Source organism: Mya arenaria, chromosome 5 (assembly GCF_026914265.1).
Source record: "Mya arenaria isolate MELC-2E11 chromosome 5, ASM2691426v1".
NCBI lineage: Eukaryota > Metazoa > Mollusca > Bivalvia > Myida > Myidae > Mya > Mya arenaria.
Window position 1 is genome coordinate 19,296,597 of NC_069126.1, and position 116,410 is coordinate 19,413,006.

The 116,410-nt window shown below is 36.5% G+C and overlaps 2 protein-coding genes and 1 long non-coding RNA gene across 9 annotated transcripts; 1 reads left to right on the forward strand and 2 right to left on the reverse strand.

The window, feature by feature from the left end:
* Window positions 1-43,418: 43,418 nt before the first annotated feature.
* On the reverse strand, window positions 43,419-53,586 carry LOC128233494 (uncharacterized). Of its 2 annotated transcripts, none has more exons than XM_052947186.1 (9): window positions 53,381-53,586; window positions 52,922-53,066; window positions 51,995-52,164; window positions 49,472-49,612; window positions 48,971-49,077; window positions 47,645-47,843; window positions 46,475-46,522; window positions 45,764-45,896; window positions 43,419-44,898 (listed from the first exon to the last, which is right to left on the reverse strand). In XM_052947186.1, the coding sequence occupies exons 1-9, from the start codon at window positions 53,442-53,444 to the stop codon at window positions 43,626-43,628; spliced, it is 2,280 nt and encodes a 759-aa protein (XP_052803146.1). In that variant the 5' UTR covers window positions 53,445-53,586; the 3' UTR covers window positions 43,419-43,625. The 2 variants fall into 2 exon arrangements, with proteins under 2 accessions (XP_052803146.1, XP_052803148.1); XM_052947188.1 differs by having other exon boundaries at window positions 53,008-53,066; window positions 53,381-53,432.
* Window positions 53,587-68,235: 14,649 nt separating this feature from the next.
* Window positions 68,236-85,771, forward strand: LOC128233496 (uncharacterized). 6 transcript variants are annotated; one of them, XM_052947192.1, is made up of 6 exons: window positions 68,236-68,424; window positions 68,622-68,655; window positions 80,394-80,510; window positions 81,609-82,222; window positions 82,608-82,766; window positions 83,107-85,771. In XM_052947192.1, exons 4-6 carry the CDS (start codon window positions 81,665-81,667, stop codon window positions 83,740-83,742), a joined length of 1,353 nt encoding a protein of 450 aa, XP_052803152.1. In that variant the 5' UTR covers window positions 68,236-68,424; window positions 68,622-68,655; window positions 80,394-80,510; window positions 81,609-81,664; the 3' UTR covers window positions 83,743-85,771. The 6 variants fall into 6 exon arrangements, with proteins under 6 accessions (XP_052803152.1, XP_052803155.1, XP_052803150.1 ...); XM_052947195.1 differs by lacking the exon at window positions 68,622-68,655 and having other exon boundaries at window positions 83,107-83,350; window positions 83,464-83,653; XM_052947190.1 differs by lacking the exon at window positions 68,622-68,655.
* A 1,736-nt stretch (window positions 85,772-87,507) lies between these two features.
* On the reverse strand, window positions 87,508-89,477 carry LOC128233499 (uncharacterized). Its single transcript, XR_008260705.1, has 3 exons — window positions 89,084-89,477; window positions 88,337-88,741; window positions 87,508-88,101 (listed from the first exon to the last, which is right to left on the reverse strand). It is a non-coding gene; the product is annotated as an uncharacterized LOC128233499 (long non-coding RNA).
* Window positions 89,478-116,410: the final 26,933 nt, after the last annotated feature.

A 116,410-nucleotide genomic window follows, 5' to 3' on the forward strand; every position in this document is an offset into this window, starting at 1 on the left:
TCGATCACCGGCTCCGTTTGCCTATAAGGTTATTCTATACTGTAATATGCAGCGAACAATGCAAAAAAAAGCGGTATGCATGATCAAAAATGTCTCAGTATCCCTGCACGTGATGAGCCTGGGACCAATTTTGCCATTTAGGGGACTTGAATCCCTACAAGAAGCACCCTTGGGGTGCCTAGGATGATATTTGGTCACCAGGAACTAACGCGTCAAAGTATGCCAATTTTCGCGACTGTTCGTTCTTTTAGCGCTCCCCCATATAGCCTGTAAGGGGGAGCTAAACCCGAAGATATCTCCGTAACCAAAAATGGTATGAGGTCCGCTAAGGTCTTAAATTTTGGGGCTCTCGATGCCCTACAAGAAGCAGCCGTCGGGGTGCTCGGAATGATATTCGATCACCGGCTCCGTTTGCCCATAAGGTTATTCTATACTGTAATATGCAGCGAAAAATGCCCAAAACAGGGGTATGCATGATCGAAGATATCTCAGCATTCCTGCACGTGATGAGGCTAGAACTAATTTTGTCATTTAGGGGACTCTAAACCCTACAAGAAGCACCCCTGGGAGTGCCTGGGATGATATTTGGTCACCGGGAACTAACGCGTCAATGTATGCCAATTTTCGCGACTGCTCGTCCTTTATCGCGCTCCCATATAGCTTGTAAAGGGGAGCTCATCTCGAAGATATCTCCGTAATCAAAAATGGTATGAGGTCCGCTAAGGTCTTAAAATTTAGGGCTCTCGATGCCCTACAAGAAGCAGCCGTCGGGTTGTCTGGAATGATATTCGATCACCGGCTCCGTTTGCCTATAAGGTTATTCTATACTGTAGTATGCAGAGAAAAATGCCCAAAACAGGGGTATGCATGTTCGAAGATATCTCAGCATCCCTGCATGTGATGAGGCTGGGACTTATTTTGTCATTTAGGTAACTGCAAACACTACAAGAAGCACCCCTGGGGTGCCTGTGATGATATTTGTTCACCGAGAACTAACGCGTCAAAGTATGCCAACTTTCGCGACTGTTCCTAATTTTAGCGCGCTCCCATATAGCCTGTAAGGGGGAGATAATCTCGAAGATATCCTCGTAACCAAAAATGGTATGAGGTCCGCTAAGGCCTTAAAATTTAGAGCTATCGATGCCCTACAAGAAGCAGCCGTCGGGGTGCCTGGAATGATATTCGATCACCGGCTCCGTTTGCCTATAAAGTTATTCTATACTGTAATATGCAGCGAAAAATGCAAAAAAGGGGTATGCATGATCGAAGATATCTCAGCATCCCTGCACGTGATGAGCCTGGGACCAATTTTGTCGTTTAGGGGACTCTGAACCCTACAAGAAGCACCCCTGGGGGTGCCTGGGATGATATTTGGTCACCGGGAACTAACGCGTCAAAGTATGCCAATTTTCGCGACTGTTCGTACTTTTAGCGCGCCCCCATATAACCTGTAAGGGAGAGCTAATCTCGAAGATATCTCCGTAATCAAAAATGGTATGAGGTCCGCTAAGGTCTTAAAATTTAGGGCTCTTGATGCCCTACAAGAAGCACCCGTCGGGGTGCCTGGAATGATATTCAATCACCGGCTCCGTTTGCCTATAAGGTTATTCTATACTGTAATATGCAGCGAAAAATGCCCAAAACAGGAGTATGCATGATCGAAGATATCTCAGCATTCCTGCTCGTGATGAGGCTGGGATTTAGTTTGCCATTTAGGGGACTCTAAACCCTACAAGAAGCACTCCTGGGTTTGCCTGGGATGATATTTGGTCACCGGGAACTAACTCGTCAAAATATGGCTATTTTCGCGACTGTTCGTAATTTTAGCGCGCCCCCATATAGCCTGTAAGGGGGAGCAAATCTCGAAGATATCTCCGTAACCAAAAATGGTATGAGGTTCGCTAAGGTCTTAAAATCTAGGGCTCTCGATGCCCTACAAGAAGCACCCGTCACGGTGCTTGGTATGATATTCGATCACCGGCTCCGTTTTCCTATCAGCTTATTCTATACTGTAATATGCAGCGAAAATTGCCCAAAACAGGGGTATGCATGATTAAAGATATCTCAGCATCTCTGCACGTGATGAGGCTGGGACCAATTTTGCCATTTAGGGAACTCTAAACTCTACACAAAGCACCCCTGGGGTGCCTGGGATGATATTTGGTCACCGGGAACTAACGCGTCAAAGTATGCCAATTTTCGCGACTGTTCGTACTTTTAGCGTGCTCCCATATAGCCTGTAAGGGGTGCTAATCTCGAAGATATCTCCGTAACCAAAAATGGTATCAGGTCCGCTAAGGTCTTAAAATCTAGGGCTCTCGATGCCCTACAAGAAGCACCCGTCGCGGTGCCTGGAATGATATTCTATCACCGGCTCCGTTTGCCTATAAGGTTATTCTATACTGTAATATGCAGCGAAAAATGCCCAAAACAGGGGTATGCATGATCGAAGATATCTCAGCATCCCTGCACGTTATAAGGCTGGGACTAATTTTGCCATTTAGGGATCTAAACCGTACAAGAAGCACCCCTGGGGTTTCCTGGGATGATATTTGGTCACCGAGAACTATGTATGCCAATTTTCGCGACTGTTCGTACTTTTAGCACGCTCCCATATAGCCTGTAAGGGGAGATAATCTCGAAGATATCTCCGTAACCAAAAATGGTATGAGGTCCGCTAAGGTCTTAAAATTTAAGGCTCTCGATGCCCTATAAGAAGCACACCTCGGGGGTGCTTGAAATGATATTCGATCACAAGCTCCATTGGCCTATAAAGTTATTCTATACTGTAATATGCAGCGAAAAATGCCCAAAACAGGGGTATGCATGATCGAAGATATCTCAACATCCCTGCACGTGATGCGGCTGGGACCAATTTTGCCATTTAGGGGACTCTAAACCCTACAAGAAGCTCACCTGGTTTTGCCTTGGATGATATTTGGTCACCGGGAACTAACGCGTCAAAATATGCCAATTTTCGCGACTGTTCGTACTTTTAGCGCGCTCCCATATAGCCTGTAAGGGGTGCTAATCTCGAATATATCTCCGTAACCAAAAATGGTATGAGGTCCGCTAAGGTTTTAGAATTTAGGGCTCTCTATGCCCTACAAGAAGCACCCGTCGGGGTGCCTGGAATGATATTCGATCACCGGCTCCGTTTGCCTGTAAAGTTATTCTATACTGTAATATGCAGCGAAAAATGCCCAAATCAGTGGTATGCATGATCGAAGATATCTCAGCATCCCTGCACGTGATGAGGCTGGGACTAATTTTGCCATTTAGGGGACTCTAAACCCTATCAGAAGTACCCCTGGGGGTGCTTTGGATGATATTTGGTCACCGGGAACTAACGCGTCAAAGTATGCCAATTTTCGCGACTGTTCGTAATTTTAGCGCGCTCCCATATAGCCTGTAAAGGGGAGCTAATCTCGAAGATATCTCCGTAACCAAAAATGGTATGAGGTCCGCTAAGGTCTTAAAATTTAGGGCTCTCGATGCCCTACAAGAAACACGCGTTGGGGTGCCTGGAATGATATTCGATCACCGGCTCCGTTTGTCTATAAAATTATTCTATACTGTAATATGCAGCGAAAAATGCCCAAAACAGGGGTATGCATGATCGAATATATCTCAGCATCCCTGCATGTGATGAGGCTGGGACCAATTTTGCCATTTAGGGGAATCTAAACCCTACAAGAAGCACCCCTGGGGTTGCCTTGGATGATATTTGGTCACCGAGAACTAACGCGTCAAAGTATGCCAATTTTCGCGACTGTTCGTACTTTTAGCGCCCTCCCATATAGCCTGTAAGGGGGAGCTAATCTCGAAGATATCTCCGTAACCAAAAATGGTATGAGGTCCGCTAAGGTCTTAAAATTTAGGGCTGTCAATGCCCTACAAGAAGCACCCGTCGGGGTGCCTGGAATGATATTCGATCACCGGCTCCGTTTTCCTATCAGCTTATTCTATACTGTAATATGCAGCGAAAATTGCCCAAAACAGGGGTATGCATGATTAAAGATATCTCAGCATCTCTGCACGTGATGAGGCTGGGACCAATTTTGCCATTTAGGGAACTCTAAACTCTACACAAAACACCCCTGGGGTGCCTGGGATGATATTTGGTCACCGGGAACTAACGCGTCAAAGTATGCCAATTTTCGCGACTGTTCGTACTTTTAGCGCGCTCCCATATAGCCTGTAAGGGGTGCTAATCTCGAAGATATCTCCGTAACCAAAAATGGTATGAGGTCCGCTAAGGTCTTAAAATCTAGGGATCTCGATGCCCTACAAGAAGCACCCGTCGCGGTGCCTGGAATGATATTCGATCACCGGCTCCGTTTGCCTATAAGGTTATTCTATACTGTAATATGCAGCGAAAAATGCCCAAAACAGGGGTATGCATGATCGAAGATATCTCAGCATCCCTGCACGTTATGAGGCTGGGACTAATTTTACCATTTAGGGATCAAAACCGTACAAGAAGCACCCCTGGGGTTGCCTGGGATGATATTTGGTCACCGAGAACTAAGTATGCCAATTTTCGCGACTGTTCGTACTTTTAGCACACTCCCATATAGCCTGTAAGGGGGAGATAATCTCGAAGATATCTCCGCAACCAAAAATGGTATGAGGTCCGCTAAGGTCTTAAAATTTAAGGCTCCCGATGCCCTATAAGAAGCACACGTCGGGGTGCTTAAAATGATATTCGATCACAAGCTCCGTTTGCCTATAAAGTTATTCTATACTGTAATATGCAGCGAAAAATGCCCAAAACAGGGGTATGCATGATCGAAGATATATCAACATCCCTGCATGTGATGAGGCTGGGACCAATTTTGCCATTTAGGGGACTCTAATCCCTACAGGAAGCACACCTGGGTTTGCCTTGGATGATATTTGGTCACCGGGAACTAACGCGTCAAAATATGCCAATTTTCGCGACTGTTCGTACTTTTAGCGCGCTCCCATATAGCCTGTAAGGGGTGTTAATCTCGAAGATATCTTCGTAACCAAAAATGGTATGAGGTCCGCTAAGGTCTTAGAATTTGGGGCTCTCTATGCCCTACAAGAAGCACCCGTCGGGGTGCCTGGAATGATATTCGATCACCGGCTCCGTTTGCCTGTAAAGTTATTCTATACTGTAATATGCAGCGAAAAATGCCCAAATCAGTGGTATGCATGATCGAAGATATCTCAGCATCCCTGCACGTGATGAGGCTGGGACTAATTTTGCCATTTAGGGGACTCTAAACCCTATCAGAGGTACCCCTGTGGGTGCTTGGGATGATATTTGGTCACCGGGAACTAACGCGTCAAAGTATGCCAATTTTCGCGACTGTTCGTACTTTTAGCGCGCTCCCATATAGCCTGTAAGGGGGAGCTAATCTCGAAGATATCTTCGTAACCAAAAATGGTATGAGGTCCGCTAAGGTCTTGAAATTTAGGGCTCTCGATGCCCTACAAGAAACACGCGTTGGGGTGCCTGGAATGATATTCGATCACCGGCTCCGTTTGTCTAAAAGGTTATTCTATACTGTAATATGCAGCGAAAAATGCCCAAAACAGGGGTATGCATGATCAAAGTTTTCTCAGCATCCCTGCACGTGATGAGGCTGGGACCAATTTTGTCATTTAGGGGACTCTAAACCCTACAAGAAGCACCCCTGGGGTTGCCTTGGATGATATTTGGTCACCGAGAACTAACGCGTCAAAGTATGCCAATTTTCGCGACTGTTCGTACTTTTAGCGCGCTGCCATATAGCCTGTAAGGGGGAGCTAATCTCGAAGATATCTCCGTAACCAAAAATGGTATGAGGTCCGCTAAGGTCTTAAAATATAGGGCTGTCAATGCCCTACAAGAAGCACCCGTCGGGGTGCCTGGAATGATATTCGATCACCGGCTCCGTTTTCCTATCAGCTTATTCTATACTGTAATATGCAGCGAAAAATGCCCAAAACAGGGGTATGCATGATCGAAGATATCTCAGCATCTCTGCACGTGATGAGGCTGGGACTGTTTTGCCATTTAGGGGACTCTAAACCCTACAGGAAGCACCCCTGGGGGTGCCTGGGATGATATTTGGTCACCGGGAACTAACGCGTCAAAGTATGCCAATTTTCGCGACTGTTCGTACTTTTAGCGCGCTCCCATATAGCCTGTAAGGGGGAGCTAATCTCGAAGATATCCTCGTAACCAAAAATGGTATGAGGTCCGCTAAGGCTTTAAAATTTAGAGCTATCGATGCCCTACAAGAAGCAGCCGTCGGGGTGCCTGGAATGATATTCGATCACCGGCTCCGTTTGCCTATAAAGTTATTCTATACTGTAATATGCAGCGAAAAATGCAAAAAAGGGTATGCATGATCGAAGATATCTCAGCATCCCTGCACGTGATGAGCCTGGGACCAATTTTGTCGTTTAGGGGACTCTGAACCCTACAAGAAGCACCCCTGGGGGTGCCTGGGATGATATTTGGTCACTGGGAACTAACGCGTCAAAGTATGCCAATTTTCGCGACTGTTCGTACTTTGAGCGCGCCCCCATATAACCTGTAAGGGAGAGCTAATCTCGAAGATATCTCCGTAATCAAAAATGGTATGAGGTCCGCTAAGGTCTTAAAATTTAGGGCTCTCTATGCCCTACAAGAAGCACCCGTCGGATGTCTGGAATGATATTCAATCACCGGCTCCGTTTGCCTATAAGGTTATTCTATACTGTAATATGCAGCGAAAAATGCCCAAAACAGGGGTATGCATGATCGAAGATATCTCAGCATTCTTGCTCGTGATGAGGCTGGGATTTAGTTTGCCATTTAGGGGACTCTAAACCCTAAAAGAAGCACCCCTGGGGTTGCCTGGGATGATATTTGGTCACCGGGAACTAATGCGTCAAAATATGCCAATTTTCGCGACTGTTCGTACTTTTAGCGCGCTCCCATATAGCCTGTAAGGGGGAGCTAATCTCGAAGATATCTCCGTAACCAAAAATGGTATGAGGTCCGCTAAGTTCTTCCCATCTTAGGGCTCTCGATGCCCTACATGAAGCAGCCGTCGGGTTGTCTGGAATGTTATTCGATCACCGGCTCCGTTTGCCTATAAGGTTATTCTATACTATAATATGCAGAGAAAAATGCCCAAAACAGGGGTATGCATGATCGAAGATATCTCAGCATCCCTGCACGTGATGAGGCTGGGACCAATTTTGCCATTTAGGGAACTGTTAACACTACAGGAAGCACCCCTGGGGGTGCCTGGGATGATATTTGTTCACCGAGAACTAACGCGTCAAAGTATGCCAATTTTCGCGACTGCTCGTCCTTTAGCGCGCTCCCATATAGCTTGTAAAGGGGAGCTAATCTCGAAGATATCTCCGTAACCAAAAATGGTATGAGGACCGCTAAGGTCTTAAAATTTGGGGCTCTCGATGCCCTACAGGAAGCATTCGTCGGTGTGCCTGAAATGATATTCGATCACCGGCTCCGTTTGCCTATAAGGTTATTTTATACTGTAAATTGGAGTGAAAAATGCCAAAAACAGGGGTATGCATGATCGAAGATATCTCAGCATCCCTGCACGTGAAGAGGCTGGGACTAATTTTGCCATTTAGGGGACTCTAAATTCTACAAGAAGCACCCCTGGGGGTGCCTAAGATGATATTTGGTCACCGGGAACTAACGCGTCAAAATATGCCAATTTTCGCGACTGTTCGTACTTTAAGCGCGCTCCCATATAGCCTGTAATGGAGAGCTAATCTCGAAGATATCTCCGTAACCAAAAATGGTATGAGGTCCGCTAAGGTCTTAGAATTTGGGGCTCTCGATGCCCTACAGGAAGCAGCCGTCGGTTTGTCTGGAATGATATTCGATCACCGGCTCCGTTTGCCTATAACGTTATACTATACTGTAATATGCAGCGAAAAATGCCCAAAACAGGGGTATGCAAGATCGAACATATCTCAGCATCCCTGCACGTGATGAAGTTGGGACCAATTTTGCCATTTAGGGGACTCTAAACCCTACAAGAAGCACCCCTGGGGCTGCCTGAGATGATATTTGGTCACCGGGAACTAACGAGTCAAAATATGCCAATTTTCGCGTTTGTTCGTACTTTTAGCGCGCTCAAATATAGCCTGTCAGAGGGAGCTAATCTCGAAGATATCTCCGTAACCAAAAATGGTATGAGGTCCGCTAAGGTCTTAAATTTTGGGGCTCTCGATGCCCTATAAGAAGCACCCGTCGGGATGCTCGGAATGATATTCGATCACCGGCTACGTTTGCCTATAAGGTTATTCTATACTGTAATATGCAGCGAAAAATGCCCAAAACAGGGGTATGCATGATCGAAGATATCTCAGCATCCCTGCACGTGATGAGGCTGGGACTAATTTTGTCATTTAGGGATCTGTAAACACTATAAGAAGCACCCCTGGGGGTGCCTGGGATGATATTTGTTCACCGAGAACTAACGCGTCAAAGTATGCCAACTTTCGCGACTGTTCGTACTTTTAGCGCGCTCCCATATAGCCTGTAAGGGGAAGCTAATCTCGAAGATATCTCCGTAACCAAAAATGGTATGAGGTCCGCTAAGGCCTTAAAATTTAGAGCTATTGATGCCCTACAAGAAGCAGCCGTCGGGGTGCCTGGAATGATATTCGATCACCGGCTCCGTTTGCCTATAAAGTTATTCTATCCTGTAATATGCAGCGAAAAATGCAAAAAAAGGGTTATGCATGATCGAAGATATCTCAGCATCCATGCAAGTGATGAGCCTGGGACGAATTTTGTCGTTTAGGGGACTCTGAACCCTACAAGAAGCATCCTTGGGGGTGCCTGGGTTGATATTTGGTCACCGGGAACTAACGCGTCATAGTATGCCAATTTTCGCGACTGTTCGTACTTTTAGCGCGCCCCCATATAACCTGTAAGGTAGAGCTAATCATGAAGATATCTCCGTAACCAAAAATTGTATGAGGTCCGCTAAGGTCTTAAAATTTAGGGCTCTCGATGCCCTACAAGAAGCACCCGTCGGTGTGCCTGGAATGATATTCGATCACCGGCTCCGTTTGCCTATAAGGTTATTCTATACTGTAATATGCAGCGAAAAATGCCAAAAACAGGGGTATGCATGATCGAAGATATCTCAGCATCCCTGCACGTGATGATGCTGGGACCAATTTTGTCATTTAGGGGACTCTAAACCCTACAAGAAGCACCCATGAAGGTGCCTGGGATGATATTTGGTCACCGGGAACAAACGCGTCAAAATATGCCAATTTTCGCGACTGCTCGTCCTTTAGCGCGCTCCCATATAGCTTGTAAAGGGGAGTTAATCTCGAAGATATCTCCGTAACCAAAAATGGTATGAGGTCCGCTAAGGCCATAAAATTTCGAGCTATTGATGCCCTACAAGAAGCACCCATCGGGGTGCCTGGAATGATATTTGATCACCGGCTCCGTTTGCCTATAATGTTATTCTATACTGTAATATGCAGCGAAAAATGCCAATACAGGGGTATGCATGATCGAAGATATCTCAGCATCCATGCAAGTGATGAGCCTGGGACCAATTTTGTCGTTTAGGGGACTCTGAACCCTACAAGAAGCACCCCTGGGGGTGCCTGGGATGATATTTGGTCACCGGGAACTAACGAGTCATAGTATGCCAATTTTCGCGACTGTTCGTACTTTTAGCGCGCCCCCATATAACCTGTAAGGGAGAGCTAATCTCGAAGATATCTCCGTAACCAAAAATGGTATGAGGTCCGCTAAGGTCTTAAAATTTAGGGCTCTCGATGCCCTACAAGAAGCACCCGTCGGGGTGCCTGGAATGATATTCAATCACCGGCTCCGTTTGCCTATAAGGTTATTCTATACTGTAATATGCAGCGAAAAATGCCCAAAACAGGGGTATGCAAGATCGAAGATATCTCAGCATCCCTGCACGTGATGAGGCTGGGACCAATTTTGTCATTTAGGGATCTGTAAACACTACAAGAAGCATCCCTGGGGGTGCCTGGGATGATATTTGTTCACCGGGAACTAACGCGTCAAAGTATGCCAATTTTCGCGACTGCTCGTCCTTTAGCGCGCTCCCATATAGCTTGTAAAGGAGAGCTAATCTCGAAGATATCTCCGTAACCAAAAATGGTATGAGGTCCGCTAAGGTCTTAAAATTTGGGGCTCTCGATGCCCTACAAGAAGCAGCCGTCGGTTTGTCTGGAATAATATTCGATCACCGGCTCCGTTTGCCTATAAGGTTATTCTATCCTGTAATATGCAGCGAAAAATGCCCAAAACAGGGGTATGCATGATCGAAGATATCTCAGCATCCCTGCACGTGATTAGGCTGGGACCAGTTTTGCCATTTAGGGGACTCCAAAACCCTACAAGAAGCACCCCTGTTGGTGACTGGGATGATATTTGGTCACCGGGAACTAACGCGTCAAAGTATGCCAATTTTCGCGACTGTTCGTACTTTTAGCGCGCTCCCATATAGTCTGTAAGGGGGAGCTAATCTCGAAGATATCTCCGTAACCAAAAATGGCATGAGGTCCGCTAAGGTCTTAAAATTTAGGGCTCTCGATGCCCTACAAGAAGCACCCGTCGAGGTGCCTGGAATGATATTCGATCACCGGCTCCGTTTGCCTATAAGGTTATTCTATATTGTAATATGCAGCGAAAAATGCCCAAAACAGGGGTATGCATGATCGTAAATATCTCAGCATCCCTGCACGTGATGAGGCTGGGACCAATTTTGCCATTTAAGGGACTCTAAACCCTACAAGAAGCACCCCTGGGGGTGCCTGGGATGATATTTGGTCACCATGAACTAACGCGTCAAAGTATGCCAATTTTCGCGACTGTTCGTAATTTTAGCGCGCTCCCATATAGCCTGTAAGGGGGAACTAATCTCGAAGATACCTCCGTAACCAAAAATGGTATGAGGTCCGCTAAGGTCTTAATATTTAGGGCTCTCGATGCCCAACAAGAAGCATCCGTCGGTGTGCCTGGAATGATATTCGATCACCGGCTCCGTTTGCCTATAACGTTATTCTATACTGTAATATGCAGCGAAAAATGCCCAAAACAGGGGTATGCATGATCAAAGATATCTCAGCATCCCTGCACGTGATGAGGCTGGGACCAATTTTGCTATTTAGGGGACTCTCAACCCTACAGGAAGCACCCCTGGGGTGCCTTGGATGATATTTGGTCACCGGGAACTAACGCGTCAAAGTATGCCAATTTTCGAGACTGTTCGTACTTTTAGCGCGCTCCCATATAGCCTTTAAGAGGGAGCTTATTTCGAAGATATCTCCGTAACCAAAAATGGTATGAGGTCCGCTAAGGTCTTAAAATTTAGGGATATCGTTGCCCTACAAGAAGCACCGTCGGGGTGCCTGGATTGATATTCGATCACCGGCTTCGTTTGCCTATAAGGTTATTCTATACTGTAATATGCAGCGAAAAATGCCCAAAACAGGGGTATGCATGATCGAAGATATCTCAGCATCCCTGCACGTGATGAGGCTGGGACCAATTTTGCCATTTATGGGACTCCAAAACCATACAAGAAGCACCCCTGGGGGTGCCTGGGATGATATTTGGTCATCATGAACTAACGCGTCAAAGTATGCCAATTTTCGCGACTGTACGTACTTTTAGCGCGCTCCCATATAGCCTGTAAGGGGGAGCTAATCTCGAATATATCTCCGTAATCATAAATGGTATGAGGTCCGCTAAGGTCTTAAAATTTAGGGCTCTCAATGCCCTACAAGAAGCACCCGTCCGGGTGCCTGGAATGATATTCGATCACCGGCTCCGTTTGCCTATAAAGTTTTTCTATACTGTAATATGCAGCGAAAAATGTCCAAAACAGGGGTATGCATGATCGAAGATATCTCAGCATCCCTGCACGTGATGAGGCTGGGACCAATTTTGCCATTTAGGGGACTCTAAACCCTACAAGATGCACCCCTGGGGATGCCTGGGATAATATTTGGTCACCGGGAACTAACGCGTCAAAGTATGCCAATTTTCGCGACTGTTCGTACTTTTAGCGCGCTCCCATATAGCCTGTAAGGGGGAGCTAATCTCGAAGATATTTCCCTAACCAAAAATGGTATGAGGTCCGCTAAGGTCTTAAAATTTAGGGCTCTCGATGCCCTACAAGAAGCACCCGTCGGGGTGCCTGGAATGATATTCGATCACCGGCTACGTTTGCCTATAAAGTTATTCTATACTGTAATATGCAGCGAAAAATGCCCAAAACAGGGGTATGCATGATCGAAGATATCTCAGCATCCCTGCACGTGATGAGGCTGGGACCAATTTTGCCATTTAGGGGACTCTAAACCCTACAAGAAGCGTCACTGGAGGTGCCTGGGATGATATTTGGTCACCGGGAACTAACGCGTCAAAGTATGCCAATTTTCACGACTGTTCGTACTTTTAGCGCGCTCCCATATAGCCTGAAAGGGGGAGCTAATCTCGAAGCTATCTCCGTAACCAAAAATAGTATGAGGTCCGCTAAGGTCTTAAAATTTAGGGCTCTCGATGCCCTACAAGAAACACCCGTCTGGGTGCCTGGAATGATATTCGATCACCGGCTCCGTTTGCCTATACGGTTATTCTATACTGTAATATGCAGCGAAAAATGCCCAAAACAGGGGTATGCATGATCGAAGATATCTCAGCATCCCTGCACGTGATGAGGCTGGGACCAATTTTGCCATTTAGGGGACTCTAAACCCTACAAGAAGCACCCCTGGGGGTGCCTGGGATGATATTTGGTCACCGAGAACTAACGCGTCAAAGTATGCCAATTTTCGCGACTGTTCGTACTTTTAGCGCGCTCCCATATAGCCTGTAAGGGGGAGCTAATCTCGAAGATATCTCCGTAACCAAAAATGGTATGAGGTCCGCTAAGGTCTTAATATTTAGGGCTCTCGATGCCCAACAAGAAGCACCCGTCGGCGTGCCTGGAATGATATTCGATCACCGGCTCCGTTTGCCTATAACGTTATACTATACTGTAATATGCAGCGAATAATGCCCAAAAACAGGGGTATGCATGATCGAATATATCTCAGCATCCTTGCACGTGATGAGAATTGGACCAATTTTGCCATTTAGGGGACTCTAAACCCTACAAGAAGCACCCCTGGGGGGGTGCATTGGATGATATTTGGTCACCGGGAACTAACGCGTCAAAGTATGCCAATGTTCGCGACTGTTCGTACTTTTAGCGCGCTCCCATATAGCCGGTAAGATGGAGCTAATCTCGAAGATATCTTCGTAATCAAAAATGGTATGAGGTCCGCTAAGGTCTTAAAATTTAGAGCTCTCGATGCCCTACAAGAAGCACCCGTCGAGGTAACTGGAATGATATTCGATCACCGGCTCCGTTTGCCTATAACGTTATACTATACTGTAATATGCAGCGAAAAATGCCCAAAACAGGGGTATGCATGATCAAAGATATCTCAGCATCCCTGCACGTGATGAGAATTGGACCAATTTTGCCATTTAGGGGACTCTAAACCTTACAAGAAGCACCCCTGGGGGTGCCTGGGATGATATTTGGTCACCGGGAACTAACGCGTCAAAGTATGCCAATTTTCGCGACTGTTCGTACTTTTAGCGCGCTCCCATATAGCCTTTAAGGGGGAGCTTATCTCGAAGATATCTCCGTAACCAAAAATGGTATGAGGTCCGCTAAGGTCTTAAAATTTAGGGATATCGTTGCCCTACAAGAAGCACCGTCGGGGTGCCTGGATTGATATTCGATCACCGGCTCCGTTTGCCTATAAGATTATTCTATACTGTAATATGCAGCGAAAAATGCCAAAAGATGGGTATGCATGATCGAAGATATCTCAGCATCCCTACACGTGATGAGGCCGAGACTGATTTTGTCATTTAGGGGACTCTAAACCCTACAAGAAGCAACCCTGGGGTGCCTGGGATGATATTTAGTCACCGGGGACTAACGCGTCAAAATATGCCAATTTTCGCGACTGTTCGTACTTTTAGCGCGCTCCCATATAGCCTGTAAGGGGGAGCTAATCTCGAAGATATCTCCGTAACCAAAAATGGTATCAGGTCCGCTAAGGTCTTAAAATTTAGGGCTCTCGATGCCCTACAAGAAGCACCCATCGAGGTGCCTGGAATGATATTCGATCACCGGCTCCGTTTGCCTATAAGATTATTCTATACTGGAATATGCAGCGAAAAATGCCCAAAACAGGGGTATGCATGATCGAAGATATCTCAGCATCCCTGCACGTGATGAGGCTGGGACCAATTTTGCCATTTAGGGGACTCCAAAACCCTACAAGAAGCACCCCTGGGGGTGCCTGGGATGATATTTGGTCACCATGAAAACGTCAAAATATGCCAATTTTCGCGACTGTTCGTACTTTTAGCGCGCTCCCATATAACCAGTAAGGGGGAGCTAATTTCGAAGATATCTCCGTAACCAAAAATGATATGAGGTCCGCTAAGGTCTTAAAATTTAGGGCTCTCGATGCCCTACAAGAAGCACCCCATCGAGGTGCCTGGAATGATATTCGATCACCGGCTACGTTTGCCTATAAGGTTATTCTATACTGTAATATGCAGCGAAAAATGCCCAAAACAGGGATATGCATGATCGAAGATATCTCAGCATCCCTGCACGTGATGAGGCTGGGACCAATTTTGCCATTTAGGGGACACTAAACCCTAGTAGAAGCACCTATGGGGGTGCCTGGGATGATATTTGGTCATCATGAACTAACGCGTCAAAGTATGCCAATTTTCGCGACTGTACGTACTTTTAGCGCGCTCCCATATAGCCTGTAAGGGGGAGCTAATCTCGAATATATCTCCGTAATCAAAAATGGTATGAGGTCCGCTAAGGTCTTAAAATTTAGGGCTCTCGATGCCCTACAAGAAGCACCCGTCGGGGTGCCTGGAATGATATTCGATCACCGGCTCCGTTTGCCTATAAAGTTTTTCTATACTGTAATATGCAGCGAAAAATGCCCAAAACAGGGGTATGCATGATCGAAGATATCTCAGCATCCCTGCACGTGATGAGGCCGGGACTGATTTTGCCATTTAGGGGACTCTAAACCTTACAAGATGCACCCCTAGGGGTGCCTTGGGTGATATTTGGTCACCGAGAACTAACACGTCAAAGTATGCCAATTTTCGCGACTGTTCGTACTTTTAGCGCGCTGCCATATAGCCTGTAAGGGGGAGCTAATCTCGAAGATATCTCCGTAACCAAAAATGGTATGAGGTCCGCTAAGGTCTTAAAATTTAGGGCTCTCGATGCCCTACAAGAAGCACACGTCAAGGTGCCTGGAATGATATTCGATCACCTGCTCCGTTTTCCTATAAGGTTATTCTATACTGTAATATGCAGCGAAAAATTCCCAAAACAGGGGTATGCATGATCGAATATATCTCAGCATCCCTGCACGTGATGAGGCTGGCACCGATTTTGCCATTTAGGGGATTCTAAGACCTACAAGAAGCGTCACTGGGGGTGCCTGGGATGATATTTGGTCACCGGGAACTAACGCGTCAAAATATGCCAATTTTCGAGACTGTTCGTACTTTTAGCGCGCTCCCATATAGCCTGTAAGGGGGAGCTAATCTCGAAGATATCTCCGTAACCAAAAATGGTATGAGGTCCGCTAAGGTCTTAAGTTTTAGAGCTCTCAATGCCCTACAAGAAGTTTTAGAGCTCTCAATGCCCTACAAGAAGCACCCGTCGGGGTGCCTGGAATGATATTCGATCACCGTCTTCGCTTGCCTATAAGGTTATTCTATACTGTAATATGCAGCGAAAAATGCCAAAAACAGGGGTATGCATGATCGAAGATATCTCAGCATCCCTGCACGTGATGAGGCCGGGACTGATTTTGCCATTTAGAAGACTCTAAACCTTACAAGAAGCACACCTAGGGGAGCATGGGATGATATTTGGTCACCGGGAACTAACGCGTCAAAGTATGCCAATCTTCGCGACTGTTCGTACTTTTAGCGCGCTCCCATATAGCCTGTAAGGGGGAGCTAATCTCGAAGCTATCTCCGTAACCAAAAATGGTATGAGGTCCGCTAAGGTCTTAAAATTTATGGCTCTCGATGCCGTACAAGAAGTACCCGTCAGAGTGCCTGGAATGATATTCGATCACCTGCTCCGTTTGCCTATAAGGTTATTCTATACTGTAATATGCAGCGAAAAATGCCCAAAACAGGGGTATGCATGATCGAAGATATCTCAGCATCCCTGTACGTGATGAGGCTGGGACTAATTTTGCCATTTAGGGGATTCTAAGCCCTACAAGAAGCACCCCTGCGGGTGCCTGGGATGATATTTGGTCACCGGGAACTAACGCGTCAAAGTATGCCAATTTTCGCGACTGTTCGTACTTTTAGCGCGCTCCCATATAGCCTGTAAAGGGGAGCGAATCTCGAAGATATCTCCGTAACCAAAAATGGTATGAGGTCCGCTAAGGTCTTAAAATTTAGGGCTCTCGATGCCCTACAAGAAGCACCCGTCGGGGTGCCTGGAATGATATTCAATCACAAGCTCCGTTTGCCTATAAATTTATTCTATATTGTATTATGCAGCGAAAAATGCCCAAAACAGGGGTATGCATGATCGTAAATATCTCAGCATCCCTGCACGTGATGAGGCTGGGACCAATTTTGCCATTTAAGGGACTCTAAACCCTACAAGAAGCACCCGTCGAGGTGCCTGGAATGATATTTAATCACCGGCTACGTTTGCCTATAAAGTTATTCTATACTGTAATATGCAGCGAAAAATGCCCAAAACAATGGTATTCATGATCGAAGATATCTCAGCATCCCTGCACGTGATGAGGCTGGGACCAATTTTGCCATTTAGGGGACTCTAAACCCTACAAGAAGCACCCCTGGGTATGGTCACCGGGAACTAACGCGTCAAAGTATGCCAATTTTCGCGACTGTTCGTACTTTTAGCGCGCTCCCATATAGCCTGCAAGGGGGAGCTAATCTCGAAGATATCTCCGTAACAAAAAATGGTATGAGGTCCGCTAAGGTCTTAAAATTTAGGGCTCTCGATGCCCTACAAGAAGCACCCGTCGGGGTGCCTGGAATGATATTCGATCACCGGCTCCGTTTGCCTATAAAGTTATTCTATACTGTAATATGCAGCGAAAAATGCCCAAAACAGGGGTATGCATGATCGAAGATATCTCAGCATCCCTGCACGTGATGAGGCTGGGACAAATTTTGCCATTTAGGGGACTCTAAACCCTACAAAAAGCGTCACTGGGGGTGCCTGGGATGATATTTGGTCACCGGGAACTAACGCGTCAAAGTATGCCAATTTTCGAGACTGTTCGTACTTTTAGCGCGCTCCCATATAGCCTGTAAGGGGGAGCTAATCTCGAAGATATTTCCGTAACCAAAAATGGTATGAGGTCCGCTAAGGTCTTAAAGTTTAGGGCTCTCGATGCCCTACAAGAAGCACCCGTCGGGGTGCCTGGAATGATATTCGATCACCGGCTCCGTTTGCCTATACGGTTATTCTATACTGTAATATGCAGCGAAAAATGCCCAAAACAGGGGTATGCATGATCGAAGATATCTCAGCATCCCTGCACGTGATGAGGCTGGGACCAATTTTGCCATTTAGGGGATTCTAAACCCTACAAGAAGCGTCACTTGGGGTGCCTGGGATGATATTTGGTCACCGGGAACTTATGCGTCAAAGTATGCCAATTTTCGCGACTGTACGTACCTTTAGCGCGCTCCCATATAGCCTGAAAGGGGGAGCTAATCTCGAAGATATCTCCGTAACCAAAAATGGTATGAGGTCCGCTAAGGTCTTAAAATTTAGGGCTCTCGATGCCCTACAAGAAGCACCCTGTCTTGGTGCCTGGAATGATATTCGATAACCGGCTACGTTTGCCTATAAAGTTATTCTATACTGTAATATGCAGCGAATAATGCCCAAAACAGGAGTATGCATGATCGAAGTTATCTCAGCATCCCTGCATGTGATGAGGCTGGCACCGAATTTGCCATTTAGGGGACACTAAACCCTGCAAGAAGCACCCCTGGGGTGCCTGGGATGATATATAGTCACCGGGAACTAACGCGTCAAAGTATGCCAATTTTCGCGACTGTTCGTACTTTTAGCGCGCTCCCATAAAGCCTGCAAGGGGGAGCTAATCTCAAAGATATCTCCGTAACAAAAAATGGTATGAGGTCCGCTAAGGTCTTAAAGTTTAGTGCTCTCGTAGCCCTACAAAAAGCACCCGTCGGGGTGCCTGGAATGATATTCGATCACCGGCTCCGTTTGCCTATAAAGTTATTCTATACTGTAATATGCAGCGAAAAATGCCCAAAACAGGGGTATGCATGAACGAAGATATCTCAGCATCCCTGCACGTGATGAGGCTGGGACCAATTTTGCCATTTAGGGGACTCTAAAGCCTACAAGAAGCACCCCTGGGGGTGTCTGGGATGATATTTTGTCACCGGGAACTAACGCGTCACAGTATGCCAATTTTCGCGACTGTTCGTACTTTTAGCGCGCTCCCATATAGCCTGTAAGGGGGAGCTAATCCTGAAGATATCTCCGGACCCAAATATGGTATGATGTCCGTTAAGGTCTTGAAATTTAGGGCTCTCGGTGCCCTACATGAAGCACCCTTCGTGGTACATGGAATTATATTCGACCACCGGTTCCATTCGCCTATAACGTTATTCTATACTCTAAAATGCAGCGAAAATGCCTAAAACTGGGGTATACACCATCGAAGTTATCTTAGCATCCCTGCTTCTGACCAGGCTAGGACCAATTTTGCTATTTAGGGGACTCTAAACCCTACAAGAAGCACCCGTCGGGATGTCTGGGATGATATTAGATCACCGGAAACTAACGCGTCAAAGTATGCCATTTTTTTGCGACTGTTCGTACTTTTAACGCGCTCCCATATAGCTTGTAAGGGGGGAGCTAATCTCGAAGATATCTCCGGACCCAAAAATGGTATCAGGTCCGTTGAGGTCTTGAAATTTAGAGCTCTCGGTGCCCTACATGAAGAACCTGTCGAGGTGCCTTGAATTATATTCGACCACCGGTTCCATTCGCCTATAAGGCTATTCTATACACTAAAATGCCGCGAAGAATGCCTAAAACTGGGGTATGCATCATCAAAGTTATGTCAGCATCCCTGCATCTGACGAAGCTGGAACCAATTCTCTCTTTTAGGGGACTCTAAACCCTACAAGAAGCACTCCACGTGGTGTCTGGGATGATATCTGGTCACAGTCAACTAACGCGTCTAAGTATGCCAAGCTTGTAAGGGGGAGCTAATCTCGAAAATATCTCCGGACCCATTTTAAGGCATTTTTTTGCAGCATTTTAGCGTATAGCATTTTAGGCAATTTTAAATGCTGACTCAATAACGTGAGCGATCGGCCGACGTTGGCCTAACATAGAGTATGGAGAGACGTAAATTTCAATACCAGTACCAACCTCCTATCATTATTGGTTCCGGAGATATCTTCGAGATTAGCTCCACCTTACGGGCTATATGGGAGCGCGTTAAGAGGACGAAATGTCGCTAATTTGAGCATACTTTGACGAGCTAGAACACGGTGACCGAATATTATTCCAGACACTCCGACGAGTGCATCTTGTAGAGTTTTACGTCCCCTAAATGCAAAAATTGGTCCCAGCCTGATCACGTGCAGGGATGCTGAGATATCTTCGAGATTGCCAATTCCATTTTAAGGCATTTCTTGCAGCATTTTAGCGTATAAAATAGCATTGTAGACAAATAGAAACGCTGACGCAATAACGTGAGCGATGCGCAGACGTTGGCCTAACGTACGGTATGGAGAGACGTAAATTTCAATACCAGTACCAACCTCCTATCATTATTGGTTCCGGAGATATCTTCGAGATTAACTCCCCCTTACGGGTTATATGGGAGCGCGTTTAGAGGACGAAATGTCGCGAATTTGCGCATACTTTGACGCGCTAGAACACGGTGACCGAATGTACCAGACATCTTGTAAGGTATAGCTTCCCCTAAATGGCAAAATAAGTCCCAGCCTGGTCACGTGCAGGGATGCTGGGATATCTTCGAGATTGACGATCCAATTTTATGACTTTTTTGTAGCATGTTAGTGTAAAAAAGCCTTGTAGGTGAATGGAAACGGTGACGTTATAACAACAGCGAAGGGCGACGATGGCGTTACGTAGTACTTTACATATATATAGGAAACTGTTTTTGACCCAATTCGAATATGCTACTGTACGTGAACCCTAATTTATACTGTGTCTTTAACAAATATTAATTGCTGTCATTCTTTACGATGGATACCAACCGCCTCCAATTAATAATAGTTATGGTTGATTTTAGACGGATGTCGGTAGTGTTGACCTTGATCAATGCACGGATTTCGGCCAATCCCAGAATCGTTACCGGCTACAGCACGTACGCTCGGCGCCCGCCAAGCATATAGTTGCACCTGACAAATTCAAATATGGTTCAGCGTAGGATGCTGAAATACAAGTGCTGAAAAAGAAGGATGGTAAGAACCGTAGTTATTCGTGGTGTTGAGTGTTTAATGGTTTTTGGTGATAAAAAACTAGCATTATTTTATTAGTAGTGAGAAATCACTTAGGGTTTTGGAGCCCATAAAATATAACGGACACAAATCAAGGGCATGTTTGAGTTCGCATAGTATAGGCTCTTTATGTACTAGCAGCGTGTCAGTTTAAAGGTAGAAAAGTATTAACGATTTCTGCCAATGTCATCCAAACAATTAATGAAAGCACTAAAAGCGTTGAAAGGCCGAAGGCGCGACACGCGTGTTTTCAAAATTCTGACCACAATAAGCTAGTTCATAGCAGTAACTGATAAATCGGTATAAGAAAATTGCTTTCATCTTGCAAGTTTATTGTTAGTGTAATCTATAATTATTTATTCACCTTTTATATAGACAGTGAAACTAAAGACCGGTGTTTACATAAACAAAAGAGAAAATGCATTTTTTTTTTGGTTGGGATTTTTTTTTTATCAATATCATACCGATGAAACAATAATGTTAATAACTGTTTATATCGCATGTGTATTGGTAAATCAGTGTTAACTAGCATGGAGCTGAATTCATTTTTAACACCTACACTCAAACATTGGATGCATTGATGTTATTGTAAAACATTATGTTTCGGATCCTCGCCAAGATTTTTTTTAAATTGTTTGTCTTGCTTTCAAATTTATTTTGACGTTGCAATTTATGTCATGTCAGAAAGTAGATCTGACCATAATCAAAATCATTGTTTCTGGTACATGTGTAACACACACTCAGTTCGCGTACGTGTGTTGATAACATTATACAAGAATTAAATGCATCTATTGATGTTTTACCTTTCCCCGGAGGAGGCGGAGACAAGATGGTTTAGACAACCTGCATTTTGTCTAATACCACTGCGTTAGGAGGCAAATATGATAACATTCATGGTATCCGAGGTGTTTCAGACATAAATGAATACAAAAACCTCTGGCAAAGTATAGTTTCCAAGCAGTGAAATATCAAACACTGGTCAGTCTGCAATCACCTGCAGACTGAAGTCCCAAATACGCCCGCTGGTGGTGCTAAACATTGATATTTTTCAAAGCATTAAAGTACTTAAAGCCAATATCTGAAATGTCAACGGTATCATTTAACATAAAAACATCAAAAACAATCCACTTATCAAATAGATTGAAGTGGAATAAGAACACTTATTTACTATTCCAGCTAAGTTTAAAAGTTGCCTGGAAGACTTGAATACAGCTTTTGAACATATTGATCAGATAATGAGTTTGTTCTCTGAAAAACTTCGACCACTTAAATATAGGTAAATATTACTTATATAGAGGGTATGGTGACCAGTTTGCTATGTGTCTTCTATAATATTTCTTATATGATGTCCCCTTGGCCAGGGTTGAACCAATCTGTAATTACGTTGTATCTTTTTAGGATAATAATTTCACATTCTTTATTCCATAGCGTACAACACAATATGTATTTGGTATAAATGCTTTCGAATTAAGGTCTACATAATACCTTCAGTACCTTTTCTGTAGTTTACATATATCCCATATGTTTTTCGTATCTAGGAATGGTTCTCTGAATATGTATTTTATGAGAATTGCCATAGTAACAAACATGTCAAATAATATCCTTTTTAAAAATCAATAGGGTTTATAATGTTTCCTTATTTGTTCACAGGTTTAGTACAATAATGCTTTTAATTATGAAAATCTGTAATCACACAAACGCAGTTTTAAACCTTTTGTTTTATAAGGCAGACTGTGTATGATGTTTATATTTTCAAACAATGACTTCATCGTATCTTTGAAAAGTTTTTGCAATAGGTGCTCTGAATTGAGTCCTCCATCTGCAGATAGAGTTGGATCTCTAATCGTAGTAGTACTTGGGGTTTACCTATACGTTTATTAGTATTTGTTTTTTGTTTTTACCTTTTGCGTTTTATCTTTATTAAGGATTGTTGGGATAAGAGTTGAGGTTTGTGCACATAAACTGTTTAAGCCCCCTCGAAATGAACAGTTTACTGGCCGTTCCAAGGCGGTACCTAACAATCCTTGATAAACACTTCTTGTTTTTTTTAAATGGTATATGTAAACTGAGTTGTTTGTGTAGTTTTGCGCTTTTGCTCTATGTTTGTCTGGTTTGTTTTTGTATTATATGTCTTTGGCGGTTTCCCTGTTGCATAAAATGGGGTTTATGTTTCCCCAAGGTAGTGTAAACTTTGATAAGTTTTACTATTTACGTTTTTGCTTTATTTGGGCTTGTTGGGATAAGAGTGAGGTTGTGCACACAAACTGGTTTACCCCCCCCCCCCCCCCCCCAGTAAATTTACATTTTACTGACCGTTCCAAGGCGGTACCTAACAATTCTTGATAAACATACCTAGTTTGTTATATATAGAATGTATGTATTGTGCTGTTTGTGGAGTTTTGTGCTGTTCTTCTATGTTTCTTGTATGTGATTTTATGTTCTATGTCGTTGGCGTTTACCCAGTGCCATTAAACCGGGTTTAAGTTAATGAGCTTGTGTCTGCAGCTTTTTGCATCAATTTTGGTCGTAATGCCATTGTTCAAATATATTTTATATTTGAATGCATTATCAACATATCTATATCACATTTAATCCTAACTAAATACTATGTAATATGTATCATACTAACAACCACAGTATATAATTTTACATGATCTTTTCGTAGCTATTGGTAATCATATAGCTGTGCCCATTTCAGAGACATTTAAGTATAGTGCGAACTGGGGTTTTCCTAGATATTGAAGAAAATACCGGAGCTTTCTTAAATCTTACGGAAGAATACCGCGTTTTAAATATATATTGAAGGAAAATACCGGAGTTTGCATAGATACATTGTATTGAAGGAAAAACGTCTGGAGTGCTCGTAGATATGAGCGAAAATACCAGGTATTGAAGCGAATTACCGGAGTTTCCATAGACAGTGAAGGTAAATACCGGGATTTCATAGAAAAAATAGGAAATATAAACTAGTTTTGTTCTTGTGCGTTTTATCAATATAACTCTAATGTGTAATGTTAAGAACTGTTAAATACTGTTTATTTCGCATGTATATTGGTATAGCATTATTTACGGGCATGTAGCTTTATTGAGTATAGACACATTTACACAAACTTTGAATGTATTGATGTTATTGTAAAACATCGTTTTATTGTATAGTTTGTTATGTAAAACCTAGAACTGGCCTTTTTCGCTCAAGAGCAGATACTCTGAGTGGCCATTCAAAAAGAAATTAATTAAATGAGTACATGCATTTTACCCTTACATCACTTTTTAATTATGGACAGTTTTATGAATGATAATTGGTGGTTTTAAACTGACCGTTCCACTCCCGTCATTTATTAATAAAGTAATAATGATGCATGATCGGTCTGTATATGCTGTGTGTACGTTTGTGTCTGTCATTCAATGTGGTTTTGACTTCTGCGCTTGTCCTTGTAGGAGTTATTGTATTATGATATATGGTTGTATTGACAATTGACTCTGCAAATTATTTCATTATTACTGTTTTTATGTTTCACTCCCTTCCCCTGTATTCATACATACTCTTTTACTTAAAGTGTATATATAAGAAAAGAAACCATTCACATTATCTCTGTCAAAGACGCACCTAATAGGTAATTGAGTAATTTCTGAAGTTGTCAAAGAACTGTCACTTCCTCTATTTTACCAACTGGGAAACACAAATACTATTCATAATTAATCTTAGATTGTTTTATAATGTCGTTTTTTAATTGTAAACTATTTAACATACTCAATCCATCATAACTACCTTAACTACCTTAAACAAATATGTTGTTGCACTATTTTGTAACATCCGCGCGTTCCCAACTCGGAATTCCAAGGTTGTGTTTGTTCAGACAATTGCTAAAATGATTAGGGACAATGAGCATTAACTTGATGTCACCATGACACTAAACATATATTTATAAGAAGTACCTGAAAAGTAAAGGATGATTCTAATAAAGACTTATGCTTTATTATGTTAGATAGCAATATATTTCACCGAGCGCCCCTTAAGTTCTATATTTTGTTTTGTTTCCATGACTGAAATATTTACTTTTTGTTGTACTCGATGGGATGTATTTTGCAATATTTAATACTCTGAAATAGTTGGCTTTCATTAAATTCTTACAATTCTTTAAAATACAATAATTCGATATCTAGTAAGTAAAGTGTGCCAAATTTTGTTTTGTATTATACTTGTATATTATCACTTACGAGGGTTGTGGTAATATATTTTAACCATGTGGGTGTAATCAACTTAATCAGTTTTATACAAATACAATCATAATGTAAAGTTTCACGAACATTTTGAATATTTTATTGTCCTGAAAAATACAAGTGTAAAAAAAACGAAGAAAACAATTTCACTAATTTTAGTCTATATTTAAACTCTTTGTTAACATCAGTTTAGATAATTTAGCTTCAGAGTCGGTCACGTGATTTTTAATTGTTTCATCAGTACAATATCAAAGAAATTAAAAAAAAAATGTAAGGAAACCAAATTTAATATTTCATAAATTTATGTAATTAATGCTAATTCTTTCAAAAAGTATTTAGTTATATTAAACGTTTTACACGATTTACAAAGTGATGGGTCGCAAGACACGTCGAGTTTATGCACCGAACATATGACTAATTTTAAAAGCCCTCCATGCATGACCAAGTTATAGGCCGAATACAGTTTACTACACGCTACGTGAACATATGCAACAATTAATAATAATTAAACTCTTATGTTGACATGCCCTTTGAGATATGGTCGCAGATCTTGCACACGACACATATGGTCGCAGATCTTGCACACGACACATTGATGTGAAGAACCAGACATTTGCGAATTATTTTAAACCCTTTGGTAATGTCAACGTGACAGGCAGGACACTGATATGTAATGTTCATATTTTTCAGCATTCCATAATGATAAGTGACCTTGAACTTTGAGGCAGGTCCGTGTGTCTTGCACACGACACGTCGACGGACCTAACACCAGAGCCAATTTATTTCAAAAGCCCTACATAAATGACAAGGTTACAGCCACACTGATACTCTATGTGTATAGTTGCAGCATTCTATAATGACAAATGCCCGTGAACTTTGAGGCAGGACAAGAAGGGACACATAACACGTAGGGACGTTGGTCACGTCTTTTTTTATGCGATTTTATTTTCAAAAAAAACTTTAAATATATAAGTAGGAAATTGGTTAAGGGGAATGTTATACAATGACATGAAATCATGATGGCGATCTCATTGTAAATGATTTCATCTAATTATTACAGAATACGAACGTTTTTAAAATCAGTGAACCGTCACGTGTTGTTACCCCGTCCCTTTTTATAAACATTCATGCGTCTCTATATTATGTTATATTCTGGGGGTCGCAAGGTATGGTCTTGTTGCTAAAAGCACAGACGTGCATATCTATGCCTTAGCAGCAGGGTTAGGAATCCTAATTAAGGCAAAACTATCACCTTTGCCTGGAAAAAGATAATCTGATCCTATAAATGTGCGTGTTCCCATCATTATGTATATACACTTGCACAAAAGGATTGTCTTATCGAGGAATAACAGTCAAGAGCACACCTTGTTAGGGCAGACATGATGCATTGGAATTAAAAAGATAGATATTGCCATGAAATTCAGAGGCCCCCGCAGAAACGACAAGAAGGTATACTGTAGAGCAATGTCTGACTAGTCTTAAGCATCAATCCCATTTTCTCGTCTTCTGCTTTCTGTGCCGATAAAAAGGATACAAAATTAGGCTTGGTTCGTTGATTTCAAATGATGCTTGGAATATATGTGTATATCAATACATAAACATAGGAAATCTAAAAATAAAGTATAAACTTGAAAACTACTTTCTACAAACAAAACTTATATGAAAAGCTACAGTAACAAGCTCAGTAGCCAAATGATTAAACATAAACACCGTTAAAAGGCACGGGCCCAACGATAAAAACAACTAATAACTAGATCGTTACGAAGCAAAGTTCGTCTATTGTTTATTTCAGTCGAACAAAAGACATAAATTGTTTCCTAATAACGCCAGGGCGATGAGCCTTGCTGTATATGTACGTAATGTCTCTGGTTTAATGTGTACGAGGTGTTGGTTCTTTGAAGACTCGAATTTTAAAGCTATCCAAATACACATTCTTTTTTTTCCTAATACAGACGAGCTAAAAACCTATTTAAACCTACTTGCTGTTTAATAAAGCAAGTATAACAATGACTTCAGCGAACTATTCAATTACTACCATCAAATGATAACTTGTTAACGTGGATTTCCAGAAGAGCACATACATTTGTTTGTTATAATTTTCCCTAGAAATGGAAATTTAATTAACCCTTATACAATACGCACAGTTGCAGTTTAATAATTATCCTTAAGATAAGAACTGTCCTTTGATTCGGATTTTTTTTAAAGTTAACCTTTGGTATATAATATGAACGAGATCCTTTAGGCGCACTAACTACATCCGAAGTATGAAACCAGTTCAATGAACACATTATTCAAAGGATTATGCATATATAATTAATGTACTATATGTGTACTTCCCAAAGTATGGTTGATAATGAAAATGTATTCCAGTGTTTTTCCAGTTTGCAAATGCCAGTGTTGACGTCAATGTCGAGATTGTAAACTGAAATGTTTTAAGATGGTGATCCGATTCAAACATTGTGTGAATAGTTCATGTCTTATAATAGATAAGGTTAATTTAGTTATCGATATAAATATCCACACTTATTGAAGATAATTCAAAGCTAGTATAAATCATTTTTTATAGCTATCAATTATGTTTCTTGTTATAACTCTAACCAAATTAAAAAAAACACAAGTTGACCTATCTGCAGACACAAACTTTCCAGGAGTGTGTTTGACAATACTAAAATTTCTGCTTCAATCAGCAGTTACGCACTGAAACCTACTTGTATTAGGATTAATTTTCTATCAATGTACCGTTTACGGTATTTTTTTCTAAAACTTACAAGTAAAGTAACATCTTTTACTTCAGAAAATTATCTTGAAATCAGATGTATATATTTCACTTGTTGCATTTTCTGGTATATGAACGTGTTTCTAGTTTAAGAAAATCGAGCGTAAATGATCGCTTGAAAACTCTTGTATGAGGCGACAGGAAAAGTAAAGTTTAAATAATGCTCTTTAGCATAATGCTAGAACTTCTTAATATACTTATTTTTTTTTTAATTTGTACTAGAGTAGACGTTACAAGAAATAGCAAAAACAAATATTGCCGAGTGATTTAAACCACATTCGTGACATAAAAAAGGAACACAAACCCATTTCCTACAAAGGCCTTCACCTGTAATAGACGCACATAATAGAACAATAATGCCTTCAAATACTCGATATTTGCAACAAAATAATAATGTAAATTGTCAGATCTTGCCAAGAAGAAACAATAAGTAATACAGATTATGTAAGGTTGTTTTCATGTAGTTTGTCATCTAGTTAATCTAAATTCGATCACACAATCAAACATCCTAATAATTTTCAGGAACAAGTGATTAGAATTATACGCTTTACTACATTATACAATGTGTTCAACTTAATACATTGCATAATTCCTTATCGAAACTTAACCAACAATTTGTTAACATGGAAGAAAATCCCCTTTTTTAATAATGCTGAGTGAAATGGAAGGAGGGTAACGCTTCCATTTAATAAAATATTTTCCAACTTAATAATGCATGCATAATGCAAGCCTGTGTCTAGACATATTCAAACAATTATCGTCAATCATTTTACAATGTGTACAAGTATTAACAATTTCAGTCGGTATACAAATAAAAACAATCAATGTTTGACACCTATCAACATAAAACTTAAATGACCACTAATGTGTACATTATTTCAAATCAGTACAGCAGACAAGTACATGAAACTTGAGAAAATACCAGTTACATTTCAAGTCATAACATTAAACATAATTGCCACTGGTATCCGCTCACTGAAATTTGGGCTGCTGCTGTACATTGTCCCGCCGGGGCGACAGCCGATCCTGCCGACGGATATTTGTGTTGCCACACATCCGTTGATATCTTGGTGGCTTGCCCAGTTGTCGTATCTCAAAGCGTGACAGCCAAGCTTTGCACATAACGAATTGCGGTTAGGAGCCATCTTTGAGTACGAGGTTTGCATACTTGTCCGTCTGGAGAATTAGACGAAAGTCTTTGACTTTTTCCTATATAAAACACATGAATTTTGGTCACATGTGATCCTCGCTTGTTGACATATTGAACAATTTCATCAGTATTAACACCCCTTTTTATATCCAGAGATAAAATATTTTTCTGTGTGACGAGGTTAATAAAGTATGAATCCGTCTTTGTCAGTCACTCTGCTAGATGGGCGTTCAGATACACTGCAGCTTTGCAGCCAGTTTGAACAGAGGCCGGCACCGGAGGCGCCGAAAATTGGGCGGCAGGAGTCATGATAGCCGCCTCAATAAAATGGCGTTCAACGCCACTGGAATCGGGGATAATCCGAGACATTGTTTCTGTTCCATGCTCAGTAGAGTCACTTCATCGCTATATAAGCGTTTCCGCTGGTCAGGGCATGTCCTTATTGTGCTACCAGACGACGAATCCGTTTTCATAGTGAAATCCGAAGGAAGACGGTAAGTTATCCCAATTTTGCATAGAAATTTCTTCGTAAACTGTCAACTATAATCACTCCTGAATCCATAAATTGTTCGACATTCGCAACTCTTTTGTCAATGTGGTCAATCTGCACTTTTAATGGAATCAAATCATTTGGTACGCATGGTATGTTAGATTTGATCTCTTGTACAGTGTTCCGAAGAGCTTTTCTGTTATTGTATAATTCATCTTTGATATTGTTCACTGCCATCAAAGTAAAGTTCATTTTCTGGGCTTCTACAAACGTCTGTTTCATATTAAAGTGACACTCTTATTCATATTCAGTACAAACACATGTATAACAAACTTAAATTTTGACTGATAAACCTTAAACTACTTCCTAAATAATGCATTTTAGAAATTATTTACTACTGATAACAAAATTGTAACCGTGATTTAATAGAATAAAGCGCAAATATATTAATTAATTGGTGAATGCTGAAATATTTACTGTGGTCTACTATAGTATCATACTTTGGTAGAAACACCGTGTTTTATGCTCATTTCTTTTAAATTAAACTCGATATCCTTAATAAAACTAATGTTTCTGACATTTATTCATCCTTTTTGGAATATTAAAACACTATATTTTTAAATATGGTTAATCTTATTTGGGAGTAAGAGTGCATCTTAAAGCATGTCTGCCTATAGCGAGGGCTCACTGTCTTTCAGAAAGTTCATTTCACAGGGGTTAGTTTCAAAAGTACAAGTGTCTGTATAACGAGGCTTCTTCATCAAGGCTAGTCGATCTTTAAAAGTAGTTCCGATCTTGTATATGTTCAGGGTGGAGAACCCACGTGACTTATTTGGTGAAGTGCACGGCAACAAATGTCAACAAGTCTCGATTCAGGTAAGGTTTTTAAAGATAACTTTCTTAATATTTAGAGATTTTTTGTGAAATAAAGAGCATAAACCCCGCATTTATGAGCTCTATCCACGGTAATAAAGAACTTTCTCTAATATTCTAAAGTTTTCCTGAAAATCTTGACCAACTGATTTCTCAGAGTTGAAATCTAAGGCAAAGTACACGGCTTTTGACAAATCTATCGCTTTACTTCATGTTATCCGTAAATAATTCATACACAAATCTTATTTTAAGCAAATTTTATGTATTTTAAAGTATTCAGCGTGTATTGTTGCACTTCTTATAGTTATTTCAAAGGCAAAAATGAACTTAAACCAAATTGATAAAGTACACGTGCATTTTAGGTTTGATAAAGTACACGGCCGTTTATAACCATCAGTGTATATACTCATTATTTCACTGACTGGTGCTTAAACGAGTTATTATATATTTATTTATTATTTCTATTCTTCAAATTCATTATTGAACATTGCTCCATGTTTGAAAAGACGCATTGTAATGGAGTAGCAATGGAAGAATGAACGCGTTTTAACAGTTAGACCGACGGAGTCGCCTAAATGATGGGCTCATTTTCATGAATCATGGAAACATGTGTTATCATACTAAAATTCAGTCCCGTATTTTAACAATATATTCGCGATTGACATATAAAGTGCTTGAAGTTTTTGTAAAGGGTGTTCCACTTCTTTTTCGTATCGTATATGTAAAACGTGTTGGTATTCATTATACATGGTAAACAGTAACACATAATTGCTTAATAACTCTTCATTTTGTCAATTTTGAGAAAGAAAAAAGTTCTTGTACTTTTAATGTCTTTGATTGCTAGCTGATTTGATAGACTTATGACTTTGTGACATTTGTTTCATTTCCGACTTTATGCAAAGAATGCGGAATGGCATTTCTAAATAAAACAAAAACATCTAGTAGACCACGATAGAAGGCATTCTGGTCAATTGCCATCGTTTTTGCGGTAAAGTGTTTACACAGACACAGGTTAGTCTTTACCTTTATTTTTTCGCAGAGAAATAAGAATATACTAACAGTTATGCTTTTATTATGACTCCCCTCGTGTAGAGGTTAAGAGTTGCCGTCGTCTGACTGTGTTTTCAACGTTTTTTAGGGGTTGCGTTTTTCACATAATAATGTGATCCGTGTTTCAGTGGACAGGATCGTTTAGTTTTATGATGCTGATTACACGATCAAACACTCATTGCGTGGCAGTAATATATTATATTTGTGACAGTACATGCATTTTTACAGGTGCAGCAATCACGGCGAGACAAAGTTGCACGTTTGCAAAGATTGTGGCAAAACTGATCTTGCAAGACTTGAAGATACACGAAAGATGCGAAAGCGGCCAATTGAAGCTAACCTGTGATGTGTGTGGGTTCAAATTGGGTGACACGACCAATCTCAGTGACCAGATTTCTTCTAGACACAGGGGAATGACACGTCACAAATGTCTACGCTAAGCATTCAAGTTCAAATCTGGACTCAGCAGGCACGTTAAGGCGAAACACACCTAATCAGGACAAATTGAAAGATCACAATGGTCTAGTTAGAAGTGCATTCCAGTATGTTGCCGAGTTAAAATAACGTTTTGATGAGTTAAACATTTTATTAAGATAAATAGCAAAACATGGTGCTCTTTCAAAATGTTCGTTTGTCTTACAGTACTGAAAAAATGCTGTGTAAAATTAGTATGAAAACTGGTTGAGCATAAAACATTTTCACATGGTTTAGAGATGCATTGTTGTCATTTTCCCATTGGTGTCCTATAAACTCTTAACTGCATGTATCTTATATAATTCAGCTGCTTTGAAACACAATTGTTTTGTAATCACAGTTCAGCCTTTAGTGTCGAACATTCTAATGTTCCATGCTCAGCTCTTATCTAAGTTCAAGTTATAGTCCTAGCCTGTAGGTTGGTAATATAGTGTGCTCGCATTCCTCCCTGCTGTTTCCCATCTATCTCCGAGCCTCCATCTTTACATTGAGTTCCTGTCTGTATTGTTCGAACGACCGCAATTTTACTGATGTATATCAGATAATATATGTTCAGACTGAACCATATAAAAGATTCAGCGTTACCTGAAAGGTATGAACAATATGCTTTAAATGTGGAAATATATATAAACTAATTGTGATGTGCCTATTTTATTGTTTTAGATCACATCAAAATAGGAACGTTCATGAAATTTATAATCACCACAAACGGGCCGCTAACTACAGAGATGTTTTAATCGCCGTCAGTCCAGATTATAATTTATAAGTAAAACTATCTGATTTTTGGAGAAATGTATGTATGATTCTGTATTGATCTGCATATTTAAAAGAAATAGAATTTATAATGGCAGACTTTCTCTTAAATTATCCCATAGACTATCTTTCAACTCCTCATTAAATATGATTGCTAAATATTTAGTTATTTAGGTGTGCGTTATAATGCAAAATTTATTGATACAACTTCAATAAAAACTAACACTATACATTCTGACTTCACGAATAAAAATGCTTATATAACTATTAGTTTGTAAACCGCACTCTATTTTCAAACATAAACTAAAATGACCGTGTACTTTATCATCCTACGATGTCCGTGTACTTTATCAATTTGGTTTGAGTTCATTTTTACCTTTGAAATAACTTAAGGTTAAACAATACACGCTGAAAACTATAAATACATAAAATTTGCTTAAAATAAAATTTGTGTATGAATTATTTACGGATAACATGAAGTAAAGCGATAGATTTGTCAAAAGCCGTGTACTTTGCCTTAGATTTCAACCCTGAGAAATCAGTTGGTCAAGATTTTCAGGAAAACTTTAGGATATTAGAGAAAGTTCTTTATTACCGTGGATAGAGCTCTTAAATGCGGGGTTTATGATCTTTATTTCACAAAAATTCTCCAAATATTAAGAAAGTTATCTTTAAAAACCTTACCTGAATCGAGACTTGTCGACATTTGTTGCCGTGCACTTTACCAAATAAGTCACGTGGGTTCTCCACTGTGATGTTTCTGTGTCATTGACATAACATAAAACAACCTGATCAGCACCAATAGTTATACCGTGTTTTAGTTTGGTATTTAGGAAGAGTTTATTGATGCCTTTCAGGGGTTTGCGTTTGGGGCCCCTTGTTACCAAAAACATTAGAAAAACAGTTGAAATTGAATCTCAAGACAGAAGTTTTCATGTGAATCATTGAAAACGTGTTTTCATTGCATTGCGGCGTTTTTTGTTGTTTTTTAAGCTCACCTTAGCCGTTAGCCGAGGGTGAGCATTAGGATCGTCCGTCGTCCGTCCAAATTAGTTTGTTAACACTCTAGTGGTCACATTTTTGCCTCAATTGTCACGAAACTTGATCAGGATGTTTGTACCAGTAATTACGCGGGCGAGTTCGAATATAGGTCATCTGGGATAAAAAAAACTAGGTCACATGACCCAAAAATAGAAAAATCTTAATAACACTCTAGAGGCTACTTTTTCAGCCCAAATATCCTGGTAAAATGTCAGAAAGGTTGTTTCGATGATTTCTTGCTCAAGTTCGAATATGGTTCAGCTAGGAACAAAACTAGGTCAGAAAGCCCAAATATGGAAAAACTTTGTTAACACTCTAGAGGTAACATTTTCAGCCCAAATATCCTTAAAAATTTTAGAAAGCTTGTTTTAATGATTTCTAGCTCAAGTTCGAATATGAGTCATCTGGGGTCAAAAACTAGGCCACAGAGCCCAAATATGGAAACACCTTGTTAACACGTTAGAGGTAACATTTTCAGCACTAGTTGGGACAGTTGGTCATAGGTCAAGCCACATTGATCAGCGTGATTGAGGCACCTTTATATCTGGTGAAATCAATCACACTTGACATTATATTTTGCCAAATGTTTGATAAACTTTAACCTATCATATGACACATTTTCTTAATTATAGTCATGGAAATACTTCTTTTGTCAGACAAACACAGAGATGGCCCTATATCGCTCACCTGATTTGAAAAAGGATTCTAAATTAGTTATTGTATGGACACTTAATGGTCACTTTTGGTCTGACTTTATAACGCAGCTGGTGAAAATATTAAATGTCCCTTCATAATGGGCTTACAAAAACTCGGATAATATGTATCTGTTTAAAATGTTACAAAGGGCCCTAACTCTTACAATATTTAAGTTTATATTGAGCAGAATAAAAAGGTGTTGCCTAAAATACAAACTTAGAACTATATTTACAAGTAAAACAAAAATATCTACAAACATGTTTGCCTTATCTGGTTTTGAGAGAGAACATATGAACAATTTCATTTCTAATACTTAGAACGTATATTTGATCAAAGATGATGACATTCAAGACATGAGTTATTAAATTATCATTAATTGCGTGAATGGCTACTGGGTGAGTACCTAAATCGAAACACTTTCAGCACTTTTTTTAAAATATATTTTTAGTGTTATTTGCACCACAGCTACAAAATTTTCCATTAGCATACTACGATTCAAGATCAATTGGTTGATATAAATGGTTTTTTCAACCTACTTCCAATCTGCATTAAAGTACTTTATTAACCGCACAGTCGTTGAATCAAGGACTGCCATTTTTGTCCTTCGAGTACCTAACTATGGAACAGTTTTAAATCGTTATTTATTTTTTGTGTTTCCTTTTAAAATTATTGCTACATGTTTTGTTTGAGTAAACCAAAAAAAAAAATTATTTCCAGCTTGTCTCTTTGTCATTTTTGTCAGTAATATTTGACGATTTAAAGCTGCACTCTCACAGATATAACATTTTTACATCTTTTTTAGTATTTGTCTTGGAACGTGCCATGTTTTTGCGAAAACCTATGGAAAGCAGTTATATAAGACTGCTGACAGATAATTAGATCGCAGATTTTTATATTTAAGTTCAAAAATTGATGTTTTATGCATTTTCTTAAACCCTTTGTATTACGGTTTAAGCCTTAAAACATTAATTTTCAAACGGAAATATGAAAATCTGCGATCTGATCTTTTGTCAGCATTTTTTTATCATAAATCGAAAAAACGCTTTTATAACGGGTGTTCCATATTAAGGTACTGTTCCGATTTAGGTACTAACACAGTATACATTTTTGCAAAAAAAGTATACCCGTTTCAATAGGAAATTGGATATACACTATACTTATTTATCAAGTAAAACATCATTCAGTTAGTACGGCAGGTGGTCAATGTATCACGGAGATCATCACTGCTTATAGCTAAGGCTCCTAAATCCTGACAATAAGTGAACCGAGAAAATGGCTCCTGTTCAAAGAATCATTTGAAATGGAAGAATTCTAAAAAACGTATGATTGTTCAGCTTATTTGTTTTACGAAGTATTGAGTTAATACACATTTGTATAGTCCAGAACATTCGTAAATAACATCACTAACTTATAAGTATATAAACGTCTATATTTATTTACTATACATGTTGTTTATTTTAAATGTCCATGTATGTGCATTCCTTACAGAAATAAATTTATCTATCGTTATAGCATGCATATATTATGTCGCCATTTCATGGGGCATAATATGGCAAGAAAAAAAAACCGTGAGTGATGAAAATGAAATAACAAAAAGTAGCCACTTTTGCATAGGTTTAAAGATATACATCGAAAGAAAAAAAAATCGTTAATTGTGAGTGAAGAAATGAAGTTTGTCACTAAGTCAACATAAGTTAATGTACCTAGTGACAATAAGATGGTGTTCTCTAACCTATTTGATTAACTGAAATACATGAAATGAGCACATCAGGAAAATGGAGGTAAGTAAGTTATTATTTTTGAAAGTATGTAATATTGTATTGTATCTAGGACCATAAGGCTTCAGCAAAGGATAAAAAATTCGTAAATCTGAAGCAGTTGTATATGAAATCACTGTTTTAGATTGCACATAACGCCGATCGAATACTTGAAATCAGGTAACATTTTGGCATTCTTGCAGTGTTATTTTCTTGAATAATATATCAAAACTTGATTTGAAATTAATTAGCAATAATATGATGACATGGATATATCCCAACTTTATTTATCCACAGTAGCTGTTATACTGTGAAAATCTCCAACTGGTGATTTCTCCAACTTAGGTGTTCCCCAACTTCTGTAATCTCCAATTGGTGAATTTTATCAATAGAAATTGACTGTGGAATTCTCCAATTGGAGAGCCGTTTTTTTCAAAATCAAAATTTTGATTTTTTTTTTACTTTTTAATAAGGTTTATTAATCTAGTAGTCAAAACATAAATAGAAATGCAATTTCTGTTCCAAATTGTAATATTTGTTTTTTTTTTTCAAATTGCTGATTTTTTTCCCCCGTTTCGGCTCATATGGAAAATTCTCCAATTGGAGTTTGCCAAAACTCTGCGGGGGACCTAAAATCCAATTGGTGGACAACGGGAGAAATCAATTTTAGAATTAAATTTTTCATATTTCTTAAAACATTTTTTTAATTTTACTAAAAAATATTTTTTATTTAATGCACAAACTTTCTATGTGTCGCTTTTGAAGTTGATATCTAAGATAATAAAAAAAACTAAGTCTGCAAGTATCCGGATTTGCAAACGTATACCGGATGCTGTTATTACTCATTTCATTTATTCATTTTAATATATCCCCCGCAAGAGAGGTATGAACACAAATTAATATTTATATGAGCAAGATAAGAAGAAATAGTTATAATAATAGTTAAGATATCTTTTACATTATTTCGCATTCCGAGTTTTCACATTACTTGTTTGAATCTACTTTGGTAAAACTGTTAGCAAATACATTTTGTTATTGTTTTAATATGTTGCTGGTTTTTCTGTCTCTGTTGCGTTTTTGGTCTTAACAACATCATCTTCGACCAGTGAAAACCTTGTTAAGCGCATTCGTTATTCGCCCGGGCGTCCTGAAATCATATTTAATTTATTACACAACATGAATTGAACAGATATTTCCTTTATTTGCCTCCAGTAACACTACGTGTAGTTCATGTACATAAAAATATATGTCGAGCTGTTTTGAATCCAGTCTATGTTAAAATAAAATAATTAAAGTTGAAAATTCAATATGTATATTCCGTTTGAATCATATAAACTCAATTAAAGAATGTTAAGCAGCCTACCAAAAGATGATATATGCATTATCGATATTTGTTAGAACAATATAGATATATAAATATATATATATATATATCTTCTAAGGTTTTCTCAGTAATCGACAGACTTCTTTCTTAATGCACGTGTATTATATGTTACATTTATTATTATTACATTTATGCACCATAAAGAGGATATGAGAAGGATGGTCATTTATTACGGCATTTATTAAACGAGATTTTTATGCCCCCAAAGGTGGGCATATTAAAATCGCAGCCTCCGTCCGTCCGTCCGTCCGTGTGTCCGGCTTAATAACTCGTGGTCGGGCTGTAACTTTCTCTTGCATGGACAGATTTTAAATTAACTAGCCACATGTGCTCGACATACCGAGACGGCGTGTCGTGTGCAAGATCCGTGTCCCCACCTCTAAGTTCAAGGTCACACTTAGGTGTGTATTCACAATGGAATGCTGCATATAATAACATAGAGTTTAGGTTGTCGTGTCTGGGCTGTAATGTTTTCTTGTTTGGACAGATTTTAGAATGACTTGCCAAATGTGTTTGACATACCTAGATCTAAGTACACACTTAGTGTTTATTCACAATGAAATGATGCATATATCAGCTCACAGAATAGAGGTTGTCGTGTCCAGGCTGTTACTTTCTTCTTTATAGACAGATTTTAAAACTACTTGCCACATGTATTTGACATACCAAGACGACGTGTCCCAGCCTTTAAGTTCATGGTCGCACTCAGTGTTTATTCACAATGCAACGCTGCATATAAGGACACAGAGTATAGGTTGTCGTGTCCGGGCTGAATCTTTCTCTTGAATGGACATATTTTAAAATGACTTGTGTTTGACATGCCAAGACGACGTGTCGCATGAAAGACTCGTGTCCCAGCCTCTAAGGTTAAGGTCACGCTAAGGTGTGTATTCACAATGGAATGCTGCATATAAGGACAAAGAGTTTAGGTCGTCGTGTCTTGGCTTTAATTTTTTCTTGCATGGACAAATTTTAAAATGACTTGCCATAAGTGTTTGACATACCTAGACGACGTGTCGCGTGCAAGACCCGTGTCCTTAACTCTAAGTTCAAGGTCAAATTAAGTGTTTATTCACAATGCAACGCTGCATATAAGGACACAGAGTATAGGTTTTCGTGTCCGGGCAGTAACTTTATCTAGTATGGACAGATTTTAAACTGACTTGCCACATGTGTTTGACATACCAAGACGACGTTTCGCGTGCAAGACCCGTGTCCTTACCTCTAAGGTAAAGGTCACACTTAGTGTTTATTCACAATGCAACGCTGCATATAAGGACACAGAGTATAGGTTGTCGTGTCCGGGCAGTAACTTTCTCTTGTATGGACAGATTTTAAAATGACTTGCCACATGTGTTTGACATACCAAGACGACGTGTCGCATGCAAGACTTGTGTCCTTACCTCTAAGGTCAAGGTCACACTTAGGTGTGTATTCACAATGGAATGCTGCATATAAGGACATAGAGTATAGGTTGTCGTGTCTGGGCAGTAACTTTCTCTTGTATGGACAGATTTTAGTATGGACAGACACTTAGTGTTTATTCACAATGGAATGATGCATATATCAGCTCACAGAATAGAGGTTGTCGTGTCCAGGCTGTTACTTTCTTCTTTATAGACAGATTTTAAAACTACTTGCCACATGTATTTGACATACCAAGACGACGTGTCCCTACCTTTAAGTTCATGGTCGCACTAAGTGTTTATTCACAATGCAACGCTGCATATAAGGACACAGAGTATAGGTTGTCGTGTCCGGGCTGAATCTTTCTCTTGAATGGACATATTTTAAAATGACTTGTGTTTGACATGCCAAGACGACGTGTCGCATGAAAGACTCGTGTCCCAGCCTCTAAGGTTAAGGTCACGCTAAGGTGTGTATTCACAATGGAATGCTGCATATAAGGACAAAGAGTTTAGGTCGTCGTGTCTTGGCTTTAATTTTTTCTTGCATGGACAAATTTTAAAATGACTTGCCATAAGTGTTTGACATACCTAGACGACGTTTCGCGTGCAAGACCCGTGTCCTTACCTCTAAGGTAAAGGTCACACTTAGTGTTTATTCACAATGCAACGCTGCATATAAGGACACAGAGTATAGGTTGTCGTGTCCGGGCTGTATATTTCTCTTGTATGGACATATTTTAAAATGACTTGCCACATGTGTTTGACATGCCAGGACGACGTGTCACATTCATGACCTGTGTCCCTACCTCTAAGGTCAAGGTCACACTTAGGTGTGTATTCACAATGGAATGCTGCATATAAGGACATAGAGTATAGGTTGTCGTGTCCGGGATGTTTTTATTTCTTGTTTGGACAAATTTTAGAATGTCTTGCCAAGTGTGTTTGACATACCTAGACGACGTGTCGCGTGCAAGACCCGTGTCCCTAACTCTAAGTTAAAGGTCACACTTAGTGTTTATTCACAATGGAATGCTGCATATAAGGACACAGAGTATAAGTTGTCGTGTCCGGGCAGTAACTTTCTCTTGTATGGACAGATTTTAAAATGACTTGCCACATGTGTATGACATACCAAGACGACGTGTCGCATGCAAGACTTGTGTCCTTACCTCTAAGGTCAAGGTCACACTTAGGTGTGTATTCACAATGGAATGCTGCATATAAGGACATAGAGTATAGGTTGTCGTGTCTGGGCAGTAACTTTCTCTTGTATGGACAGATTTTAGTATGGACAGACAGTGTGTATTCACAATGAAATGCTGCATATAAGGACATAGAGTATAGGTTGTCGTGTCCGGGCAGTAACTTTTTCTTGCATAGAAATGACTTGCCACATGTGTTCGACATACCTAGACGACGTGTCGCGTGCAAGACCCGTGTCCCTTACTCTAATTTCAAGGTCACACTTGGTGTTTATTCACCATATAGAGTATAGGTTGTCTTGTCCGGGCAGTAACATTCTCTTGTATATACATATTTTAAAATGACTTGCCACATGAGTTTGACATACCAAGACGACGTGTCGCGTGCAAGACACGTGTCCCTACCTCTTAGGTCAAGGTCGCACTGATGTGTTTATTCAAAATAGAATGCTGCATATAAGGACATAGAGTATAGGTTGTAGTGTTCGGTCGTCATTTTATTTGTATGGACAGATTTGAAAATATCTTGGCACATGTGCATAGCTAGTTCACATCACATATAAGACAAGATATTATATTTATAAAAAAAGTATATTTTAATAAGGCACATTTTTTCTCTGGACGTCATTTAGTCATCGCCCTTTAATACATGTTATCACGCGACGTTAGTAAAGTAGAATACGCTGTAATGTAGTGGAATATAGACAAACGTATATAACTAATCCTCCAACATAAATGACGCAACGTCATTGGTCCAGAATTGGTCACGTGGTAACCCCATATTTTTTCCATATTGGGTCATCAAACCATGAATGAAGCAATTTTGTAGAATCAAGAAACATGTCTATAGAAATACAATCAAACAGATCTCAATATGTTTTAAACTGTTAGATTACAGATAAAATCTGATGAAAATTATTCAAATATTTTAATTCCTAAAGTCTGTATTTTGAACAATTTATTTGATAAATATAACATGATGTACTTGTTTGACTTTATGTATGTTTCCATTAGGTGTCGTAGATATTAATTTAAATACAACATACAGTGTGTTTAGAAAATGTTAGCATATACTAAAGTATATACATATATATGTGTGTGCGTGTTTATGGTATGTCCAATATATACATTGTTTGCAAGTCTTCAATAACGGCTAAAATACAGCATAACCTTTTGATGTTGTGGCATTGTAATAACATTGTTCGAACAATGCTCAAATATGTTCTCTTTGTAATGAATGTTTTACAGGTGATAGATTCAACTTTTTTTAAGAATGATATCAATTGTTGAAATCAAATTCCTTTTTTTCTATTTAGAGCAATTCCGTTTTATTTCTCAAATGTGTTATCGTTCTTATGATGTTATGCATTTTACTATTGAAACAAGAACGCCATAAATTCAAAGCTGTTAAAAAGCTTGTGGACCAATATATACGTGTGTCACTGGTACAAAGAAATGCCATAACGGTAGATATTAGCATAGGTGCAATTTTCTTTTATATTTAAATTACAGGAACAGCGGGTTCGCAATGACACGTCTGTTAAAGCACACGAGAGGAAAACGTATGAAACTGCAGACGACATAACACCAGAATACAAAGATGAAATCTCACTTTTTCCTCAGAGTAAAGCGCTCCTCAACCTAACACTCTCTTTTTGACATTAGCATAACAGGATTAGGTACATAAATGATATAGTACCTTAACATTATAGACAACAATTTCAACTTAAACTATAACTTAAATGCATCGTTGTAAATGTATCTCCAGCACACGAAAATCCCATCAGTTCAGCTGTCAACTAAGTATTTGATTACCGGAAACACGTTTTTGGCCTACATTAGACCCACCGGGGGCCGTATTCCAACAACCATCACATTGCTCAACGATATCGCCATATATGGAGATCAAATGTTTTATCACATGATACCCAATATACGCGCTGAATCGCTTTGTCTGCTTGTAAGAGCCGGGTCACAACCTTGCCTGGCTTAAAATTAAAATTAGCTTCAAACGTATTTATGAACACAGCAAACAAAATGCAAGAAATTCCGATTTGACAATATATGGAAATGATTGAATAGATAGCTACATATAGCATGGTAATCAAACTGGCCTCTGAACGTTTTCAATAAGACTTAAGTGTTTAGTTAACCAATATTTACTGAATTTACATCTTTAATTCGAGCAGGGTCGGCCGCGAGACAGTAAGACCGTTCCACCGACTGAGCTAACCAGGCAATTTACATTATATATCATATTGAACCTTTTGGCGACAAATGCATACGCAAGGGCTTATGCCTACTGAATATGTCTTCCGCAATTAACAATATAACCACAACAGACTGGTGTAAGGGTGTGAAAAGCGAAAATCTGCTACTCTAAAGCGTTTTTTTTTGCGCGGGTGTATTGGACTCTTGGAGCGGGTTCGGAAGAAATAATAGGTGGGTTCTCTGTGAAATATCTCGGGCCATGAGTTACAATCTGGATGTTCTCTGTTGGCTCGTTCGCTAACGCCGTTGCTTTTCGTATTATTCTATAGTTTGGTGTGTGCCTTCCCCATTAACTGTAGACGTTCATCCGCAATAGTTTATTTATTTTCCCTTTTTTAGTTATATAACAGTTGCACAATCTGATTATCTGATGCGCTTTCAGTTTTTCTGTTCAGAAGGGTCAATTAAGCGTTAAATAAGCCATATAATACCATTTAAACCGCAGTTTTCCCCTACACAGGAGATTATTGTGAACACTTTAGTTCACAACTTCGGCCATTATGAGAACGTCTGCAGGATGCTTTCACTAAAGACAAAAGTGAAAAAAAAACATTCTGACAAACAATACCCTTTAAATTAACTCATATCTACAGGTGCTACCAAGCATTTTACCACCTGCAATTTAATAGTTTAGGAAGTTCCTATTTAATAAATTAACACAATAATTATCCACAATAGTTTTATTCAACTGACATTCAGTAGAATAGGACAGCAATCTCCCAGATGTTGTTCATCCGAGACTAAGTTGAATATGACACTAGTCTCATTTGAAAAAAAAAGACTAACAAGTCACCATTTTAGTACAGATATATATATATATATATGAATAATCAAAAATGTGTGCATGGATTGTTTGGCATTTTTTTTTGTAAACATTTTGATAAAGTGAATATTGTTTTAATATATGCTATTTAGTTAATATGTTATATTGTTCATATTTGTTTTTTTTTATTGTAGAACCACGAACATATCATTTTTGTCAATCGAGGTAAGTGTAAGAAACCTGGTTAGTGTAAGAAACTTTAATATTTATTATTATGAAATGTTTGAAAGCATATGCGTTAAGTCTTAATACAGGTGCGAGATGTTATATCGGAATCAAATCTACGAATGCTGTCCAGTTGCTTTTTCTTTTCGCTGATGCTGCAATCTGGTGCACAGGTCTACATTGGAAGACATTTTAAGCATAATTGAATAAACTAAAACTATTGTTAAACAGGTACATCAACGTACTGAAAGCAATTTGATTTATAATGGTTATTTATTATTGAGTAGTCAAAGTATACGTTCTGTCCATCAAGGCTCATTACCAAAAATACTCTGATATTATTTATGTACAAGAAAAACATTATGCAACATGTCAGAAATCCATTAAGTGTTTTGTCCTTAAAGATTTTAAGAACATCCTAATGATACCGCCGGGTTTCACAACATATTTGATAACAAGAACTACGTCGATTTGTGTCTTCCATGTCTACACTTAACATGTTTTGGTGTCCATATACGCACATCCGCTAATTTATGATAAACATGTTCAAAATGACTACCGTCGTTCCTCTTTGAAAAAGCACCTAATATATCATACGAATTCGCATGACGTAGAGAACACTTTCGCGGATATTTAAAATAGTCCCTTTCTTCCTTTAATCGCTGCTTGTCGTGTTCATTTTCAGAGCAGCTCTTCCTATCGTTTTCGTTTCTTTTATCTTCTTCATTCGTTAGATCTCTTGACTTTGAAGTCATTTCAGAGCATTCAGATCTTTTAAGATCTGCTGTATTAACATAGAGCTCAAGTGCAGTGTCCGAAAACCTTTTCGACATTTTAAAGAAGTTGTATAAGGTATATGCACTTTTGTCTGGAATTATCCTGATTCCAAGTTTTTTTAAATGGTCTGGAGTCAGGCAGTCTATACATACGTGATTAACAAATAAACGCTCTTTGGGTTTTGCACCTGCGCAAAATTGTTCAGGATTAACATTCGAAGTATCTTCATAATCGTCACTATCTTCACTCTGCTTTATAAGCTTTATCGGACGTTTCGATATGCAGTCGGTGTATCCATTTGACGATTCGACAGACACTCTGTTTTGTAATGCAATTCCATTGAAAGAACCGCTGATTTTTGTTTGGTCAGTGGACAAATTGTTGTCCAATCGAGTAGAAATGCATGGTTCCGATACTATTTTTTTCTCTGAAATTTTACATTTTACATTATTAGCCTCTTTGGTTTTGTCCGATATGTTCTCTTTTAATCGCGCAGTTCTGTTCAATGAAAATGCCTCAGCCTTCTTAAAACGATTAAATTCAACTTGTCCTTTGTTCAAAACAAGACAAGATTCATCAGTGTGAGTAGACGAACATGCATGTTCATCATCTGGAAATTTTCTTTCAAGAGATTCATCTCTTGTTTCGCTAAGATGATTGTTATCTTCATTATGTTGCTTAACTAATGATCGAATGGGATCGTCATATGTAACAAAATACTCCCCTGTTTCCTTCTCCTGCGGGATTGAGTCAGGAGGCATGCTATAATCATCAAGCACCGATATCTGGTTGGTTTGACCTCTGACAGGTAGTTCTGGTTTAAAGTCAGTGAGGTCAAAGTCACTTATACGATTGTACCTCTCCTCTGTTCTTTCTACAGCATCTCTTTCACGATTGTAGGTGTCATTATGGACAGAATTTGGTCGTTGACGCTCAGTCAATCTTTTTCTAGACTTCCTGAAATGTTGAATTGTCAATAAAATGTGACATGGATGAGCTGAAAACCATATCGCACAATGAACATCTTATAGTTAAATACAAATACATTACATTTTGAAGGATAAGTCCTTTGAATCTTCATTGCTACCGAATGTATTTCTGACTAGAATTGGTTCTTAAATCGAATACTGTTAAGGTATCCCATGTTCAATAATGTGAACTTGGGGTTCCTGGCCATACCATTTAATAATGTGTTAATGAAGAAAATTTAAACAATGTATCTTAATAAATAGTACAATTGTACAAAATTTCAAAATAATCGGTCATTCACCCCGTGTTCTTTATAATTAATTAAACCAATCACTCTTATTTGTAAGAGATTTTGTCAAAATGTGCCGTCCCAAAAGCGGTTTCGCACATTACGTTTTTGTGAGCGTAATTTAAAGCTTGATTCCGTTGGTTTCTTGATGTGAAACCACCGAAAATTATACATTTATGGTTGTTTTGTGATGGTTTGCGCCCGTCTCTTTAGGAGTGTGTTCATGATGAAACGTGCAAGTATATGCCAAGTGACTGAAGTATGTTTTATGTGGGTAGTAGATCAACAGTTTTATAGATGGCGCATTTGATTTGAAATTCACTTGTCGGATATGGGCGACGTTAAGGCTACGATCTTTAAATGCTTCAAATACAAAAATACTATGTTCATTGGTAAACAGTAGTAATTGAACACATGACAACCTGAACTATCGGCCTTTATATAAGCGAGTGTATACGAACGTTCAGCATTATTGTACGATCGTTTGGATCAAATGAACACCATTAAGTGGCTTTGAGACTAACATTTTGTGTGGAATCTGATTAACATAGTTCATTACCATACCTGATTTGAAAACACGCTATCAAAATAAGGATGACAACCAAGAAGGTTAATGGTACACTAGCTATAATAACGTATTGTGGCCGAACATTTTCTTCTTCATTCCATGAAGGTGTAGTCAAGTTCCGGATGGTATCTGAAAACAGTATACTTTTATGCTTTGTTCGTAGTATTACAAATCTCACGCCAATGATATAATTATTTTGTGAAGAGATCTTTAAACTATTATACTACTTAAAATGTTGCTAGGAGCTTCCACATTGCTGCCAAAATTATTTCGAGCCTGCTAGCTTGTACTTCGGATGCATTTTGTTCTTACGAATGTTCTTATTTCTAGTGCATTGTTCCTTTCTTCCCGGAGAAAAATTTGCTTCAAATAATAATTTACTTTATAAAGCCTTTGTAGAAGTAAAAAGCAGAAAAGAACTGTTGGTCGTCTGAATGTTTCTATGATGTGGATCATATTTTAACGAGGGCTTATATTCACTATTGATCTTATCTTTATTCTTAGACATGCCTCAGAGATTCCATTCAGCCTATTGGTCAGCTAAATATACAGACCATCACTTAGTTTATAATCTTAAATTAAGTCGAGTTAAAGTTAATTATTGAATACAGTCCCTGAACACCATTCTTAGGCTGTATGATAATAACAATATTTAAATCGAAATACACACATATTTCCTTCAAAAAGTTATGTGCTCATATACTTACTTCTTGACTTAGTTGTTGTTTTTCGGTTTGGACGTTCTGTGTAATTATCTGGAATAGATATTAAATATCTTTAAGTATTATTCCAAAAGGTTTTCTTAAATATCGTTGCAAACAATCAAATTCTTACATAACAAAACGTAAATACATCACACACATATCTCCTTCAAAAAGTTATGAGTTCATATACTTATTGTTGACTTAGTTGTTGTTTTTCGGTTTGGGCGTTCTGTGTAATTTTTAAAAATAGAGATTAAATATCTTTAAGTGTTATTCCAACAGGTATTCTTTAATATCGTTGCAAACAATCAATTTTTTACATAACAAAACGTCAAAGTTGATATTGTCAATCCCTAGTTTGCAGTGGTATTTTTACTGTTTTCTTTTCACTGATAAAACTCCATATTTCACTCAAAAACATGGAAGAAAAAATGGTTATTAGTTTTGTTCGCTAACATAATCAATGATTGGTCAATATTTTTTCAATAATAAATGTTGCCTCAATCAGATTGCTTTAATGTTCAAACAAGCCAAAGGTTAACTTGTGCAACTTATCCAGTTTAATATGCGTCATATTGGAGGACTACAAAAAAAACGAGGGACAACAATGACCAGACGTAGTATCAGCTTAAGTTTCGTTTTTTACGTTAATTAAAGTCAGTGAGTAAGTCTATAATTCTCAATAGACTTTTTTATTCAGTAACAAATGAAACCTATATATAAAGTGCTGTATTGGTGTCTCAATATTTTAACCGCGCTCGTTGACAAGAAGCGCCAGAGTGTTTTATACAATGCGTCTTTATTAATCCAATTATATATCATATAAAAGTGAATTTACAATAAAACCAAAACCAAACAATATCAGATATTCCATTGGACACAATTTGGCATTAGAAGGCGTGAAATTTGAATATTGAATTTAACAATAATATAAATAACGACGACATATTCGCGTTTTTTTTTCTCCAAAAATTCGAATTATGATAACGGAATCATATTACTCTAAAGTATAACAAAACACATAAGTCCTTCAATTAGAAAACGTTGAGGCTGAGTCAACACGATAACGAACAGCGGTTGTTACGTAAACAAGGAACGCACTTCGTAAGGAATTACAGATACTCGTTACCGTCCCATTTATGATATAAACCATAGTGTGCCTTGATTCTTTACCTTTCTCTCGCGACACCTTCAGACAAACTGAAGGGAGATACGAGGAACAGTGAGCTATTGAGAAGTTCCTGGTCCCATTCTGTACGTCCACTGTAACACAATGTAGGCCATCCATACTCACAGTTTTGTTCTCGAGTAACTCGAAGGTTTGCGCTGTTTCATTACATATTATTACTTTTGTCCATTTGCAGTTATCGCCCTTGAAACAAATAACAAGTCAGTAATGTACAAAGCTGTATATATTTTCCTTTCAAAAGACAAATATCTTTATGCTCGGTAATAAAGCCTATACAGGCAATGATATTTCATCTGATGTTTCTGTTATTGGACAAACACTTTTATTTCAAAACTGCATGTACATTTTGTGGGAGGTCCCGAAGCGTCGCTCTATAAGAACGTGTTTTAAACTATTTCTCTCTACAGACTATTGACTTTTATCACATGCTGTATATTGTTAATTATAACCATCACGCACGTTTCTGTATAAAACATGTGCTTTACAAGAATATCAATTCACATATCATGTTTCGTGTTTGCAAACAATTAAATTAGAAACAATAATTGCTTAAGCAAGTCGTTCATTTCTTTGACATACTGGTTTAACGATAATAATTTATTTGAATAAGGTAATTTATTTTTCATTTTTAATCTGAAGATGAAAACGCTATATTCCCCTTTGTTTGTATAACCACAAACATTCTTAAAACGTCTGCCACTTACTGTATTCAAACAGGAAATGACGTCAAGAATATATTACAATAATAGTAATGATGTTATCTTACCTACTCATTTAAAAGAAAGCAAATTTTATAAAACGTTTTGTGTCAATGGTTTGTCTCTTATTGGATATCATCTCAGTTCTCACTCTCTACATTTAAGCGGAATATAAAACGAGCGGATATACAATATATTATTTTAAAAAAGATCCGGGTTCTACATTTCAACAATACACTGATGTAGCGCGGTAACTGAAATTCTGAAGGCTAAGCTCATTGAATAAAGTTGTGTTTTATGTCTCGACTGTGAGAGATCCTCTATTTATAAATTACATCGCCATGAAATGATTAAACTCTTGGTGTAACTGTTAGAGAAGTATTTGTTTTATCAAACTTCCTCTATGAATAACGACGTCTCTTGGTAAATGTTACTGTATTACGTTGCGTATTAACAGTGATGTTGTATGAAAACCTCTATAATGAGAGTCAAGATTCTTTTTTATAAAGGACAAGAAAAAAATTCATCGTTTATATCAAAGTATCCACAGAATAAGTCACACTTCTTATCTCCCAATGGTTAACGTACATTAACGATTTATTGATAACTCACCTCTATCAATGCGTACGTATTGTTCAAATTCTCATGAATTGTCCGCAAGCACTTGTTCAACTTGTTCGTTGTGAATACGGAATGACTTGTGTTGTTCTGGCACGCATCTAAAAACAACAACAACAATTTATGCTGTCTTAATAAAACCAAAGTAGGTTCACCAAAAACAAACAAATGTAACACTTATGTGTGTAAGCATATATACAATGGTAATGAAAAATACTGCAGCCGGATTAAAACATGATACAAAGCATACAAGTGTAACTGTTTGAATTTTATATATCATTGCGTTTATTCTAATCCCGTTTATTGGTTCCTTCTTAAAGGGAAATGGAAGAAGGTGTGTCATTAGATTTATATTAATCTTTTAATTTATTGGTTGTTTTGATATGTTGTAACAAGTAACAAATTGTTCCCGGGAAAACAAGAAGTTTGAATAATTTTGTTCTGATAGGATTTGAATACATTTGACATGTGCATATTGGGGATTAAGCGGCCTACCTTTAAATGCCGAACTTGTCCAAGCTCTTCGAACGTTCTGATTATCAAGGTATTTCAGAAAACTGCGGATCCCAACAACATTGCCAGAGTAGCAGAATTCAGTCTCCAGCCAATTTGAACTGCATGAACTTAGTTGTTTGTCTTAAACGTAGAAAGGTACATTCACTGTGAGTGATGGGAGGTGTGCTGAGGTTTTCAATACCACATATTGATAAGTACAGTGTATGAATGTTATATGTGGTATACGATGTACAATTTTTTGTTTTTGCTTTGACTGTTTGTCATTGTGGTTATATGTTCTTTTGTATTACATTGTATGCCATGTTTGTACATGTCATTGTGTGTTATGTGTTAAATTGTATATCATATACATGTAGGCCACTAGCAGTCTTTTAAACAATGTTCTATTTATATATGTATGTGGCGTGATTACATTGTTTATGTATAAAATATATCTTACAGATTACAAGTTTTCAGAACGTGAATTGCGTTACTCTTTATACCCGGATAATCATACTGTTACACAAATTTCAAACTATCTTTCTCCCATGGCATACTTTTGGTGAATACCATTCGAATGTTGCAACATAGTTTTTCATCAACATTTTTTAGATAGACCCAACATAATTGGTGTAGGTTATTTAATTTTCTTTGATTTTGTAAAATCTAGAACCAGACTTGAGACCGTTCGAAAACAAGCGTTGTATCCAAGTTAAAGCATCAAACCGAACTTTAGGTCACATGACAAACGTGTAATCTAAGTTACAAATGTTTCGGTAATCTCATTCAAAGCGAGTTAAAAGGAGTATAACCTATACGTTAACAATGCTATTCGCAGATGAATTCATATTAGTCCAGTACATGCTTTAGCAACCCCTCTATCACACTCAATCTCCGCCAGTTGCCATCACGCATATCGCGTAATAATGATCAAGATCACGTGAATGCGTTCATAACCTTGAAGCCTCATTTTATTTCAAACATATTTTAAAGGAACTCTTTCAAATATTTTATTTTCGGCAGTTTTTTTTAACATTTATTTGAAGGTGAGTTTTCAATGAACAAACACTAAACAATCACCAGCAAATACTCATTAGAACAGAATGTTGCTAGTCAAAGCCTAAAATATTTCAAATTTTAATAGCTTTACTAACGCTTTTTGGCAAACTCAAGTATAAACGTTAAACGTTAAACGTGTTTACTTTATTAAACACATGTTTCTATACATTATATTCAATGGCGTTGTACAATACATGCATACTCTGATATATCTAACATAAAATTTGATCATATATTGATATGAAAACAATTAAAACTTGCAACATTCATTAGATTCAAGGTGACTGAAGTAGTAATATATGTACATTAAGTAAAATCATAACTGATCAAAGCAAACGATAAAAAATGTAAAATAACTCTAAGACGCTAAAAATCAAATATAATATTAGACATTTCTTATCCGAGTCTGTTTTAAAACAAATTATAAAACTGTGTAAAATAGTGAGTTTTAAGGTTTTTCTTGAACACACCTGGCTGCTTAATATACAATGGCAGATTATTCCATAGTTTTGGTCCGATTGTGCAAAAACTTCTATCGTTAATCCTTGTTCTCTTGTTAATGGTACATCATACTTAATACCAGGGTCAATAGCTGATTTTAATCCTTGTCTACGACCATCACTCTCAGACAATAACTCAGTCAAGTAAGCAGGAGCCCGACAAGTACCACAGTTGAACATAACTGTTAAAATCTTGAAATTGATTCTAGCCTTAATTGGCAGCCAGTGCATATCATACTAATACTGCTAAGAACTAATTTTGCGCACATATTTTGGATGCGCTGCATTTTGGTTAACTCTATCTCAGAAATAGGATACAATATAAGGTTACAGTAGTCCAAATGAGAGATAACAAGTTAAAGTACAAGCATTTCGGTTGCAGCTCTGGTTAAATATTTTCTTATACACTTCACCCTGAAAAAGTTCAACATTGCAGTGCGGCATTTACGCTTCACATGTTCCTTAAAGGATAAGGATAAGGTTTCGTCAAGAAAGGCACATAAGTATCTTATGCAGCTTTCTCGGTGTACAGACTCATCAGCAATATTTATATTTGTAGTGACACACAAAGTAAGTTGAGCCTTACTGCCAACATAATGAATTCTGTTTTGGAAGTGTTCATTTTTAGTTTGTTTGCGTTCATCCATGTATTGGAGACGCCGGACTAAAGCATTTTTGGGCATTTCTGTCACATGTTACAGTTATTAAAATCTAGTATATGTAGTTTAAACTATTGATGATGTGTATCATTAAAACAAGCATTTGTTCACATTTCCCATGATATAACAACATATCGTTGTCTGCCATTATAAAACCTGAACGAGTACCTAACTGATAGATATAAACTATTTAGCATTATTTTAAGATTTAAACAAACAATACGACACTGAGATATAAAACGGATATAATCTTAAGAGAGCGAACAGCTAAAATACAGTAAGCAAGATTATTTAAGCAAACATACCGATTGTTTCCCCGAATTTTTGGCAGCAGATAGTAAACTTTTCACAAGCGTCAGTTTCGTTCATTGTGGCTTGGCAGGTAAGATTGTTCATCTGTATACCACCTTTACCTGTTTTGTTCCTATAAATCAATGGCCCGTTTATGCTGACCCCACTCTGAAATCTGCTGGAACTTTTAAACAGAGCAGTATTTTATCTTTAATTATATCAATGGAGGCACTTTATAAAATACATTAACTTTCCTTGGAATTGTGAAGAAAAACCAATGACCGTCATTTTATAACTGGACACAAATACCCTTGTAGCTTATCTAAATTTTAAAGGAGTTTCATAATTGAAACTTAAATCCCCAATTCCTAGCATCTTGGGTATCATTTTCGATCCGAATACGAAAATTGCCGAGAAGTTGCGATTTTTTATTTGCTTTGCAAAAGCAATACAGAAGTGATGAGAATTGGCCCTTACCTGTCCATTGGTTTGCAAGAAGTTCGTGCCCCTTCCTGTCAGTAGGTTGGCAGACGTAACTGAGAAGTTCGTGCCCTTACCTGTCAACAGGTTAGCAGACGTAACGCAGACATTCGTGCCCTTACCTGTCAACAGTTGGCCAGACGTAACGGAGCAGTTCGTGCCCTTACCGCTCAATAGTTGGCCAGACGTAACGGAGCAGTTCGTGCCCTTACCGCTCAATAGTTGGCCAGACGTAACGGAGCAGTTCGTGCCCTTACCGCTCAATAGTTGGCCAGACGTAACGGAGCAGTTCGTGCCCTAACCTCTCAATAGTTGGCAAGACGTAACGGAGAAGTTCGTGCCCTCACCGGTGAAAAGATTGGTTGACGTACCTGTAAAACTTTTGACAGATTTAACGGGCTAGTTTGAGCCCTTACCTGTCAAAAGTATGTCAGACGTAACGGAGAAGTTCCTACCCTCACCTGTTAATTTGTTTGCAGACGTACAAGTTAAGTTCGTGCTGTTTTAGACCGTCAATGAAGCAAACGTTTTTCCAGGCGTTACTCACATTAATCTGCAGCAAACCTTCGCTTTCTCGAGCTCCGCCAAGAAGTCGGAAACATGACGCTGTTGGCAAACAGAAAAGAACTGATACTAACTGATTGTTTGGTATTTATATGATACATCAATAATTCTCATGCAAGTCAAAATCAAATAGTCTGATTCCAGTTTGAGGCGCGGTAGAGCAGTTCGCCATTAAAATTGTCTTAAAAATCGTGTTATTTGACAGCGTCACACAGTACTTAGAAATCTATTCCGATGGCAACAGTATTTTTATTTCGATGTATTTTAATATAAATTTGTTTTCCTTTACCAATATTGTACATTTAATTAATTTATATTTTAATTCAGAAGTAATAATGTTGTGAGAAATTTCTTACCTTCACAAAAATTTGAACCAACAATGTATGAAATCCATATCAGAATTGCTATAAAACGCGTCATCTTAAGTTTTTATTGTTTAAATTAACGCAAGTAACAATATATTGGAGATATTGAACTTTAAGACTGCAACATTTTTTTAAACTAGCACATTTATATCCAAAGTTTTTGTAATTCTACTACCAAATGCATATTTTACGTCCTGTTTAACACAGTAATTTTTCAACAGTATATGACTGATGAAACCTTAAGATATGTTGAATCTTAAAGCAAGCTTCTCACCGATAAAAATAACGACTTGAGGTTTCCTTATGACATTATTACTTATTACAGCTTACAGCATTAAACACGTGTACCAGGCTTATGCTACTTATTTCAAATATATAATATATGATCGCGCGATTTTGGGCCTTCGGGTACAATCATTACAAATGAAATTATTATTCATAAAATGTCAAAAATAGTGGGGGCTTTCTATGTTTACAGTAGTCTTCCAAACTTCTTTCTTTGAAAGAATTGTCATAAGAGCATCAGTTCACTGAGATTATAACAGTCGCTGTTTTTTGTTTTTTTTATTTCATTTGAAAACATCTTTTTGAAAACGCCTCGCGTTTAAAAGCAAATACAATAAGGAAAACAAAACAAGGCAACATCAGGAACACTTCCATAAGAAAACAAAACAATATAACAATTAGGAAATAAAATATGCGTATGATATTACACAATAGTCTTCTATTTTCAAATAAAGTTTCAAAACCTGGGGACATATCTTGTCTTTTTGAAACCATATAGCTCTAATGAAATTAACCTGAAATACCAAACACATGTGTGTGTTTGCTTGTTTCAATGCAAATATTTGTAACTACTTTTTCAGTGATGTAAGAGAATGAATTTAATGTTACAGGTTCAGTGATATTGCAGATTATACCGAGGAAAGTTTCGGTAATGTAAAAAATATACAGATAAGAGTCTAATATTGCAGGTTCACTGGTGTAAGTAGATATAAAGAGGAAAGTCAATGATTGCAGGTTCAGTTGATTGATGTAACTGATTATACCGAAGAAAGTCTAGGATTACAGGATCAGTAATGTGAAGGAATACACAGAGGAAATTTTAATATTGCACGTTTAATATTTCAGTATGTAATGGAACCTATCATACCAAACAGATACTTAACGAGAAATGCAATGCCACATTGCAATACATTTGCGTATGCATTCGAATAGCTTTGTTATAATGATTTTTATAAACATTTATTATCATTTTTAGTTTTAAGCATTCGCTTTAATACAGCATAAATTACTAAGGTATGCACACACAAACATGTATGCTAAATAAGCTGATCAGGTAGTGCTAAGACATCCAGTTTACAAAAACGGAAGCACTATCGTTTATTTGGGGTAACTTGTCTTAACACCGGCAAAGTGCTATTGCACTCGTACGGGCACGCATACGTCTGATCTAGGTTATGCGTGTCATGCCATAAGTGTTTGTGTACCTTTTAGTAATTTCATGTATTCGGTGTTCATTTGTATAACGGAGTGGCGTTCGACACCAGAACCATGTGCATAAGCGGCAAGGCAACTGATATCGTAAAAGACGTCCACAATTTCGAATGATTGCTCATAACTAGCATGGAGTAAAATTAGAAAAGACCCAAGCATTAACGCCGTTAACACTATTTCAATATCGTGTGAACGCTATGGGATGCTGAAAACTACTTTAAAATTATAAACCTTTGCTTAAATGACTTTACTGATTTAAAGTCGGTAGCAATTGAAATGTGTGATTGTTTCATCATATCCGGAAATGAACAATTTAAAACGAAATTGAAGTGGGATGTTTTCACAAGTGTCACAAAGTGCTTCCGCACATCTCTGATACTCCCATCACGAGGTAATAGCCTTTAATGACCTTAAACATATCTTCTAAAACATTTCATTTATGTATATGTTCCATATACTAAACACAAATGTTTGATATTCGATATCTACATATGCACACACAGGAGATTATGAGGCCAGCGCTGGAAGACGGAAATATGTCAAACTCTCTGCGGTCTTGGATGTTCCAGGCATTGAACATCCTTTAAAAGCCTAGTTTAAGTAATGTTTGGCATGATAATCCCCTGCTTTGCATCTCCTGCTAATTGCACTGGAGTCACAGTAGGGGCCAATTTCCTGTGTATTCGTTTATTGGTTTAGGGTCATTTAGGGTCCATTTTTATAATAAAACATCCAAAACTGCACAGCAGGATATTCATATCAGAGATTTGATAAGACAATTAGGCATTTAGATTAAAATCAATATACAGAAATTGTGTACAATAAACGGTTTGTTTTTGGTGGTGGTGGTGGTGGGGGGGGGGGGTCACTTATAGAAGGAATAAACTAGGCCTATAAGTAAAGACTCCTACGAAATATATCCCGGTAGATGGTCTCACCGGGTGAAAATCATGCCTATTTAGAATCAACCGCTGTTTGTGCTCCCTATATACCTCACTACCTACCTATTACTTTATTTGGTATCCCTTACTACAGAACAGGCTTTACATAAATCAATTGGCCATTGATAGCAACCATTGAGTGTTTCATCACGCTAATAAAGTTTCTTAATGATGTCAAGTGTGATATGCTGTTATGTGTATACACCCCCGCACTGTTTACTTTACGCACTTGTGTTAACTTTCTTTAGTTCGACATTATTGCGTTGAATAAATTGCATCAACTTAGGGTTTGCTCCGTTAACGAGGGACACACAAAAAGAATAACATACGAGCAGAAAAACATACAACGTCACAATATAACACAGACAGAAACTATTAAAATAAGTAAAGTATAACAATTCTTAATAAATGTTCATAATGCTTCAGCCAAAAGATTTTTAGTAATGCCATATTAAGCAAAATCCTTCTTTCGAAAATTACTGCTCATTTAATTGGACCTTTAATTGGAGTAATCATTTGCTTACCCATTACATTTTGGTTCACTCTGTACACCGTAAGACACAGCTTTCCACTTACACTGAGTAAGTACTGAGTTTTTACTATTTTTCGTTAAATGCATCTTTCAAAATATTAACATGTACAGGTAAAAACTTAATTTCAAAGAAAAATATCAAGTCTGCAGACCAATGAAGACATTCTTAGGGACAATCCCTAAGATTACAAAACGTCTTTCTTTTCGCAAGATATTCACAATGATTTTTTTGATTAAATGAGTAATGCACAATATACCCGATGCGTTAATCAAACAGCATAATTTTAAGTGAATGTTAATAAACTGTACCGTTTTTGACAGACAAACGAATTTTATGATTAAAGAAATTTTCAAACAAAGCAATAAATGGCAGTTACAACCCAACCAAACAATTCAATAAAATATGAAGATTGTGATTTAAGCAGTGAATATAAGTGGAAAGTAACTCTGCCAAAGAAAGGGATTGGAAAATAAACACGCTTCTGTCCCTTAATGCTTGATATAAGGCAATGTCAACTTATCATTTTATTTCAATTGTGAATTCAGTTTATTAATAAGCTGATATGAATTTCTTTCTTTCTCAAGTCCTCATTCCTCTTTTATGACCTCTTTTTGTTATCTGGTCAGACTGAATTTATGTCGACTTTATGTCTATTTAATAATTTAACCTCCACATATAACATTCATTGAACAGTGTAATTCGTTGGTTGTATGAGAATAACGTTCAATAAGCAGATGATGCAAGTTGTTAGTTGGATTTTTAAAATAAAACTGACGAGTATTAACATACAGTCTTCTAAGAATCAGAAATGGAAAATTTCTGGCCACTACTTATGTATAAGGCATATAAAAAGCTAAATAGTGAGAGAAGGAGAGGATTTTTTCTGGCATCTTATATCAAGCCTCTTGCGGTGTTTGGAACCATGTTTCGCGGTTTCGACAGAAACGTGTTCACAAATAGGACTCAGCGTGAATCAGGGCGTTAGAAAAACGTCTTATCCGCTATATAGGATATAACCTACTATATAAATAAATGCAGAGGTAAAACAGCGAACAAACGAACCCATGGCAAGGGAAGCAAGAAATGTAAAGATTGGGTACGAAATTTTTAAATAGATAGTGGACAAAGTGAAATGAGTATTTTTAAGACAACGTACGTACGTTTACTTAAAAGTTAATATTGAAATCTGACTGTTCATCGAACTGAGTTCAGATATTACACCAAAACTCATTGTAACAAGGTTTGGTAAAGATTGCAAAAGAAATGATTAATCTAGTCAATTGAGAAATGAAACTGGTTAACTGTTGAGAAATAAAGGGCCATAACTTCAGAGATAGTAGTGCGATCTAACTGTTGATCGAAATGAGTCGAGATATTACGAACATAACTATTGTAGCCAAGCTTAGTAAAGATTGAAGAAGATGATAATTACAGTAACCGCTGAACAGTTCCAACTGCTATTCTGTTACTTTTGCTGTGAAACCCTACGTTTGTACGGCATCTTTCCATAAGTGCGTATGTATGTATCTACTGGAGTTCGACCTAACGTCACTAATACGGATCAGACTACGGAAGACATCCACGCATCAAGTGTGTTTTGAAAGTCGTCCTTCGTAATCGTTTTGTTATTCATTTGAAATAAAAATGCATTGAACGATTATATGTGTGATTTCTGCTATTTTATGTACATTTTCATCAACGTCATACTGTCCGATTCTTAACTATTCTTTCGTCATTCTACAAGCAACTAGAGTGATAAATCGTGTCCTTAAACTGTGTTCTTTCGTCATTCTTCAAGCAACTAGAGCGATAAAGTGTGTTCTTAAAATGTGTTCTTCATTCCAAGTAACTGGGGCGAAAAATCGTGTCCTTAGGATCTCGTCAATGAACTGTTGCAAATAATTACTTATAAATAGTCACATTTCGTCCTTCTTTCGTATACAAACTTCTTATGCAAATATGCCCCTTAGCAAAGATATGTAAGAGTTCTACATTACAACGCGCTGTTTTATTTCATATGTTTTGTATATATGCCATAGTTGTTGGGCTTTTTGCTACTTTGTTACTTTATATTGTATTTTGTTAACTCATATGCTCGATTATGTTTCTTGAGAATAATAAAACTTGAAACTTGGAATGATTAACTTTCAAATTAAGTACATGCATGATAGTGAATGCACAATATTTAAAATTTAGAATTTACCTGTTTTACAGTGCGTTACCACGCTATACAAATTTTCGTTTAATATCCTGTAACATCGATCGCATTTTTAGAAAATGTCGAAAGCATGATTTGATTTCAAAAAGCTGTCGCCAGCAAATGACTTTTGCAAATTTGTAGACGTGTCTTATTTCATTCAGTATAAAGGAGTGCATTGTGATATAAACTTTTTAAATGTATTACAGTGCGTGAACATGATATTCAAATTGTCATTTGGTATCCTGTTATATCGATCGCATTTTCAGAAAATCTCGACCACATGATTTTCTCCAAAAAGCTGTCGTCAGCAATTGAATTTTACAAATTATTTGAAGATGTGTCTTAGATGACTAATAATGTAAATAAAACGGTAATAACTGATGACAGCGACAAAGGTAGACCATTATGATTACAATTTTAAAAGACTCACATATGCACAATGAGTGTTACTAAATTATTATTTTTTGTGTCTCTTGTTGAATGGGTGTATGTATTGTAACTACTGGGTTGTGGTGGTAGTTTCTGTTGTAAGAACACTGTACTCCATTAACTGTATAGAAGAACATCCGGTACTGTAGCCAGAGGACAATATAACCCGGGTCTGGGGGTCAGCTCTCCCCGAAACAAATTGTGTTGTAAAAACGTTTTCTTGTTACTTGTAGGATGTTTTAAAGACATTGATAGGGTAACAACAATATGATTGATGAAGTTTAATACTGTTTCAGTTTAACGGTTTTTAAACAAAATCAAACGCAATCCTTGTAACTTATTGTAATTTATAATACCATGTGCATTTATTGCTCTTAAAACGCAATTCATTCAGTATATAGGAACGCATTGTGATACAAACTTTCAAAATGGGCTTGGCGTGTAACTTGTCAAAATGTTCAAAGCAATTTGCGCCGTTGTAAGATTCTGTGAAAATCATCGTGACTCATTTTCCAATTTCTCGGATATTTCATGAGCTCACGCCAAGGCCAAAATATTTCGCCTGCATTATTTGCACTGTTTTTGGAAGATTTAAATTTGTTTTTACAGCAGGATATTTAATGAAAATTTGCCCTATATGATTTATGGATATTGATACTGCTTTTTGCAGCCGTATTAGTCTCAAATAATACATTCATTACGTTGGAATATCTGAAAACATTATGAAGTCAAACAAATATTTAATGTCCTACTAGTTTACGCGTATTTGCATACGATGAACGTATTAAAACAGGAACATTTGGGCGAAGTCAATTTCAAGATATAAAAGATTGTGTCTATTATGTAACGCACAAAAATTACATTTTTATTAGATGTGGGGGTTTCCAACGACCTCAGAGAAAAGTTTATAAAAATATATTTATGTAAGACCAAGTATGCTTATTTGTATTGAACTTATAAACAGTAAAAACAAACAACTTTTGTAAATTGGTGCAATTACTTGTTACAGGCAAGTAGTAGAAGAAATATCATTATCATCTTTCAATTTATTGTCAGTGTTTTAACAACTAATCAGTTACATGTCCATTGTTTGTTTTCTTGAAATTCGAAGTTGAACTTGGTTGTCTAAATTTTACAAATTGTATTCGAGGGTATTATTATTTACGATTTTCAAGTATAACCAAGATGACTTCAATTTCACAATTTCATTAGAAAGGATGACAATTGATTCTGTATGACAATAATTTATAAAGAAATGAAAAATTTTATTGAAGCAATAGTCATTTAGTTGGCCATTTTTCTCCAGAATTGCGACTAATTAGTTCCCTGGAAAGTTGTGAAGTGTCTCAAATTCACAAGCACACGTGGGTGCAGTTATTAAAAGATATTAAATGTCACTGCCTCATCTTCTTCATTGTGAATGATTTGCAATACTGTATTATGCACAGGTTTTAGATCCGATAGCACAGAGGTTAATGTTGTTCCGCTTTGATGTGAAATCTCTTGATGCAACATTTATATTGTCATAAATTCCTTTACGTATTCAAACATCTTAGAAATCATTAAAACTGTCCATAAATGGATATGCGTTAGACTGATACAAAAAGTATACAGTAGAACCAGAGTATACTGACTGCTTTACTGTACATACGCCAATATTTATTTTAAGGACTTGTGGTTTAGTTTCTGTAAACTTTTCTCTCATTTTTTTCTGAAGTGTTTCAATGATTTCTATGTAAAATTAGCCTTTTGGAAATAAGAGATATCCCTTCCTTATAGTGCTTGTTTGACGAATACGCTGTAACAAATTATATTTTATATTGATAGAAGTTTTAATTAACACTGCGTTATTCTTAAGATATATTTAAGTATATTTAAATTTCGCTTATCAAATTATAAGTAAGCAATAGAAAGAGGTAGATGACAAGAATATGTTATGCTATACTGTTCTGCCGTAGTGCAGACAGATAAACCTATCTCAGTACAACGTTCAAGGGGAGTCCAAACACGTTGAAAACTGTTCCATTTTCCATTTTTATTGTCCTGAGAATTTGGTAAATTGCTGTGAAAGAAACAAAAAACAACGATGTATTACTAGTATAATAACTATCCGTCACTTCAGAGGTGTGATCATTCTTAGCCAGTGAAGAAAAATGCCAAAAGCCCACCATAAGATGCTGCAGTCATATAGGTGTTATTTGTATCAAATGAATGCAGCATATTATAAGTAAATCGAGAGAATATTTAGATCTATATATTTCTGATTTATAAAGAATAATCACGCCACTAAAATGCATTAAACATCAACGACTAGAACATTATGACAGTGATAGTTTAAGTAATATCCAATTAAATCCATTTCTTATTAAATGCCGAAACAATCAAAGGGTTAAACCCTTGTACACGGAACAGTTTAGTTCCAGACCTTATGAACAGTAGAAACAAGGGAAATAAATCATAGATGCACAGAAGCTAAATAAATCAACGGTTACTTCCCATGTACTTTGCATTAACATCGCTCTCAATAGAAGTCTAAAAATAGATACGTTATTCAAAAACAATAAACAGTAAGCATCCTAACGTTCTCTGTGACTAGAGGTACGGATCACTGAATACGTTGACATAAGAAATCATGAAAACATACAGAAATGACTAGCTCAGATTTCGATTAACGACGTAAATGTGAGAAAACAGCATTAAACTGACCTTAAAACATGCAGTGCTTACTCGCTACACAGTTGTACAGAAAGCACATTGTTATCATTGTTTCGTAATAATGGCATAGTGTAAACATGAAGATCATAGTTTAACAAATATCAAGGTACATATAGATCAACAAAATAATAAAGCAAGTATGCTTACATCGTGATTTTCGATGGGACCAGAGTTATGCTGTTGTTTACGTAAAAGGTTAAGCGCCAAAACGAGAATGCTTCCCCAGCCTCGTTTCCATACACTAACTTTCGGTTTAGACGGAAGTGCGAAGCTGGACAACTCATTAATAAACAGTGAGCTATAAATAGAAACCGTGAAAACGGAACATATACAATGAACGTACATGCGACTTTTGTGATACCGCTCAAGGAGACGAGTTTCATACTTTGCTTGAATGCAAACGATTCAAATTATCTAGTATAAATCATAAACTAGAGTATTTCCATTTGCGATCAAACACGATCAAGTTCAACGAATTAATGCCATGAACTGATATCAACATACTAACTAACTCGTTTAATTTCATCAGAGAAGTCATGACAACAAACCCGTTTAATTCAGATTTGTTAACCTACTAAGTATTTACATTAAAAAGGTATTTTTTTCAAATACACTGTAATAAAAACTAATCATCACCCACGTGCGCTATAATCCATTCACTTAAATGATACTATGAAATTCCATTCATAACCTCCCGACATTTGTATAAATAGACATCTTATTCACTAGATTGATAACTGCTGTATACTATTATGGTGGCATATAACTGCCGTAAGATAACCTGTTAACGTTCGCGAATTGTTTCCTGTAAGCAACTTAAATTTCGCGATAGTTATCTAGCTATCTAGTTAATGTTCGCGATTTTTTTCGGTAAGATTAATATCATAAGCCTAGAAACTGGCTTCAATGTGCCCAGTATTGCCACCTGTTACCTTTTTTAGCTGTTCAACATAAAAGGTTAACTAGGTATGGTTTGTGAATTCCACTTAATAAGTAACATAATAACTGGTTAACTAGATAAAATTCTTGTTACCACTTTTCTATAAATGCATTTTTTTGCGCTTGAGCTATAACTGGTTATCTAGTTATAATTTGCGAATTCCACTTAATAGGTATCATAATAACTGGATAACTAAATAAGATTTGTGTTATCAGTTATCTATAAATGCATTCCAGATTCAGGCGCTAACTCGTTATCTAGTTATAGTTTGCGTGGTTAACACGAAACATTTCGCGAACGCTATCAGGTCATCTTACGGCAGTAATATGCCACCATATTAAATAGCACTCCCCGATACATATTTCACTAAATTCAAACGTTATCGAAAAAGAAAACAGTATGATATTAAAGAGCTTACGTTTTTGTACGTTCGATGTTGTTTCTCCTTTTCAACTGAATACTTCTAACATTATTTGATATTAGTGTTAAGATACAAATATAACATATAGTCTCCTCATATGTTTGTAGCACAGTTTACCTTATTCCAAATGATTTTAACATGTAATAAGCTTCATGTATACGAGTGAAGATAGGTTGGCGATAGAGAAACCACGCAGTCACGTCTTAGCCCAGGCTAAATAGGGCATACATAAATCTTTATTACTTACTTAAATGTATTTCCATGTATCTAATTGTAATTTAAGAAGGACCAATATTATGTAATATTAAATATAATGAGCATTACAATATCAAAATTTAATTTACTAAAGGCTGCGATAATCCGAGGCCATGATCTCAAGCGGATAACATTCAAATCTTCATTTAATTGTTACTTTCCTTCTAGTCAAGTTTTGATAATGGAATTTGATGCATTTTATTACTAATCGAAATTGTTCAATTATTAACATTATTTTTTTGTTTAAGGAATGCAATAAAGATGATTCTTTTTTATTTAATAAAAGAGCTTTTCTGAGTCTTATAGTAGACTTGAAATTTTCGTAATCATGGCCCCGGATCATCCTCGTCTACCAATTCAGAAATTGCCAAGACGTTTCATAACTGTATTTCGTCAACCTTTCTAACTGATATATTGATCTTTATTTTAGTGTAGCTGTAAGTATCGTTGGATTTCGTTTTAATGGAATGTTACAGTATATGTGATGATTGAATGTGGGTTAATTTTATGTGAGGTAATTGAGTAAGCTTCCACCCCGAATTGTATTACTAGTAACCGTTACTAGTAATACATCTCCACTTCAGAGTTTTGCTTGCAACGGACCGACCGACCAAACATTGGATGACTCCAATGTACCCCCTTCATACTGTTGTTTATTTTTCTTCAATCAAAATGTTTCAGTATATCTCGATTGTTTAAAATATATTGATTGCCATGTAAGATTGTACACTCCGGCAGATCAACATGCTCTTTCCTTTTTAAAAAAAAGACAATCCAAAAATGAAAACACACCTGCACATCATTCTTATTCTACTGCCATTTCCTTTGATGGTGGCGTTTGGGGTATCAATCACGTTCAGTGATAGCTCTGGTTTTGCCTGGTTAATTTCCGTTATCAGCAGAACATATTGTTAATAGATGAAACTGTTACAGAAGTAGTTTGTAACATTATCAACATTAACTTCCAGTGCAACGTGAAAACGTGACGAAAATGTTCATGCATGATATTTGTAATACTTATATTTATACTATTCACAGATCTACGTCAACGGTTAATCAAGTACTATCAGAAGCAGCTCAACAGCGCGCCCATATCACCCCTGCTGTCGGACAAGGACGAAAGGCTGGACAAGTTTTACGTCTCTCCAAAGATCGAGGAGAAAGACCACAGAAGACTTAGAGACGATCAACAACAAAGCGGTTCTCCTATTTCCTATTACAAACAGATTTTCTGTTAAGATGAGGGATTGACAAATACAATTTTCGTTGTCGGTGAGGCCGGCATGGGAAAGACCTCATTTTCCACTATGTGTACCGTGAAGTGGAATGCGCAGTTCTCTGTATCGATGAGAGACGCTGGAGAAAGGGGTTTAGATAAAGATGGAGAAGGGAAGAACTCAATTGAATGCCCGCTATTAAACAAAAAGGGTTTAGATCAGCCATTTGAAGATGACGATCTAGTAAATTCTAATGTTCTGGGAGAATGTCTAAACTTAAAACGTTCCTTGTCTTATGATGATGCAGATTATGTAAGGAATTATGCGAAGGAATTTTGTGAATTATTATCAATGCCCAGGTATGATCTTTTTCAAGATGAGGACACTCTTAATGACGTCGAGTTTATCTTTCACATTAAACTGAGAGCTTGTTGTGAAAACTGTGAACTGTCAGACATGATTCGAGATCAGCTGATCAACATTATTTACCGTCCAGATGAGAGGGCCGCTGGCTACTCCACTATGATAAGTGTGTTTTCAAACCGAAAGTGCGTCATCATAGCAGATGGGCTGGATGAATGGTCACATCCTACTGAAACAAAGTGTTTATGTTCGGTAGAAGACAAAGCATATCTGAGAAATGTATTTTCTGTGTGTGTAGTATCCACATTTTTCAGCATTTTCTATCTCTTCACTTTTAAGATTACTAGTAACACAACTTGGAACGTTATATTTTAGTCGATTCACAAATCGGTTACACCATGCTGTTATTCGAAACACTTTTGTCAAAGAGGAGTACTTTTCAATGATAACTATATTAAATGTGTAAAACCTTGGAAAACCATTTCGGAACAAAACTCGATAAACAGTACCATACCATAGGACACGAATGACGTATAGCATGATTAATTATAATTTATGATAAAACTAACGTTTAAATTAATGTGGATACATGCATATACCAGGTGTTCAGGCTGTCACCTCACTTTTTATATTGCATGAATTTAATTTTGTATCTTAGTGCTTTCTTAAAAATAAAGAGTTTATCAAGTTATACGGTTTTTGGTCAATTCTCTTATTTGATTTCTTCATGACAATTTATAGAAATTCGGAACGAGGTGTTATGGCCGCCCGGATTTTTGGCTTGTGAAAAATAATTTAATTTGTTAAATATAGTCACCAAAAGGGTGTTTATCACTTGAAAAAAGATACAAAGTGACTACATTATGATTATGGATTAACATTGCATTGCTAAAAATGTCGGAACAGGTTAAACAAAGTATTCATTATGTGCCTGCATAAAGTCTCGTTATATTTAACATTTTTAATATCATCATGTTTGCAAACTCCTATTGTATTGAGTGTATTCAGGGAAAATTTCCTGGTTTCAAACTTTTCAAAAATATAGCAACAATACAAAGTCGATTCGTCTACATAACGTAAGCGACCTAGCGGCGTAAAGTAAGCGGCCTAACGGCATGTAATTAGCTGCCTGGTGGCCATTCCCCGTGAAGTGGGCCCCTTAACGGCGTAAAATTAGAGGCATAGCGGCGTGATATTTGCGGCCTAGCGGCGTAGAGTTAGAGGCCTAAGTCCGTGAAATTAGCGGTCTGGTGGCCGATCATCGTGAAGTTGGCGGCCTAGCGGCGTAACGTTAGCGGCCAAGCGGCGTGAAATTTGCGGCCTGGTGGCCAAGCACCGTAAATTTGGTAGTAGTAGTGGTAATAGTAGTAGTAGCAGTTGTAGTAGTAGTAGTAGTAGAAGTAGTATTAGGTAGTAGTAGTAGTAGTAGTAGTAGTAGTAGTAGTAGTAGTAGTAGTAGTAGTAGTAGTAGTAGTAGTAGTAGTAGTAGTAGTAGTAGTAGTAGTAGTAGCAGTAACAGTAGCAGTAGTAGTTGTAGTAGTAGTAGTAGCAATAAAAGTAGTAATAGTAGCAGTAGCAGTAGCAGCAGTATACCTGACATGTTTTATTTTTTACTTCAGATGAATGTAAGAGGTTTTTTTTTTCCATTTTTACATAAATCATTGCGAGTATACAATGATCAATACAGAAGTGACATAATAGCTTATCGCTCCGTTAACAGATAGCTCCCTCACAGAGTATTTGTTACTTTGTGATTGATTTTATCTTTGGTAGCATCTTTAAACGTATTTGACAATTGAAAATTGCTATAATAGTTGTACCAGGGGGATATATCAATTACAGATCCAACTATGCGTTGACAAATTTCTTAGTATTGTTCCATATACCTCTAAGTTCAGCTAGTATGTGCATTGAATAAATCATTCTGATAATAGCTATTGTTACGGATCCTATCTCTACAGCAAGTCTGCATTGAATAACCCATTATGATAATGGTTATTGGTTTTATGTCATTTAAAAACCATTTAAAGAATTAACGGTGTACAATGAATGAGCTTTCTGGATATCAATCATGACTATTTGGCTTATTTTCAAATGTAAAATGCGTGCTGTACATCTCAAAAAGAATGAATTAAAGGGTTAATTGGACACAATCTGCCATATTAGAAATTTTACAAGCATTGCGGAAAATGCATAACCAAAGCAAAATAAACTTACAAAATATTTCCACAGAATTATTTAATGGATGCATTATACTCAAATAATATAGCATGTACTCTGAAAGTCACCATTAATGGTGTTATGAACATGGTTGTCCGATTATCTTGTCATCAAAATATGAGAAAGAGTGTACAAAGTCATATGTATTTGGCCCACTCGATCAAATTTGTTTCGACAAAGAAATAAGTATAAGATATTGGTGTGCAGTCAGCTATACTAACATGTATGCAATATTCATCTCAATTCCATAGGGTCTACATTATGTATATGCGATAAACCAATCAAGTAGTCATGTACAATTCATGTATTTATTACGTCATAAATTATTGCACTCATGAACTATGCACGAAATATATCGCGTAAAAATGTTTGAAGCATTTATTCACTGCGTGCATGTACTTTTCTTCGAAATGTACACACTCGTTGAAACTGTTTTATTAACATTTCATTGGTAAAACATGCTCAAATTTGTTGCTAACGTAGGACTAGTATTTTATATATTACCATATAAACCATTTTTTTATCATACGGAATTAGGGGTATTGTACATTTATTAACAGTTGTTTCGAATGGCAATATTAACAAATGTAGAGAGTATTTTCTACATCAGAGTATCAAGGAATCTGTTCGTCACTAGTGTGGGTTATTTAAAACTGCACTCTAAGAGATTTTACAGTTTTGACATTTTTAGTTCTCGTCTCAGTATCAGCTGATTTTGGTATCACTGCCTTGAATTTAGTCATATTAGATTACCTTCAATATAACATATTTCATTAGTTTAGGAAACTGCTAAAAATGTCTTTTTCTTAAAGCGTTGGTATGGCTTAAAGCCATAAAAGGTAATATATATTTTCGAACGTAAATACGAAAATCTGCGAACTGATATGTTGTCATCAGTCATGTATTTTTGCTTTTGATACATCACGCAAAAATTGGCTCATTCCAAGACAAAAAATGTCAAAACAACCAATCTGTGAAAGTACAGCTTTAAGAAAAAAAGGCTCAGCATGATAACAAGCAGACATATCTGATTGAAACATAAAGGAATTCATGTCGTCTACTTTGAAACCTGATAAATACGCCTACGAGGAAAATCGAAATTTCAACAAAGAAAACTCAAAACAAAGTGAAACATGCCGATAGGGAAAATGTAAGAACCCGAAGAGGACGATAGTAAAATAATTGCAATATTATTACCGAAATTAGATAGATGGTGTTAATGTTAAACCCTAAGAGGAAATTTGTAAAATAAATGCAATAAAATCTCTGGGAAAGAAAATGGGATAGACGGTGATCAAGTAAATGTAAGTGTTAACATATTTCTTCTATTTAGCTAAATATCTGAACAATTAAGGGGAATTGTTTTAAAGTAAATATTGAAAACATTCGATCGTGTTCGAACCTTGAAACTATTTAATCTTTAACTTTAAAAGTTGTGATACAAACCTGGGTCAAGGACATGATACTTATAACATTATGTACGTGAATCTTACTTTTCTAGAAGAAGCATATCCTACCACTGGAATATATATCTGGTATGTCCATTGCCAACTTTATATTGATTTAGCCTACATTTGCGTAAAAATAGAATTAAGTAAAACGTCAGCATCCGTTGTCCACCGTCTTGTTTGATCAGTGACTACCAAAACCTGGAAAATTGTATAACATTGTCAAGGGCAACATTTTATATAGCCTGGTAGTGCGTGTGCGTATAAAGGGACCTGGTGAATCAATGTATATACTATGGCAAAGGTAGTCCTTGTGGAAGAATAAATAGTTACATTTTATATACCATAAAAATTGACGTATGTATGAAAGTACAGATGGTAGCATTTTACATACCGTATCATTGGTATCATTGTTCGTGTGTATGGAAATACCAAGAGTAACATTTGCATACCGTGATACCTAGTAGTCGTTTGTACCAGGTGTAACATTTTACGGACCACGGCAGAGGTCGTCTGCATAAAGGTACCTGATGTAGCTATTTACATACCATGGAAGTGGTAGACTAAATTAAAGTGCCGAACAGGTGTAACATAATACATAGCATGGACGTGGTTGTCTGTATGAAAGTACCAGGTGATACACTTAACACAGCATGGAAGTGATCGTCTGTATGAAAGTATCATGTGTTACACTTAACACAGCATGGTAGTGATCGTCTGTATGAAAGTACCAGGTGTTTCCCTTGACATAGCATGGTAGTGATCGTCTGTATGAAAGTACCAGGTGTTTCCCTTGACATAGCATGGTAGTGATCGTCTGTATGAAAGTACCAGGTGTTTCCCTTGACATAGCATGGAAGTGATCGTCTGTATGAAAGTACCAGGTGTTACACTTAACACAGCATGGAAGTGATCATCTGTATGAAAGTACCAGGTGTAACACTTGACATACCATGGTGATGGTAGTCTGTTTGAAAGTTTTAAGGGTAAAATTGTACATACTATGCTTTTGGTGAACGGTAAAGAAGTTCTGGGACCATTCCTTCATTTATATGTGTATAGAATAACCATCAAAACCACTAGCGATCTCAAATTATTATCTTCGGATCGTTAGTCAGTTTCCAAATATTTATGAAATAATTATGATGCGTATATGCAATCATTTCAAACATTTCTTGTCAACATGGTTAACGCAGTTAACATGTTTCTTGTTGTTATATGTATTTGAACCATTTTTTTAGAGTCTCTAGTTTATGTACATTGTATCGTTGCCTTTAATGTCTGATCATGTCTCGTAGTCCTAAGGGTGTGTTCCAAGTTTTGTTGCCTAATGGCGTGTATTCTGTCTCGTTGTTCTTATTAAGTCTACCAAGTCTTGATGTGCCAAGCTCGGAAACCCTATCGGGTTAGCCGGAGTGGGTGTATCAAGGTCCGTTGTCTGTCCCATTAAACTAAGTATGTGTACCACGTCACAAATGCATGTATACTGTCTCCTTGTGCCGAGTGTGTGCATCAAATCTCGTTGTCCAAAGTGCGAGCATCCATTCTCGTTATCATGAGTGGATGTACCTAGTCTAGTTGTCCCAAGTGCGGACTTCATGACTCCTTGTGGTTGTACCAAGACACGTTGTCCTAAGTGCGGGAATCCTGTCTCGTGGTTATACGTCGGTGTACCAATTCCCGTTGTCCCAAGAGTGAATATCCTGTCTCGTTGTCCTGAGTAGGTGTTCCAAGTCTCGTTTTCCCAAGGACTGAGTTGGTGTACCACGCCTCGTTGTCACCCGTGCAGGCATCCTGTCTCAATCACCTCATAGGATGTACTAAGTCTCGTTGTCACAAGTGCGAAAATCCTGTTTCGAACGTAAAAACGAAAAACTGCGAACTGATATGTTGTCATCAGTCTTGTATTTTTGCTTTTGAGACATCACGCAAAAATTGGCTCATTTAAAGACAAACATGTCAAAACAGCCAATCTGTGAGAGTGCAGATTTAAGGAAATAAAATGCATGTATGGGTACCACGTCACAAATGCATGTATACTGTCTCCTTGTGCCGAGTGTGTGCACCAAGTCTCGTTGTCCAAAGTGCGGGCATCCATTCTCGTTGTTTTGAGAGGTTGTACCAAGTCCTGTTGTCCCAAGTGTGAATATCCTGTCTCGTTAACTGAGTAGGTGTTCAAAGTCTCGTTTTCCCAAGGACTGAGTTGGTGTACCACGTCTCGTTGTCACCCGTGCAGGCATCCTGTCTCGATCACCTCAGAGGGTGTACCAAGTCGCGTTGTCACAAGTGCGAACATTCTATCTCATCGTCTTAAGTGTGTGTACCAAGTCTTGTTGTTCAAAGTGCGGGCTTTCTATCTTGTAGTCCTGAGTGGATGAATCAAGTCGCATTGTTCCAAGTGCGGTCATCCTGAGTTGTTGTCCTGAGCTGGTGTTCAAAGTATAGTTGTCCCAAGTGCAGGCATCATGTTTCTTTGTACTGAGAGGGTGTATACAGTCTCATTTTCCCAAGTGCAGTCTCGTTGTTCTGAGCTGCTGTTCGAAGTCGAGTTGTCCCACGTGCTGGCATACTGTCTGCCTGTCCTTAGTGGGTATTCCAAGTCACGTCATCCCATGTGCAGTCATCCTCTTTTCTCGTACTGAGTAGGTGTACCAAGTATCGATGGCCCAAGTGTGGACATCCTGTCTCCTTGAACTGAGTGGCTGCACTAAGCCTCTTCGTCTCAAGTTAAGGTATCCTGTCTGGTTGTCATAGTTCCAAGTGTAACAATTTAGACACCATGGTAGTTGCTGTCCGTATTAGAGTACCAAGTTATACATTTTCGATATCATGGTAGTTGCTGTCCGTATAAGAGTTCCAAGTGTAACATGTTGGATAGCATATAGTACCAAGTGTAACATGTTGGATAGCATATAGTACCAAGTGTAACATGTTGGATAGCATATAGTACCAAGTGTAACATGTTGGATAGCATATAGTACCAAGTGTAACATGTTGGATAGCATATAGTACCAAGTGTAACATGTTGGATAGCATATAGTACCAAGTGTAACATGTTGGATAGCATATAGTACCAAGTGTAACATGTTGGATAGCATATAGTACCAAGTGTAACATGTTGGATAGCATATAGTACCAAGTGTAACATGTTGGATAGCATATAGTACCAAGTGTAACATGTTGGATAGCATATAGTACCAAGTGTAACATTTTGGATACCATGGTAGTAGTTGGCCGTATAAGAGTACCAAGTGTAACATTTTAGATACCATATTGTAGCAAGTGTAACATTTTATATACCACGGTAGTTGTTGTCCGTATAAGAGTGGCAAGTGTTACATTTTCGATTTAAAGAAGTATCAAGTATAAAATTTAGATACAATGGTAGTTGTTGTCCGTATAAGAGTAGCAAGTGTAAAACTTTCGATACCATGTAGTATCAAGTATAACATTTAGATACCATGGTAGTTGTTGTCCGTATAAGAGTACCAAGTGTAACATTTTAGATACCGTGTAGTACCAAGTATAACATTTTAGATAATATGTTAGTTTTTAACCGTATAAGAATGCAAAATGTAACATTTTAGATACCATGGTAGTTTTTCTACGTATAAAATTACAAAGAGTAACATTTAAGATATCATGGTAGTTCAAAGTTTAACATTTTTAAAACAATGGTATAAGAGTACCAAGTGTAAACCATGTAGTGATACCATGTAGTACCAAGAGCATTTAAGATACAATGGTAGTTGTTCTCCGTATAAAGAGAGTACCATTTTAGATATAATGGTAGTTGTTTTCCCTATAAGATTACGAATTGTAACATAGATACTATGGTAGTTGTTGTCCGTATAAGAGTACCAAGTGTAATATTTAACTTAACATGGTTGAAATCGGCTGTATAAAAGGACTGTGGGTAAACTTTTACATTACGTGGTAGAAATTGAAATACGCTCGTATATAGGTTGCACACCACCATTGTCATTTCCTCTATAATTCAATTTGAAATGATTATTTTTAGACAACATTTAAAGGCATTTCGAGCGAATGCAGACTATGATAAACATATATATTCTTAAAGTACAAGCTTTAAATTACCTTTTAAGCCAATAAAAAGGGGGGGGGGGGTGAAGATATTCCTAAGAAAAATCTCTCCACTTGAAAAACAAACTCTAAAAATTGCACATTCCGCCATGACTGTTCTTCCAAAATGACCTTTCAACTATAGGGCAGCAGTTTATGCTTAAATCTCTATTCTAAATGATAAATCAAGCAATAATAGATACTCAAGGTATAAAAGTTTCAGGAATAAGTATATTTTTGATTTACAGTGTATTGAGCATGTGAAAACATGTCTATCAGTAATAAAAACATTATTTTTTTATTGAGAATATCCACACAACGGAAGTACATATGACGCAATGGTGACGTCATACCTATAGCTTTAGGTGTGCTGGTAGGAAGAAGATTCTACGATATCTAATATGATTGTTATCATTTAAACTGTTTCACTGCATAAGTTGCACCGATGTCAAGTGGTAAATTATTTAGTTCCAGAAATGAGTACACTTGTATAGTTCTATCCTAATTGTTTTTTTTACCATAACGTCAGAGCCCGGCTTTTGTGTGGTAGGTTCTGTGTGATTGTCGGATAACCTTATCAAATGTTGCTCCTGAAACTGCGTTCTATGAGGTTAATCCCAATTACAACGTTTGCTCTCTATTACCTTTAGTTGCGAAAGAACAGCCCTCTTCATAAACTTCTGGAACAGCCCATTCATAGACTTATTTAGATAAAGCGATATTAAATTATTTTCGTTCCATTAGTCCCCAAGGAGTGATTATTTAACATTTATGCATTCATGCAATCATATGAAACATGTTTTGTCTACATGTAAAACCCGATTTCACTAGTTGCTAGGTGTTATATGTGCTTGTTTCATGTCTCATCGTCCCTAGTTTGAGTACAATGCATCGCTGTATTTAGTGTCCGATCAAGCTCATTGTCCTTATCATGTCTACCAAGTCTCGTTGTCGCGAGTGGGTGTACAATATCGCATTGACCTAATTACGTGTATCATGTCTTGCTCCCCATAGGGTGTGTGTCAAATGTAATAGTAATCCGTGAAGTAAGTTGGTATTGTTGTATTAAGTGCTCATACCTACTCGCGATGTCCTAAATGTGTCTTCCAAGTCTTGTTGTCGTGAGTGAGTGTAACAAGTCTCGTTGTCGTGAGTGAGTGTACCAAGTCTCGTTGTCGTGAGTGAGTGTACCAAGTCGCGTGGTCGTGAGTGAGTGTATCAAGTCTCGTGGTCGTGAGTGAGTGGACCAAGTCGCGTTGTCGTGAGTGAGTGTACCAAGTCGCGTTGTCGTGAGTGAGTTTACCAAGTCTCGTTGTCGTGAGTGAGTGTACCAAGACTCGTTGTCGCGAGTGAGTGTACCAAGTCGCGTTGTCCTAATTGTGTGTATCATGTATCGCTCACCCTAGTGCTTGTATCAAATCTAAGTTTCATCAGTGTGCCTAGTTGCGAACTCCTAAATGTGAGTATAAAGTCTCGTTGTCCTAATTTGGAGTATCTTATATTTTGGTCCTGAGTGTGTGTGTCGTGTATCGTTGTCTTTAGAGCATGTTTCATGTTTCGATGTCTTAAGTAAAAGTTTCCTGTCGCGTTGTTCTAAGTGTTTGTGTGTGTATGTTTGTGCTTGCGCGCGCGTGCGTGCGTGTGTGTGCGTGCGTATGTGTGTTTATATGTGTGTGCGTGAGTGCGTGGGTACATACGTACGTGTGTGCGGGTGTGCGTGTCTTTGTGTGTCTTACACTTGAAAACAAAACTTTTTTTTTACCATTTCAAGTCGTCAGGTTAATGGTTAGCAATCTTCAATTACACCATTTTGGCCGTACTCCAGGAGCACATTGTTTGACGAAGACTCTCAAACTTAAAAGGCCATAATGAAATGTGATTTTTATAAGATCAATATTTTTTGTGATCAGTGTTTTGTAAGTAAGCAAACGTAAGTTTGCAATTCAAAAATTATATGAAATCATTTTAAATACACTTCAGCTATAAGGTTTTAGACTCAACCCTTTTAACAGGTGCTTGTTTACAGAGTATATAGGATACCCGATACACCGATACAGTATGATTGCATTGAAGCGGAAGCATACATTGAGCTTTAAAAAACAAATCACGGTTAAGTATCATAACGTAAAATATTTTCGCCTTTACGAGCCATGAATAATCAAATTTACTATAACTTCATATCAGGTAGAGCAGATATGACGGTGAATACAAAACTTTTTTATAGAGCATATTTTGTCTGAAATTTAAAAGTAAATTTATAAAGTCGACAATTGTACATAATTCGCTATTCCCTCTGCGCATGCGCAAAGAAACCTTTGTTGACAGTTAAGAGTGCTTTTTGCTGGAGACAGTTGCAGTTTACGTCAAGGACCAGAATTTAAAATAGATGTGTATATAGCTTTTAAATCATTTTGACAAAAATTTAGTACACAGTCAAATATGTATGATAAAAGTAAGCACCATTTACGTTTCTTCCCATCCAGCAATTTTATTAAAAATGCACATTATTGTTGATCATTACAAATAACAGACCAATTCAGGAAGTTATCAAATTAAAATTATGTACTATGCAAGCAAACCTTTGTTATTTAATGATCTTAATATAAACAATTTACTGTGTTTTAGAGAACCATTCAATTCAATGTTTCAGTGCTATTCTATTTTGGTACAAACATAATTCCATTTTATTTGCTATTATAACATTTTCAAAATGCCTTGACAATTTACAATCGACCGACACTCTTTTAATGACATGACTTTCAAACCAAGATATCACGTGACTACACAAATGTCACAAATGGAGTAAGTGGATCAAACAAGTGCAAACTCAAATAAGAATACAACCTACATCTTCAGCCTATCCAATTGCTTAAAGACACTCTATAGATACTGGGCTTAATCATTATGAATTCAGACGTTCGCTGGTGTTTAAAGGTCAACCTACTTACTCCGTGTTAGAGTTTGCATTGACAAAGTTACAGCCAATGAAAAGAAAAATAAGACAGTTCGCTGACCATAGATATCATAATAGTGATTCGACCACTCCGCCTATTCGTTATTGAAAAAATGTTACGTCAAGTTATCTAACTATTACATAAGTTGGAGTTCATTTCGGCGTTCTACAGAAAATGCATTTTCGTACACAAGAGTGATGATACGAGGCAGTAGAGTTATCATTATTGAACCTCTGAATGAGATGCAAAACATGCTGCGAGCTCAAAACTTTGGTAAGGCTGACAACGTTGTTAATAAGCTTAATTGCTCTTGTACTCTTAGGGTATACATAAGATCTGCTGTATTTCAAACACTATTTGAGGCCCTTCTTTTAGCTGAACTTGTTTACATTATAATATAGGAGTGCATCATGAAATGTATCACCTTTAAAAATATACAACAACGTTCTGAATAAGAGTTCTATAATCGTATGCATTACTATTTACACCCAAAATAACCGTATTATACTAGTAACTGCGATTAGAACGTGGTGGCACATGTACTATACACTGTGAATGACAAACCATCAATTAACAAAATTATATCTTTATATCAATGCATGAAGAAACCGAACTAGATTACACTAAAACAACTTTCGGGTGGTTTGTTTTAGGAATTCAATTGCGCAGGTGAAGCTCACATTGAATAATCTTATTCAAACAGGAAGACATTAAGATCGACTTTTGTAACCCTATATATTCGCTATTTAGTAAAATACAAATGTTGAAGTTAAGCTCACAATTATTATTTTTCAATCCGAATAGGAAATCGTCCAATTCAAGCGAAGGAAATGGGATAGTTAAGTAAATGTTAGTGTTAACAATTGACTTTTAATTTGCTTTACACTGTCATTAAATAATAATGCAACTTGATTTTCAGTCATTTAAAAAAAATATCGATTATGTTTTGATATTGAAGATACCTAAAATTTACCAAAATTTATAACACATGCGTCGGTCATGGACGTGTATGACTGAAAATATTTTACAAGACATAACAAATATACTAAATACTATGTTTACGTGGACCTAAAGATAACATTGTCTTCACTTAAGATAACTTTTACATCCAATTGCATCTGTGCTTAGATTTAGCTAACATTAGCGTAAAGGTAATTCAAAGCCGTTCTCCGACATCTTTTGTTACTACTTTAGGCAGCCACAAATCAATGGTCGCATGTATGAAAATATCAATAGCAACATGTTACATATACATTTAAATGTAGATCGTAAGATGTGCTGGTTGTTTGAAGACAACAATATGAGATGTAGACAATCTTATTTTAAGTAGGATGAGTATGATCTAGTGAAAACAAGTGTCTGCCTTTTACCCGTGAGGTTTGAGGTTCGATCCCCACGAGGGAATCTTTTACAGGAAAAAGGCCACCGATTTGTTTGCAAGTCCAGGAACCTGACTCGAGAGTGATTTTTATTATAACAACTTTCAGCTGTCTTCATGCTCGGGTTCAATAAATTAAAATTCAGTAACGAACATTTATAGGTTTGTTTCAACTGCTACGAAGGATAACATGTAATACTGTCTAGTGGTCAGATTCTTAAGCCCGTATGTCAACACTTGTATATGTTATATTTATATATTATTTAGACAACTTCAACGCTCAAGGCTTGGGTTTGTGGTATGTTTAAAGTATATTATTTTACAAATCTTAAAAATGTTTGTCAACTTTCAATGACTGGCTTTCATTGCATTGCATAGAAAACTCATTTAAATACTGGTATTTTCAAGAGCAATCTTAAACAAGGTTCATGGTTTCAATAAAATTCATGTAGCCGGGAGTCAAATGTTTAGCATTGATGCAAACATTATTCAACGTGGTGTTTCAGAACCAGCAAATAATTGTTGTGAAAATCACATAGATATGTTTCTTTGTTAACACTAATTATTGTGTTCTATGTATTCTGTGTTGTTATTGTTAAATAGAAGAACTCTTCTTAATATGAAATTCTTTAATATGATCATGGTTGGCCGACCTCCAGGAATAAATAATTTTATTAACACTAATATAACTCTTTTTTAATACATTGTGGAAACGATAAGCAAGGTTATATGCATAACATTACGTCAATGATTCTTTTGTTTACTGTGCGACAACACATAAAGAAGTTATTTTAAAACATATGACCGGCTGCTTCTATAAAGTTTAAACCCTAAACCTTGCTAATAAGTTTTTTTCCTAAATTTTCCTAAATTGTTTGTCAGCGGAGTTGCAAAACGTTGTAGGTTAATAAGGTATTGTGTATTTACTATTGAAAAGTAAAACTCTACTGAGATCGTTCAATCTCAATCAGATCAATGTTGGCCCCGCTCCAGGAGTTTATTGGTGATACTTACATATCTGAAATACTTTGAAGGCGACAAGGCCGTGGTGAAAGAAGATATGTTAAGTAATTTATACGCGCCAGGTTGTATGCAAAAACAAGTATATGACAAGATATTAATGTGTGTTAGTGCGGCAATACTTGAAGAACTTGTTGAAATCGGTAACTGCTATAAAGTTTTAAACACTAAACTTTGCTGACTATTGTTTTTTCCTAATTTTGTGTTTACACAAAATTGCATGACTATTAAGTATTGATGAAGTTACTATTCAAGATTGTAGTAAAGTCTATGGACCGAATTCAGAACAACCACTTTCACCCACACTTAATGAGGTAATTCTCTGGTATCAACGCTGTGTGTATACCACGTTATAAATTACGTAATAAATGCAACGCCGGAAGGCAATATTTTGCTTTAAATGAAGTCTTCTAACAAAGATAACTTTTGCATTTATTCATCATATTCAATCAGAAATGGCACACTCTACGCCGCTAACACATCCCTGCTTTCGGTATATAACTAGAGTTGGATTGAAAGTTAAGTTTCTAAAAACACTTCGAGAAACCTTTTCCTACAACCGCCGCCTGATGTAGCACTGTCAAAACATTATTACGGAAAGAGGTTCGTCGAAGTGTTTGAGGAAACTAATTTTGAAAAGTATTCGCCAATCCCATATCTGTTTGATCCGTGCTGATCTTGAACGCCCAACATACTGGGTGGTTGCAAGTTTACCCTTACTAAAAGTAAAAGAAACTTTGAGGTTCTACGAAAAGGCATTATTGAGGCAGTGGTCGTTTCTGATTTTCTGTCAAAACTGAAGCATTCAGCTGTCAGGGTCTATCGGTACTGTTGTATTTGGCAGGAAACAATGTTGAACTCCAGCGAAACAAGCTCACAAAAATTACGCCGTTGATGATTGACATTAATAATACTTTTAAGTATAAAATATTGGATATTCTATCCCATGCCATTTTATCCACATTTATACGGACATACTAACTTTCAACAATTCACAGTGCACATTTTCTTTGCCGCATCTATATGGACAACTCTTTATCCAAACATATGAAAGACTGTGAGTAGATGCAGAAAGTAAATTAAAAAATACCGTAACTTATTTCAACACAATGCTTTCTAGCAATATATAAGAATTTTCATATTTTAGATTAATCAATGCAATAAATACCAATTTGAAATGGATCCATAAAAATTGTTGGTGAATGAAAAGGAAATGACACTTATGAAACATAACCATTTGGCTGAATATTCTGATGCTATTTTACACAAAAAAACATCAGTTTTATTTCGTATCTAATAATTCATCGAAATTAAAAGCTAATAATAAGACGTTTGAACGGTTGAAGCATTTTGGCATAGAAGCGTTTAATGTAAGGCATATTTTAAAGTGCGCATTGTCAAGGGTACATGCCCGTCAATCTGACAATAAGGCGAGAATATATGTTACGTCATACGACGATTCAGTTTTCTGATTGTCCCAAATGACGGTGTTTTGCTTTATTTCAGCATTTAGTCGGGTTAAACGTCATTTCAAACGCTTTCGCAAAAGGATCAATTGGTTTGGTTCACATTTAAACCGATCTTACTAAATCTTTGTCAGAATTTACGTCTCTAAAAGTCTAGTTCAAAGCTTGGTTAAGTGGACACAAAAAACTAAGACCGATCTTGATGAAACTTTATCAACCACTATTGTACTAGTATGTGTTTTAATTGCTTTTTATGCGGCGAAAGTGTGCCTTGTTGCCATATAAAAAATCCTTTTTATGCGTTGAAAATCACCGCATAAACGAAAAAAAACACGTTTATGCGGCGATGCTGTTATGCGGCGTTACACTACCGTAGTGATACTTTATGATAGTGTCGGGAAATCAAAGTAAATAAGAATAACGAAACATTTTATTTATCATTCATTATATATATATTGTAAGCAATGAAATGATTGTATTTTAACTTATTTTTGGAAACTGTTCACAATATATTAAAGCTGCATTCCCACAGATTGAACGTTTTGACAACCTTTCATGCATGTAAACCTGTCATATAAGACTGCTGACAAAAAATAGATCGCAGATTTTTATATTTAAGTTAAAAAATATGCATTTTCTTAAACTATTAGTAAAGCTTTAAGCCATAAAACATTAATTTTCGAACGGAGGTATGAAAATCTGCGATCTGATCTTTTGTCAACAGTATTTTATCACTGGATTGCAGATATTTACGCAAACAAATTCCAAGACAAAAAAGAGTTGTAAAACTGTGACAGTGCAGCTTTATGGCTGTTTTAAAAGGATTGTGAGCATTAACCATGTACAGTAAGGAAGTCAACATGTTTTAAATTTAAATGCTTCGAGTATTTTATGGATCCCATGGCCTTTTTGGCCCATTTACAGGGGCAGATCCAGCAATTGACGTTGGAGTAGGCGTTACTCAGGAACGCAACTTTTTGACATACGCTCCTACCTCAGAACCGAAACTGTATGGCGTGAACTATTTGTATGGGGTTTGAGGTAACTCCTTCAAGAATATTTTAACAATGTCGGAAATGGTGCGTTGTTTTAAACTCGACTATTCGAAGAATAAGGAGAGCTATACTACTTACCCAAGCGTCGGCGTCGGCGTCAAACATTGGTTGAGGTTTTGCATGTAACAACCTTTAAGTCACTATCTCAGTAAATACATTTATTAGTTATTGCATAGAAATTTTGGATATGTATTCCCAACTATCTATCCTACTAAATTAATGAAGTTAGATAACACTTATTTGAATTTAATGCAAATAATTGGCCTTTAATATTTGACTTAGAAATTCTGTTTAAGGTTTTTCATGTAAGCATACATAGGTTAATATATCAGAAACTTCTTTATGTATTTCATTGAGACTTTATACAATGGTACTCAAGCATCCAACCTACATTGTACTTAATTAACCAAGTAAGATAACTCTAGTTTGCATTAAATTCAAATAATGCCTCTTTTTTATTCAACATAGAAATTCTGGTTAAGGTTTTGCATGTTACCACTTTTAAGTCAATACCTAAGCGATCACATCATGAATGGCATTTAACCTTATACACAGGCTCCCAACCACTCAACCTTCTTAATGTTAAGTAAGATAACTCTATCTTGCATATTTTATAATTTTCGCCCCTTAATTGCCCCTTCAGCAAATACATTATATATTGCATTGAAATCTAATTTTACAGTGATCCATGCATGTTTCGCCAAATATTTTCAATCGTTACAATGAAAAGCGGCGGAATAGTCTTTGTTACAGCTCTAGCTATAGTATTTTGTTACCTTTTTCTCCCATAAACGAGGACTAATCTAGAGGAGGGCGTGCGCCAGGTGCGTCACCTCAATATCCGAGGTAGAGGCATCCAGTTGAATTTTTAGGGCAAGTTGGCATTTTCACGATTGAATAATTATTATTATTGCAATAGCTTGTTTACAGAATAGATGCAAACATTTTGTGTCTATAATTGTCTTGTAGAATTACTTCATAAACATATTTCAATTATATTGCTTCAACGAAACACACATTATTTTTGTACTGTTCCTTCTATACTTTAGGTAATTCCCGTGATTCCTGCAATGATTCCTTTCAGACAGTGTGGAGTCAGATTGAGTTCACTAGCCTGTAAGCGCACAGCTCAGAACACAAATGGCTTCGTACAAAGACATCATAAAGGAAAAAGATAGCCAGAACTGGTTCAAAGGATCCCTCGCCCTCAGGATAACCAAGGCTGGCTTACGAGGCCTTGTTGAAGGGGACTCCCATCGTGTTCAGCAAAAGATTCACTCCTCAATCCTCCTGGCCAGGCACCTCGCTGCTGGAACAACATGCAGCCTTTGTCTGACAGAACATCTCTTGCAGTGTCCAACAAAAGGACTCTGCTCACATCCGCGAAACTGCAAGTACCACAACACTCCATTAAAGATACACCGACCTTGCCCCTCAAAGATATGCGATGACTTTCGGGATGAAATATGCGCTCTCCACAGATATAGTGGACCATCCTGGAAGAATACCAAAGCCAACCAATGGTGTACGAATCATTGGCAAATAGCTAAATGCTTTATGCCACCTGACGGCTATCACGACGTGACGTCGTACGACGAGACAGACTTCAATGATATCATTAGCGTTATGAACAACTGTACAGAATTCCAACGGCGTATTTCGTTCGCTATTGGCAACCAACCCAACGCCTTAACTGAGGTAATATATACACGCATGTTTCTGCAAGTGAATTAAAATACGAAATTTGGTTTGATGAAATCTGGCATTTGGCTGCAATTTGCATTATATGAGATGCACTAGTACAAGTGTTGGTATTATTTTGTGGTGTTTTAGTTTGATATAGATGTTGGTTAAACAAGCGAATAATTGAAATAATCGAAAAATTAACTCTGAGTTTTTGGGGGACCTTTTATACACGTCAAAAAGCGCTTTATCAAACACAAACTACATACTGTATGTATGAATTTGGGCTGTGATCCCTTTTAGTTAATGTCAACAGGTAATAGTTTTACACAAGTATACTGAATATTTCGTATTAAGTTCTTATTATAATTACTATTATTTACATGTGTTTCAATTTTAGGCTCGTGTGATTGGCCGCAATATTCGCCATTCCCCGGATCACAAGGTGACAGACACAGACCTAGCTGATTACTTCGCCACTCTGAACGCGCTTCTGACAGACTCTACATTTCTGGCTAGTGACAAGGATGCCCAGCAAGCTTGCTTTGAACTAAAACAGGTTCATATTTGTGTTTATTTGGCACACAAAGCTTAGCATGGTCTTTGAAATAGTTAAACAATGGTTTTACTATTTATTTTATTGTTTTTCTATCAGAAAAAAACATATATATGATATATTCAAATATATTATTCTTTAAATATAGTTATAATGCTATTACTTAACATACTATAATTATAATACAGCTTGTTAAGGAAGCATTTATTGATGTATTGTCAATAGTTTTAAATTTGGAATCACGCTGTAATGTTATTCTCAAATTTATGTACAACTGCCGGCTAACATGTATCCTTCAAATGCGTAAGTTCACTTTGAAGAAAACTAATCTGAACGTTTACAGCTTGAAAAGGGTGCCCGTCCATTATCTACCGAGGACGTAAAGGAACTACTAGAAGAAGCTAGAGCCACAATAGAAGCTGGCAATCGTCAGTTAGCGGAGTCCACGGAAACAGGGAAGAAAGATTTAGAAGGCGATGTATTGCAGGGTAAAACTGCCATAGAAGCTGGCATAGAAGCTGGCAAACGTCAGCTAGCGGAGTCCACGGAAACAGGGAAGAAAGATTTAGAAGGCGTTGTGTTACAAGGTAAAACTGCCATTGAAGCTAGAAATTATGAAATAGTTGAAGCCGTGTCTCATGAAAAAGCAGTGCTTGAATCCGGGTTTCGTCGACTAAAAGAAAAAGTGTCGGATTTTCAGGTTGTCCTCGAAGCATGGAAGCTTCGGTTAGAAGATGCAACTAAAACAGAAAAGAGCGAGCTAGAAGGCGTTGTGTTGCAGGGGAAGCGTCAATTAAAATATGCAACTAAAACAGGAAAGAGCGAGCTAGAAGGCGTTGTGTCGCAGCGGAAGCGTCAATTAGAAGATGCAGTATCTACTCCTAGTGGGGTCACAAAGAGCGCGAGACTCCCGAATAAGGCGAAACAAAGAGAAGGTAATTGTCTGATACTAATAGCACAAAAGAACAATAATGAGTAACATTAAGATGTATCTTATAATGTTATACTGATTAACATTTATTTTATAATATGTGTATCAGGTTATGATCTTAAGATAAACTGTTTATGTCAATATTCCGTTTATGGAAAAATACTAATATATAAGATACTAATAGCACGAAAGAACAATACTGAGTAACATAAAAAAAACTGATTATGTTATATTCCGTTAATGGAAAAAAAAGAATATAAAGAATGTCTCGATAAGTGTTTTTGAGAAAATTTACGTCAGGGTATTTCGTTGTTTTAAATGGTTGATTGAACAAATGTAGGTTAAATACCTAAAAGCTGAATAAATAGTTGATTATTAAATTTAAACAGAATGATGTAAATAATTTTAAACAAGAGTCTGATTAGCGAAACATATAGAATGGTAAATGATGTTTTCTGTGTATCCAATGAGAAGCATTACATATGTTGTTGTTTGGTACTGACTTGTTTAAAATAAGACGATGGTGATGCATAGCGGATTCTTTCCGTCAACATTCGTCAATTGTTTTTTTTCATCGCAGATGTGGAATCAGTCCGAAATAAGTCGTGACACCTCAGCAAATTTTCGATTTTTTACTATTATCTTACGTTTTTTTTTAGAAAATATCTTTATTTTAAAGAATAACCAGGTTACTGGTACTCCTTGTTTATTATCCCCCGCCGAATCGAAGATTTCGGGAGGGGGTATTGTTTTGGCGTTATCCGTCTGTCCGCCATTCCGTCCGTCCGTCCGGTACCATATCTTGGTCAAACTTGGTCAGAATGTTCCCCTTGATAAAATCTCGACCACTTGTGAAAGTGGGTCACATGGGGTCGAAATCTAGGTGACCAGGTCAAATCTTTAAAAAAAAAATGAAACATACTAGAGGCATTACACATGGTCAAATATTCATGAAACTTAACAGTGATTTTTTTTCGTGAAATTGACCGCCGAATAACGGCTGTTTCCCCTCGCCGAAAATCGTCCAATTTTCCCCAAAAAAAGTCATATTTTCCCCAAAAAAGGTAACCAATTCCCCTCAGAAATGAATAAAAAATACAATAATGAATTGTCAGGGTTTTTTTCGGCAATATTTATAGCCGGTATTCATGTCATAAAGTATCATTTTTTCCCTATTTCTGAATAAAAAATCCAAATCTGGAGTTATAAAACTAAAAAGAAAATAAGAATAAAAGACGATGGAAATGTAAACAAAACAGTTATTTCCCCTACATGCAAGCGTCTATTCACAAAGACATACAATGATGTAACATCCGCGTCATGGTGAAAGGTGGATTTTCATTGGTTGAAATATTATTTTTTTTTGTCCAATCAGAGAGCATGTAACAAATTAAGAGTTAAAAAACATTGTGTTAGAAACATGTGTCATTGTCAACAAAAGGATTAATAATCCAAAAGTGACAGTAAATTATTCGGTGCAGGAGGGGATTAAAATAACTAATAGACAATGCTGTTCTTTGTCATGCCTCACCTACATGTTTATATACATGACATTGACCTTCATTACCAATATCGGAAAATGACATAACTGAGAAATGAAACTGAAAGCAGACAACTGGGTGAAATGACAAAGTATTTATTTATTATATTGATGTTGTATTTACTTTTTGATTAATGTCGAAGGAAACATGTTGATGAAATTTTACAAAATTCATTCATTTGTTTTTTGATCAATTGCAAACAAGACTATATGGAAATTGGAAAAAATAAAAATATTGATATATTAATTCCATTCTCTCTATGAGTGTGAAAGTCATCATTTTTATTAGACAGCAGATTTTGTATCCAATCTAAGAGGAATTAAGAAATTGTTTATTTCAAAGAGTTAAAACAGGGCTTAAACAATGTAAAGTGTTAATAGAGTCAGTGCATATTATGATGAAAATACCAATGTTGTTCATTTAAGTATTATATAAATTATATCTTTTGTAATTATTAATGAAGAATTTCCCAACATTGATAGGGATCATTTGGCACAAAAATCATGTTTTACATGTTTTGATGATAGTAACTGTCATTAAAGAGAGTTGAAACAGTTTTAATGGGTTTCTTTGTTACTGGTTATTTTAAATGACCATTTTAATGTTCATTGAATTTCCAATTTTGGGAATGAATGCGTTTATTTTCCTAAATGTAAAGCCACAGGTGGTTTTGAAAATTTAAAAAAAATCACTGACATAATCAGAATGTTTTCCTTGATAAATTCTTGGTCGTAATTAAAACTGGGTCACATATCATATGATCGAAAATTAGGTCACTAGGCCAAATCTTAGAAAAATATTGTCCGGAACCATATCATGATAATGATTGGTCAGGTTATGTTCAAAACTGATCATGATGTAGCTCTTGATGAAATATGGACCACTTAAAAAAGTGGGTCACATGGGCTTTAAAACTAGGTCACTAGGTCAAATCTTAGAAAAATCTTTGGAACATACTAGAGGCATTGTACATGGTCAAATAATCATTTAACTGAATCAGAAAGATTTCCGTGATAAAATCTTGGACTTATTTAAAGCTAGGTCACATATGATCGAAAATTAGGTCACTAGGTAAAGCTTAAACCTGCTAGTAATGGCCCAACGTCGCGCTGAAATATTCGTGAAACATGACTGCGCTCGAACAGGAAGCGTCAACGACATGTTTATCGACCTTCAATGGGACACCCACCAAAATCGACGAAACAGCACGGGGTCTTCCATGCTAACATTTTCGATATTACTCTTGAGTCACAAGTCACCAATGCTTAGTCTGCCAGAGGACACAAACAACTCTTCAGCCAAATCAAGCCCGCAATTACATCGCCCGGAACAGTTTCTATCCCGCAACCAGCGTGCTTGGGAACAGGGTGCTACAAGATATTGTGAACCAGACAAGCCTGGATGCCACCTCTGGCCAACCAACATATAAAATATATGTCACTATGAGACGATACTGATGATGACGATGATGGTCACCCAGTGTCCCCTTTTAATGTTTTTGATAAAGTTTTCTTTTTAGACAGTTCCTGTCTGTGCGTATCGTCTGATTATGTAAGATTTGTAGCGCGAAGTATCATAAAAATTATATGTTTTTTTCGCTTAGTCTTTCACCTTTCAGACAGGGTAAAATGTATAAGATTTTGTCGCTTACTCTAGGAAACATTTGACGTTGTTTAAGGCACTATAAACATCGTACATTTATGCTTTGGCTTGTGTTGTCAAATCGGCATTAATGGCCATTTAATATCAGGTTCAACATGGACACGATTGATTTCATTCAAGATAGAGGTATTTTTGTTGATACCGTTATGTAGTTTTTATAAACTGCTTTGCTTTCAAAGTAAATCAGGAAATATCGTACAACTAGATTTTTGTCCGAACCATCGCATGCTTCCGAATCTCATATACTCGTATGGTTCCTATGTAAACAATGGCTTTTGTAGCTGTCATTCCGACACATTTCATAGATTTCTTATGTTCATATCAGCACTTTGTCGACGGGAAATCCAATCAAGAAAACACTGACCCTCAAGCAGCTACTGTATTTGACCAGCTCACACCAGCTAGGCCTCCTCCAAAACTCAGATAAATATTTGAGTTACCAAAACAAAACGAGAACAGATCGGTCTGAATCGTTAAGGTTTTATTTTCTGTATAAAACAATTTATTTCACTGTACATTTAAATCAATTATTATGTTCATTAGAACTTGATTCTGCCAAACATGTGCTGTAAAGACTTAGACTTATTATGAATAAAGAACAAGTCAAACATGCATGTATTTTCATTGTTATTCTTATATTTTGGGCCATTTACGTAAATCTACAATATTTAATGATAGTTCATCCAATGTTCAGAGTCCGGATCACATGCACACTCGATTAACAGTATTCTTAAAGTTGCACTCTCACAGAATTCTAGTTTGACACTTTTTGTCTCAGAATCGGCTTATTTTGGCATTCTTTAAATTAAGACCTAATATATAAATCACAAAGCAAACTTCTCCGAGCCAAAACATGATAAATGCAATCGAATCCTGTGTAAGTTGTCAAAGTGATCAATCTGTGAAAGTGCAGCTTTAACAGTGAAAAATAACTTCTGCTAAAGCTATATATTTTAAAATATATTTGCCATTGCAATAAAGAGATATTCACCTACAATATCATACATAAACATCAAAGAAATATCAAAGTTTAAGTAATGTTTGCAAAACAACAATGTATTTAATAAATCTGATATTAAATATGCAACAACTGGTGTTATACTCGAGAACTCGAGCTAACATCATAGAGGTACATCCTTCCAAGAATCCATCAAAACAACATGCTGAACAACTTCAAGAACTCTCTTCAAAAGACCACACTTTCCTGAAATAAATAAAAGATGCCAATATTAAAATAAATCAGTTACATGTATTGTTAAATATTTTAATACTAGCTGTAAATGCTACTGCCTTTGATGTTTGCTTTCTACATAATGAAATATTGACAAGATACTAGCTAATGTTTTGTGGTTGTTATTTTTCTCTGGACAAATAGTCCATTACTTTTGTACAGCAAAGTAAAAACTAAATGTTATAAAAAGCTTTAAAATAGGTCCTACCGTTTATTTGTAAAACTTGTCATCACTGGTTTTCTCTTGCGGTTGACATTGCCTGGACTGGCAAATATCATGTGTGTGTGGGGGGGGGGGCGGTTTCCGGTCTTATGCTAGGTCCCCTGTGGCGGTAGGCTTGTTGAAGACAATAATAAGGGGACTTCCTTATCTCCATCAATCAGAATACTTTAATGGTGTCAACGGTAAATAGCAGGAGACCCTCCACCAGCCTTAACCGGTAAATGGGGGGAGGGTAGTGTGTGTGGGTTAGAACCAGCTGCCCAGTCAGCTTAGTTGGTTAGAGCGCCGGGCTAGTGTTCTGGTGGTTGTGAGTTCGAGCCCCACACCGGGGGCACTTTTCCTCCCAGGTCTACTTTTACAGCCAGAGTGTGTGAACATGTTCCACAATTTCTGTAAGAACAAAAATCAAAGCATGTGAATGTTTGAGCAATGCAAAAGTTACAGATTGGTATCACCCACGATTGTCACTTGTCAACTATTACATTATTATTCATAAGGGGGAGAGTTCAATCGCTTAGAACTGAAACTTTTTATGCATAACCCCAATAAACCATTTCTGCTCATACTATAGAATACAAGGTTATACTGTATAGCTGGCAAGTAACTGTTATTTAATGTCACTTCCGGGTTCCCCATTCGGGCCATTTATGATTTACTCATATTGTGCGATGATTTAATCTTTGTTTCAACAATACTGTAAGAAGGACCGGTGTTATTAAAAGTTAAACTTACCCTTGTTTGCATTTACAGTATGCGTCACACACACGCTTTTCCTTTGTATCGATGTCAATGTTGACAACATGGCGGCTATCCGATTTTCTCTGACTTGGATAGATTTCACCCCGTAAATGTTAGATATCGTCATTTTCTAAAGATATATCGAGCCTTCCGATGTAGCAGCCAGTTACAAATTCCTTTGACTTCTATTTTTTTCGCATTGTAATGTCACATTTATGATAATTTGTCAGGAATATCGGAAAGCGAAACGACGCGAGACGCCATTACTTCCTCGTTTGTTTGACGGACATAGACAGAGTTCGCTCCCTTGATATCAGGGGGCGTGGCTTAGAAGCCGCTGTCGAAAGGTCAATTGATTACTTGACGGTTACGAATTGACTAACAGAATGGTTACGAAATAACCAAGATCAGCAGTTACGAAATGGTAAGGTTACGAAATGACCAGATCCCCGTCAAATGCCCCTGGGGACATCCTAGGTAAGGCCCATTCCCTGTTATCAGCGCAAAAACAATAACACCGCATTCACTCAGCACTGCCGGTCCACCTGGAAGGTAAAAACATGGCCCATTTCCCCTGCTATCCCCGGTATAAACAAGACCTGGGCGCCATTGTTACAATTGACTGGTGCATAACTGTGGCAGAATAAGGGAACTATTTTATTGTTGCATTTATTATCAAATATGAGAATTTAAGACACATGCAAAAAGCCACAATACGAATTGGTGATAGTGTTCGTTCTGTTCTGCTATTCAAAGGTGATGAGACTGACTAATGACATGACATTGACAAACAAAATGTAAGGCATTTGTATCCTTTCGTCTTTTATTTATTAAAATCTGAGATGTTATGGGAGCAAATCATTTTTTAGATTGGAACATACCAAATAATAATAAGCGACAATGTACAGTAGTGGTAAACCAAGTTTGCTAGAAATCAATCTAGTTTCTCCAAAATACAAGCAAAAATTACACCGGATGTTGATACTAGTGATTTAGTTTCGGATGAACAAAATCCGGATAAATCATTTGCTTTTCATCGAAAGGGTGGACGATTTATACAACTGTACAAAAGTCATAAAAATAAACGAAAAAACGTTGAATATGTATTTTAAACACTTACCAAGTTACCATTCTCTTTCTGTAAGAGATGAACGCCATACTGCATAATTGCACGGAGATGGTACCACGGAGATACCCGAAAATTTCCGTTATATTCCGGAAAGTTAAATTTCTGTATACTTGAAAATTTGGATGCTGATGGTACACGAAATATCGAATTTCCTCATTTCTGTTTTTTTATGGAATGAAACTTCGGGATAATATACAATAAGCTTTAAATAAAGTAAAACAAATAAAAAATGCTTAGTATATAGCTATTTTTGACCAAAATTATGATTTTTTCCCTGGTCGCCTTAATAGCTATTTTTATGGATACACAAATATACTAACACAAAAGTTTAAGAATATTTTTTTTAATATTAAAAGAGAATAATATTTAAAACAATGAAATGATCTCGTAAATAAACATTCAAGCTTATCAACTTACTGTCAATGGACATTTTTATTGACATTTGATACATCAAATCTGGACTGAAAATATTAAGGAGACCAATTTTTGTCGCCTTAATCCAACGGTCCCCATAATGCCTAGATTAATATATATATGGTCACCTTAATATCTGTAGTATATATATATATATATATATATATATATATATATATATATATATATATATATATATATATATATATATATATATATATATATATATATATATATATATATATATATATATAACTTAGTTTGCATGTTATGGTAATACATTAGGTTTAATCCCCATATCACGCGTTTTAACCTGCCCCCATTTCGAACTCTATACATTTAGTTCACATCCATAACACACTTTATACATTTAGACCACACCTATTTATGCACTTTATACATTAAGATCACAGCAATTACGCACTTAATACATTTACTCCACACCAATTTACGCAATTTATACATTTAGATCGCACCTAATTAGGCACATTATACATATAGTTTACACCCATTACGCACTTTATACATTTAGAATATACATATTTACGCACTTTTACAGATAGAGTTGGGATCTCTAATCATAGAAGTACTTAGGGTTAACCTATAAGTTAATTATTATTTGTTTTATTGTTAAGTTTCCTCAAGTTAATGCATACTTTGATAAATTTAACCTTTTGCGTTTTATCTTTATTAAGGATTGTTTGGATTGTGAGGTTTGTGCACATAAACTGGTTTAAACCCCCAGTAAATTTACATTTTACAGACCGTTCCAAGGCGGTACCTAACAATTCTTGATAAACATACCTAGTTTTTTTTATATAAAGTATGTCTTCACTGTGCTGTTTGTGGAGTTTTGTGCTGTTCTTCCATGTTTCTTGTTTTTGATTTTATGTTCTATGTCTTTGGCGTTTAACCAGTGCCATTAAACCGGGTTTATGTTTAAATTTTTGCTACTGAGCTTGTTACTGTAGCTTTTCGCATAAATATTAATGAACAATATTGTTTAAGATAGTATTTCTATATTCAAATGCACGTTAACAATACAGACTAAGGTTCCTTAACACGGTATTATTTTCTGTCTTCAACAGTTCCATTAATATCAACATACTTGGTCTAACCCTATAATACCTCTTTCGATATCTTGCTCTATATTTATTAAAACATGGGCAAATTAGTAATTGTATTTATCTTTTAAATCTCTTTTATCAAAGCATTGACAATATCGTTATTCGTGGGAAATTCGAATACGTGCATATCTGCCAGTATGTATTTGTAATGAGTGGGCGGATATTCTTAATTTAGTTATATAATTATGTCCTCAGATTATCTGAAAGAATATTTAAATAAATTTCATAGTCAAGATATGATTAACAATTTTATACACCATTAATGCATTGCTCAAATTAAGATTTGCAGTCTCTCAATTTGCTAATATGTTTTAAAACTCAACAATTCTGATGGGTAACATAGAAAGAGCTAAAAAAGGCATCACACAATTGACATAATGTGTTGGGTGTAAAGTTTAACTTTATACAGTATTTAATAATACATGTTACGCCTTCAGTCCATTTCCAGTTGAATATTGTTCATTTAAAACTAAAATTGCTTGTATAAGTGAACTCTGTACCTAAGTATGTAAAACTAAAAATAAATTGCCGGACTTCTGGCAGTGTTTACGAGCCTTGGAATATTCACAGAATCCTACAGCCGTGTTAAATGAGTCTGACGTTAACAACTATTACTGGGAAGCCTGTGTCACCCAGTGCAAACACGGAGTATCTTCTTACTCGACAGAAGCCTCAAGAAGAGCTAAACGTCACAAGAAGTATCATAACAATGTTTAATACCGCAAAAAGCTTTAACTTGATGCAGGAACATATGCAGAAGGAAGGAACTCTTGTAGAATTATGTAAAAGAAAATGCCAAGGGCCATCTTGATGATGTAGGCCAAAAAGCGTGGCATAGTAACACGGCGGAGGCAATTTAACCAAACATCACCAAAGTAACAGAGGGAAATATAAAATGGCCTTTTACCCCGTCACATTCGTGGCAGAATGTCTGAAATAGGTCTGATACTCCACGGAAAATATGTGCAGCTGCATGCACGTACACACACATTCACACCCTAACACTCATTAAGTTGTTCAAAGCAATTCACTTACAAAATAAAAAAATCGATCGATCAATCAATCAATCAATCAATCAATTCAATCCAAATTTGCAAGTTGAAGTCGGGAACATTTTGTTTGTGGGCGACATCTGATTGACTTGGGAAATTAGATTAAAGTTTAAGGGCAATTTTATCAGGAAAAAGATTTAGGGCAGGTTGGGACTTTACTTATGACTTCTATACCCTTTATTCAATTTCCTTCATACTTCTTACAATGGTTGATGGCCATCGAGCGATTATATTAAATAACACTATGTTATCCTATATACAATTTAAGGCCCTCGATCGAACATTTGGTTCAGGTTTTAAGGCAAAGTTAGCTCTAATAACGTTTATTCAACGGATATCAAACTTCTTATAGTTGTCCAAGGCCATCACTCAATTATGATTTATAACTCCTTAATATCCTCATTACAAATTATCACTCTTGACCGTATATGAAAGTTTGGTAAAAGTTTTATGGCAAGTTTTGATTTTCTGTTATAGATGATATACCCTTCATACGGTGGACCGTATATTTTACACGATGGTTGGAGGTCATCATACAATTGTGTTACATTAGTCCATTTGAGCTTAATTGAAAATTACGGTCCTTTATCGATTTGTGTTTTGCCTTCATGTTTCCTTTTTTGTTTTTGACAAGCGCATAATATCATTGAAAAATGTTGCTGTTGCTGCTGATGTTGCTGCTGCTGCTCTGCTGCTGCTGCTGCTGCTGCTGCTGCTGCTGCTGCTACTGCTGCTGATGATGATGATGATGATGATAATGATGATCTTAAGAGGTCTATCGTATTGGGCTTGTACAGACATTTAATAAATTGATTGAAACAATGATACAAGTGTAATACAAGATATAAATGCTGAACATTGTGTCTCGTAAGAGGGTCATCGTTACTGTTTTGGCTACTGGGCTTGTTCTAACATTTTATTATATGCAAACATTCATATAAAGTTTACTAGAAACTGACCTTGTACGATAATAACCTATAAGCACATGATCATTCAATCGTATCAGGTGAACTTGAATCTGTACATGTAAGATAATAAGTTATCAGCACATGATACTCATATGATGGTGTAATATTATCACTAAATAAATACAAACATTCTCAGCGATTAAAATAACCTGTGATAAGCAGGGAGAAACTTAAAGAGTATTTGCTCTTTAGGAGGCAACTTAGCTAGTGCTCCTCCTCGCCAAAGTCCTTAAAAACGTGATGTGATGGTTCGGAAACATTTCAGCAAATGCTAGACTAAATGCGTGCTTTTTAGTGTTATTGATATTTCCGTATACCATATTGACATGAAAGTTCACTTGGAAACTTATAGTAATGTCGGTTGAGGGTCCTCCCCAGTCTTTATCCGGTACATCTAATTACAGGTATGTTTATAGTTGTATTTATAATTATACTTCTACTTCTACTTCTCCTTATACTTAAATACTGATCATGTGATTAATAAATGGGATGCAATGTCGCATTAATACTGAATTGTATGTTGTAACTGTTGTAATTGTTAACTCTTTTGTCTCCTGCGTATGATAACATACAAATAAGGATCGCGTTGTGGTAATGCATTTAAACTGTTTTGAATACACAGCAATATAACAAAAGTGCTTCATCTATGTAAGACATAATTTTGGCAATCAACAAAAAATGGAGCGAGCGTAGTGAGGCCGCAGGCCGTGAATCCTTTCACCAGATTATGTCAAAATGAACTTATTTGGTGTTCGCATTTAACCCAAAATCGTTTGCGTAGTCACAATGTTTTTCGGAGCGAAATTAAACCGCTATTACATGAGCCTGAATTAACGAGTGTCGGGCGATGGTAAATTCTCAAGGCTTTGAGAATAGGTTAAAAAGCAAATAAAAATGATAGAAGTTTGTACCGAAAATGGAAAATTACTGAACCATGAACGTTTATGGCTCTTTTCGTTTAAAATAAACAAAATGTTGATACTTAGAGTATTATGATTACCTAGGTATATTTTCATACTGTACTGGGATGAACTTTGTTACTTTTCTTCTTCATGATGATCAACTGAAATCGTTTGATTGGCTTGGCTGTTTATATTATAAAAATGCATATTAAAAAAAAAGTAAATAACATTTTGTTTTTAATATTGCCACAAACTTTTAATAATAAACTTTTAATTGTGAACCAACATGATTTAATAGCTGTTTTGTTTACACATCTAGTTTAAATTTTAGCTCATGACGTAAGCTTTATAGACAACCTCAGTCTTAATTGTCAACCATTATAACTCCGCGCATGCGCAGAAGGCAGACCGATATATGAACAATAGATTACTTAACCAAGTTACGTAGAACGACACGTTTTATATATAAATGTTGTTATCACCGTCATATTGGCTACATAATATGGCGTTACAATAAATGGGCTAAATCCTCGATACAAGGTGAAAGTTACTAAAACCACTTTTAAACCCATTTATAATATTTTAAACGTATTGCAAATATTAAAGGAAATACTACAGGATCCAAACAAATGTTACTTAATCAAATTTTATATACTCTCACTTAAGTTTGGGAAGAAATCTAAGTAAAAGGTGGATGAAATTAAAGCTTCTTGATGGGAGGCACTTGTTGCACAAACTACTAACCAAGGGTATCTTTCTTAATCGAGTACTTGTTTGCCCACTCAACCCAAATTCAATGTCATATTCAGTAGTAATACTGCTGCCGGGCTCGAAATAGCAATGCATCAGGCGTTTCCATAAGCTTTCCAATAAAGAGGGCGTATATAGAAGACGGGATGGGGCTATATCTCATTTACAGTTACAATTGGACAACAATTATTAAAATCTGTGCTACCTCTACTAATTGTATGCACTACTGTGGTAGTTGTTATGGCATTTTTGTTGTTGTTGTTGGTGGTGGAGGTGATGATGATGGTGATGATGATGATAATGATGATGATGATTATGCTGCTTCTGCTGCTGCTGCTGATGATGATGATGACGATGATGATGATTATGATGATGACAATGTTGATGATGATGATACTGATATTAAGAGACCCATCGTATAAGGCTTGTATACACATTTTAAAAACTGATGGAAATAATGATCAAAATTTTATAGGAAATAAACATGCTGAACATTGTGTCTCTTAAATGGGTCATCGTTACAGTTTGGGCTACTGGGCATGTTCGAACATTATATTATATACAAACATTCATATTAAGTGAACAAGAAACTGAACCTGTTAAATAATTATTTATCAGCACTTGATCTTTCAATCGTATCATGTGAACTTGAATCTGAACATGCAAGATAATAAATTATCAGCGCATGGCCATTCATTACGTAGTAGGCTGAAGTAATTTGAACACCAATAAAAAATGAATTTTCTGTAAAATTAAACTGTTAAAGGTTTCATGTATAAATGTCTCATTTCTCTATGATATTTAATCCTGATTTAAGTTTAAGCATTTGCTATTTAAGGGGAGGCTTAATAGATTTGAACGCTCGTGCATACCTGAATATGTCTAGGTACGCCAACAGGTATTTGACGTAGTAGTTGGTATTACATTTAAAGGATAGTATGAGTGACCAGGCTTTGTTCGAAAGTATTATGTTTGTCAGTATTTGGTTATAAAATGACCATAATATATCATTTTAGACTAAACACTGAATCAAATTCCTGTGGGTACGCCCAAGATTCTATGCTTAACATAGAAAGTGTTCCCAGTCTTTAAGACTTTAACAAACACTTGCCTAAGTTTACCAACGATATCCATACATCTGTTATCTTAAGAAGTTTAACCCTTTTTCAATTTACCATTTGCATTAATTATGACACCGTCACGATCATGCTTGACACATTTCACTTTACTTTGTGTGTTGTCTTGAATAATGAAAGCCGAAAATCGCACAATATTCGCCACAACTGGCATATTTAGTTTTTTGGTAGCCCTATCATAATACTTCTGAGTGACCTGTTTCACATTCCCCAGCGCTGCTTGTTTATTGCTTGCCACATCCTTGTCTGAGCGCTGCTTGTTTATTGCTTGCCACTTCCTTGTATGGTGTTTTCTTGCTTCTTTTTTGGTGTATTATATGACTGTGAAGCAAGTGCCATCATGCAATTCATACATTTCAGATAGGCCAATGTCGCTAAATACAGTCTTAAAACTATTAAAATAGCATATCAGCTATTTGATATATCTATTTGACTAGCACAAATAGTATTGCGAAAGTAAACTTGATCAAACTGATTTTTGAATTACTCCATGCTCTTTGGCGCCTATGCACAACTGAGTAGTTGTGCGATGCGAGTTTCATTAAAAAAATTGAATGAGTAACATCAATCGTAAAAGAATTCGGCTATCTCCAGCGAGCTATCGAGTTAGACAATTATGTTGATAGATTAAGGGCCGGTAGCGATGCAAAAGTGGGTGGGAAGGTCAAAAACTAAAACGTTTTACAAATACATTTTTAAATAAGTTTCGAGGAACAATCTTTTTTGGGTGAGACTCTTATTCTTGGTCACATGTTTCGGGTAGGCCTCGAGTTCAACATTTTTTACACAAGAAGATTTTAACAGATTTTGGACTAAAAAGCATTCACATTATTACGAAAATGTCTCTCAACATAAGTACATCGTTTTTATGTCAAAATGCCCCAGACTACTAATTGAACAATGTCTTGAGAGATCTTGATGACGTCTTGTCAAATAAGAAAGTTATTCAGAATAATAATGAAATTTCGAGGATAATATTCTTTTCCGGATTACAAAAATGCAAGTATCTTTTTAAAAGTAGCTGCAGTCAACACATAGCCACACGACATTGTTGACTGAGCTGTTCCGATCATTTTTAATCACACACATTTTCTCTTTGTATTAAGACATTTCCAGGAAAGCGTAAATGCTTTTTGATTGGAAATCTGATAAAATATTCTTTTGTAAAAAAATGATTAGCTCCTAATTACAGCTTTTTATGTTGCATCGGATATATAAGTCATTTTTGTTAAAAATTGAACGTCAAAACTAGATAGAAGTTGATTATTTAAAACACTTAAACTTTTGGTCCCTCAATCAACTTTTGCAACGCTGCAGACCCTTAAATAAGATTAACCTGTAGGGTGAAGTTTCACTGAGATTCTCCAAAGGATCACCACTGTTCATTTTTTAAAAGTTTTACGTGAGCGGACACCGGTCATTAATTATTACTATATTCGCGAAAGTGCTTTAGTTACATTTTGACACGGTAGGGATCATTATGGGTGTTGCACTTGAGTCCATCAGCTATCAGTCAAAAACTGCTTATTATAAAACTTATTGAATTTACATTTTGAAGATCATGCACATTTTTTCTAGATATAATTGGCTGGCTATGATTGACCGATCTTTTTTACTTATTTGATTGATTTATTGGAACCGTATCCACCGTATGTTTTTAATATTTAACAGCTGTAAGGCCTTGGCTCTTTCGCCAGAAAAAAAGAGCCATTAGCATACAGAGTTTTAAAGAAATCAGCTTATCTGTTGTTTACTGATTTTTGAGATATCTTATGACCACAGAGACATCCCATTTGTGTACAAAGCGAAGCAGGGCCGGGGCACGCTAAATGCTCCTTTCATCAATCCAGAACTTACCCACCGAGCATTAACTGTTTTGTAAAACAACAAAGGAGGAAATAACATACTCGCATAACTAAATCACATTGTTTGTCAATCGCTCTCATATGCGTAGCTAGGGCCGATTTGGGATTACGCAGTTCGAAATTAGTTCATTGACGAAGAGCATTTTAACCCATTCACCTCCTATCCTCATTCGGTGTTGATTTCAAATGCGGGTTGTTGTTTTTTGGTATGACAAAAATTATTACGCACTTGTGTATTTGCGTACAGTCTACGCGCATGACTATAGGTTTAAATTTTAAGGAAATTAATAAAATGTGAAACAACATATTAGGAAACTGAAACATTATTTACACTGCAATAAATGTTCAACTTATTGATAAACGTTTTATTTTGCTTTTCTGCTGAATTCCTCCGTTATAACAACAGCAATTGCATTGTCTGAAAGACCTTGAATTTGGTAATAATCCTCGACACACTGCGTACTTACACCTTTTGTTTTCTGGTATAAAGGGTGTTGTTTGTCTTTTGTATATGCCAGTATAAGAAGGAGTTTTTGTGTTGGAATTCGCTACATTGACTCGAAACACATTTCCATCAGCAACGGACAGCTAGCAATCCTTCTGCCTTGTCGTGGGCAAATAATAGCTTTCAGTCTATCAGACTGAAAAGTGAGTAGTGAAAGCATAAAATCCATATTTGGACCAGTCAACATGAAATGCATCTACACATACAGATCCTGGATCTATATCCAGGAAAAGTAATAGCCTTTCTGGTGATTCAGTCTAATAGCAAAAAGGTATATCAGTCTGAAAAATAAACTGTTGTGAAATCCTTGTATTGCCGTGAAATACTCTGCTAGTTTATATGCAAGGTAATTGAATTTTTCTGGTACATGCTCCGCAGTTAGCCTTATATCATGCTGACAAGCATATTACTAAAGTGCACGTTACATAGCATTGTATTGGTTTGAGCGAGTACCACCCAAATGATTTATATATGCGACTACCGTGGACTTGTCAACTCTTACTTTGATGTGTTTTTCGGCTTTTAACCCAAGTAATTCAGCGTTAATTTCTAAATAATGTTTGTATAGCTATCGTATTAGTTTGCACTTTCTGATTTGAAAGTGAAATGGTCATAGTCATTGAATGGAGAATTAATTCCAAAAAAGACAAGTTGCTGTCTCGGTATAAACTCTGATTTCTCATGGTTCATAATGAAGCCTATCTTTGCAAGCAATTCTTGCGTATTTCGGCGTAAGTAGTAGCTTGTAGATTCAAGTCATCAAAATACACCACAGACTGAAAACTTTTCATACGTAAACATGAAAATAGATGCTTGAGAAGTTTGGTAGGCCTCCGTGGTGCACAGGCTAAACCGCCTGAAAAGTTTAATGGTAGAGCTTACCTTATAATGGTAATCGTATGTATTTCCAAAATTGTTTAGATACGTTCACCGTGTAATTTGCAGCTTTAAAATTCAATATTGACGCCGTGAAACAACAAGGTGTTATAAGCCGAGAGAAAATTTAAAATGTTTGTACTCGACATTCTCATTAAGGTATTTTAAACTAAATATCACTTTATAAGTACCATTAGATTTGGGCCTAAAACACTGTCGAAATGAATTCTCGATCACAATGTTCTGGCGGCTAAATGACTCCGTTAAGTAAATATTATTCTTTATTTTACCATCCAGCACTACTGACTCTTCTGAATTTAATTTGGATTCACGTACATGTGTCTGATTTGGCATTTCAGTAAATTAAATGGTACAGCCATGGACAGTGTCTAACAGCTTGTCAGTGGTCAGTTTTTTCCATTTTGTACCAAACTGATTTAGTCTGCCTCCTTGTTAATGAATGAAAACAATGTAAGAGTAACTCACGTCGGTTGCATCGCAGATTTAGGTTAATGTCTTGTATTATGTTTGGGATTCACATTGGACTCTCCCGTGGCCTATCCTCGTCGATGATGTGCCCTCCCCTCTGTGTCTGAGGGAATCCTGGTGGTTATGGGCGGTGTCCTAAAAGGACCTGATTTATGGAAAGCACGGTCTTTCATGTAGGGTGTATGTCTATATTTCCCTACACGGAAATTTATTCAAATTTTGAGCAACTCAGTAATCGATTTTAACTGGCCAGTATTATTGTCCGCGAATAACATCTGAGTGACATGATTGGTATTTGAATATATTGCCTGATTTTCATCGTTCAAGTTGCTCTTGATAGATTCACGCCTGTATGCATTTGCATCTGCATTTTCCACAATATCAACTAATGTTGTCATAAGAGCATCCAAATTTGTTTTTTCTTGGCAATATTGTCAAGCAACCAAACCATCAATGACCTGCACGATAGGTACCATAGGTATAAGTGAAAATTGCTATATCTTTTGAAATCGAAAACAGAATGCGTTTTGGCTTCCAAATCCTCGATATTTCAGGATTCCTTTTGGATGATTCAAATTTGGGACGTCGGCTGGGACGGGGAATTTTTCTACTAAATCAGTTAATTATTTGTCTTTCATTGTCTTTTCAATGATTGTCTCTGTCAATTTGACCATTGGTTCTGCGATTAGTGAGCCCTTAGCTTCACTCTATGACAAAGCCGTGACTAAGACCTTAAATATAAAAGCCACCCAATCAGGCAACAGCTTGCCTGGTCTACTACATCAGGCCTTGTAGTGCATGCTGTTTTGAGCCTCCCGTTAACTTATTATATAAATAAATGATTTTATAACGATTTTAGATCAGGAATTACCTTTTAAAATGTTCATCGCCGAATTCCAAACCTAAATTATAGATCCATAAATGAGATTAATACTTACGGAACTTAAATTTCCATTTGCATGCCATAGCGTAAAAGAATCCGCGCCTGCCTCTTGATACATTCAAGATTATGACTGCCCTTTTGTACCGCGTTTGAGAGTGTTTACTTTGCTTTCTTCTTATCACTAACTCACACGGCATTCACAAACATCAGAGATTTGATAATGATAAATCTATCGTTGTACGGATAACATCGTCATACTATTGTACGGTAATGCTCACTTGTTAACAAGAAGGCGTAACTTAGCCGCGTTATATAAAAAAATATAGTGTGCTGACAATGATTTTTACATAAAAACACAGTATTTATTAATCGTTGTAATTAACACTGCCACTGACGCGCTTGCGTATAAATTCAATAACTCGGTAAATGGATACAATAACTATTACTTAAAGGTGTTGATTTCCGAATTACAAACCTTACACATATATTCATTTACGAATTTGATACTGCCTGATGCGGGCAGCTTGACTTTGTCTTTATAAAATAACGTCGACTTTCACTGTGACCGTATCTCGTAAAAAATCTCTTTATTCCCCAAACTCCATACAATAAAAAATATGACCTATTCAATTTGTTAAGCCCAATAGCTAATATGATCAAGATCCAACCTTTCTAATACTACCATAATCAGCAGTCCTTACTCTTAAGTATAATTCCTAAATTGATCTTTACACAGCTCATTTTTCATTCATTTATAAAATCCTTATTTTTTCCTTGATTTGCTTTCTAGGCGCAAATACAAACTAATGTTTGATATTTACCCATCTTCGTTCTTATTTCCAGTCTACAATAAACGTCAAACTTACATTTCATGTCTTTTTTAACTTAAATACATGTACTCTATGCATCAAAATGAAATCGAGTCGATCATATTAAAACGTGTTATAGAAACTGTATACACTTTGCAATTTGAATCAGTTCTTGAAAATACCAGTACAGTCCCGGAATGTTTAACGTTGCAAAATCAGCCGTAACATTTCTGTAACGATCCAAGGACACTGACACTATTGCTACGCCATCTATCGATATGGACTCAGACGTAGGTTTAGAAATAGCTACAAAGTAAACATTTTATATATTCCCGATGTCGGGCCGATATGGAACACTTCATCGGCCCGACATTAGCATTTACATCGGGCCGATGCCGGATGTGCAACACGGTTCGACCTCGGGCCGATGTCGGCATATTTTTAATAGCCGACATTTAACCAGCTTGGTGCCGAGATCATATTTCGTCCCTATTCTCATTCAGCTGGATTGTCATGCTCAATGACAACAGAACATGATAGGTAAACAAAATATTTGGTCTTGGTTTGTCTTCAGAGATAAAACAAAATGCAGAGAAAATATACCGTAAACCTACAGGCATATTATATATTGACAAATTCCTACATAAGAAAATAAGCCATTTGATATTACATTTTTTTATTATTAGTCCTTTTAATATTTAAACGAAGGGGTTATCACGGAATTTGGATAATACCCCTGAACAGTATTATCAAAATGTTGTTATAATTCATAGACATGTCATAATACACACAGACTGTCACTGTATAAATGAACAAACAAAATACGACTTGAAATAAGAGTTATATCATTGAACAATACTTTAGTTAAAGCTCCTGCATTAAAAATTAAGGGTTTTTAACATAATACTGTTTTGTATTTTTCATCCCGGTGCCTGCCTCATTTCCCTCCTCATTTCCCTTCCACCATCTCTGTCCGATCCACTCCCCATCCAGGCGGTTTATATCTCTTGTACCTGTGTCGTGAGAAACGACGGAATTTCAGGACAGCCTCTGAAATAAGTGCATGTACTATCAATACGTAGGTAGAGATAAGTTTTTTCAGGATATGGGTATTTACAAAATGCATTTACAAGGAATTTGTTATTATTAATTTTTAATTGGGTTTTTGTTAAATGTGAATTATTTTTCTGTTGTTTGTATAAAATTTGCCTACATCCCTTCGCATATTCCTGGGGGATTATATACTTGAACTATGCTTGTAAACAAAGGTTAAGAATGGTGTATACCTGTAGAGATGGTGCAACTGTTGGGGGATATTGTATATTGTAGTAATTGTTGTGATGCTTGCAGAACAGTCCTGCCATTGTCACTGTCACCTTCAAATGCCTTGTGGTGTTGCCACTTTATTTATCCTCATCTGATTTAAACACTCTTCCGCTGAAAATGCATCACATTATGTTACAATGACAAATGCATTAACCGATTATCCTGATTATCCTGATTATTTCTCAGCTTTAGGTAAATTTAAAGGCTGGCATAGTCAACCTGCTTTTCCTTAAGAGTGAAATAGCCTAAACCACCTGCTTTCGATCATAATTCATGAACAGATGTATCATAAATTACTTTGCTTCATAAAACTTATATAAATGCACACCATCCTGACAGACTGATTGTAACCAAAATAGTATGAATAAATTCAATATAAATGGTTACATTGGGGCATAAAAAAATTCCTCCCCTATTATCGCCTTTATTCCTCATTTTAAGGGTCTCAATTTGCAGTTGTCCGCTCTCTGCAACTTCGATCTTTCCACAATATACGATACTGTGAATTAAAATGTGTCAATTATGGTTCGTAATTGATAACCAAATCTTCTTTTTAAATTTGTCTACAATGGAAGCAGATAAATTAATCGTTTAAACTCAACCAAATCATCAATGTAATACTTTGCTTTTGTGTGCACATTTTACCTAAATGTTGATTTTAATGAAACTCATAAAACAACAAAGTGAACTAGTCGCTAAAATATATTTCACGAATTCCCTTTCAACATATTTACTCAAAATAAAAGTATTTATTATTTTCGAGAATAAAACTAAAGATTAACAGAATTGTACTATAATAATTCCTCATATTCATGCGCACAACAACAATTCAAACAGTACATACAATTAATAAAAACCAAAAATGTGATTTGACTTTCATCTTCTCTTTGAAATGGCACAATTACCGCAGCGAATATAAAACTAAATAATTTCGTAGATAAAAATCAATTCAACATGAGCTAAAAAAATAATTACAGAACTAATTAAAAATAACCATATAAACTGATGATGATGACAATGATGATGATGATTTTTTTACGGTTGTCTGTGTTTCGTTTTGTGCTTGGTTAGGTCTTGGACTTTGCGTCGCTTCAGGGATTCCTGGACTCGTACACATATCTGATTATTTAATGTAAACATTGGATCACTTGTACTAGAAACTGTACATCCTTAACATTGTGTCTCTAGCTTAAGAAGGCCAATGTTATAGATTGAGCTACTAGGCTTGTTCGCACATGTTGATATTAGAAATGCAAACAATCTTATCAAGTGTACATAAAACTGTACAAGTTAGATAAAAACTTGATCAGCACATGATCATCCGGTGGAATCAAGGGTACTTGAATGTGTACAGGAACTATAATAAGACTTCAAGGCATGGTCGTAATGCGGTCATCTATTACTAAATAAATACAAATTAATTAATGTCCAGCAATTAGAAAAGCATATTACTAGCAGGGAGAGACCTTAGAATGGTTGCACTTTAGGGCGCATCTTTGCACGTATCCAATAATTTCCACACACTCTTGACAATGTAATACAATGTGTTGCGAATAGGCTGTTTATCAAAACGGTACGGGTCTATGTAAACACCTGGCCAAAATGCATTGTTCGCTCTGAAAACTGAGCATTGTTATGTCAATATCCGTACCAGGATAACAAAAAGTCATTAGGAAGTTTCTGTACGGAGTTAATGCACTTATATTGTCAAAATTCAACCAAACTCAAAATGATAATGTTCTAAGTCATGGTTATATAACATTCAACCCTTTCTCATTTTAATATACATGTATTCACAAACAGCAGTTTGAGTGTGATAAGGCACACTCACTTCAAATGAATGGTCTTCTGCTTTCGAGACATATCACCCGTTAACAATTTAGTGGAAATTAACCTTAAACTGTATTCTTTTCTTAAGATTTATCAAGTGAGTCACTCCTACCATCTAGCATCAAATAACTATGAATTACTGCAGTTTAAGAATGTCAGAAAATCTCAAAATGCTAGGAGGTACTTTATGTATCATGCACTAAATATATTACTAATTTTGCTGACAATATCAGAGACAGTAGCGTACAAAGGCATCGTTGCTCGTATGATTGGGTCGATCCCTTCCCACGCATTAGCCATTCAAATATTTGCCAGGCAACCCTCCTAACATTATTAGCACCACTGTATAAAAAGGTTAAATATGTACGTACTCGTACGACATTGATAAAAAACTTGCCTTAGAAACACACAAGTATTTGTATATGTCCAGTAGATATCAATGATATATTGAAACAATCTTAAAATAACAAATATTTATATTCAAAATGCCGACTGAAATCTGTTTGGGTTAAAATTAAAATACGAAAAAGGAAAAAACTATCAATTTGATTTTCTTTTCAATCATTAGAAAATCGAAAAAGGATATGTATGTTCCTTTTTCGATTTTTACTTTCATTAGTAAAAAACGAAAAACGAAAAGACGGTATATACACGGACCTATTAGACCTCCTATTTTAAACGTGTTAATATAACTAAAGAAAATGTATAATATAAGCTACATGTAGGATTTCACCATATTTGAACTCAAGCCATTTCCTTTATGCTCTTTGTATCATAACGAAGAAATTATAACGTTTTATTTAAACAAAGCGTGAACACCAAGCAAAGTTCACGGCGTGGCTTAAGATAACATCAGTAGTCTTAAGTAGGCCAAGGCTTACGGCAAGCCCATATCGGAGTTTGAATGTGCTAATTAGACTTACTGTCAAGTTGAGAAGTGGAACAAAAACGATGGGTTATTACTAGCCGATGGGGAATTTCTACCTGAAATTCTCGACTTTCCAATAGACCATAATCCTTTGCGGCATGGTGACTTCCGGACAAATTATCATTCCAGGTTTGTTATAATTTATTTATTTTTATTAGATTTGTCATTTTAATGAGTTTATATTACATTATTGTGATATTATTTGAATGTCATGAGCTATAAATCGCTTGACTGTTTACTTGGACAGTTAGTTCTGGTGGGTGGGGTAGATGGTTCAGAAAAGACTGCAGTTACTATTCTTATTGGAGTTTTATAAACAACAAATTCTTATACTGCTGTGTGTATTTTATTACTATGTAATAAACATTTTACTTAGAGTAATTATGTCATGCTGTCACCTGTGTAGTCTTCTGAATCATTTGTTATTTTCAAATATTATGATGGCCACCGGACTAGTCGCATACCCCCAGGCCTGGAATTAAATCGGGTTCCAGATTGTCTTAAAACCCATTCATAAATAAGTCTGAGAGTAACTTACTTTTTTTATAAAAATATGCTTTTTATGTTCCATTCCTTTCTTTACAGATATGATTCAAATATGCTGATGTTATCTACTGAGATCATTACTTTCAATGAAAAACATCACTACAATTGGTTGGGCTGCTAGATTGGTAGCAACGTGATGGACAGCTAGTACCTGACATGCTATTGTTGGTTTGGCATCTATTGCTTACTGGGCCGCTATATTGGATGGACCATACGTGTTGGTTGAACAATTATAAATGGTTGGACTGGAAGTGTTGGTTGGACCACCAGGGTTGTTTGGACTGCTTGTTGGACAGAATGTGTGATAGACAACTAGTGTTATTTGAATCACTCTTGGGTCATATTGATTTGATTCCCATTGCTAGTACTTGTTGGATCTCTTTTGTTGGTTGAACTGTTGTTTTTTTTACTGTTATTATTGATATTCATACATGTATAATATGTTAAGTGCTTAGTATTCAACACTTATTATTATTATTGTTATCATAAGAAATATTATTATTCAAAAATCATTAAATATATAAAATTAAATATTTTTTTATGTCCTTGTACTTTAGTTATGTTTTACATTTACAATGTGCATCATAATGTTTTATTATATGAACAACTCTTTTTATAGATATTTAAATAAACATTAATTCTGTACAACTATTTTTTGTTTCTTTTGCTACAATTTGTATGATAGTGTCAAACATTTTCTACAGAAATGATAAATTTGTCATAAAAAAACACTGCAAAAAAATCAGAGTTTATGGTAACTTCTTTAAATGCTGATTCTCATCAAAATGAATAAGTTGAATTGCATCATTGAATGTATGATTCTTCATTAAATTTGATGAGATCTCCTGCCAACTGACCTTTAGGGACATGCACCTTTAAAACTGCAATCTAACAGATTAACTGATTTTGATATCATTGCCTTCAATTCAGTCAGTCATATAAGATGATTCACAAAATAACAGACCTCAGTTGTTTGAAACACTGTCAAAAGACTCCATTTTCTTAAAGCGTTAGAAACGCTTCTAACCATAAATATATCCATTTTCAAACAAAGACATTTTTTTGTCAAAACGGTCAAGATAATTCTGTAAAAATGTTTTCTGATCTTCCATCAGCAATCTTATATCACTGGTTTTCAGACATTTTTTTGTCAAAATGGTCAGTCTGAGAATGCAGCTTTAAACTTGAGCACTGTATTTACAATGATGAACAATTTTAGTTATGAAAATTAAAATACATAGGAGCAGATGTACATGTATTGAATCATTCAAGTCTTGAAATATTATGTATGATCTTGCTGGACATGAGCCTATTGTTTCTGGAAATTTGCATGTGTACCAAGTTTCATTTAACTCTCAAGGCTGTTTGAATTTGGGCCAAGAAAATATTCGGCCTACAGTACTGCGCTAACGACACCTAGGCTTATTGACTATAACAATACTAAAGTAACATGATAGGAAAAAGCTCGAACCAAGGGTTGTCGGAAAAAGGACCGTATCCACCGTATGTTTTTAATATTTAACAGCTGTAAGGCCTTGGCTCTTTCGCCAGAAAAAAGAGCCATTAGCAAACAGAGTTTTAAAGAAATCAGCTTATCTGTTGTTTACTGATTTTTGAGATATCTTATGACCACAGAGACATCCCATTTGTGTACAAAGCGAAGCAGGGCCGGGGCACGCTAAATGCTCCTTTCATCAATCCAGAACTTACCCACCGAGCATTAACTGTTTTGTAAAACAACAAAGGAGGAAATAACATACTCGCATAACTAAATCACATTGTTTGTCAATCGCTCTCATATGCGTAGCTAGGGCCGATTTGGGATTACGCAGTTCGAAATTAGTTCATTGACGAAGAGCATTTTAACCCATTCACCTCCTATCCTCATTCGGTGTTGATTTCAAATGCGGGTTGTTGTTTTTTGGTATGAAAAAAATTATTACGCACTTGTGTATTTGCGTACAGTCTACGCGCATGACTATAGGTTTAAATTTTAAGGAAATTAATAAAATGTGAAACAACATATTAGGAAACTGAAACATTATTTACACTGCAATAAATGTTCAACTTATTGATAAACGTTTTATTTTGCTTTTTCAACGTACGTCGACTTGCGACGCTGTTTTGGTAACATTCACAGGGACATGCTCTTATACAAACTACTACTTAACAAAATATATGAGAAGTTTTATATTTCAGTAAAGAATGTTTACGCAAATTCTCTATCTTGTGTCCGGTTTAACACTTCGAAAACGGACTGGTTTTTTTGTGTCACTGGTGTGAAACAAGGTTGCACATTGTCACCGACGCTTTTTGCATTTTTTGCCAATGTTCTCGTTAAGGAAATCAACTTCCGAAGATGTGGCATCGCTATCGGGGACAGTCAAATTTGTATCCTCATGTAAGCTGACGATATAGTGTTAATGACACCGAAGAAAAGTAGCAAAACATGCTTGAAGCCCTCAACAGTTACTATACACGTTGGTGTGTCGTTGTCAATACGTCTAAGTCGAAATACATGAATTTCCGGAAAGGCCGCACACAGCGAATTTAACACTCATTTCGAATTGGCGAAAGTGAACTTGAATTTGTTAACAAATATAAATACCTCGGAGTAATTTTCCATGACAAAGGCGATTTTATTTTCACATGCAATGGCTCAAAGGGCATAAACTAAAAGACATTGGTTTCAGGCCATACGAGAATTAAGTTGTATAATTCTTGTGTTGTACCTGTATATTACTGGACCTCAGTATGGAGATTCAAGCAGTTCCAGTCCTCACACAATGTCCAAAACCGTTGATAAGATATGCCCTTGGCGTACATAGATTCTCCCCTGTTTCCGCGCTTACTGGCAACACTGGCTTATATCCTAACCCGTAATAGACGTTGGATTAACATGTTGCGCCTCTGGAATAGGCTCGTGCTCGTGAACCTAAACGGACTGTGCACCCAGGTGTTTTAAATGGACTATAACAGGTGAACTTGTAATTGGTAAAGCGAGTTTCAGAAGATCGTGACACACATAGGGCATATAGACAGTTTCAATAACAAACCACTATATAAACATTTTGTCAAGAGGGGTCTAATCTATGTGGAAATTAAGAACGTATACGGTATTAAAGCGATACTTTAAATACGAAAGCTATTTGGACTTAGGCCTGACCAAAAATGAACGTTCTTTGCTGGCCCAAACACGTACTGGTATGTTACCTTTAAGAATAGAAACTGGGCGGTATCTATCTAGGTGAACCTTTGGATGCAAGATTTTGTAGACTATGCGAAGCCCAAGAGGTTGAAAATGAGTGTCATTCTGTATTAAAGTGCTCATTGTATACTAATACAATAATTTAATGCATCGGTCCTGTGCTTTCTGAAGATCATTTCATTTATCTTACTGACATCGAAAAATTAGCGTTTTTAGTGAATTAAAAAAATGAGGTAGTTATTCAAATAATGTGAAAGCTTATGCTCTAAGAAAGAGTACACTGTATGCATAGCATTTAATACTTGTATTAGTATGTCTTGTGTCATTTAATTTTGTATCAAACATGTATATGTTTTAACATTGTATAACCGACCAAGTATCCTCATTTATTGAAGGAAGTTAGATTAACACATTAACTGTTCGGTATTCTGGAAATCTTTATGAGTACTTTTAATTTTTAACAGTACACACTATTTGCTTAAGAGAAACAGGACCGCGACTTACATACTTATATAAGTTAATATATGTACCAATGCTTGAGAAATGTTAACATTAAGGTGACTTATTGTTTTGTGAATATCATTTGTGTTGTGCACATGTCAATGTCAAACTTACTTACTTACTTTCTGACTTATAGTATTACTATACCCGAGTATTATTTAATCCGCTCCCCCCCCCCCACAGAGTCCACATACTTGCATAATAGCTTGGCTTGTATCAGATTGTAGCCCTAAGTGTCCCCTTTGTACCAGAACTTGGTCTTTGTGCGTCACATCACCTTCATTTAGTAGTTTTAATCTTTAACTTTGCATATAAAGACCTTTTTCGTTTAATTATGTAAAACATAAACTTACACCGTTACCCGTATCGCTATTTCTGAAAAATGACATGGGCGTAAACAAATTAAGCAGAGATATCTAATATTTTAAATGTTATTTAGCATTTCACCATTTAACAGTCTAAGTGCATTTTTTTCTGATTAGCTGCTACGGTGATATTACTTCCTAATACCGTGGTTATACTTTGTATTTCGGCTTATCCATTCTAGTTATTGGCTTCTTGTTGCGGTTATTATCTTTTACATGTTTAGCAGTTATCTTCACTTGATTAAAATAGAGCCTATTTAAGGTTGATGTCGTTCACACATGGAGGGTACCTCAGATACTTTGATTAACTAGTTGACTGCATTTTTAAAACATTCTTCAGATACTCACTTTCATGCGATGCTAAGTAATTATAAAACTTAAATGGAAATATGATTTTGGAACAAGCAAGGAAACACTCAAGTTGATTTAAAGAAGATATTAGTAATAATTGATTCTTATGTGTTGTTGACTTAGTTTATTGCAGATACGTAATGTACGTGCATCATGAATTTAGTTTGAATTACTGCTTTAGTTGTCTTGAGGATTTCGAAGAAACTTGTTACATGTGGCGCTTGTATATATATCCTTTAACCATTCATCTTTAAATGCCAGGCCAGACCAGGCTTGGCTGATGCAAAAGTTGCGACTAGTTCAGTGAAATTTAATGCGTTATTGTTAAAGATTTTACTTAAAGCATTATTATACAGACGTTTTCTTATTTAAGGAAAAACACTTTGTTATTATAGACAAAAATAACCCCTTTAATATAGCATATGATAATAGTATTGTCAATTTGGTTTATTTAAAAATGCCATCAATAATACTATAACAGTAAATCAAAATTAATACAATATAATTATCCTGATATTTGCAATAACTCTCGAAGCAGGAAACTAACTGCTAAATGTGTCTACCTATCTGTACCAGCATCTTAAAGATTGAAAGGATACGACCAAGTGTATGTTTATACAGTAGATATCAATAGCAGATATTTGTTTATCTGCCTTTGAGAACGTGTTAAACCTCTTGAGAACGAACTATTCTTAATCGGCTTAAACCAATCTTATCTCTCCACTCGAGTGATGATCCTATGCGTTAAAACCACTGATGAATGAGAATGAATACATACCCAATGTATAATTGCATGATCAAAACAAATCCTATAATCCGAATGCAGACAGTTTATTTCCCTATCCGGATGGAAATATCATAGCATTTGAATAAGTTAATAACGAAATTCTTAAACATCAATTATTAAAATATATAATTTTAGAAATAAGTCTTTAAAACATTTAATTTAGTATTTGAACGACATACATCAAATTGTTAAAGCTTGCGATGCATATCCACGAAGTATTTAAACTATGTTTTACTTTGACGTTTAATAAACGGACTCGTTACGCATTTTTATGTCTCATGTACACGTTTACAAAATGTCTGTAATCGTGTTAGCTCACTTTTAATCTTTAAGACAAGATATCGCTCATTTTGGGCAAACAAAACGATACAAGAAACACATACGTGCCTTCTGCAGATTGGATTTTTTTGGAGGTAAACATACTAATTCTAACAACTTGTAAGAAATAATTTATGTCAGTTGCAACAGAGCTGAAATAAGAATGAGTTTTTTGTTTGTAAATTCTGTTTTATACATATTAACGAGTTACGTATAGTTTACTACATAATATTATATGTTTTTTTAATCGACCGATAAACTGTTTTAAATACGTTTTATGTGTGACTGTCTATTAATGAATATCCCCTTAATGTTTTACAAACATAATTTGTGTGCATAAATGATGATAATGATGGATCGATACAAAGTAGATTAATGCGTGTGCGTGTGCGTGTGTGCATGTGCGACTGCGTGAGCGTGTGATTTGCGCGTGCGTTCATATTTCTAATAAATGATTGGTCTGTGTTACATTGATTAATGTGTAAATGCATTTGTCCAGATGGCTTTATTGGGATGAATGAATGAGTGAGTGAGTGAGTGAGTGAGTGAGTGAGTGAGTGAGTGAGTGAGTGAGTGAGTGAGTGAGTGAGTGAGTGATCGATCGAGTGATCGAGTGAGTGACTGATTGATTGAATGAATGAATGAATGAATGAATGAATGAATGAATGAATGAATGAATGAATGAATGAATGAATGAATGAATGAATGAATGAATGAATGAATGAATGAATGAATGAATGAATGAATGAATGAATGAAAGAATGAATGAATGAATGAATGAATGAATGAATGAATGAATGAATGAATGAATGAATGAATGAATGAATGAATGAATGAATGAATGAATGAATGAATGAATGAATGAATGAATGAATGAATGAATGAATGAATGAATGAATGAATGAATGAATGAATGAACGCATGAATGAACGAATGAACGAATGAATGAATGATGAACGAACGAACGAACGAACGAACGAACGAATGAATGAATGAAGGCACGAACGAGCGAACAGACGAACGGAGGAACGGACGAACGGACGAACGAACGAATGAACAAACAAACAAACAACAATCAAACAAATAATAATAATAATAATAATAATAATAATAATAATAATAATAGTAATAATAATATACAATTAATTACTTATAAGCTGGACCCAAATATCTTTATTGATTGAGGCGATATAATAGATAATACTGACTTTGCGGTCAACATGAACTGTATATTTAAAAAAAAAAAAGTTAATAGCTGTTTATCTACTTGATTACGCATGTCATAATATCACGTCACGATAACAGTATGACTGTGCCATTATTTCTACAGTCGGATTATATTTTAGAACTTCGCTTGTTAAGATCATCCGTGCAACATCGATGTTATGTAACTAAGTTAGTTTAGAATTAAACTGATATTAAACGTATTGTCAACCAGGTACGACTGCTGTATATTGATCTGAAAAATACCTTAAATCACAGTACAAATTAATCAATCTTTATACATGAATATTGATTTAAAAAAGGAGAAAATAAAATAGTCTATTTTCATTTTATCACCTTATCTAAATGTGTTTTCGAACATAATTGTTTTTGTGTTTGTTTAGCAAAAACCGGTCTTAAATGTTAAAACACAAAATGTTAAGTCGGAAACACTTAATAAAGAAAAGCACATGGACAGAAATTAGCGAATGAATCTATTTCGGGTTGTAAAATTACACCTCGGAGTGTTTAACAACTCAAGTGATGTAGGATTTTTTTTTAAATTATCTACTGCTACTACTACTACTACTACTACTACTACTAATAATAATAATAATAATATTAATGATATCAACAATTATTATATTACTACTACTTATAAGAATAATAATCCAACTGACTGTTCGCTATGAAAAGCATATCAATTCCCTGACCACACTCTGAATAATAAAAATGCGTAAAACCTCAAAGCTGCAATGTACGTGATGTTAGCGGCCTATCGGCATTTCGGCCAAGCTGCTTGAAGCAAGCGGCCTGGCGACCAGGCAGCCTAGCGGCTTAAATTGCTTCCTAATTATTTTATTTGCGTTTTCTTCTAATACATTGATAAAACATTGATAAATCTAATGTTCCTTTTCACAAATCAATATCCTTTAGCGAATACTAGCATCTTCCCTAGCTGGACTGGTTGATTGAATATTTTTATACTCGCTTCAGAGTGTTGAAGTTTTTAGAAAAAAAAAATATTGTTAAAGGAGAAAGCTCATATAAAAATGATTTCTGTTTATCTATGAATAAATATGCTTTGATTTATCATTGTTTTTTCCCCAAAACGGATGTTCAATTTCATTGAATAGAGAACAAATCTATGCTGATAGGACCCTAATTCGCGCAATTTCGCGCCGCACGGCCGCTCGGCTGCTAACTTCACGAACTTACAGCTAGCTGCCTATTCTTGCATCAAGGGATGTATTGCAACAATCAGATTTGCTGGGCGTTCATAATCAGTACGAAACAAAACAATTATGTGATATGCGCATCCTTTTGAAAATTTGATTTTTATAGAAGTCCAGTGCATATACATCATGTAGCCCAGTATTTTCAGGTCACTTATATTTCCAAATAGCTGATAGTTTCTCCTTGTCATGTATATTTAACACTCAGACTCATTCGGTTTGTATTTACATCTAATCCTCCGAGGTCGGTTCAAGTGGCCTTGTGAATTTATATGAGATATATTTGGGTGCCATTTATAAAACTTATTCAGTCAAATCCACACATATGTCATTTCAAAGTGAAGAATAGTACTGGTCATAAGATTTTCATGAATACAAGCCAATGTGCCTGGTCAGCTTTTTTTCTAGGTGCATAATTTTGACAATTTTGGTCTAAGACTGGACTCGGAAATAAAGGGCCGAATTCAGATTAACCAATCTCGCCCACACACAATGAGTTAATCCTCTGTAATAACGGCTCAGAAATGAGTAACACGTAAGTGTTTTGTGTGTGGGACATTTGTAAGTGCACGACTAGACCACCCATAATGTACATGACAAGCAGTAAAGATGAAATATTTAATAAATTTGGAACGACTATGGGGCATGATCGTTCCCAGACAATAATCGATAGACCGGGACAGTCCATTGGAGTACATGTACTTAAAAAACGTGACTTCTGTGAAGACATCAATTTTCAGAAGGATGCACCATTCACATATTTGTTTTGTTTTATGCTGATTTTGACCGCCTTGAAAACTTGATGGTTGTAATTCATCGATGACTGCAATAAAAAACAGCATTATGTACGTGAAAATAGCGGCTTAGTTGTGTGAAGTAAGCGGCCTAGCGACGTTATAATCGGATCGGCTAATGATGACAGAAACAATAATAATAATAATGATAATAATAATAATAATAATAATAATAATAATAATAATAATCTTGGATTATTTTTATTATTATTATTAATATTATTACTATTGTTTCTGTCATCATTATACGATCTTAGTTTTCCTACATTTCTTGATTTGCTTTCTGTCCGAGTTGTTATTTTTCTTAAGAAGTAGATGAATTCGCCTTTTATATCCATGTGCTTTTTTATAAAGTGCATTCAACTTCCATTTTTAATTTATTTTCAAACGCTAAGCCCACTTCATGCAGACTAAATTACATTACGATTATATACGAATATGTTCAAATCACGTGATACAATTGAAAACGGTTATATTTTAAAAACAACAGGAAACAGAAAACATGCATTTTAACGAATTTTAGAACTGTTATTTACAATCCAAAATGTTTATTTTTTATTAGCGAACTGTTTTAAAAGGTAAGTTTCATTTTAAGAATAATAATTTTAATTGTCATTTGTTTGTCGCAATTACTGACAAAAAGGTACTCAAATCACATATGTTTACATCGTATACTATAAACACCACCATGATAGTGAAGCAAATAATCCGATATGATCATTAAAACATAATGTATTTGTACCGTATTGGTCACTTGATGAAGTGGAGTGTAAGCGAGGCATGTGGATATGAACAGGCCCAAATTTATTGAGACTTCTTAAGCTTAACAGGCTTAAGTAGCTTATTTAATTTAGCTTAAATACTGACATAAATTGATTTTTTATAAATGAACAATGGTGTATTGTGATTATCATAGAGATAATTTCTATTTAAAGTATAAAATTTCTGAAAGAAGTTAATATAATGCAATAAATTGAAAACAAACAATAATGAGATTAGCTTAATCCTGTTATAAGGGACTTAA

What these genes read in the sequence shown, in the direction of transcription:
- LOC128233494 (XM_052947186.1), bottom strand. Translation starts at nt 53,444, where the DNA reads ATGACGCGTTTTATAGCAATTCTGATATGGATTTCATACATTGTTGGT. An exon ending in GAAGGTGTCGCGAGAGAAAG is followed by an intron (nt 46,523 to 47,644) that starts GTAAAGAATCAA and finishes TATCTATTCCAG; the next exon opens with ATAATTACACAGAACGTCCA. An exon ending in ATAGCGTGTTTTCAAATCAG is followed by an intron (nt 44,899 to 45,763) that starts GTATGGTAATGA and finishes TCAACATTTCAG; the next exon opens with GAAGTCTAGAAAAAGATTGA.
- LOC128233496 (XM_052947192.1), top strand. Translation starts at nt 81,665, where the DNA reads ATGGCTTCGTACAAAGACATCATAAAGGAAAAAGATAGCCAGAACTGG. An exon ending in AACCCAACGCCTTAACTGAG is followed by an intron (nt 82,223 to 82,607) that starts GTAATATATACA and finishes TTTCAATTTTAG; the next exon opens with GCTCGTGTGATTGGCCGCAA. An exon ending in CTTGCTTTGAACTAAAACAG is followed by an intron (nt 82,767 to 83,106) that starts GTTCATATTTGT and finishes GAACGTTTACAG; the next exon opens with CTTGAAAAGGGTGCCCGTCC.